Source organism: Podarcis raffonei, chromosome 1 (assembly GCF_027172205.1).
Source record: "Podarcis raffonei isolate rPodRaf1 chromosome 1, rPodRaf1.pri, whole genome shotgun sequence".
Taxonomy (NCBI): Eukaryota; Metazoa; Chordata; class Lepidosauria; order Squamata; family Lacertidae; genus Podarcis; species Podarcis raffonei.
In genome coordinates this window covers 120,275,267-120,378,089 of record NC_070602.1, presented here as the reverse complement: position 1 = coordinate 120,378,089, position 102,823 = coordinate 120,275,267, and the positions used below count along the sequence as shown (strand labels likewise).

General features: G+C 43.0%; 1 protein-coding gene and 2 long non-coding RNA genes across 8 annotated transcripts; 2 read left to right on the top strand and 1 right to left on the bottom strand.

Moving 5' to 3' along the window:
* Positions 1-22,630: 22,630 nt before the first annotated feature.
* On the top strand, positions 22,631-76,796 carry HIBCH (3-hydroxyisobutyryl-CoA hydrolase). Of its 4 annotated transcripts, none has more exons than XM_053360336.1 (14): positions 22,631-22,680; positions 25,662-25,704; positions 26,647-26,787; positions 29,381-29,465; positions 30,950-31,030; positions 33,523-33,575; positions 54,178-54,256; positions 55,161-55,306; positions 55,973-56,059; positions 58,395-58,453; positions 59,580-59,661; positions 71,531-71,650; positions 73,348-73,381; positions 76,382-76,796. In XM_053360336.1, the coding sequence occupies exons 1-14, from the start codon at positions 22,646-22,648 to the stop codon at positions 76,495-76,497; spliced, it is 1,161 nt and encodes a 386-aa protein (XP_053216311.1). In that variant the 5' UTR covers positions 22,631-22,645; the 3' UTR covers positions 76,498-76,796. The 4 variants fall into 4 exon arrangements, with proteins under 4 accessions (XP_053216311.1, XP_053216319.1, XP_053216326.1 ...); XM_053360327.1 differs by lacking the exon at positions 22,631-22,680 and adding an exon at positions 23,695-23,866; XM_053360344.1 differs by lacking the exons at positions 22,631-22,680; positions 71,531-71,650 and adding an exon at positions 23,693-23,866.
* A 205-nt stretch (positions 76,797-77,001) lies between these two features.
* LOC128399122 (uncharacterized) lies at positions 77,002-80,778 on the top strand. The gene is made up of 2 exons (XR_008327191.1): positions 77,002-78,017; positions 80,576-80,778. It is a non-coding gene; the product is annotated as an uncharacterized LOC128399122 (long non-coding RNA).
* Positions 80,779-81,512: 734 nt separating this feature from the next.
* Positions 81,513-94,985, bottom strand: LOC128399107 (uncharacterized). Of its 3 annotated transcripts, none has more exons than XR_008327188.1 (3): positions 94,774-94,985; positions 87,460-87,538; positions 81,513-81,634 (listed from the first exon to the last, which is right to left on the bottom strand). It is a non-coding gene; the product is annotated as an uncharacterized LOC128399107 (long non-coding RNA). The 3 variants fall into 3 exon arrangements; XR_008327189.1 differs by lacking the exon at positions 94,774-94,985 and adding an exon at positions 94,569-94,765; XR_008327190.1 differs by lacking the exon at positions 94,774-94,985 and adding an exon at positions 94,229-94,297.
* Positions 94,986-102,823: the final 7,838 nt, after the last annotated feature.

Sequence of the window (102,823 nt, the reverse complement as noted above, 5' to 3'; positions counted from 1 at the left end):
CGGGCGCAACATCTGGGGTTAGGGCAAATCCATGGGTTAGGGGGCACAAATTACTTGCCTTGCCCCTGGTGCTGACAACCCACGCTACGCCACTGTTGTTAAGTGACTTCCTCGCTTCCCCTTGGTTGCATGTTCTTTTAACGGTTTTCCGAATCCCAATTTTTATGAAATTTCACTTAAACATGCACAAGGCCTTCTTTGAAGGTATCACATCTCCACCACACTGGTTTATAAAGCTTTGCTTGTTGTCATGATTGACAACATAGTCCGACTCGGCAAGTGACCCATGGGAGAGAAAGCGGAAGCCAATGGGTATTTGCAGCCCTTCAGATACGTAAAAAAAGTATGCTTTCTTTCTGAAGGTATTGGGGAATACTGAACTTTAAAAAACAACAACCCAGTATTTTTTTTTTAAACATCTTTATTGAAAGTTCAAAAAGTACATAATGCACTAAGCATGGTGAGATGTAAATGAAAGGAAAAGAGAAACAGAAACAGTTTTTTAACTGTTTTGCAGCAGTTTTTTACTAAAAGATATAAACTTAGAGGTTTGTGGAATTACAAAAGCTGCAAGGCCTCAAAAAGACAATAAAGTGAGTTTTTCTGTGGAATTCATTCCATAAGTGGGGGGCCACCACTAAGGAGGAACTCCACTGGCAACATTTCTCAGATACATTAGCCCCTCCCCACAGAAGGTCTTAATGTGTGGAAACAGATGGGTCTTTGAGCATCCTAACCTGAGCTAAACCATGAGTAAAGGTAAAGGGACCCCTGACCATTAGGTCCAGTCGTGGCCGACTCTGGGCCTGCGGTGCTCATCTCGCTTTATTGGTCAAGGGAGCCGGCGTACAGCTTCCAGGTCATGTGGCCAGCATGACTAAGCCGCTTCTGGTGAACCAGAGCAGCGCACGGAAACGCCGTTTACCTTCCCGCCGGAACGGTACCTTTTTATCTACTTGCACTTTGACATGCTTTCGAACTGCTAGGTTGGCAGGAGCAGGGACCGAGCAACGGGACCTCACCCCGTCACGGAGATTCGAACCGCCAACCTTCTGATCGGCAAGTCCGAGGCTCTGTGCCACCCGTGTCCCTTAAACCATAAGTAGAATAATAGAATTGTAGAGTTGGAAGGGTTCCCAGGGGTCATCTAGTCCAACCCCCTGCAATGCAAGAATCTCAACACATGGTAATTTAAATGTTGCTCTTTTTTTTTAGTACTTTGCATTGGACTGAGAAAAGTACTGGGAGCTGTCGGCATGGTACAGAGGTAACATGTTTAAAACACAGAGCCCCTTAGTTAATCTAACAGTTGTGTTCCGTAGTAAATGAAGTTTCTGAACTGTTTTCAAAGGCAGCCTCACAATAGTGTACTAAAAGGTAAAGGTAAAGGTACCCCTGCCCGTACGGGCCAGTCTTGCCAGACTCTGGGGTTGTGCGCCCATCTCACTCTATAGGCCGGGGGCCAGCGCTGTCCGGAGACACTTCCGGGTCACGTGGCCAGCGTGACAAAGCTGCATCTGGCGAGCCAGCGCAGCACACGGAAACGCCGTTTACCTTCCCGCTAGTAAGCGGTCCCTATTTATCTACTTGCACCCGGGGGTGCTTTCGAACTGCTAGGTTGGCAGGCGCTGGGACCGAACAACGGGAGCGCACCCCGCCGCGGGGATTCGAACCGCCGACCTTTCGATCGGCAAGCCCTAGGCGCTGAGGCTTTTACCCACAGCGCCACCCGCAGTAGTCTAATTTGGAGGTTACCAAGCCCAGATAGCTAACCCCAGGCTACGTTTGTCCAAGTGGAGATGCAGCTAAGGCCCAAAGTAAAGACTTATTTGATAGGCAGCATACAGCTACGTATCTACATTTTTTCTGACTTAATTACAGGGGGGAAATCCTTATCAGGAAGGCAGTGCGAGGGAAGAAGGGGTGGGGGGCAATCGTTTCCCTTCCCACCTTGCATGGCTAGAAGTTGGCGGGATGAGATAGCCAAGACAGACTTTCCCCCGAAGCTTCCAAGCTGCACACGGTGTGTGTGATCACGTTGGAGAGGTAATGACAGTTGGCTGGTAATTAGAAGCACAAGGTGCCTGAGTGGTATCATTAAGTGAGAAAAAAATCCAGGCACATAGCTTCCAGGTTCTGTTTACTGAATGTTTGCATTCAAGGCTTCTGGTAACAAAAAAATGAATCAACTCACACCTGCTCCCAAGCTGCAGATCTATTCTATGTAGTCCTATGTAGTCCTATGTAGCGTAGAATGAACACCACATGCTTAGACAGACGAACCACCCACCCAGAATATCTCAGTCTTGATTGGATACAGCTTCAGATTACTGGCTACAGCCTGCCCATTTCCCTGTGGCTGGAATGATGAAAGCAGGTGGCATGGAGGAATGTTTGGATCCCCAATTTTATTCCCATCATCATTATTATTATTATTTCCTCCACTTTTGAAGCGTTTTAGGGAACTGATGCTCACAACCATAGGGTTTTTGTATTTTTTTAAAATAATAATTTGTATTAAATTTTCTGTTTCACAATTTAGAAAATTCATTTAAACAACCTTAAAATATCAATGACTTCCCTTCTTCCCTTTCCATGGTTCATTTTGCATGGCATAAATCCCTACATATTTTACATAAACTAAACCTTTCAGTGTTCCATTATTACTTCCATTTAAACTTATTTACACTGTTGAATCTATCTTAATGCTGCCAACGTTTTCAAGTGTACACAATGCCCCCCCCCATATATTCAATAAACATTTCCCAGTCTTCTTTTAATGTATGTTCTTCTTCTTCTCTTATTCTATAAATTAGATCCACAAGCTGCTGTGGTCTAAACCACTGAGCCTCATGGGCTTGCCGATCAGAAGATCGGCGGTTCGAATCCCCTCAACGGGGTGAGCTCCTGTTGCTCTGTCCCAGCTCCCGCCAACCTAGCAATCTGAAAGCACACCAGTGCAAGTAGAAAAATAGGTACCGCTCTGGTGGGAAAGTGAATGGTGTTTCCGTGTGCTCTGGTTTCCATCAAGGTGTTCCATTGCGCCAGAAGCGGTTTAGTCCTGCTGGCCACATGACCCGGAAAGCTGTCTGCGGACAAACACCGGCTCTCTCAGCCTGAAAGCGAGATGAGCACTGCACCCCATAGTCGCCTTTGACTGGACTTAACTGTCCAGGGGTCCTTTACCTTTTACCTATTCCATCAGTTTAAGTTCTCATTCTTCTTTGGTCGGGACCTCGCTCGTTTTCTATTTTTGGGCTGACAAAACACGGGCCGCTATAGTGGCATACATAAATAACCTTTTTTGACACCTTGGAATTTCCATCTGAATTATCCCCAACAAAAAGGACTCTTTTTTTGTTGTTGTTTTTTGAAAGGTGCTTTTAAACATTTTTTTTCAATTTGTTATAAATAACCATAGAGTTGCTCCTCTCCCTGCATTTTCCCCTGCTCCTCGTTCAATACTAATAAAAAGTGTTTTTTCAATCTCATTTGTTCTCACTTCAATGAACACACTCCCATTTACTACCATATTCCCATATTTGGGTAGAGTCATGTGCACAATGTTGACCGTAATCCATATCTATCTTGTTGTTTCTTAGGAGGAAATACTACATTTTTCTGCATTTCCCCTGAAACCAGCTTTGATCCGAATTGAGAAAATGATAGACCCACCTGCATTTTAAGACAGTAACGTGTAAAACATTCTTATTCGATTAATCACATTGCTTCTCACAAGTCCTTCTGTGGATAACATTTTTTTCAAAACGATGCTACAAAAATAATGTTGTTTTTTAGTTTCCTTTTTACAGTGCTTCAAGGCTATTGCTGTTTTTGGATGGGATTCAGCCGCACACTGGCAAATTCAAGTTGCGCAATTAAAACCGATTTGGAGCTCTTGCACAACAACAACGACCCTCACCCAATTCACCCCAGACTTTTGCAATAAGGAAAGTGACAGGAAAATGCACTGGAACATGTGAGATAACAATTGCTTAATGCAATGTTTATCTGTTTATCTACTTGCACTGGTGCGCTTTCGAACTGCTAGGTTGGCAGGAGCTGGGGGAGGGCCATGGGAGCTCACTCTGTCGCACGGATTCAAACAACCTTACGATTGGCAAGCCCAAGAGACTCAGGGGTTTAGACCACAGCGCCACCCATCTCTCCGGAGTAGGCATGCTTACTGTACACATGCACACCGGAAGATAAAACACCTCATAACTTGCTTTTTCTCCCATTGTAAATCTCAGCCCATGGGCACTCGGACACCATCTTCTCAGTCCATCAGTGGAAGTAGTTGCAAAACGTCATGGCACAATATACAGAGGGGTACCAGTTGGTCCTTAAAGATATGACTAGACTCGCTCTCTTTGCTGCTACAGCCTAGCTCTTCTGGAATTTGTCTCTGAGGAAGGGCAGAGTTTGCTCTATTTGTGTAGCAAGCCAGAGACATCCACCCTTACTAAATAAACGTTGGGAGCGGCTTGGTTGCCAAGGAAGGGTGGTTGCTGGTTCCTTGCCTAGGATGTTGGGTGGCTCTGTGAGAAGCAGAAAATAAGCTTTGTTTTCCTGGATAGGAAGTGGCTTTGTAATACTGCGTGGCACGTCAAATGAAAGCTGTGCTACACAACTGTAGGTTGTGCTCACACAGCATCAGCTACCAAGGGTGGTGCTCACATAGAAGCCCATATGTCCCGTGAGGCGGACAATACAATTGTTAATTCCTCCACCAGAACCTGAAATATATCTATCCTTTGTAAATGTGAGGAGATGGCTCTGCAACAAGGATGGCTGGGGGGGAAATTGTAGTAGTCAAGGTGATGGCATTCTCTAAATCTTCAGATGCTTCAAATGTTAGTGAAATATGAAGGCCGGTTGTTATTTTGTTTAATAAAGAACTGGGTTGTACCAAACTCAGACGATTAAACGCCACATAAAGGATATCGTTTTGCCCATTGTAAATGTCATGTATTCAGTGGTTTGTGTTTGCCTGACCTTGAGTCTGGACTAAGGCTTCTGAGCTCCTGTGTTCCGATTCGATACATGATGTCCAATCACAGAACATTTTAGGATTTGGGCCTCTGCCATTGGTCCTGAGTTGTGATTTGCAACTTGGAAGTTTAGACAGCCAGTCATGTTGGGAGTGGGAGTGGCCCATGCTTTCAGGAATGTATATAAGCAGTTGCTTTGCCCCTGTTTCCCAGTTATGTAGTTCAATAAAGGTTCTTGCTGTTATCACCGTGTCTTGCCTCATGGGAACCCACCTACACTTCAGTAAACATATTTTTATCATACAGAAAGGTGACTTAACTGCGTAGACGTCATACATTTAAAGCACATTGCTTTCTCCAAAAAATCATGGGAGCTGCAATTTACAGAGCTATACAGAGCTAAAGAATTTGACACCACTCTTAAAATACAGTTCCCATTATTTGGGGGCGGGAGGGTGTGGTTTGAATGTGCTTTAAATGTATCGTGTGTGTAAACAGGAAGAATTCTACTCCTGGCTTTTCTCACTGCAGTCCCTCTTTGCCATTTCTCTTTAGTTGCTCTTACCAGCTCATAGAGCTTACTCCGTATTTCCATGCAAGAGAGGCTCAGGAGGAAGGCTGTGGGAAGGTGGCCAGGGGTCAGAGCTAGTGTATGTTGGCAGAACTGCGTAGGAGACTGCTCTCTACTTCATTTAGCTCAAATCATTCCTGTTCATTATTCCTGCCATTGGCATTAAATTAGCAGGTAGCACTGTGGTCTAAACCTCTGAGCCTCTTGGGCTTGCTGATCAGAAGGTCAGCAGTTCGAATCCCCTCAACAGGGTTAGCACCCATTGCTCTGTCCCAGCTCCTGCCAACCTAGCAGTTCAAAAGCACACCAATGCAAGTAGATAAATAGGTACTGCTCCGGCGGGAAGGTAAAAGGTGTTTTCGTGTGCTCTGTTTCCGTCACGGTGTCCCGTTGCACCAGAAGTGGTTTAATCATGCTGGCCACATGACTCGGAAAGCTGTCTGTGAACAAACGCCGGCTCCCTTAGCATGAAAGCAAGATGAGCGCTGCAACCCCATAGTCGCCTTTGCCTGGACTTAACCGTTATATGAACAACAACCTTCTTTGGTTATATTTTCTTTCTTCTGAAAATGGCCACTTGATGTGGAAATTTGTGGTGTAGAAAGAGGGCGTTTAACCCTTTCCACATCAAAATCCCCCCTTAAGCTGCTATGATTAGCCCAGCCGTTGCTTCCACCAAATGATCCATGGAGTTGTAGTTTGGTGCCGGTGTTTAGTTCTCTCTGGCTCAGCTTCCAGTAACTACTGTTCTCCCCAAAAAGCTATTGTGGGGGTGGGACTAAATTAAGCAGCAGCTTCAGGGGAGCTATTTCAGCAGGGAAAGGGTTAAAGAGCTGCACCACACACACCCAGTCCTCCAACTTGTCCTCTGCTATAGCAGGTTGCTTTTTTTACAAAGCCACGAAATCTGTCACAGATCGCTAAGGCTGCACATCGTTTGGTCCTTAGAGAAGTCTGAAATTCAGATTCGATCCTTGTATGAGACAGCTGCATATTCTTGCATTGCAGTGTTTTGGACTACATGGTCCTCAAGGTCCCTTCCACCTCTACAATTCTATATGATATAAACTTGCAGATACGGCTTCAGAATGCAAGCTTTCTGGTGTCAAAAGCAGAAAATGCCTTTTGAAATATTAATTCGGTCTTATTGATTAAATCTTTAATGGATGTCCCTGTTTATAATTATAGAAGCAAACTGAGAGTTGCCACGGACCTCTGATTATGACATCAATGAATGACTCACAGTGCAATCCAGTGCTTGCATCCTCAATAAGGCATTCCCATTGAGTTTAACGATGAGGCTTACTTCCTGGTAAGCGGAGGAGGTGGGACTGCGGCCTATGTTACTTTTGGTTTGGTAGCTAGTGGGCAGAAACACTGGGGGGGGAATGGACATGTTCGTGGGAGGAATAAGCATTTGCCAGTTCATTTGCCTGATCCACATCATATAAACCAGCAATTATTTAAACTGAAGTTCTTCATTTTTTTTAAATAAATGTTTATTGAGGTTTTATAAAACAAAAAGATCATCATTTCAAATAAATCAATCGATTAGATAAAGCCCGAACAAAAAACAAAAAACAGAAAAACAAGAAAGCATACACACTTAACAAAAAAAAGAAGAAAAAAGAAAAGTCCACTTTTTAAATTTCAAAATTCCATGTCCCTCTGTCCTGACCTCCTCACATCTCTCTTTTTTGTGTTCCTCTTTGTTCCATCAAATTCAGCAAGTTCTGACCCTTTTTCAAACCTTACTTATAGTTATATATTTCTAGTTATTATGTCTCAAATTTCCCTTATCTTAGCCCATTACTCCACCTTATATACTATGACATAATATTATTCTGTTCATAACCCCCTTCTCCTTTTTTTAAAATTCTTCTTTTCATTCACTTTTAACCAAATCCCACATGCCCTGTTACCTTCACTTCCCACATCATGTTAACACTCAAACATTTTACAATGTTTTTGTAAATAGTCCTTAAACTTTTTCCAGTCCTGTTCCATCAATTCTTCTCCCTGGTCACGGATTCTGCCAGTCATTTCTGCCATCTCCATGTAGTCGATCACTTGTATCTGCCACTCTTCCACGGTGGGTAGGTCTTGTGTCTTCTAAACTGAAGTTCTTCAAAATGCCTTCACAATGATGACAAAAGTCCATCTTGCACCACAAAGAGGCACTGAAGCCATTAAGGATTTTTCTTAAGAAACTTGAGGACACCTTCCTCTTCCACTTGAAAAAATGGGCAGCAGGACCAACATCAAAGGTCAGCATGGCTGGGCAACTCTCAGGGATCGCACCACCCTGAACCTGCTCCTCCTCTTGTTAACCTGCTCCTAAGCTCTCTATCCCAGTGGCAATGCGAAGGAAGTTCAGTAGGTGCCACTTCCTGCCTGGCAAGTAAGCCAGTGGGAGCGATGATGAGCCAGTAGCAAGTGACAAGGGCAGTGAGGAGGAGGCAGACTCACCCAAGGGCAAAGGGCTATGGAGAGCGTCTTGCCCAGGGGCTGCCCAAAACCTGGAGCAAACATTGATGAGCAGGCTGTCCTGATCTGGGACGCAGATGGCACTGTGCTCTAAACCACTGAGCCTCTTGGGCTTGACAATCAGAAGGTCGGCGGTTCAAATCCCCGCAATGCAGTCAGCTTCCGTTGCTCTGTCCCAGCTCCTGCCAACCCAGCAGTTCGAAAGCACACCAGTGCAAGTAGATAAATAGGTACCACTGTGGTGGGAAGGTAAATGGCATTTCCATGCGCTCTTTTTTCCGTCACGGTGTCCCGTTGCACCAGAAGCGGTTTAGTCATGCTGGCCACATGACCCACAAAGATATCTGTGGACAGCTCCCTCGGTCTGAAAGTGAGATGAGCGCCGCAACCCTATAGTTGCCTTTGACTGGACCTAACCGTCCAGGGGTCCTTTTTACCTTTACCTAATCCAGGCAGGAATGTGCTTTAAACGTGTGTTGAGCACACAACAAAATTTCACTAGTTAAAATCTAACACTTAAATATTTTAACTGTTAAATTTGGCTGCCACCTTTTCCCCACTGGCAGGGCTCCTGTGCTATATATATGATATATATATATCATGTCGTTTATTTATTTTTGTAACCAGGAATGATTTTCCCATTGAATTTATCCAGTATCTAGGAATATAGATCAGTGGCTGGCGTAAGCGAAAGTTAGGAACGGGTGGAATTTTGAAAAGGGGAAGAATTTGTCAACTGTAAGGGCATACAATTTAATAATAATAATAATAATAATAATAATAATAATAATAATAATAATTTATATCCCGCCCTCCCTGGCCAGAACCAGGCTCAGGGCAGATAACAACACAATGACTGGAGGCAAAGGAATACATCTCTTTAAAATATTTTAAAGGAAAACGTATTGTAAAGGAGACATTGTGACAAACGGAATTCTGCAAGTGAACACGACTCAAACAACAAATTATTTTGAAACCCAGATTAAGGAGGAGTATTTTGAGGGCACATGGGTTATTACTAACATTAAATCAGAAATAACATAAATTTATGGGGCAGTGGAATAAGGACGATTTGGGCACAATATTTGGAAAACTGGATTCCCGCCTCCATTTGTTTCACATTCCAAAAAAAGCTGAATATAAAGGAATGTAAAGATTGCATTTCATCCCATAGAGGATAAAAACAGATGAATTGCTGGAAAGCTGTTAAAAGGCCCAGCAGCTCAGCAGAGAAAAGGTTGGCAACCCTGTTTTTAAGTTGGGGCTTCGTTTTAGGGCACCTGTCTCCCTAACTATTTCAGCAATTGTGCTAATCCTAGATACCATCAGAAAAGATCCTATTTCCAGAATACAATGCAACTTTAGAACCTGCCTAGCTAGTTACTGAAATGAAAACACTCCAGACAGACAAAATGTAAACAAGGCAGAAACAGGCTATTTTTGGTTAAGCGGGTTTTTCCCCTGACCTAACTTTTTAAATTAGGTTGCTGAATTATAGCTAGAAGGTGGGCTGCTCTTCCTTTGTTCCTACAAAAACACATTTGACTCTCAGTGGGAAAGAAACAGGACTACGCCCTTTGACATAATTTCAGTGCCTATATAGTCGCACCTTGGTTGACAAACGCCTTGCTACTCAAATGTTTTGGCTCACGAATGCCGCAAACCTGGAAGTGAGTCTTCTGGTTTGCAAACCTTCTTTGGAACCTGAACGTCTGACACTGCTTCCGCAGCTTCCGATTGGTTGCAGGAGCTTCCTGCAGCCAATCGGAAGCCACGCCTTGGTTTCCAAATGTTTTGGAAGTCGAACGGACTTCTGGAAGGGATTCCATTCGACATCCGAGGTACTGCTGCATATTGTAAACCACCCCAATCTCTCAGCGCTGTGAGATTCCCGGGATCCTGGACACTTACCCAGGGTTTATGTTTCCTTTTGGAAATGAGGCACAGCAGAGACCGTGGTGTCTTTATGATGTATGGTTTATTTACACATATACACAACCCAAGCCTACTGTGGAGGGGATCACAGCATTAACATCCCAAAAGGGTCTTGTTTCTCCCATAGCTGCAGCCTTGGATTCAGACAGAAATCAAACATTGTGCTCTTTCTCTCCAGCTTTCAGCCTGCAGCTTTTCCTCTAAGTCCCATTACAACCAACTCTCAATTTTGGCTTTGTCCTATCTAAGAGAGGGAGGAAGAGCCCCACCCATTCGCTATCTGGTATAGAGTCCCCTTCCTCATAATGTTGTTGTTGTTTGAGGATTTGCAGCGAAATTTCCCACACCACTGGCAGATTTTAATTTCTTTGGCCTCATTCTGTTGTTTCTCTCTTCATACCAGTCGGCAGATAAGGATGGGGTGCAGCCATAGTTCAGTGAATCTGCCCCACACAACTAGTTCTGTTTGCTGAGCGTTCCATTTACTTTCCCCCACTTCTTCTGCTTTTCTTTCATTAAATAAAAAAATAAAAATAGTTACCCAGCTAGACCGCCGTAGCCAATCTTCCCCTCCTGCTTTCCAACTGAACTCCCTTCCTAATCACATTTGGCCTTGCAAATTGTACAAGGAAGACTTCCTCTAACTTTGCCCCCGTAACATAGGGTTGCCATATTTCAAAAAGTGAAAATCCAGACACAAAAGTTGTTGAGCTCTTTTTGCAAATACTCCAAAAAATTGGAAGTTTTTGACCTATTTTTAAGGAAATTCATCAATCGGCTGGTCTGGGGGTGTGGCCTGGCCCTATTTAGGGCCGGCACAGCCGAGGACTGCCCTCTTTTCATTGCCGCGCTACAGCTGATCGGGTTTTTCCCTCCCCGCCCACCCTTAGGTTAGGTTTCTCCAACCTTGCTATGGACTCCGGTTGGTCGCCGTCAAGGGGCCTGGTAGGAATTTTTCCATTTGGCAAATTGGCACCGGCCATCTGGTTTTTTTGCCTACCTCGTAGTAATCGTCACAACTTTCGGGGCATTGGCCGTTAGGCATTGGTTAGGGGTATTGTTATGCAGATTACATGGGGGGGAGGAAGCGCCATCACCTCCCCCCCAAATCGAACGGTAGTCCGGTAAAGGATTCCGGGGGCGTGGCCTCGTCCTAAGCCTATGGAGGTGTGGGCCAATGGCATGCCCCCAAGCGGTGACCCAGGGGAACTCCTAGTTGACGTGCCTCAGCAGGACTCCCCCTACTGGTGGTTAACCCTTGCCGGTCTTCATCCAAGCGGCCTGAAGCCAGTTAGCTGATAGGACCAATGCCTAAGCCAATACCCCTCAATTCCTGTAATCAATAAAGTTGTGGCCTAATTCGACCCATTAACCTTAAACTCTTGCGTCTTGTGTCTTTGTTTCCCCGGGGGGGGGGGGGACTCGCCGTGCAAGGTAACAACCCTGCTCTGTGCACGACATATTATTGCTAACTTCTGCCCTTAGAGAGGGCATCCATATTCTACTTTAACTAAAAGGGCATAGGGTGGAATTGCATCCTTTGTATTTGTACGGAGGATTTGCTCCACAGGCCTGCATAAGTCACCTGCCTCTGGGCTTTTGTTTTTGTCTGTGAAATGGGGATGGGAAAAGACTCATCACAATGTGGTCGACTGTACTGGAAGCCTAATCCATTATTGGCTTTAGCTACCGCTTGCATTGGAAAGACAAAAGGGAACCTCTCCTTAAATGGGGATGCAGATCAATTTACACATAGCCCGTTAATGCTAGAAATTATCATTAGGGACAGATGTTTATTTTGAACGCAGGAACATATTGTAGGAGATCACAGTCAGTGTTACCTGTTAATTAATTACTTATCCTAGGCCAGGGGTGCCCAAACTTTTTTCAAAGAGGGCCAGATTTGATGAAGTGAACATGTATGAGGGCCAACCAAAGTTATTGAGCTTTTTTTAGGATTGAAATTGTTGAGCTTTTGGGGGGGGGGATTTTACTACCCCAGGAAAAAATAAACTGCCATACAATTTTACTGCAAAGTTGTTGGGGATTGAAGTTTCACGCCAGGAAATAAACTGCCACAGGGGCCGGATTAAACTGATCGGCGGGACGGATTAAGCCCCAGAAACAGCCCCAGTCCTAGGCCATGCTTCTTTACTTTTTAACTGCAGCCTCGCATGGAGAAATGTAGCGGGTGAAGATTTTCCGGGCATGAAAATAAAATTTGGGGCATGGAATTAGAAGGCACCCTACGGAAATTGGTGACCATGTTGAGTAAGCAACTTGCCTACAACGTCAGAGCATTTATTTAACAGATGATATATTTACAGGTAAGGGACGGTTTTATACCTGGAGATGGTCAGCTGCAAAGGAAAGCAGGCCTCCTGTACATGTAATCGTTATGTAACTAGAAGAAGGGATTTGTCACGTTTATTTGCAGCTTTTCATACTCCTACAATGGCTAAAATGTCGCTGACAATCTGTAAATCAGTGCCCAGTGCAGGCAGAGTGACCAGGGACAACAAAGAACACAATGTCTGTACTCTTCATAGCTATGAAAAGGGGGGAATCTCATCAGATTATCAGCATTTTATGACAGGGTTGCTGTTCCTCGCTCCATTGGTTCCTGCAGGTGTGCCTCATGCAGACATTAGCAAGGAGTGGGGAACCTGCCATCATCCAGATTTTGTTGGACTATGACTCTCATCATCGCTGTCCATTGGCCACATAGTCCCAACAACGTCCAGTAGGAGGTCCTCCATCCAAGCAGCAGAGGAAGAGTATTTATTTGTTGTATTATCTACCACATTTATGTTAACCTTACCAGATTTTTTTCAAAGAATCCAGGGACACTTTAAAAAAAGAGAGAGAGAATTTTTTTTTTAAAGTTATTTAAAAAAATCAAGAAGTAATATCTTCTCTTCTGTGGTCTCCTCTGTCACATGGCCTTCCTCTGGGCCCCAGCCTGCTTTCTTGGGGTGCTAGCCGCTGTGGAGTAGGCTGGGGTCGGGCCTGGGCTCAGCCACGTGTCCTTGCCTTCCTACCTCTCCTCCTGAGTAGCAGCAGCGGCGCTGCAGGGTTGGGGCTCTCCTCTTTTTTCTCCTTCCTCTTTCTCTCTCTTCCTTCTCCTTCTGCTCTCCTCCTTCTCCCTGCGTCGGCTACGGGGTTGTCCTGGCCCCTGAGAGCCGCTGGGCAGTTGGCTGGGAGCTCTTGCGCCTGGCTCGATTTGGGTCGCAGGGGGGTGTCAATGGTTCCCCCAGTTGACACGCCGGGCATCCCCGGTTCCCCCTTGGCAGTGGCGGCCGCAGCAGCAGTCTCAGCAGCCAGGAGCCACCTGGTAGCGCAGTTTGCTCTGGCTGGCTTCAGGAGCTGCTCGCTGCTGTGGCACCCACAATTTTGCCTCACCAGAAGTCCCCATATGATGTGTCTTGTGCCGTTGAACCAATCACGCAACATTCATTCCCTACTAATAAATCTACAACACTTAAAATATAAATCCGGGGACATTAAATGAAATCTGGGGACATTCCGGGGACAGATTTTGTCCGGGGACAGATTTGTAAACCCCGGGACTGTCCCCGGGAAACGGGGACATCTGGTAACCATAATTTATATGGCACTCCTTGTGGGATAGACCGTGCTTTTGCCTGCTATGCCTCAGCAATCTGGAAGAGTCGATCAAGAGCTGTCAGGACAATCTTGTTCAAAACACACACACACACAGATGGCAGGAGAACGTCCTGTGTGATTTATTTTATTTAGTAAATTTATATACCGCCCCTCCTCCGTAAATCTCAGGGCAGTTCACAACATAAAAACACAAAATATACAATAAAAACAGGAACAAAAGAAACCACAAACCAATAACACCCACTGCCTTCACACTTGCCTTCTGTAGCATGTATATGAGGCAATTATAAATGATTAGTACTAATTTTCCTATGAAATGTGCTTCTCAACAGTAAGGTGAATAAGGTTATTTTTTCCAAGGTGAAGTCTGTCTCCTAAGAGGCCATGGATTTGTTAATTCACTGTTTACCTAATGCAGACTAATACAGAAAAGACAGGACATACTATTTGGCAGGCATATTATTGGACAATAAAGCCATATTTACTGGCAACATGCAGGTTACCTGCAGATTAAAGGGCTCATTAATTAAAACTACAAATGGGATAAAAGGTTGTTGCTAAATAAATAAGGTAAAAGGTAAAGGACCCCTGGACAGTTAAGTCCAGTCAAAGGCGACTATGGGGTACAGCGCTTATGTTGCTTTTCAGGCTGAGGGAGCTGGCTTTTGTCCACAGACAGCTTTTCCGGACCATGTCGCCAGCATGACTAAACCGCTTCTGGCAGAAGGGGACACCGTGATGAGTGCCAAGCGCATGGAAACGGTGTTTACCTTCCCGCCACAATGGTACCTGTTTATCTACTTGCACTGGCGTGCTTTCGAACTGCTAGGTTGGCAGCAGCTGGGACCGAGCAACAGGAGCTCACCCCATCACACAGATTCAAACTGCCCACCTTCGGATCGGCAAGCCCAAGAGGCTCAGTGGTTTAGACCACAGCGCCATCCATGTCCCTGCTAAGCAAATAAGTAGCTGGCTTGTTATGTGGCTTTTCAGTTAAAACCAATTTAGCCAAACAGGACTGAGAACATTTCTGATGGTAAAAGTAGAAAATTGCAATATAAACCAGTAAGCTTTGAAAAGTTCCCTGTTGGGACTCAAGGCAGTTTACAAAGAAAACCAAAAACCGCTAAAACATGGAAACATCAACCATTAAAATACAATACAGTGGTACCTTGGGCTACAGACGCTTCAGGTTACAGATTCCGCTAACCCAGAAATAGTACCCCAGGTTAAGAACTTTGCTTCAGGATGAGAACAGAAATCGCATGGTGGCGGTGCGGGAGGCCCCATTAGCTAAAGTGGTACCTCAGGTTAAGAACAGCATCAGGTTAAGAATGGACCTCTGGAACGAATTAAGTTCTTAACCCGAGGTACCACTGTAAAACATAGATAAAATTAGAACTATATACATATATAAAATCTTTTTAAAAATATTCCAATAATTGCAAGAAACATAAGCCATGCTTAGAATAAGTTAATGCTGAAGGCAAGAGAACTTACTCTAAGCATGACCAAGTCTGGCTCTTCCAACTCGCAACTTCTAAGTCTACACATAGCACAAAGTAATTTTGTTAGACCTGGGCACTGCAGCAAATCTGTTCTGTTTTAAATCCTTACTTTTTAATACATACAAATTATGCAGGCATTATCCTAATTATTGAATCTTTCTGTCCTCTGGCCAGTCCTGCTTTTCCTGCTCCCAAACACATGTCAGTCTCAATCAATCGATGTGGAAAATTACGCAGAACACATGCAGAGCTGAAATGTGAAAGGATACATCTCTCTCCATCCACGGCTCTCTAAAGCAATATAAAATAGCATTGGGTTTAATTTCTGCTTTCTGTGTCTTAAATTTCTCTCACCTGCACACACTTTTTGAAATATGAAAGGACAGTTGCTAAAACATGTTTTTCCCCAGTCTCAAAAAGAGAGGACTTTAAAGGCTGCGGGCCCTGTACCCACTTGCTTAAGAGCAAGCCCAATTAGGACTTATTCCTGAGGGGACATGCATTATAAGTATCCCATCTCTATGCAAATCTGAAACATTATGAGCAACTGGGCTAATAATAATAATAAAAATTTTTATTTATACCCCACCCTCCCCAGCCAGAGCTGGGCTCAGGGCAGCTAACACCAGTAAAATTACAATAAAAACATAATGGGGCGGATCTAAAACCCCAATTTAAAATACAGGTTAAAATGCAATTTAAAATGCAGCCTCATTTTAAAAGTAGCCCATAGATCAAAACAGTAAGGGGAGGGAAACATAAGGGTCAGACTGAGTCCAAACCAAAGGCAAGGCAGAACAGCTCTGTGTTGCAGGCCCTGCGGAAAGATGTCAAATCCTGCAGGGCCCTAGTCTCTTGTGACAGAGCAAACCCCACCAAGTTGGGGCCAGTACTGAAAAGGCCCTGGCCCTAGTTGAGACCAATCTAACCACCTTGTGACTTGGGACCTCCAAAATGTTGTCATTTGTGGACCTTAAGGTCCTCCGCGGGGCATACCAGGAAAGGCGGTCCTGTAGATCTGTGGGTCCTAGGCCGCATAGAGCTTTAAAGGTCAAAACCAGCACCTTAAACCTGACCCTGTACTCCACTGGGAGCCAGTGCAGCTGGTAAAGCACTGGATGAATGTGATCCCATGGCAAGGACCCCGTAAGGAGCATTCTGCACCCGCTGGAGTTTCTGGGTCAGCTTCAAGGGCAGCTCCGCGTAAAGCTGCAATCCCGTCCCTGGTTGCCAGAGATAAAGTCCCATTCAAGTTACTGGATTTCATAGTATGCATAGGGCTTGCCTGAGACATTGCAGCAAATTGATTTATGGCCCTCCGTAATAATAAACCTCCATTGTTCCTGAAGCTCCAATCCTAGGCAAACATATCTGGGAGTAAGCCCCAGTTGAATGCAGTGGGACTCCTTTCTGAGTAAACATGCATAAGGTTGCGGTGTCAGGTGTTGTTATGTGTATTCACTTGGGAGTTGGCACCAGCAAGTTCAGCGGGACTTCTGTTGCGTCAATGTGCAGAGAATCTTACTGTAAGGAGAGTTCGTTTTCCAACTCGCCTTATGCCGTTCTTTATAGCTCTTCCCACACACCCTTCAACAATCTGTGGCTTTGTTTACAGAGAAAAGGGAGTGTGAGCCACTTCCGATGGTGGCTTGCTTGCTTGGGGTTTGGTTTTGGGATTATTATTATTTGCTTGGCCCTGTTTTTGATTCGGAACACAGGGTCTCAGAATCTTTAGTCCAGACTCAAGCTCAGGCAAACACAGACGACGGAATACATAACAGGTGTGGTTCAGGGACACATTCCAGCCATGCAAAATCACTTCAGGGGATGCCTAAGTTCAGGGCTGGTGGGGAGGGCAGCCCAGGGAAGAGTCCTAAAATCCAACTAGGGGCCAGGAGGGCTGTGAAATCCAAAACCTGCTCGTGCTAAGCAAACCTGGTTTCGGACTCTTCTAACTCCGCAGGGTTGTGGTGACCCTGGGTACATTTCCAAGAGAGCACCAGACAAAAAGCATCCTAATTGTTCATCAGTGTGCATTTATGCCTATCGATGACCAGCTAATGTCAAGCAAGCCGAAGGAGAGAGAGAGAAGAGAGAGAGAGAGAGAGAGAGAGAGAGAGAGAGAGAGAGAGAGAGACGCTTTGCAGCCTAGAACCGTATGAGTCAGAATACAGCGGCTGCTGTTCCAAAATGCTACCAGGCTAAAGTTGGGCAAGGATCCAGGGACAGGATGCTGCAAGGCAGGGTGTGACAGAAATTCTGCCACTCAAAATTAGCAAAAAATAAATAAATGTCTGTGTACATTCCTTCCCTTATTCAAAAGAATCATTGTTGGGTTTGTTCGTGATTACATTTAGATCCCTCTTTTCCTCCAAGGAGCTCAAAGCTGCAGAGTTCTCCCCATCGCCATTTTATCTTCAGAACAATCCTGTGATGTAGATTAGGCAAAGAGAATGTGACTTGCCCAAGGTCACCCAGGCTGGGTGGGGATTTAAACTCTGGTCTCCCAGGTCCGAGCCCAGCGCTCTAACCACTGCACCACACTGGTCTTCCTCACTTGTTCCTTCCTCTCTTCCCAATTCCTGTTTCTGTTGTGTAAAAAGAAAAGAAAAATAAATATATATTTTTTAAAAAATAGTATTAAAAAGGAAGGAAGGTTGTTTACTGCACTGTTCACAAATGTGTAACTATTGGGAATTGGGGCCGACCTTAGAAAAAGACTTTTAAGAATAAGTATTGACGTATAAAGATTGAGGTTTATAAGTTAAAATTGGTTAATTAAATTGAGGGGGTGAACCTAGAAAAAGATTTTGAAGAATAAGTATTGATATATAAAGATTGAGGTTTATAAGTTAAAATTGGTTAACTAAAATGAATTAGAGAAAATAAGGTAAAGTTTGGGGACAAGAACTTGCTGAGCTAAAAATTGGAACTGGAATACAAGAAGGGGAGGTGTGGGGAAGTCAAGGAAATTGGTCATTGACAGTAAGAAATGTAAGTTGTATGTGTGTTTAATTGCTTTTTTTTCTTTATGTTTTGTTTTTATTTTTTTGAAAATTTCAATAAATATCTTAAAAAAAAAAAAAAGCACAAATGTGTAACTATTGCATAACTATGTGTAGCTATGAGCTATGTGTAGCTATGAGTGGTTAGAGTGTCGGACTCCAACCAGGGCCATGCAGCTCACGGGGTAACCTCGGGTCAGTCACTCATTCTTAGCGTAACCTACTGTCAGGGAACTGCCACCGGAGCCTAGAGTGGAGGTAAGGCTCCCTAACGATGCAGGAGAAGGGACCAGCAGGGAGAGAGAGCAAACTTCCTTTGAGGAAGGAAATAGGAGGGACACCAGGAAGCAAGGGGAGACTGCGGAGGGAGGGCTCCAAGACTCTTCCACAGAGAGCAGCGGGGAGAGCCCAGGACCTCCGTTGGGCACGCCCACTCTGTGCAGGAGACTTCCGCGCAGAGAGGCTAGGCGGAGACTTGGGGTCAAAGAGTTTTTATGTTGGAAGAAGTTCAGAAAACGCCCACTGACGGATTCTGCCAGCGACTGACACAGCCATGGAGAAAGGGCTGTCCAGCCAGGGAAAGGTTTAGCCAGGCAACGTTGCCTAGAGCTGCAGCACCCTTTACGCACAAGCAACCCCCAATTCCCTTTACACCTACCTTCACAGGGTTGTTGTGGAGATTAAATGTGAAGGGGGAGAACCATGTAATCCACTTTGAGCTCCAAGGAGAAGAGAGGAGGGGTATAAATGCAATAAATTAATTAATATGGCTTTAAAGATGACCATCCCTTACATATAAATGTGGATTATTTATAACAGGTAGGGAATCTGTGGTCCTCCAATTCTAACATGGGGGGGGGGGAAGGTACCGGTACTGTGTACCCTTGAGAACCAGGGGATGCAGGTGGTGCTGTGGTCTAAACCCCTGAGCCTCTTGGGCTTGCCGATCAGAAGGTCGTCGGTTCAAATCCCCACAAGGGGGTGAGCTCCTGTTGCTCTGTCCCAGCTCCTGCCAACCTAGCAGTTCGAAAACACGCCAGTGCAAGTAGACAAATAGGTGCCGCTGCGGCGGGAAGGTAAACAGCATTTCCGTGCGCTCTGGTTTCCGTCATGGTGTCCCGTTGTGCCAGAAGCGGTTTAGTCCTGCTGGCCACATGACCCGGAAAGCTGTCTGCGGACAAACGCCGGCTCCCTCAGCCTGAAAGCGAGATGAGCACCGCAACCCCATAGTCGTCTTTGACTGAGGTTGCGGTACAGGGGTCCTTTAACTTTTTTTACCTATGAGTACCCCCAGAAAAAAAATTCACTGCGGACAATAGAGGCCAGATCAAGGCTGGGGAGGGAAGTTGTCTCCCCTTTATCAATATAGTGGTACCTCGGGTTATGAACTTAATTTGTTCCGGAGGTCCGTTCTTAACCCGAAACCGTTCTTAACCTGAGGCGCGCTTTTGCTAATGCGGCCTCCTGTTGCCGGCGTGCCACTGGCGTGCGATTTCTGTTCTCACCCTGGGGCAAAGTTCTCAACCCGAGGTACTACTTCCAGGTTAGCGGAGTTTGTAACCCTAAGTGTTTGTAACCTGAGGTACCACTGTACATTGTCTAGCCTCAGGGTCTTTATACCAGCTACCATGGGAGACTCATTAATAGTAGAATCCTTTTCTGACACAAGTTTTGCTTCAGCTGTACAACTGATAATCTGAGAATGATAAAAGAAAGCTAGCAGTGGCTGTGTTGAATTCTACCAAAGGGATTCCAAATGAGCCAGATGGAGGAGCTCTGTTTTTAAGGGAAGAACAAGGTTGCCATCTGGGGTCTGCCGTGAGCATTTCCGAGACATAACAGCTGCTCGAGGTTTTGATCGAACAGAAGTTTAGGATGTAGGTTCTGATTTTGATCCTTCTTCCTGGCATGTAGATACTATTTGGAAGGTGCAATTTTGTGCCCCGGATGGGTAAAATAAATATCAGAACCACATAGCTACCAAAATTTTATGGGAATAGGACCAGCTGTGTAGAAGTGAGGCTGTAATACGGGAAGTTGCCTTGCAGTGTTTTGGTCCTTCGATTTCACAGCCTGTTCCAGAGGGAGTCATTAGGCCTTTGCAGGTCCAGCCCCAGGAACTATTTAGTAGGGTGTTGCAGGGTTCAATCTCTCTTATGCTAACTAACATTTAGATGAACTTGCTGGGCTAGATTCTCCAGACGATTGAAGTGTGTCATCATGAACGTTCCAGTATAGCATGCCCAACCCTATTAAAAATAAAATAAAATTTCTCTTTCCTATTTTTCTTTTTACAATGTTTCTACAACAAAAATTAAATCTAAACAAAAACCAGCCTTCTCTTCGACTTCCCTCCCCTCTGCGGTTTCTTATTTACTGCAAAACCAATTCCAACCTATTTGTGAATTTAATCTTTTTACTCTATGTAAGTTTTTGATTTTTTACTGCTAGCGTTTATGTCAATCCTGCCAACGTTTTTGATTGTTTACAATTTGTCTACATATATTAAACAATTTCCCTGCCGTCTGTTAAAAAAGGTCTCTCATCTTGATCTCTTATTCTTCCGGTAAGTTTCAACATCACTGCATATTCCATCAGTTTTAATTGCCAATCTTCTTTTGTTGGGATGGTTTCTTATTTCCATCTTTGGCATAGAATTCAAATGAGACATTTGATGGTACTTCTTGATAAGGCAAAATGGGAGTCATCTATTCTGAATGGATTATTACGCAGCACTTGAAAGCTTTTCAGTTTAGCTTTTTTCACATATAGGTTTTCAGGGGATGTGTAATTTAGGAGAGCTGCCGGATTCTGATGATGTGCTGTGGACAGGAGTGCTTTTTTCCAGCTCAGGCTGGTATGCTAACTACACTCCTTGCTTTGATAAGAGATTGGCACATCCAATTTTGCCACCTGAGTTGCCACTGCCACCCCACAACTTACTGGGGTTGTGCAAGAGAAGTCTGCAAGATCTCACTCATCAGAGAGCTGTTTCCTCTGGTGCTCTGCCTCATCCCCACCATATATAGGTTAATAGCTGAAAATCCCCTTAAAACCCTATTCATGCGTATCATACAACCTATGTCAGCCATTAGCAACAGTTATTAATAGTACACAGATGTACTGTATGGTTTTTAATCTCTGTGTAGATGCCAGCAACATTGTACGCACTTCATTCAAAGATATATTAATACAATAAAAGCATTTATGTTCTCCGGTGTATTGGTGTCTATCTAATCCACGGAAATTCCAGCACTGCGCACGCTCGTGCACACATACACACAAAACTTGTAGGATACCATTTGCATTTAACAGCTGCGTTGCAAGCAGAAATACAGCAACTGCAACTTTCTCCATCCTTGCAAGATGGGAAAGACCTGCTGTTGAACTTCTGGTGCTATGCTACAGTTAAAAAATATAGCTTCCAGGGGACTTTCAGTCTGTCTACGGCACAACTCTGTGATGCAAGTGTTGCACACACCATCCGTGGGCACTGCCAACGGGGCAACAGCCGAGTGGTGCAGCAATAAAACCGCTAGCACGTTCGCTTGTTGTATTTCGTTGGTGGTGAGTGTTGTGTATTGAGTCAAAGGATTTTATATCTGTATTATTATTGTCTGTATTTGCATTAGGGCAAAGTAACTGCCTTTTGGTTCCAGAGGGTACAGCTACTATTGGTTCATTTAAGCTGCTGTATTTGGATCCTCTGTCTTATTGGTTTCCTCCAAAAGGCAGGACTGTGATTGCCTGATATTGTCCCCTCCAAAATGTATCCTTTCTAGCTAGTTCCCTGTCCCTATAAATGTAGCTCTCCCCTCCTCAGTTCTCAGTCTTGTTTGCTTTAATAAAGAAGTGTTACTACAGAACTGTCTCCAGCATATTATGTCAAGAGAGCTGAAATCACAAACCCCACGTCACAACAGTGAGAGAGGTTGGTGGTGGCTTAGGGTGTGGTTGGTTGTCTTTGGTTGGCTGTAGTGAGAATTGTTTTTGTGTCTGAGTGTGTGTGTGTGTATTTTTGAATCACCCATACAAGTAACACTGACAGGAAACCCCACACATTCACTAAGTAGAATAATAGAAGCATAACCACCCGACCCCACCCAACTTACCATCCCCCCAGTCTTCCCCCTCTTTTCTATTTTTGTGATATACAAATGACACAAGAAAACTTGGTATACTGATTTGTATAACATTATTCTAGTTTATAAACCCCCACTCCCACCCCCAAAGAAAACCGCTAGCACATTTGCAAAGCTAATCAGGGTCTGGTCTGGTTTCAATCTGGATGGGGGACTGCATTATTGAGAAGGTTGGACTTAGATGACCCTTGGCATCCCTTCCAAGTCTATAATTCTGGAGGCTGGTGGGGGGCAGGAGGGCAGAGAGTCCTGGGAGGCGGAGATGGGAATCAGGGGGGGAGAAGGGAGACAGTCGTTTATCAGAGAGGCCTCCAGGTGGCGTTAATGCCAAGAAACAAGGAGGCCTCCTACGTCATAGAGAAAGGGAAAGCAGGTGATGGAGAAAAATGTTTCTACTCGCTTTCCCAACAAGTAAGGCATTGTTCCACTTTCCGGTTTCAGGGATAACACTTATGCGTGCAGCTGAACTACTGCGGATTAGGGCGGGGAAGAATCATGGAGTCGGAAGGGATCCCCAAGGGCAGGGGTCAGCAACCTTTTTTCAGCCGTGGGCCGGTGCACCGTCCCTCAGACCATGTGGTGGGCTGGATTATATTTTGGGGGGGGGGGGAATGAACGAATTCCTATGCCCCACAAATAAGCCAGAGATGCATTTTAAATAAAAGCACACATTCTACTCATGTAAAAACACGCTGATTCCCGGACCGTCCGCGGGCCGGATTGAGAAGGCGATTGGGCCTGATCCGGCCCCTGGGCCTTAGTTTGCCTACCCCTGCCCAAGGGCCATCTAGTCCAACCCCCTGCAGTGCAGGAATGGCAACTGAAGAGTGGACAATGTAGATCAACCTTTGCTGCAATCTAATGAGAGTGGGGTGGGCTTGGCTGGAAACGCAAACAAACCTCTGTATCCCACCTGCAGTGTGAGCAGTGGGCTCCATTGCAGGGCGGCCGTGAGCCTCTGCTTGTCCCCAGCAACGTGGAGGCAACAGCACTGGGCTACACTGAAGGGTTCTTGTTGTGTGGAGCTTCCCGTGCAATCTTATTACGCGCATCTGGGTTCAATGGGACTTGGTTGTAGTGTATGGACTACACGGCAGGGTTGTCGTAAACCGTTCCTGCGGTCACGGCCATAACTCCCTTGCAAAAATATTTAACGCCTTAAAAAAAATAAAAAATCGCGCAAAATAAGACCCATTGCCGCTGTCCAGTCGCAGCTACGTCATAAGGTTCCCCCCATTGATACTTATGGGCAGCTCTCACGGTCAGGATTGTGTTGCCAAAGGGAACTCGGAAACGCCGCATCCCGGCTATGCGATGCGGCTCTTTCCTTTTACTTGTTCTCTTGCTTCCTTTCCACTCCCCGGCCTCTCTAGGCCGCGCGAACTCTGTGCTCTGAAAAGTTTTCCAAACCGTTGACGCGCTAAGAGTCAGCTGCGCGAGCGTGCATAGCGGCGCAGCCACGTGATGTCATCACCTCGCGCCCTGCTGGCCTCCTCTCCTCATACCCGTCGAAGCCGTGCGTTAGTGGGCGAGAGAGCGCCGGCGGCAGGATGGGGCTGCCGGCTGTGGCTCCGGTGTTGAGGCGGAGGCTTCCCAGGTTAGACGAGGCCGGCGGCCCTGCGAGTGGGGCGAGGGCCGAGAGCGGCGTCGAGAAGCGCAGCCCCGCCTACCTTTCCTCAGAAGTAGCCTTGAACGCAGTGGGCGCTTACTCCCGAGTAGCGGGGCCTCCGCTGCGTAGCTTTCGCTGAACACTCTTACTATTATCGTGCTGGATGAGGTTATAAACTTTAACCAGGCCATTGGATTATTAACAGTCCTGTTAAATGTGTTTGAGGGAAGTGTGTGTGTGTGTGTATTATTTCTTTTGTTCTTATACTTTGTTTTTACTACGCATTTTTGTGGTTTTATTCCATGAACCGCCCTGAGATCTTAGGATGAAGGGAAGTATACAGATTGAATAAATAATAACAATAATAATAATATAAAAGGTAAAGGACCCCTGGACGGTTAAGTCCAGTCCAAGGTGACTATGGGGTGTGGCACTGATCTCCGCTTTCAAGTCGAGGGAACCGGTGTTTGTCCACAGACAGCTTTCCGAGTCATGTGGCCAGCATGACTAAACCGCTTCTGGCGCAACGGGACACCGTGATGGAAACCAGAGCGCACGGAAATGCCGTTTACCTTCCCGCTGCAGCAGTACCTATTTATCTACTTGTACTGGTGTGCTTTCAAACTGCTAGCTTGGCAGGAGCTGGGACAGAGCAACAGGAGCTCACTCCATTGTGTGGATTCGAACCGCCGACCTTCTGATCGGCAAGCCCAAGAGGTTCAGTGGGTTTACAATTGCCCTTTCAGCCATAAGGAGTGCCTCCCAACAGTGCTTCTGACCATGAATGCCCCAGAGGGGAATGGACAGTGTTAAGAGCAGAAACTCTTTTCTAGGTCACGAAAGCGGAGAAGGAAACTTATGGAAGACGGGAACAGGTGCTTTGGGCTGCCAAGATTCAGGAACAAAATCTCTTTTTAAATGAAAAAATGTGGTTCATGCCCTTTGTTTTTCGACAGGTGTGTGTGCGGCAACAGGTACTTGCTCTCCCTGTGGGTTCCAGCAAGTGTCCCATTGCTGCATGTTAAGGTCATATTAAGGTGATCCAAGGTCAAGGGCAATGTCAGCTCAGCTCATTGGCTGAATTTAAAGTTTGGGCTTTAAAGAGGGACCAAGTAGCTAAATGAGCCCTGTGAGAAGAAAAAAGTTTGGAGTTCAGGAAGGCTTATCCTGCTATGTGGAATGCTTCCTTCTTGGCTGAAAATCATTTCAAATTTAATTTTTGGACATGTTTGTGTTTATGTTAAGGTGTACCAAAAGCACAACATAGGAAAGGTAATGTAGGGAAGATGTATTTTTTTCCAGAAAGCTGGTCCATTTGTCCTAAAGTTTGCAAGTGAATGATGCTTATTCGTTTGTTCATTCAGTATCCCACCCTTCATCCGAAGATCACAGGACAGTTCTCAACATCAAAATACAACATACATAATAAAACAAAAACAAACCAATAGCCCCTATCCCACAAACACATTTTAAAAGCCATATAATGTTAATCAGCCAACACCTGGTTGAAGAGAAAAGCTTCTGTCTGGCACTTAGAACACAATATAAAATAGATGGCGGGGGGGACCCATGTTAATAAATATGGAGAACTCCCTGCACAAGCCTACAATTCCCAGAGTTCCCTGGGTCGATTCATAAACTACTCAAGAAAGTTTTTCCCCTGCTGTTTCTGCTTTAAATGTATAGTGTAGGTGTGGCTGACAAAAGCATGTGCTTGATTTGCTTGACATTTTTACATAGGCTGTGGCAGAAGATATGGCTGAACTTGATTTTATTGTTTCAGATTGAAGCCATTCAACAGGCTACAGGTCATTGTAGAACATTTGGTAAGTGTGGAGGTCTCCTTCTGGTTGGGGAGGCTAATGTGGGTTTCGTAATGTTCAATATGTAAACTGTTTTCAGCAAGCCCATGGGGGCTTTTGAATTGTGCTCCTCCAACAACCTCTCCAGAAGACAAAAACACAAGTTTCAAAGGCAATTTATGATACAACAAGCCCACAACTTATGTTCCGGGGATCTCAGCTAAAGCCAAAATCACATTGGGTATAATGGCTGGTGGAATTGCCCACCCCCTTTTTAATGTTTAAAAAATTATTTTGCCAAGCGCATAAAGCTGAATGCACACAAGTCAAATATGCATAAGTTGTGGGCTTCGTGTATACTGTTCACATGGGGGAGAGGCAGGAGACAAGCACTTGTGGGCGTGCATAAGCTCATACATGAGCCTAAAGTAGTTTGCTAGATAGGAACATAGAAGCTACCTTATACCAAGCCAAACTATTGGTCCATCGAGCTCCGCATTATCTTGCAGTGGCTCTCTGCGTTTCAGTCAGGGAGTCCGTCCCAGCTGGTGGTACCCGGGATTGAACCTTGGACCTTCTGCATGAAAACTAGACGCTTTTGGATTCCAGCTCCCATCAGCTCCAGCCAAAATGGCCATATAGAACGGGAGTAGTAGTAACATCTGGAGAGCCAGTTTTTCCTCCCCTGCTCTAAAGAATTTGCATGCTGGAACCAACTTGCAAATTAGCAGCTTGTTAACAACCTTGGGTGGATCTACACACAGGAACCCTCCCCCCGCTATAAATAAGTCAGAAATTAAATTGTAACAAAATAAAAAAACCCGCTATGTAAAAATCACATCGATTGTTTTTTGTTCTTTGGCGCCATCTGGTGTTGCATGTTTCTAACACATTCAAAATGTTTTTTGACTAATGTGGCTGAGTCCCTTGATTTTTGTTTTGTTTGTTCTTGTTTCAAATATGCAGAGTATGTCCAAGACGGCAGCTTCTTCCTCTGAGGTTCTCTTGGAAAAAAAGGGGTGTGCTGGTGTTATAACCATGAACAGACCCAAGGCTCTGAATGCATTAAATATATCCATGATTCGACAGATGTATCCACAACTGAAGGTTGGTGATTTTCTTTTATATCAGTGCTGTGGGCACAGTGTGTGGATTGACAGAGGAGACCATTCAAGGGCAGCACCTTGAGCAGCGGCTATAGCCCATCACTTTTTTTCTACACTTCAGCAGCTGAATGTGTGAACTGCCTCTGTTGAAAACCATTGGGTTTGAGGTGGTGCAAAAGTTCTGTATGCAACGTATGATCTGTGATGGCTCATTCACTAACAAAATCCATGTCTTGACCATGCATTCATTTGGCAATGAGCATTCATGTGCAAACCAAGCCAAGGGCTCTGGATGAACCAGTAATCAGATTAATTTTATGGCCATCCTTCTGATTTAATTGGGGATGTACTGGGGAGTGGGGAAGGACCTGAAAATGAAAACAGCAGAAATGCTGTTACTGGTAGTGGATTTTATCTGCGCTCACTGAATAAGTAACAGGCAGTACTGAGACACACACACCATGTTCATCTTCGCTATATTTACAGAAGTATACTGGTGGTCTTAGTGGCAGCAACCGTACCCTGTGGTGTCCCACAGCCAAACAGAAATCCCTATTTAAATGGCAGAGTAGTAGGAAGGGGAGGGGGAAGCCTGGAAGCAGGGCCAAGAAAGGCAGTACTGAAAACAAGTGAATATTGCTTCAAGGGAGGGAGAAGAATGAGTGTGACCGCTCCCTCTGGAAAAAGGAAATGTCTCAAGGGGGATTCCTGTGCAAGGTGGGAAGTGGTGGGAATGGATATTTCCCCTTGCCATCTGCAGAGTCAACATTATAGGAAAAGGCTCAGGCTGGCTGGGGGTTTGCTTGGCTTTGCAGCTTTCCTTAAGTTAGGCAAGGGGAGATGAGATGTGGCTTCCCCGGACTTCCTCTGGAGGAAGGGCAGGCTATAAATCAAATAAACAAACTTCACTGGGATCCTAAGAAGCCAGGGCCTTTTATCGCTCTCCTGGACTTCTAGTCTATCACCTGGTTCAGCCATGGCTCAGTAGGAGAGAGTGCAGTGCATGTGGATTCAGGGTTTCGTCAGGTTGCTGAGATTCATCCCGAAGGTGTGGCATTGCTGCCATCTGTATCGAAAGGAGGAAGAGGCAAGAAGGTATTTAAATTTACCTTTCCTAAGAAACCAGAGGCCTTCATTTTGGGCATAGTCGGCCAATTGGTGTCAAAGAAAGACAGAACATTTTTTATGTACGCAACAACAGCAGCAAGAATACTTCTCGCCAAGTATTGGAAGACACAAGATTTACCCACCATGGAAGAGTGGCAGATGCAAGTGATTGACTACATGGAGATGGCAGAAATGACTGGCAGAATCCGTGACCAGGGAGAAGAATTGATGGAAGAGGATTGGAAAAAGTTTAAGAACTATCTACAAAAATATTGTAAAATGTTTGAGTGTTAAAATGATGTGGGATGTGAAGGCAACATGGCATTTGGGATATGGTTAAAAGAGTTATGAAAAGAGGAATTTTAATAAGGAGGGGGTATGACTAGAATAGGGACGCGGGTGGCGCTGTGGGTAAAAGCCTCAGTGCCTAGGGCTTGCCAATCGAAAGGTCGGCGGTTCGAATCCCCGCGGCGGGGTGCGCTCCCGTTGCTCGGTCCCAGCGCCTGCCAACCTAGCAGTTCGAAAGCACCCCCAGGTGCAAGTAGATAAATAGGGACCGCTTACTGGCGGGAAGGTAAACGGCGTTTCCGTGTGCTGCGCTGGCTCGCCAGATGCAGCTTTGTCACGCTGGCCACGTGACCCGGAAGTGTCTCCGGACAGCGCTGGCCCCTGGCCTCTTAAGTGAGATGGGCGCACAACCCCAGAGTCTGTCAAGACTGGCCCGTACGGGCAGGGGTACCTTTACCTTTATGACTAGAATAATATTATGTCAAAATATATAAGGTGGTGTAAGGGTTCATGATAAGGGAAATTAGAGACATAATAACTGGAAATATATAATTATAAACGAGTTTGGAAAAAGGGTTAGAATTTGCTGAATTTGACGGAATAAAGAGGAATACAAAAAAGGGGGATGTGGGGAGGTCAGGAAAGAGGGATATGGATTTTTGAAATTTAAAAAGTGGAATTTTTCTTTTTTTCCCTTCTTTTCTTTTTCTTGTTAAGTGTGTATTTTTTGTTTGTTGTTGATGTTCTTGTTTTGTTATATGTGGTATATGTTTTGTAAAATCTTAATAAACATTTTTGAAAAACGAAAAAAAAACGAAAGGAGGAAGAGGCAAAGCATATGCTAGAGAGCTGTTGGGGTTCTCCCCACACCCCTTTTAGTGCTGACTTTGCTCTGAACAAGGGAATGGGTCAAAGGTGGCTGTTCTATGTTCAAGAAGAGAGAGGTGGGATGGAGCCTCGTAAAGCACGTGGCTTTGGCCCAAGGAAATTAGGGTGAAACTATATGATGCCTTGTGTCCCGTCCCCCGTCCCCCATATGTATTGCTACCATACAGATATAAAGAGGGTAGAAGCAGCTTCCAGTGTAGAAGCAGCCAGTGAGATAGAAACGCTGAACTGTTCCCAACCTTGCTATATTTCCTTAGCCTGGTTCATTTCTGTTAGCAGAGCCCACATCCAACATGTTTTATCTTTTGTAGAAATGGGAGAAGGACCCTGACACCTTTTTAATAATAATAAAGGGAGCTGGAGACAAAGCTTTCTGTGCAGGAGGCGATATCAGAGGTAAGGTTTTGAGTATTCAAAAAGTTGAGATTTCAGAAGTTTCAGTTGTCATTTAGTACTTAAACTTTCAAAAGCTTTTTGATGATGTCCCTCAGCAAAGACACCTGGGTAAGCTTAGCTGTCATGAGATAAGGGGGAGGTTCTGTTATGGACCAGGAACTGGTTCAGAAATGGGAAGAAGAGAAGAGAAATAAATGGATTGGAGGGATGGAGTCTCTCGAGGATCAGTGCTGGACCTGTGCTTTTTAACAGGTTCATAAATTATCTAGAGTTGGGATGAGCATTAAGTTAGCCAAGTTTGCTACTGATACCAAAATGTTCAAGGTACTTAAATTGGGAGAAGCTCCAAAAGGATCTTTCTAAACTAGGTTAATGGGCAGTAAAATGCATTTAATTGTCAGCAAGTGTAAAGTAAGGCACATTGTGGCAATGAATTCTAATTTCATGCACTGTATTTTTCGCTCTATAAGATGCACCCGACCATAAGACGCACCTAGTTTTATTAGAGGAGAAGAAGAAAAAAAATTCTCTCCCTCTCTGCGCAGTGCCCCTTCAGCGAAGCGGCAGGAGAAGTGGAGCTCCTTCCATTTCGTCTCCCACTTCACTGAAGGAACGCTGCGCAGAGAGGGAAAGCTGCGCAGCTCCTCTCCAGCGAAGCCAGGAGAGCAAGAGGGATTAGTGCGCTCTCCTGGCTTCAGGGATAGCCGCCCGAAGCCATGGAGCCTGCATTTGCTCCATAAGACGCACAGACATTTCCCCTTGCTTTTTAGGAGGGGAAAAGTGCGTCTTATAGAGTGAAAAATACGGTATGTGCTTTCGGAGTCTGAACTGGCAGTGACTAACCAGGAACAACTGGCCATGTAGTTGATAGGTCAGTGAAGCTGTCTCAGTTTACAGTGGCTGGGAAAAGATAAATTCCATATTGGTGATCATTAGAAAAGGTACTGAAAATGAAACTGCCCATGTAGTAATGCTGTTATACAGACTTGTGGGGCGACTGCGCTTGGAATACTCTGTACAGTTCTGGTTGCCTCGCCTCAAAAGGGATATTGTAGCGCTGGAATAGTTTCAGGAAAGGGAAACCAAGATGATCAAGGGGTGGAGACTCCCTTGTAGGGAAAGGTTTTTTTGTAGGGAAAAGGCATTTGTGGGTTTTTAGTTAACAAAAGAGAGCAGAGGGAGACATGACAGAGGTGTATAAGATTATCTGTGGTGTGGAGAAAGTGAACAGAGGGTTGTTGTTTTATTCCCCTGTCCTAATTCTAGAATCTGGTGCCATCCGATGAAGCTGAATGTTGGGAAATTCAGGACAGACAAAAGAAAGTGCTTCTTTACATCGCACCTAGTTAAATTACAGAATTTGGATGTCCACCAACTTGGATTGCATATATTGTGATCATGAACGTTTGCTGCAGTCACATTTCTTGGTATTCCAGACAGTTAAGTGTTTTGTAGCTAAATTTGACACTTGTTTTCTTTGCTAGCTATCGTTGAAGCAGGAAGAGCGGGAGAAGGGATGCCACAGTATTTCTTCAGAGAAGAGTACGCCTTGAACAATGCTATCGGTGTGTATACCAGTAATTTAAAAGTATTTTAGTAATTTAAAAGTACGGGCTTAATTTGAGTAGGCGTAGAATCATAGAGTTGGAAGGGAGACTGAGGATTCTCTTGTCCAACCCCCTGCTATGCAGGAATATGCAGCTCCCCATATGGAGATCGAACCTGCAACCTTGGCATTATCAACACCACACACTAACCAACTGAGGTAGACGTAACCCTTCTTAAACCCCTTCCCTACCCCACATTTTCACACTAGTACCTATGTGGTTGGTAACACGTCACCATTCGTTTCAAAAATTGTTGTAAGAATAGTATTGCCAGTTTCCACAGTTTACACCAATTCTCTACAGTGTTTCTTTCATACACTGGAAGGAACCTTTTTCAGTCTGAGGGCTGCATTCCTTTATTTACAACCTTCCAAGGGCCATGTGCCAGGATAGGTGAGGCTAGGAGCAAAAGTAGGTGGAGCAACACACTTAGATTTTCCTCTTGTGCAGTAAGGTAGTTTCTGCACATGCTCACACGCTCCCCACTAGCCTTTATCCTGAGAAACAAGAGGTGTTGTTGTTTGAGAACAATAGCACTCTGGGAGTGAAGCACAGCGGGTGAGGAAGTGTGGCCTGGTGAGAGATGCAAGAAGCCTGGGCTCTCCTTGGACCCTTGGCCCTGAGCTTCCCCACACCTGATCTATTATGCTGCTATATTCTGTGGAATGCTTTGTATAGGTAGACCTGCCTGGCATCTAGTTTCAGATACTCTTTGTGCCGGGCAAATAACTTTTTATTACCCAGGCTCACCACTAAGCTCTTCTTAATCAGTTGATTTCCCCCGTCCCGTCCACCCACATCCCATCCCTGATATTGCTAGGTTTGGGGTGGGGTTGCTTCAGTTTTACTGTTCTCTTGTTCATTCCTTATTTTATCACTGTTGTGAGCTGCCCTGTGGGGGTGTTTTTTAACGGAATGGTGGCATAAGAACATTTTAAATATCCAAATCTTATACAGTGGTACCTTGGGTTAAGTACTTAATTCATTCTGGAGGTCCGTACTTAACCTGAATCACCACTTTAGCTAATGGGGCCTCCTGCTGCCGCCGCGCTGCTGGAGCATGATTTCTGTTCTTATCCTGAAGCAAAGTTCTTAACCTGAAGCACTATTTCTGGGTTAGCGGAGTCTGTAACCTGAAGCGTATGTAACCTGAAGCATATGTAACCCGAGGTACCACTGTATTCAGAAAGAGAGGAGGCACCACAGCACTTTCAAGCATGGATGGGGACTCTCAGGCTAAATGCGGCCCTCCACATCTCTCTGTGTGGCCCTCTGAAGTCTCCCCAGGCCCACCCCCTTCACTGGTTCTGCTTCCCACCCTGAATGTTTTTGCCCGAGTGCTGTGTGTCTCCCAGCTTTGATAATGTCTCTTGCTACTTAGATGGATGATAGAGAGGGGCCTGTGTAGAAATAATCATAGTGTGCTAGGGTAAAATTAGCATTTGTTGCTCCATCCACTTGCCTAGCCATACCCACCAATGACTTGTTGCACCTGGAAAGGGTGCTTTGAAGGGAATGCAGTGCTCAGACTGAAAAAGGGTCCCTGTGCCTACTTTAAAGGTTAACAGGTTTATTACAGCATATGCTTTTGTCTGCTGATGTTTAAGATGCTGTAAAACTCTTGGCTCTTTGCTGCAATGGGCTAACATGGCTAATCTTGGAATTCAGAGTGGAATAATTATAATTTGGTCAACAATTTGAATATTCAACTTATATTATCAGGCTTCACAAGGTCTTTCCTTGCAGAAGTGTGCTTTGTGCTGTTTTAAACACATATATGTCTTTTCATTTCACTCTTAATTTGTATTACCAATTTGTATTACTACCAATATAGGTTTACAAGCTGAAAAAACAACAAAATAGACAGCAAAGATCACACACCTAATAACAATCTGATCCAATACCAAAAAAGCCATAATAAAAACATAATTTTAAAATAAGAAACTTACATCAAATGAAGCAATATTCAATAATCCATTAGAATATAATAGTAGGCAGTAAAATTAAATATCAGAAAATGATAATGAAACAGTTTATACTTAACTGTTACAATAAATAATTACTAAACTATAATCAGTAAAAATAACAGCGTCACAATGCATAAAATATCAGAAAACATACAAAAACACATGAAAAGATCAAATTGAGAACAAGGACACACAACATAATTTTTTAAAAAATAAATAAATCCCTGAACTCTCTTCACAGCTGTTTCTGCTATTCTTAAAGCCATGGTCTGGGAACAGCTCCTAGGAGGGTGGGCCAAGGCAGGTGGAAAGACTATTGCCTGATGGCCAACACAGAGTCTCTCTGCCCTCACAGTTCTTCACCTGGAAACAGCTCTCTTATGAAGACTCCAGCTGGGGCAAGGCAGGTGGAAAAAGCCATTGCCTGGTGGCCAGCACAAAGTTTCTCTCTGCTCACGAAATGTGTTGTTTCCGTCCTGACAGGCACCTGCCAGAAGCCATACGTGGCGCTTATTGATGGGATTACAATGGGAGGTGTAAGTAGAAATATTTTCTGAGGCAATTGGCTTGTGCTTTCATTCTGCTTTAAAGTCGCCAGTGAAATGACTACAGGGATTTCGAAGACAGATGTGTGAGAATAACATTGACCAGGGATAGCTCAGTAGGTAGAGCACAAGACTCTTAATCTCGGGGTTGTGGGTTTGAGCCCCACGTTGGGCAAAAGATTCCTGCATTGCAGGGGTTTGGACTGGAGACAATTGGCATCCCTTCCAACTCTACAATTCTACGATTCCACATTTTTAGCATTTGTGAAATGTTCTGGAGCACCTTATTTTCTGAGGGCAGTTTTCAGTCTTACAACGTTTACAACATCCCGCTCCCTGTGAGCTGAAAGAAAAGCACTCTTTTGCTGAGAACAGTGGCAGGACCAGAAAAAGGGGGGACAGAAGGGGTGAAGTATAATTCTTAGTGCTTGAGTTGTGTCACACACAGTAAAAACTCAAAGCAAAATAGCAGCAAATGTTAATGGCAGGAGTCCAGCAATTGGGGGGGGGGAGCAAGCTCCTTGTTGGGGGGGGGGCGCTGTGCATGACTGAGAAGGCTCTCCATGCAGACTTGGGGATGGGCGTGTGGGCTTGAGGGTAAGGGAAGATGAAGATACTGTATATACTCAAGTATAAACCGACCCGAATATAAGCCGAGTCACCTAATTTTAGCACAAAAAAACTGGGAAAACTTATTGACTCGAGTATAAGTCAGGTCACCACACCACAAACCTGGTGGTGGTGGCATCGGTGGAGGAAGAACAAGTAGCCCGAAAGGGCTGCTTTTGGGGCGCTCGTCCATCCGCCGCCGCCCACCTCACTCGAGTATAAGCCGAGAGGGGCTTTTTCAGCATAAAAAATGTGCTGAAAAAGTCAGCTTATACTTGAGTATATACGGTATTTGGCTAGGACTGATGGGAGTTGAAGTGGAATTGGTTCACATGTAGCTTCTAGCCATCAAGTGTTAAGTAATGTGTGAACTCACCCTTGGTTTCAAGGATGTTTGTGTGCCCAAGAAATAGTAAGTTTTGTATACTGTTGAGCAATGCAGAATAATTCAGCACACTTGTGGAAGTTATGCCTTATATTTTCTTCAGAATCCACCTCATAGTTTGTGTGACGTTGATGTTTTTCCTTCTGTGTTGGTGTTCCTTGACTCATAATTGGATGGGACCTTGAAATGTAGTTGTTGACAGTAACTGCTGAATTAAAGCCAAAGCTGCTTATCAAACACAGACAGAGTGTGTTTGTTTATGCTTTAAAAATAATTCAGAATATTTGATGTGATTCTCATTGTGAAGATATGTATAGTTAGGATCCTGAAATATCACATATAGCGTATCCATTACAAAATTCTGTATGTTAAATATTTTGGTTATCTGCGAATGCCAGACAACACCCAAAAGTTATAAAGTACTCATTGCAAATGCGCAATCTACTGGGTTTGATCCAATTGTGAATTTTTTTAATCCATTCTTGCTTTTGATTCTGTGGATATTTCTGCTATTGGAGGAAGTGGGGATATGGTTTTTGATGATTTGGTCTTTCTCCCTGTAGTTCCCATCTGCCCTCCTCATCTTCAGGGGGTTGTGGGGACAGAACAGTAGTGCAGACGGAAGGATGGAAATTGGCAAAATGTCGTCCTCTCCCCTTCAGTTAGTGAAGACGTCTGCCGGATCAAAGACGCTGTTATGCAAATAAAAGGAGTCCTTCCATTTGCCAAAGTGCACCACTGAATACAGCCCAGTATATCTGAATTTAAAAACAAACATGTCACATTTATAACTCCCAATGCTTAAGGGTCTCGCATATCTAAAGTGCATCATGGAATATTAGATGATTTAATCGTTCTTTTCCTCAGTTATTGAATCAGTCCTGCAGATGTTTCCTTGTTTAAACCATCTGTCTTTGGATGACATATGCCAGAATGGAAGTGAGGCAGAAAAAGGCAAACATCTGTCAAGATAAAATATTGTGAGGTACGAAAGGATGGAAAACAGACTGCTTCCACTTGTCAGGCATCAGGGTGCTTAGAGGCCTTGGTTTCATCAGAATTCACGTACATGGAATTAATGGCGATTTGAATATCTGGTGGCCTAATGTGACCTCCTGCAAATATTTATGAAGTTGGTTTTTAGGGTGTTTTTTTTAAAGCTGGTGTGCCATAAAGTCATTAGTGACTTGGTTTATGCTAGCATTTTGTAAGCAAAGTGCAGGGAAGTGAGTGTAGCTTGGGCGTCTTTATCCTTTTGTATACTTTGTACAGTTTGGGGATTTCTGAGAATATTTTTTTCTTCAAATATTCCAGTGTCTGCTTTTCAACAGTGAGAATGTTCTGCTATCACTGCTGAATATAATAAGTGGTTAACTGCATCCTTCTGAGATCCAGAGCAAACGCGTGAAGTGTTTGATACTTTAAAAATCCTTTCTAGAAGGCGTGTATTCTTAATTTTGCAGAGGGTTATATTATATCCCCCCCCTTCTAAATCGATCTAAAAAGCAACATAAATCTGTTAAGAACAAGCTTAGTACTTTTCATGCTATGCAGTAAAAACTATATTAAAGAGGGTCATTTAAGGAACATTTCAGAGCATTGATTTTTGAGCAAAAGTAGAACAGGTGTGTGGTTACTACATGTGGTTTCTTCTATTGGTGGAAAGAGTGGATTGTCCTACGAACCAGTAATTGGACTTGGCTCTTCTTGAGAATAATAAAAGGAGCATATCATTCATTTGTAAAAAGTACGAAGTCGTTTCAGAGGCTGCTTGACATTGTTGTAAATAAAAATATGCCCTTTTCCCTTATGGGGTTTCCAAGAGCCCATATAGAGTCCTTACATAGGTTCCCTATTGGTAGGAGAAAATAACGGAGGCCAACCAGAGAATATTAAGAAGCAAAGCAGCTAGTAAGCTTGATCTTTATTGATCTGTTGCAACAGGGTGCTCCCCTCAATCGCAGGAAAGGAGGAGGACCCACAAAAATGCCGTGCAAGGGCTTATAAAGACTTTTGAAATTCCCTTCCTGTAGATCAAGACCACCCCCAGAAACATTATACGTACATCACAGAAGGGGTGTAACCTAAGACCACCCCTCAGATACATCACAGAAAAGGTGGTCTTAAAACAGAAATTTCAATATTGTTTTTCTCTTATCCTTGTTTGTTTCCTGTCTGGCTGGTTACTTGATTGGATTGCCTGAGGAGCCTGGCCATTCTTTTGTAGTGATCAATAGTGATAGATACTTAGTTCCTGGGCCATGTCACAGGCTCACAGCCTATTCAAACACATCAACATACCCTTAAGACAGGATTTGTGAAGGAAAAGACAATGGGGAGGCTTTTCCACTTTGACCATGCAGAGAAACATTTGCTCGGTTTAGGAATCAAAAATGGCTTCAGGTCAGTCTTCCTGTGCTTGATCTATGCACGTGCAGTTATGAACATTACCATATATCTAGACCTCAAAATTCCTATCACATTATGTGCACCCATTTTGCTGCATTTCAAAAGGCCTTCATAAAAGATGTTTCTGGAGTTTGTGGAAGATACTTTTTACAACCACATCTAAAAAATGGTTCATCAGGGGGTGGCATGGTGTGAAAGGGGGATGACCAGTTAAGCCTGCTAACATAGGTGGTATTCAGCTAAACAGGTGCACTAGTGCAAGGATGTTCTATGCATAGGGTTAGGGGAACCCCTGGACTATATTTAGGGTAACACAGTGAGAGGAGAGGCTCGGAAAGTTCCACTACACAGCTAAACATCCTAGCAGTAGTGGAACTGTTTAACTAGATACCATCCTTTGGTCATATCTACACCATATATTTGAAGCTCGTTACTTCCTCCAGAGAATTCTGGGAAAGTAAGGGTGCTGGGAAGTCTAGCCCTGTAACGCGTAAACTACAGTTCCCAGGATTCTTGGGGGGTTGGGGTTGGGGGGGTAAGGTCACATGCTTTAAATGCATGATATTAATGTGACCATAGACCCAAATTGCCCTTCTCCTCTAGGCCTCATTACTTCCACCATGTGAATGTCTCTATTTTTCCTGGCTCCACAAAAATAGCAACCTCAACTTCTGAATTAAAATTGGAGGGTTTCTGGGAGGGATCCACCTAATGAATCCCAAGCTGTGAACAAAGGCTCCCACTTGTACAGCAGGGCTTTCTCCTTGCACCCCCAAAATGGGTTTGGTTGGGGAGATGAGGTTGGATCATTCCATTTGGCATTTGGGATGCTTGTGCTCGCCAGATTGTGCAACAACCCTCTATTCTTACAGAATTGTAGAGTTGGAAGGGATCATGAGGGTCATCTAGTCCAACCCTCTAGGAATCCTTTGCCCAACACGGGGCTCAAACTTGCGACCCTGACATTCAGAGTCTCATGCTCTACAGACTTAGCTATACCTTCGTCTGTGCACTGGTCTGCCTCCAGAGTCTTTACTCTAGCATGTGAGTCAGAATCACCCACTTTTGTGTGCTTCTGTGCGTGCCTCTGGCTGCAGAGAGGCCAATATCAGAACAAACTCATTGGGAGATGTAATGTGATTCTTCTGTCTGTTTCTGTTGGATTTGAATACTCCAGTTTATCCCAGTGCGGAGACTCAATTAAACTGCCTTTGTCTGAGGAGGCTGATTGAAAAGGACGAAGGGCAGAGAACCACGTGAAGATGCAGCAGAGAGCTGTCTCCATGGGTGGGTTCTCTGAGCTCACGGGAGCCTTTAATTCAGGCATAGGCAAACTCACCCCTCCATATATTTTGGGACTACAACTCCATTATCCCTGACCACTGGTTCTGTTAGCTAAGGATGATGGGAGTTGTAGGCCAAAAACATCTGGAAGGCCGAGTTTGCCCATGCCTGCTTTAATTATTGACATGTGAACAGTTCTCCCTTACTGCAATTAGCATACCCTGGTTCACAGTTCGGGGGAGACAGCTTTACAGGTTATGTATCTAAATCGGCTGGGGAACCTTTTGGGCTTTCACATGTTCTTAGACTCCAACTCCCATCAACCCTAGTCAACAATGACTAGTGTTCTGGGATGATGGTAGTTGTAATCAGACAACATCTGCAGGGCAGCAGGTTTCCCACCCCTAACTTAAGTAGGGGAGAGTGAGAGCAGCTGGATACCATTGAATCATAAGCAAAGTGAACCAAAAAGCTAGATTTTGTAGGTTTATTTTTGCAGCTTTGTAGGTCGTTGACAGCCAATATGATTGAACTTGGATTGGGTATTGATGATCAGGCTTCAGCCATGTATCCCTTTTCTCTGCCTCTGTCCAACAGTGGTCTTGGGCAGAATGCTGTTCCCTCAGTCCTGTTTCCTCCACCTTCAAATTGTGGTGGGGAAAGAAGGATGTTGAAAGTAGGAATGAAAGGATGTTTGTGGTTGTTCTTCAGAGAGGGTTTTGCACACTTAAATGTAACAGTGAATATAGGTATTAATGCATTCAGAGCTGAGTAATGTACAATTAGCCAAGTTCTCCTTTGTTGTGCTAAGTGAATTCATTTCACACTTTTCTAGTTCTATGAATGTAATTGTGCAGTTGTTGTGATCATGACATACAGGTAAATGCAGTTTAGCATCTTTTGATGAGCACTTAGCTGAATGTTCCTGCTGGCATTATCTGTCAGCAGGTAGGAACTGCAATGCTAATGATTCAGTTGTTGCCTGCACATTTCAGTAAACAGCTACTAACACAAATTATACCATTTCAACTGGGTCTTTCTAGACTTGGTAAAACACTCAGCCTGTGTGCAGTTGATCTTTTACTGATGCATTTGGCAATGGTAAGAAATTAGGGTCAGTATGGAGCAGACATTTTAACTTCTTGGAATTTTCTGCACATCCTCAGTTATATGCACGTTGTGGAACTCTGGATATCCTCAGTAGCATTTGACACTCTGGTTCCACAGCATGAGCCAGAACCCAGTATGCTACTAGGAAGATGTGCATAGGAGGATCTTGCTTAGTTTGCTTTTTACAGGGAGCTGACTTGATCTGATGCTCCCAAGAATTTGTGCAGAACAGAACGCAACTCCTTGATGGATCACACATTTCTCAGGATTCTGCGACGTTCTTTTGATGTGCAAAAAACAAATACAAGAAAGTGCATTGAAAAGCATTGAGAAGTGCATATTTTATGTAAAAAGTGCAAATAAAATATGTACAGTTTAAGGGGGGGACTTTATTATGCTTAAAAAGAAAAAGCACCAAACTGGCTGGAGCAGACATACAGCTGAGGGCGAATGAAGCCAAAACTGAATTAGGCAGCTCAGTTTCAGCCCTACTCCAAAGTAAGATCATAGGATCATAGAATGCTTCCTATGCCAAGTCCAGTCATGGGTCAGTATTGTCTGCTCAGCCTTCTCAACCTGATGCCCTTCAGACATTTATGGGAGGAGAGCTCAGTTGGTTTGAGTGTGGTGCGGATGACGCCAAGGTTGCAGGTGCAATTCCTGTATGGGACAGCTGCATATTCCTGCATTGCAAGGGGGAGGACTAGATGATCCCCAGGGTTCCTTCCAACTCTGTGATTTTGCACCATAGCTGCCATCATTCTGTGCTGGCTAGGGATGACTGGACTTGTAGTTCAAAACAGTTGGAGGAAGCCAGGTTAAAGAAGGCTTCCATTGAATGGCTGTGGGAACTGCAGTTCACTTTTGCACATCAAGCTTGAATATTGTAGAGATATCATACCATCATTGGTGGTACTTAAAATGCATAGAAAAGGGTGAATGCATAATTCATTGTTTATCAGTCCTCCAGCAGGTATTATGTATGGTTTGCTCTTCAATAAGTTCTAAGCTAAGCATCCAATAGATGGGGGTGTAGAGCTTCTCTTTTACGCCCTTCGAAAACACAGTTCTTTCAGTAGCATGCAGTTTCTCATTTGAATACCATTTTGTTTGTGTAATGGCTTCAGAACAAGTTGTTCAGTTCATAAGGAGAAGGGGGAAATGAGTTCACACAATACACTTGAACTTTAAAAGGACTGGCACAGATTATGGCGACCTGTCTCAGTACCACTAGGCGTAATGGTGTTTTGGCGCTGCTAACGAGGCAATTTGAGGGTTGAAAGTCCCTAATGCAGACATGTCTGGAGCACAAGTTCATTTTCTACAGGCTGAACTGATTTGTTTAAGCTTTTCTCTTTGGAAAACCATTCTGTCTCTAATCCAGTCCTGCAGTGGCTTGTTTAATAGAAAACCGGGGGGGTGGGGCATTGCAGCCTGGGTTTCCCCAGTGCTCCCTTTAGCCATGAGAAAAAAGTGTCTGGAAAAAAGTGTCACATAATTCTAGAGATGCAGACTTCTTTCTTGATTTTGATGGTTTGAAAGACAGACTCCAAATTAAAGCTGTATTTTAAAGCAGGTTTGGAGAATACTTCCTTTGGCAGGCTGCTGCAGTTTAAGTAACGAAGATTAGTTTATAAGAATATTTACATTTGCATTTCACTAGAAAAGTGGCACAGACCCTTTGAAAACGCTGAACGTTTACTGATTGCAGAGGTCCAGTTTCATGCTTCTTTGAAGTCCTACATTAAGTTCACGCAAGTTGCAATTGCCCCAATCGCTCAGAAGTTGGCAAGAAAGCAAATTTGAAGCTGAGGTTGTCTACGCCCCTTTTGGAAGGGGAAAGTCTTTCACTGTGTTTAACAGGTCAAAGTTCTGTTTGTCATCCCAGCTAGGTGTGATGTAAAGTGGAAAAGTTTTTAAGCTGAACTGAAGGGATCAGGAACTACTCTATCTGTGGAACAATGTGAGTTATCTCCACAGGTTTATGGCTTAGTATAAACATAGCATACATTCTATCGTCAGGCCAACAGCGAATGAGTCAAAAACAGAAAGACCTCTCCACATGACTGTGCAAAGCACTCTAATGTGGGAGTCAATAGTTTTGCTAGGGAACATGGAGGCAGTTCTTTGAAATTAAAAATAAATTACTGCTCTCTGACTGCAGAAGGCAAATCTGTTGGCCTACAAACCTTCGCGTAACACCTGCTGCGTATTATTAGTTGTAGATAATAGAACACGGGAAGATTTCAGAGAAGCAACAACAAAACAAAACCCGACTGTGGTTCTTTGACTTCTGGCAAATGTACTGCTGGGAGACTTTGAATGTTGCAAAATCTTTTTAAAAAATATTTCACTGTCTTTGTCAAGTATATAATGAAACGTCACTCCTAAAAGATTTATTACTGGAAAGTATTTAGTTACCAAGTGGTGGAGTATTTTTAAAAGGGCGCGGGGGACATTCTAACATGGGAGGCTGTTTGCAAAACAAGGAGCTAGTTCCAAAAAGGTAGAATCTCCAAACTGTCATAAATTGGTTATTGGGAAAATGCAGATATAGGGACTGTCTGAACATGTTATACGCGTAAGATGCACCAGTTTGATGCCCAGCATCATCTGCCAGTAAGGGAACATGGATGACTTACGATGAGATAGAATGGTTGGCATTTCTCCCCCTGCCCCAATAAGAAAGGCACAATTACATAAATGGCCAATGTATTTAAGGTAAAGGGACCCCTGACCATTAGGTCCAGTCGCAGATGACTCTGGGGTTGCGGCGCTCATCTCGCTTTATTGGCCGAGGGAGCCGGCCTACAGCTTCCGGGTCATGTGGCCAGCATGAGTAAGCCACTTCTGGCGAACCAGAGCAGCGCACGGAAACACCGTTTACCTTCCCACCGGAGCGGTACCTATTTATCTACTTGCACTTTGACGTGCTTTTGAACTGCTAGGTTGGCAGGAGCAGGGACCGAGCAATGGGAGCTCACCCCGTCGCGGGGATTCGAACTGCCTGCATTAAAAAACACTCTGCCTCAGACTGTTGATGTGCCTTGGAGGATTTTACTATCTTCTTCAAGACTCCAGTACTGATGTTTAGGATTTATTTGATGAACTGTCCCTTTCTGGTATACTCTCCCCTTGCATATTGCTCTATAGATGACTTCCTACTTGGAAAAATGCTACTGAGCTGCTGCTGGGTTTCTACAATATCTGTTCTTGAGTTTCTGGTATTGATTGTGGTTTCCTACTTCACAGAGGCAATGAGCAGAATTTTAATCACCTGCAGTTTTGTTTTGTTTTTTGGCAGGAGTATTTTCATTCGCTTACTAGATTGTAGTTTGCTTAGGATCAGTTTTCAGTGAGCCTTCCTCAGCAAAGCTGAAGGTATGAGGAGGCCCATGGAGGAGTACTTTAAGGGGTGTGGGTTATAGGTATAAGAAGTAATCTTCCATCACCCCCTTCTTCTAGATCCTTCCTGTTGCTATTTTCCAATATTGAGCTTTGCCATGCATTTCAGAACAAATTCTCTGCGCCTGATTTAGGGCAGCGGCAAATGATTTTTTTCCACCTTCTGTTCCAAATAAGATGATGTATGAATGCCCAGTTTATCAAGACAGCTACTAGCCAGGATGCAAGTTCTCAAGTCTCGTTTTGCGCAGGAATGACCTCATTCTGGGATCATATGAAGTCCTTTATGAATGATAAAATATTTAGCATGGGTTGGCGAAGTTTGCAGAGTAATAACCTGTCATGCTGCCGATTTCTGCTCCTGTAAACAATAAGTGTTTCACAAGTTATTGATAATATATTGCTAGGAAGACACATTCCTGGACACTGAGGTCTCATTTGCTCCCATTCTATCATTTCTAAGGGTTTATAATGTGATTTTGAAACAATTCTGAATAAAACAGTGTTCAGAGGTATGGTCCATAAATTTCTGTTTCTGAGAAACGGTTGGCAGACAGGTTATCAAAATGTGAAACTTACTGAACCTTTATGTTTACCAATAATTCTTAAGCTTTTGGGAGGCTTCAGAAAAATGTCAGAATTTCTTGGTAAGTCTAGTCATGTACCTTGAATAAAGAAGCACAGTCCTCCATAATTTCCCTCATTTACTGGTCATCAGCGCTCAGTCTTTTGCTAGCTCAGTTTTTCCTTTGCTTGGTGTTTTTTAAATTGGTGAATGTCAAAATTGAAGCTTGTTTTTGACATTTACCCACCAAGTCATTATAAATGACAGAATTAAGGTTAAGCTTTGAGGTTTTATAAAAAAGTGCCAGGATTTCCTGCTGGTCTCAAAATCTTAATTATATGTCAACATTTATTATTCATTGACACTGACATGATACACGCATACTAAAAATCAATAATTGCATGGCTTTAGGGGTGGGTAATGGTTGGAAATGTAAATAGTATGGATTTGATCTAGAATTATTCATGCCGAAAGTGGACTCACTACAATCAGTGGGACTTGTTCCATTGATTTCAGTGGATCTACTCTCAGCATGATTCAGTCTGGATCTAACTGTATGTAAACAGCTTTTAAGATGCTTCCCCTGAGCTACTGCTGTTTACTTTGTCACCTTTAAAGATGGAGAAGATCCACAATGCAGTAGGTAGCTTTCTGTTCATGCACAGGGACTTTACATTGCCTTGCTTCGAGTGGCATCTCCTCCCTTTCAAGGTTGGATAAGTAGCACCCTGTAAGACACATGGGGCAGTTTCTGGAAGAAATATTGGTCCTTTACCCATGTATTCTTGTATGCACAGAAGCACTTCCATGATGAGGATACCAACCAGAGAGGTGTGGGGGGGTATGAATCATTGTAGTTTTGCCAGGCTTTTGTCTTTTCCAGTACAAAAGAGGAACAAAAGATTGCCATCGTGAGATTTTACGTAACACTTTAAATGGAGGTGTAATTTAACAATTTGTATGCATAATCCCAAATAATTTTGCCTACAGAATAGAGGTGAGGGAGCGTTGACATATCAAATTAGTTCAGAAACAAAGTGCTAATCTTGATGGTCTTATTAACTTGCTATTTTTTTAATGTGCTTGTCCAAATATCCAAATAAATCACTGGAATAATTTCCTCCGTATCCATTAAAAAATATTGTGCCGCTGAGTTCTAAAGTGCTGAGATCTAAAGTGCTGTGTGCCCAAGGCGGAGGGACTCTGTACCTTTGGTACTTAAGCCGTATTCTCTATGAATACCAGAAGCCAAGTCGCTTCTGAAATTGAACAGATGCTTGCAAAAAGTTTATGATACAGTGTGTGTCTCAAATAGTACTGAGAAAATATTGAATAGCTAGGGTGTGTGTGTGTGTGTGTGTGTGTGTCCTGTTCAAAGAACAAAAAAGTTTTAAGGAACCACTCATCTTGTCCAAACTCTTAGGTGCTCCTACAGTAGCTCTGCGCATCCCAGCTAGTGTTGCGTCTCTGGAAACTTTTAAATATACAAGTGCCCCAGATTTAGCTGATCAGAAGTTGGATCCCAACAACTGTGTTTGCCAAAATACATGTTTGTAAATCACGTCCGGTTTTCTTACCAGTCTTTTTTGCAGTGAAAAGGTTCATAAAGAGCATCTACAGTATGTTTGGGATACACTTTAGGAAACGTGTGCTGCACAATTTAATTAATTACCTAGAGTTTTTTGAGTTTTTTTGGAGGGGGGGGTGTCAAACGTAGAATCGGCCATTGAAGCCTACTTCAACTAAGTATTATTTCTGCTTTTTATTATGCAAGCAAAGGTGTGTTTATAACTCTCCAAATTATACTTCAGTGGTCTGGAGGATCCAACTGGTTGGTACATGTGTGTCCTTTTGGTCAGCTCAGTTTTTTACTTTTGTGAAGAGTGCCTTATTGCCAACTGCCTTTGAAAGATTTGACTTTTTGTGTGTGAGAGAGAAAGCTGTTGCTGAAGAAACGCAAGCCTGATGTTGTCGTGTGGAACTCTGCATATGGTTCTATAGGCCCTGATCATTTCTTCACCATATAGGGGAATGTGTCTCCCTGCATCAGCTTTTGAGCTGTGTATTCTTTTTTATTGATTTTCCGGCTGTGAACAGAACCAAATGGATCAATAGTGGTGATATCCCCCTCCTACCCGAAATGCAGAGTCAGCATTAGATGTAGATATATCTTCTGCAGAGCCTGAAGTGTTTGCCACAAATTAAATTTAAACAAATGTATCGTTCCACAATGCTCCATGAGAAGCTGGTGGATGGAAGCCATGTTCAACAGATTGCACATATTCAGTAAAGTCAACCCATGAAATGGAAAAGAAAGCCTCCCCATTGTCTTTTCATTCACAAATCCTGTCTTAAGGGTATGTCTGTGTATGAATAGGGTGAGCCTGTGACCTGGCTCAGGAACTAAGTACCGTATTTTTTGCTCTATAAGACGCATTTTTCTCTCCTAAAAAGTAAGGGGAAATGTGTTTGCATCTTATGGAGCGAATGCAGGCTGCGCAGCTACCCCAGAAGCCAGAACAGCAAGAGGGATGGATCGCTGCACAGCGAAAGCAGCGATCCCTCTTGCTGTTCTGGCTTCTGGGATTCAAAATATTTTTTTCTCTTGTTTTCCTCCTCCAGAAACTAGGTGCGTCTTATGGTCTGGTGCGTCTTATGGAGCGAAAAATATGGTATTTGTCATTACAAAAGAGTGGCCAGGCTTCCCAGGTAATCCAATCAAGTGGCCATTAATAGGTAACCTGCCAGACAGGAGATAAAGAACACACTCAGATTTCTGTTGTAGACAGCCTTTTCTATGATGTAGGTATGATGTATCGGGGGGGTGGTCTTGGGCTACACTCCTTCTATGATATATGTATGATGTTTCTGGGGGTGGTCTTGGACTCCAGGGCGGGCAATTTAAAATGTCTATATAAGGGCAGGCACACCTTTGTTCTGTGTCTTCCTCCTTCCTGCGTATGAGGGGAGCACCCTGTTACAACAGCTTTAATAAAAATCAGGCTTACTAGCTGCTTTGTTTCTCAATATTCTCTAGTTGGCCTCAGTTATTTTCTCCTACCAATAGGGAACCCATGTAAGAACTCTGTACGGGCTCTTGGATACCCCACAAGGGGAAAAGGGCAGATATTGTTTACAACACCCATAACGCTAAGATTAAGAGCCTCATGCTTTACCTACTGGCCTTTTGAGGCATTCTTGCTGCAGTGCAGTTAATTCATCCATAAGAATCGGGGGCCATGCCTGTGAGAATTGCATATTCTTACGGAGCTTTTGCTAATTACTGGTGTATCATTTTGAACACCTAGTTCCATGCTAAATATAACCTTTAACTGCATCAGACTGTTTAGTGCCAGAATAATGGAATGTGACTGTGTAATTTTAGAAGCACATAGCATGTGGGAGCTATCATCAGTTAATGGAATAAGAATGCAGGTTTAAAAGATAAGTAGGCTGACATGTAGGTGCTTGAATACTGAATTGCTTTGGACAAATGGATGATGGGACAGGCGAACAAGAGGGGCAAGTTTTATCTAACGGAAATAACAAATTTAATTGTTAGCAGAATCGCATCCTGCATTTCATAAAATCCTTGTGGGCAAATGTCACACTGTGTTGATTTTAAGCCCTTTTCCATTTATCGCATAGGTTGCTAAAGCAGACTTTATCAAAAAGGAGCTGAATGACTTGTCACGAGGGCAATATTTAGAGCAGCTCAAACTCACAGATGCGACAAACGCTCAGTTCTTCCTACACCTGCCTAGAAGTTGCTGCCATCCAAAAACTAGATTCAAGTAGCTGCTTGTTGATCTCTCTTCTTCCTTCCCTGTTCTGACAGATGTTCTGTGCATACAGATATATAAACTTCCTGCTCTGTGTTCCTGAGTCTTTGTTTAGAGAACCCTAAAATACCCCGGATGTGCTGGAGATTCTAATCTCCATGATAGAATTTGTACAGGATTGACCTGCATACGATTTTGCGCTCACGACTGAAAATGTTGAAAGCAGCCTTGAATCAAGACTGAAAAGGATTGTATCTTTGCTGATGCTGCAGTATATTTCCCATCTGGCATATTGGCTCGACCGTTAAGTCCCTGAATATTATCCTGCAGACAAATGGTGCAGTTAGTTTCCTAGCTAATCTCTGGCTATTCGTAGTAATTCCTGGTAATGGATAAAAATGGTGTTAGCCAGTTGATTCACGGAATGCTTGTATTTGTGTGGTCAATCAAACCTACATTGTTCCTCAAGCAAAGAATTCTGTAGATGTGGAAGTAGACTTCTATGGAAGGTTTAAGGCACTGGCAAAAATTGGAATCGCTTGAACAGGGTTTTACATTACTGTAATGTGTTGAATACTTTAATTCTGTTCTTCTTGGGAGTTGGAATAGTTTTTTAAAAAATGATATGGAATGAAATAAAATACATATTGAAAACAAAGTTTTATAAGGTAAATTGCCACTCATAATTTGATAGAACCCACTCATAATTCAATAGAAGATGCCTACTTTAATCTTATATGTAGGCAATGTCAGATCAACATAAGAACTTTAGAGCATAAAGAAGGCCTGGTATTCTTTGAGATCCTAAGCATGCAAATTTTTGTGCACTTGCGTTTCGGCAAGGTACTGTGGAGACGTGTGTGCATCTCTTGTTCTTGAAGAATTTTGAGAGCTCACCTGCTGCAGCACTTAGACCATGAGTAGACAAACTAGGGGCCGGATCGGGCCCAATCACCTTCTAAATCCAGCCTGAGTGTGTTTTTACATGAGTAGAATGTGTCCTTTATTTAAAATGCATCTCTGGATTATTTGTGGGGCCTGCCTGGTGTTTTTACATGAGTAGAATGTGTCCTTTATTTAAAATGCATCTCTGGATTATTTGTGGGGCCTGCCTGGTGTTTTTACATGAGTAGAATGTGTGCTTTTATTTAAAATGCATCTCTGGGTTATTTGTGGGGCATAGGAATTCGTTCATTTTTTATTTTTTCTCCCAAATAGAGTCTGGCCCCCCACAATGTCTGAGGGACAGTGGACCGGCCCCCTGCTGAAAAAGTTTGCTGACCCCTGGCTTAGACTGACTGGCTAGGCAGGACAGGGGAGATCAGGGTTCACATTCCCCACTCCAGCCATGAAGCTGGGCAAGAATTACTTTGGGCTACTCAATCCAGCCCAACCTACCTCACAGGGTTGCTGTTCTGGCTGCCCGAGCACGTGGGACAGCCAAGCTAAAAATAAATCATGTTCTGTGGCCCACGTAGATCATCATCATCAACCTTTTATTCGACTGTCAGTCAGAAAAAAGTACATTTGTCAATACACAGTTAAAACATCCAGGAAGATTTTAGAACTTAGCCAACACTAAAATGGGCTAAACAGATAGCCCCATATCAATACAGTCAATTATAGTCTTGCGACGCTTAAAAGCTAAAAAAAGAAATTTGGCCACCAAGGAAGGTATAGCTCTAGTGACATTATTCAGCAAGTGTAAAACCTGGTTTTCTCCGGGTAGGAAGCTAAATTGACATAGGAGTGGGTCTATAAAATTTTGTCTAAGCTCTGCATAAGAAGGGCAAGTCAAGAGAATGTGTTCGGTGGACTCAACCACACCCATGGCACAATGACAGGTTCTCTGGGCGTATGGTACTCCCCTGTACCTTCCCCACAATATCGCAGAGTCAAGGACATTTAATCTAGCCGCTGTAAGAAGTCTGCGGTATTCCACATAGTGGATTTCTGCAAGGTAGGGGGCTGGTATGGTCCGATAAATCTGGTCCCCTAGGAACATCCCTGGTAGATCCATTTGCCAATCCTTGAAGTCTGGGCAGCTCAGCTGCTTAGAGCGTGATGCTGATAACGCCAAGGTCGCAGGTTTGATCCCCGTTTGGAACAACTGCATATTCCTTCATTGCAGGGGGTTGGACTAGATGATCCTCAGGGTCCCTTCCAACTCTACAATTCTATGAATCTATGTCATTGCGGTTTCTGCCACTCGCTGTTACCGCTCCTCCCCTTTTGAACCTATGATGCTGCATTATGCCGTGTTAGATAATCTAGCCCAATACAGTTTACGGGTACCCGAGATAATTTTTCAAACATTTCTTAATCACAACTATTTCTGATAAGAGGCTCCCTCGCATCCAGGGGGCTAATGAGAAGTCCTCATATATTTAGTTTCATCAATACTGCGCAGCGTCAGGTGATCCCAGGCCATTCACTAGGGGAATTGAACTTTTGACACTCAGCTTATAAGGCATGTGTTGCTCTGTTATGCATCAGATTGGAAAAGCAGTTGTGTAGCAAGTCATTGACTTTTTGGGGGATTAGAGCATGGAGCAATACCCACAGCTCCCTCCCTGTTCCGTTACACTGCATTAGTCTAAACCCATAAACCCGTCGCTTCTTGGCACATTCCCATTTTCGCCTGATTCATTGTGTCCTGCATGCTACCCCTGACATTTACAAAAGTCCTAGCAAATGACAGTTCCCAGCGCAGCCTAAATGGAACGATTTGAGATTTTTCTCAGTTTGTGTTGCAGTCTGCTTCCCACCAGATGTCAATAAGAGAGATATTTGTTGGCATCTTTCACAAGTAGGAATCCAGCACAAAGTACAAACGTCTTTTTGCCCGAATGCTGAGTCTGGCAGGTGCTTGAACTGACTTGCAGACAAAACAATACATCAGTCATTGAACCTATCTTGTAATTCTAGGGGGTGTGCCCCTGCTCTCATTGCTCCACCACCACTAACCCAGGAGTGGGGAACTGTTAGCTCCTACCCCACAGGCCACCACAGACTGGTGGGCAAGGCAAGTCACTCATCCATCACATGTAATCTTTATGATATCACATAATTGATAGGTGTGTTTTTCCACCAACCTGTCAAAATCCCTTGTGGGGTTCTGAAGCTTCTGCTGAGGGATGCCAGAAAGAAGGCTGCATTTTGAAATGTGGGTTTCTCTCTTGCTTTTTGTGATGACAATGGCAGCAGCAGCCTTGTTCCCTGTGCAACACTGGAGGTTGAAATGGGGTGTGCAGCCCTCCTGCTGCATATAAAGGGCTTTTGCAATCATCCATGGTTTTCAGATGCAAAGAGCATTAAATGGAATTCTCCCTCCTTGAGTAGGCGTGTTCCTAAGACCTGCCCCTTTCCACCTCATGCTGCTGCTGCAGCCAAATGGGATGAAGAACTGGCCCAGCGGTGGGAAGAGAGGAGCAGGGGGAGGAGGCCAGGTGGCCTCAGAAGGTTGCCTCTTCATTGTGTTCGGTGGCTTCAGTTGCAGATTACTAGGCAGCCCAGCGACTGCTTCCAGTCCCCTTCCTGCACTCCCAATATGCAGCAGTAGCAGAAGCAGCAGATCCCAAGCTCATTGGAGAGGAGGAAGGTGGCCAGTAACGATGCTGGCCCGCCTTGGGCTCTGGATCCTGGAGGCAGGGGCCCTGTTTTTGGCAGATCTTAGCATATATCATATTGAAACTCTTGATTCTGTGGATAACATTATCAGGTCCTCCTGAAATGGTATTGCCAGAATACTATGGCGACAGAGTTTGCATCTGGGTCTGATGCAGGAGCTGGTTCCTCTTTCAATATGTGATACGGTGATGCTGGCAAGTAGAAAAATCACAATCGAACCTTGTTCAGACCTTTGTTGTCAAGACAGAGGTACTTCTTCATGTGTTTTTACATTAAGTCGGACTCCACTTATGAATGCTTAATTGCTCTTAATCTCACAGCAGAGCACACTCTTTTTTCTTTAAATTAGCCATATATTTAGCTTTCATCAAATAGTTGGTTTGATCATGCATTTGTGGTTCATTTCTTGTTCCTGGCTATATATAGATAGAAATATGTATGTACAGTGGTACCTCGGGTTAAGCACTTAATTCGTTCCGGAGGTCTGTACTTAATCTGAAACTGTTCTTAACCTGAAGCACCACTTTAGCTAATGGGGCCTCCTGCTGCTTCTGCGCCGCCGGAGCACGATTTCTGTTCTAACCTGAAGCAAAGTTCTTAACCTGAAGCACTATTTCTGGGTTAGCGGAGTATGTAACCTGAAGCGTGTATAACCTGAAGCGTATGTAACCTGAGGTAGCACTGTATTTAAGACTGCTTATCCTTACCAGAATTGCCTTCTATTTAGCCACAGTAAACCTCACCATCCTTCTGCTGTTCACATGATGCGCATCTGGAGACTTGATTGCCTGCTAAAGGGGTTCATTTATGTAGCAGCCTTGAAGTAAGGGAACCCTTATCTTCAAATAATCTGGTTTTCCCACAGAGATGCACTGCAAGAGAACAGCGTAAGTGAATTAATTAGCCTTTTATTGTATTTTGAAGGTCATAATCACCATGGGCTCTGGCAGCCCAGTGGAGGTGGTGTGTGCTGGTACCAGGGGAAGCGAATGTCTCTGCAGATGCTTCGCTCTTGAGGCTGTTCCTCGAGAGCCACTTAAACTTGCTGACAGATGTCAGGAAATAGATAGAAAAGGCTGGTGCAGCCTATGTGTTGGCTTCCCTAGATAAAAGCTTCAAGCAGCGTTGATTGGTTTAATTATTACTGTTTTATGTAGATTGATTTGAAACCCAGTATTTCCAAAGCACAACTCTCCTTTTTAAATGATGCTCTCATGGGCAGTAGTAACAGGCTCTGTCCCAGCTTCTGCCAACCTAGCAGTTCAAAAGCATAGCAGCGCAAGTAGATAAATAGGTACCACTGTGGCAGGAAGGTAAACGGCATTTCCATGCGCTCTGGTTTCTGTCACGGTGTTCCGTTGTGCCAGAAGTGGTTTAGTCCTGCTGGCCACATGACCCGGAAAGCTGTCTGTGGACAAACGCCGGCTCCCTCTGCCTGAAAAGCGAGATGAACGCTGCACCCCATAGTTGCCTTTGACTGGACTTAACCATCCAGAGAACCTTTACCTTACCTTTTAGTAACAGGCACCATGTTAGCAGAAGCATTTCTCTTGCATGCGTGAAAGAAGTGAGATCTTAAGATGTTGCATACCGTTGGCTGTTCTTTTATAAGCACTTGTAGTTAAAAAGCATATATATGTTTTCTGCTAGCTGATGAAGATGCTGCTGCTGATTATATTTTATTATTTGTGCCCCGCCCATGTGACTGAGATGCCCCAGCCACACTGGGTGGCTTCCAGCATGTACAGAAACATAATAAAACATCACACATTAAAAACTTCACTATGCAGGGCTGTCTTCAGATGGCTTCTAAAGATTGTACAGTCGTACCTTGGTTTTCAAACAGCTTAGTTCTCGAATGTTTTGGCTCCCGAACGCCGCAAACCCGGAAGTGACTGTTCTGGTTTGCAAACTATTTTTGGAAGCCAAATGTCCGACGGGGCTTCCACGGCTTCGGATTGGCTGCAGGAGCTTCCTGCAGCCAATCAGAAGCCGCACTTTGGCTTCCGAACGTTTTAGAAGTCAAACGGACTTCCAGAACGGATTCTGTTTGACTTCCAAGGTACGACTGTATCTCCTTGATATCTGATCTAAGGAGGAGCACCTTCTTAGTTGATTTTTAAAAGCATACAATGAAACAATTTAAAGCTTGCAACCCTCATAAAACGGAGCTATCATGCACTCTCTCAGAGGTGAAGAAAGAGAGTTGATGTTGACTCAGCTGCTGGCAGCCATATTTGTTTTGGGCGGGGGCAGGCATTTGGCTCAAATGCAAAGGGGAGGGCATAGGGTTAGGCGGGCCTGTGCGTTGTTCAGAAGGCTCACCGAGGAGAGGGAATAGCGCATGTGGGCTCCCATCGCTGCCAGTTAACAGTCTCGTAGCTCACTGTGTTGCTCTGTTGAGTGTGTGGGGGTGAGGTCAGGGTTTTCCGTGGAGTCCTGGCTCAGCCAGGAGTTACACAGGAACTGAGTGGTGGCGGAGTTGAGGCCGCTGCTGGGAACATCTCCCAGCTTCTCAGGAAGCCCTGCCCGTTCTTGGAGAAGAATAGCTTTTAAATGTGTATTTGAAGGTAGCTCCATATTAGAGGTAGCCTCTTTCTATGCCAGGAAGAAAAACGGTTTGAACTTCCACTAGCAGAGAGAAAGGCGTATTAAGTGGACAAGCTTAATATGGTCCCAGGTTGCTTGACAGGAGTGTGGTGCCATCAAGTGAAGTTACGTTACCAAGGAAAAGGAGAAGAGCAAACAAAAAAAACGTAAAATGCTTGGAATTGTTCCGTTGGCGGTAGTTCTTGTAATTGAAATTAAATTATTTGGGGGGGGGGTATTCTTTGATCACAACTTGGTTGTTGCATCTTAATTCCACATGGGTTCCGATCTCTCCACTTGGCGACATAGCTAACTTTCAGCCTGGCCTAACCAACTCACAGGATTGCTGAAGATAACAGCTCAGTGAATGCTGTTGGCTGGAAGCAAAGGGGAATTGTTTCCATCATGCGCTGAGCCAAATTCTAGCCGCTCCTTTGCCTCAGGGAATTTTGGAGGAAGTTGTTAACTAGAAATAACAAGGATGGGGGCAGAAGATGCTACCTGGCTAATTCTGATTCTGTGTCAATACTGTGTGATATTTTCCTTGTACTAGTTTGGGGTATAATGTTAAGTTTAGATTATTATTTTAAGCTTCAGTGAACACCTCTTGGGGCTGTAAAATGGGGTATATAAGGATTTTAAACAATAGCTAAAAATACAGGGGTTGGGGAGAGCCAAGTATGCCATTTTGAAGAAAAGGAGGGATATGTATTAATAAATTTTGATAAGCAGTTGATTTGTGTTTGTAAATGCGTGTGCATACCGGTATGTTGCAGATTTTTAGTATAACGTCTGCCTTTCCGTTTTTCTTTTTCTTTTTGGTAGGGTGTCGGTGTGTCTGTTCATGGGCACTTCAGAGTCGCTACAGAGAAGACGGTTTTTGCAATGCCAGAGACAGCCATTGGTAAAGACTGCATGTTAACGTTTTCCATTGTGCTACCTTAAGACTTTTGATAAAGAAGCAGTGGGGTGTAGCAAGTTAAGATTGTTGACTTTAGCGGGGAATGGGTTCAAATCCCTGCCTTTGCATGAAGTTTGCTGGAGACCTTGGTTACACTCTTTCAGACTGACCTGCCTCCATGTATGCTGTTCTAAGGTCAACGGAGGAAGAAAAGTGGAATATAATGTGTTTATTGTAATATCACTACCCCCCCACCCCGCTGCAGGATTTCCAAAGACCTTACATACAAGAAACAGAGACACCAAATAAACAAATTATGTATAACACCTCATGCTTTCTGTATTTCTGAGGCAGCTGTCAATAGATGTCCTTGCATATCATCATCATCATCATTATCTGAAATTAATAATAATAATGGTCTGATCTCTATATTTCCATTAATGGAACACTGTTGTTGTTTTTTTTAATGAATGAAAAGGACTTTGATTCAGTGGAGGCTCCTGGTGGAAAGGAGAGGCAATTTTTGATCATTCATGGAGGGGTAATTCAGGGTCTGAACCAAGACATTTGCAAGAAGAAAGGGCAGTGTGAGGAATATATACAAGAAGAAAACATAAAGTCCAGGGTCAGCATCATTCGTAAAAAGTAGTTTTGCCAATTAAAACACAGGTCTATGAAGCATAGTGGCCATGGAAATCAGGCAGTAGCAGAATGACTGAGCATTAATGTGTTTTTTTGGTAGTGGGTGAAAAAAAGGAGGCAGAGATCTTAATTTCAGATGAAAGGGACCAGCTACAAGGCCTGGGAAAGGTTTGGAAAAGACAAAAGAGCAGCAGTATGTTTTAATGAGAGGAATAGTTTCCCACCTTCATAATTTTAATTTTAATTTAGCTTTCTTCAATTGCAGGTCTTTTTCCTGACGTAGGTGGAGGCTACTTCTTGCCAAGGCTTTCAGGGAAGCTGGGATATTTTCTTGCCATGACTGGATTCAGGTTGAAAGGAAAAGATGTTCACAAAGCGGGAATTGCTACTCACTTCATAGAAGCAGAGAAGGTAAATCTACCTGAGCAGGTACCTGGCCATGCTGTAATCCCAGGTGAACACGGGCCTAGCTTGGGTCTGCTGGATTGGGGGGGGGTTCTTCTCAGGCATCTTTTTGCTTCCTGAGAAGGAGAACAAGTCCTCCTTTCCCCTGCTAATGCTTCTAGAGGTATCCTGGCTCTCAAAACAAATTTCCAGGACACATTACAACACTGAATTAGGCACACTAAAGCCTATTTATTTCAGTAGACTTTAGCACAGCCTACTCTTAAGCTACACTGAGACTTCAGAGTTATGTGGCCTTGTATAGAGTTCTTCCATTTTAAAAATATCCTGGCTCGTTCTGAAGCTGTTAATTGCAGTTTCCTGGTTCAAACAGGAGGTGATAGTTAATGGAAACTGGATTGCTGTTGTGCACTCAATCATGTTGGCCTGTTGATTAGAGACATGGTAACCTGAACATGGCTACTATATTTAAGTCTTTTGATCTCCTTGTTGTGTATTTGTGAAGCAGGGCCACCTTCACTTTTGCTGAGAGAAGTGGGAAAAAGAATATGCTTGCTAGCGGGGATTGCCCTACCCCATTTGATTGCCACGAGTTCTTTGCAAGGGAATATATTGAAATTATATCAGCAACTCGTGAAATAATGCGTTTGGCAATTGTATTTTCGTTTGCAGATGGCTGCCCTAGAAAAGGATTTGACGGAATTAAAGTCCCCATCGAAGGAAAATGTTGCTGATATATTGGATTCGTATCACAAGAAGGTAAATGGATAGCTAACAATAATAGAAGACTGCGAAAAGGAGAACCTTCATACAGGACGCTGAGTCTCTGTAAGTGTTGCTAATTGATTCCCCCCCCCCCCCCCCGCACCTCAGTGGCATGTTATAAAATCAAGTTTGACAATCGATCATAAACTGCACCCACTTATGGCCTGTTCTCTTTGCAGTTCTCCCCCTCCCTGATTGTTGCTGTTCACAAGGTCACTTTTTGTTTGAAATGTTGTCAGCTAAAGCAGCTGTTAGTGTCAGAGCACTGAACATAATTTTTGTTTTGTTTTGATAGTGTTCCAAAAATACTAGTGCCAAAATTACTTGCTGTAATTGCTAGAATAACATCTTTGGTGTTATTCCTATATGGGACACTTTATGGATTTAGTTTTTCTTGCTTTTCCTATTATCTTTTAAAAACGTATGTGGCTGCAATCCTATACATACTTACCTGGAAGGAAGTCCCATTGAAGTAATAGCTCAGTTGGTAGAGGCCGTGGGTTTGAGCACCACATTGGGCAAAAGATTCCTGCATTACAGGGAGTTGGACTAGAAGACCCTTGTGATCCCTTCCAATTTTACGATTCTATGATAATTGGGTCTTCTGAGTAGACATGGCTAGGATTGTGTTGTAAGACGCTAATCTTCTGTTTAACAGATGTAATGTATGCAACCTAATGAGTTTGACAGAGTACTTCCTTAGATGGAAAGGAATGAAGTCTAACTCTTGCCTCTGTATGCTTGAAATTTTGCTGTCTTCGAAAAAGTTGGACACGTGAAAGGTTGATTCTCTTTCTCCAATATGGCTGCTTCTTTCTGTACCAAGCTTCTCTGATCAACAGACAATGGGAATATTAATGGAATGAGTAAATTTTCAGCAAATTGGGAGAGAGAAGAGTGATGTGCAAGCTGAGCGCTAATGGAGTGGAAGCTGTGCACAGGGAGCCACCAGAATACAAATGACAGGCATTAGTTTTTGATCCACAGCTGATGCCGTTGTAACTGAAACACATGTTTGTAGCTTAACCTTGGCCCCTGCAGCGCCAGCAGGTTCAAGGCATTTGTCACGAGCCACAATTTGAACGCTTCATGTCGTGCAGGGCCCCTCTGTTTGGCCGGGAATAGTCAATACCAGTCACCTAATTGACGTTCCTTTCAATCGAAATGTGTATAAATAGAGTTCTAGTAGCACTGTGTGTTGCTGGAGATAGAGAAGGGAAGGTTAATTTGCAGGGTGGCAAGGAGCGCCTTTCATACATTGAAATAATGTCACAAGGAGCAGCTTTTACCACAAACAGAGGGGAGCCATTCTTTAGTTTGTAGGTTTGCTGACCCTGGCGACGTGCCATGCTGCATTTGACAAAATTCCCCCTCCTACAGAACATAGAATCATAAGGATCCATAAGGATCATCTATTCCAACCTCCTGCAATGCAGGAATCTTTCTGCCCGACGTGGAACATGAACCCAGAACCCTGAGATTATGTCTCATGTTATACCAACTGAGCTATCTGGGCATACAGTCGACCTTGGAAGTCGAACGAAATCCATTCTGGAAGTCCGTTCGGCTTCCAAAACGTTCGAAAAACAAAGGGCGGCTTCTAATTGGCTGCAGGAAGCTCACAGAATAGTCACTTTCAGATTTGCGGCATTTGGGAGCCAAAACATTCAAGAAATAAGCTGTTTGAAAACCAAGGTACGACTGTATATTGTAATGTCATGGGCTCCTAGCAGTCTCCCATCCAAAGGGCTGATCACGTCCATGCCTACTTAAGTGTCAGTACCATTGCAGCATCAGAGTGTCTGAGGCTGTTGTTCTTTATATCAGGCCATCCTGTTCTTTTGTGCACTGTTCTTATACTCCACACTGTGTAAAAGTAGATAAGCTTTTAAAACGGTAGATAAACTTTTATCTTCAAAGCGTAGCTAGAACGTGTGAGGCACTTTGTTTTCAGAAGCACAAAAGAGACAGCTTTGTCTTCCATTAGCCATTTAAAAAGGATTCTGGAATCCTGGACATTGTTTTAGTTACAATCTGAGCCCACCTGAGGGTGCGGCACTGAATGATAAAGTAGTTCAGGGCTTGGTTGTAAATTTGAATGGGAGATCACTGCAAGCATCATGCAAAATCAAAATAGAAGTGTAATAAGCAAACCGAGAAACAAAAACAGGTTAGCTATAATTTTAGAAAAGTCGTTTGAACTCAAAATGATATTTCATTTATTGCATTACTTTTTTAAAAGAGAAAATAGCAAATAGCTGCTTTGCTGCATTTTAGCGTTTGGGATACGGATATGAAAGGTGTTGGTGTGTTCTGCTTTTTGTAACAGTGCAAAATTGATCAAGAAAAAGAATTCGTGCTTGGCGAGCACATGGACAAGATTAACAGGTACTTACCATTCATTCATGTTTAGTGGGAGCTCTGGATTGGGTTCAGTAAACCTTTTGGTTACTTTTTGTTGAGATTCTTGCAAAAATATTTATCCAATAGACCTCTTTTGCAAAAATATTTATGTGATAGAGCTCCTTTGATTCAGTAGCTCTTAAATAATTGTGGTTCCTCACTGAGGGCCAAACTGCACATAGCAAAAAGAAACTAGATTTCTTTCTATACAGGCCCGTTGCTATCATGTATAGAGCTGTCCCAAAAGCAGGAGGAGCACAGGGGTGGGATGTGTGTGTGCCGAGTTCTCACTCTCCCTCCTCCTCCTTTTCCTTTGCAGTTTGTTGGTCTTCCTCCAATACTGGAAGTGAGCTTGGCTAGAGAGGAAGAGCCCTCCCTTGGGTGGGAAGCTCAGGGAAAGAGAGAGGATTCAACATCCCTGTGCAAACATGAGTTAAATTGTGTGACACCCCTTCCTTCCCCAGTGGAAGGGTGACACGGGTTTGTTAGGCCAGATTCAGGTACTTGAATTTCCAGAAAAACGTTGGAATAAATCAGGTGCTACCAAAATCTTTTTAACTGATTAGTGGACAGAAAGGAATGATAACCATGGCTTGTGTAAGTAATAATTTCCATGTATAAAACCAGAAATGCCTATGAAGATTTTTCTAAAAAAGGTGTTATCTGAATACCACTTTGACCATGTTAATCATTGCTGCCCAGGTAGTTATTGCTAAAACATGGTGTGCCAACAATTCTTTAGTATTGAGGTACATTGTTTTCTATGTTATTGTGCCTTCTTTGGCACAAACATTAAGGATTTGTGATTTAATCTCTCTTAAAATCTCTTTTCAAATGGGAAAAATCTTGCCAAGGACATTTTCTTGAAAGGGTCAAAAGCTTCACATGCTGCCTGGTGTGGCTATTTTAGTATATCTCTAGCTGATGGTACATGTATTCTACAACTTTCAGGTATACATACACCAGTCATACCACCAAGTATTATAAATATGTAAATAAGGTATATAGCTTGGGAATATTATAATTGCTTCCAAAAAATCCCTGTAATTTTTCTGACTCTTGACAAAATATTTCTCCTCTTGACTGAAGTGTGATATATTTTCTGTTTCAGCTTATTTTCAGCAAACAGCATGGAAGAAATTGTTCAGAACCTGAAGAAGGATGGCTCCCCTTTTGCACTTAAGCAGCTAGAGGTGAGGTATTAGATTTTTATTTTATTTTAGGGTTGCGTATGTAAGCTACCATTTTTAAGTCTGCCATGCTGCCGTGAGTGTAGCACAGGGCAAACCACAATGGGATGTATCTAGCTCTGGCAACAGACTTCCACTTATGCAGTTAAACTTCTTCTTCTTATTATTATTGTTATTTATTAAATGTACATACTGCCTTTCATACGAGAATCACAGGGTGGATTGCAATATAAAAGCACAAAAATACATACCATAGCAACAAACAACCCACACACAGTTTAAAAGGCCATAGATTGTTTAATTAGCCAAAGGCCTGAGAGAAGAGGAATGTTTTTGCCTGGCACCTAAAGATATGTAATGAAGGAGCCAGCCGAGCCTCTCTGGGGAGAGAGTTTCACAGCTTCCATCTCCTCTCCTTGACAACCCCCCCCCGCACCCTCAGAATCTGTTCCAGAGAGTTGGGGGACACTCTGGAGCAGACTGTGGGAAGAGGAGAGGAAAGGAAAGTTTCCACTCACTGTGTGAGTAGAAAGCTGCTTGCACAACATAGATACAACCTTAACTCTTAGGTTAGAAAAATGGCAGCTTACCTGACAGATCCATTAAATAACGTCGTCGTCATCAACAACAATAACCATTTGCTGACTAATGTAAATAGGGAGAACCAAAATTCCTTGTCACAACAGCTCCACTGGTGAGTGGTGCACACAATTCAAAGTTATTGTCTATAGAACCTTATATGGCTTGGGTTTAGGCTTACACTCGCTAACATTTTAATGTTTAGATTTTGTATTATATTAATTTTGACCCACGGAAACTATAAGTATAACCAAATTGAAGTACGCATTTTAACTTAAAATAAGTGTTTTGAGTGTTTAGGTTTATTTAGTCAGGTGCATTTGCAGAGAGGAATCTGTTTCAATCTGGATCAAGGACTTTTGAATGTAGTTGTTGAAAATGAGTATGGACCTGTTCAGAGGTATCAAGGGCGTCCTTCATTGAAAAGAGCAGCATGAAATGTTAAATCTCTTCCATAATCAAATGGCGTTTATTCAAACGATTGAGAAATTTTGGGCTGTTTTTAAAAGTAGCTGCGGCACCAGATTTTTGCTTGGCTTAGGTGGCAGAATCTATTAACATGTGTAAACATCTGCTGATGGCACAGGTGTGAAATTGCTGTTTGTCTTGAATCACACAGCCGAAGGCAGCAGGTGTAAAAACACTGCTGGATATAGACTTGGTATGTTAGAGGGGAAAACATTCATTGCTGTGTTTTAAAACTATCAGCACAGTTGATTTGGTTTTCAGCGTTTGCTCAGTGTTGCCCTGCTGGATGGTGTTTCTGAAGCTGAAATAATGGAGATCAAGCAGGTGAATACTTGTCCCGCAACCTGCTCCAAGAATCCACATTCTGTGTGTCCAAAAGTTACATCACAGTATATAGATTAGGTAATGATTAACTTAGAGCTACTGCCTGTTTATTCTTGTTCTCAAGCCCTTCTGTTCTGCAATTGCTGATAAGAAAATTCCTAGACTTCACTAATGTTTTGATGGCCTTGATTTTCTGTTGACCTTTTTTGAAGATTTATACCCTGCCTTTTGATCCTCAGTGCAACTCACAACATAACAAGGCAGCACACAGTGGAACAAACAAAGTGTGTTTGCACACAGCAGCCATTATTCTGCTGGCTGTAGGAAGGTCTTGAGCAGGCATAGGCAAACTCGGCCCTCCAGATGTTTTGGGACTACAACTCCCATCATCCCTAGCTAACAGGGCCCAGTGGTCAGGGATGATGGGAGTTGTAGTCCCAAAACATCTGGAGGGCTGAGTTTGACTATGCCTGGGCTTGAGGGCCCTTTCCTGTACTTCCGCAGTCCCTGGGCAAGGGAGAAACAAACAAGCTTCCTGCAACTGCTTGGATAGATGTTAAATGGGACTAGGCTAGTCTCCTCCTTGCCACATTGCTTTTCTTGGGAGGCAGATGCCCCAACTTCTCAGTGACCCTGTAGTCCTTTGGCTAACAAATGGGGGGGTGCATTTCCTGGGATGTATGTGTGTGTTGTATTCGGCCAATACAGCTTACTTGAATTTTATTTACTTATTTATTTATTTAGTCCATGCCCATCTGGCTGGGTCTCCCCAGACACCATGGGCATCTCCCAACAGAATATTAAAAACACAATAAAACATCAAACATCAAAAACTTCCCTAAACAGGGCTTCTTTCAGATGTCTTCTAAAAGTCAGATAATTGTTGATTTCCTTGACATCTGATGGGAGGGTGTTCCACTACCGAGAAGGCCCTCTGCCTGGTTCCCTGTAACCTCACTTCTCGCAGTGAGAGAACTGCCAGAAGGCCCTCGGCGCTGGACCTCAGTGTCTGGGCAGAACGATGGGGGTGGAGGCGCTCCTTCAGGTATACTGGACCGAGGCCGTTTAGGGCTTTAAAGGTCAGCACCTTTAAAGCACCTTTAAACTCTACAATTGAAAAAAAAAAAAGAATGAATGAATGTTAGCCTCCCTGTAGCTTATAGAGGTTCACTCCAACTTAGTTTTCGATTAATTTACACATGTCAATAATGAATTAATCTTTGGTTCTAAAATAACCCTTTCTTTACCGTAGAGAAGGTCTGAGATTGGATCAGGTGGGTAGAGTCAGTTCAAGTTCAAAATAAAAGTTGGCTTTTAGCAGATGCTAATTAACTTAGATGGTGATACCTTTAAATCCACGTCTAGACAAGGCCATGCAATTTGTAAGCCTAAGTCCTATCTACTGTCCATTTAATTGAACAGTAACATGCTGGCTCTCACACCCTGTTTTTAGGAAAATGAGGTGATGAATAGCTCAGTTAGTAGAGCATAAGACCCTTAATCTCAGGCTTGGGGGTTTGAGCCCCACATTGGGTGAAAGATTCCTGGATTCCAGGGGGTTGAACTAGATGGCCCTTGTGACCCCCTCCAACTCTACGATTCTATGATTCTATGTAGCTTTGCTAAAACAAAGGTGCTGAAACTGGAGGTCATTCCTGCTGCCCCCAGTGAAAAGTCTAAAAGCCTGCAAAGTTTGTTCTCTTTCTCTTTGTGTATACACACCAAGTTGTTAATCAAAACAGCTGTAGTTTTATGCAAACAAAGCAGAAGTTAATAATTGGAGCTTGATATAATAATGCCATTCCTCCCCAGTATAGTTGCCACTGATAAATATAACAGGTAGTGGAATATATGCATTGCTTTCTGCCTTTGCAATAAAATCAAGTTGAAAAAGTGTGGGCAAAAAGGTACATATTTTGTATGAATGCACGGTATTGTTTGTAAGTAGTAGCCACTGGCCTTGATTTATTTAAGGACATTGACACATGGATCAGTGGCTGGATCAGGAACCATGTGTGCAAATCTGATTTGTGCAGAAATAGGCCATCTGTGTAGCATCCCCATTTCAGAACTTGTCACATCTAAATACCTTCAAAAATGGTGACTAGACTTGGGTTGGAGTGGCTAGTTTAAAAGCAGTGTTGAACTTCCTGGAATTATTATAAAATAAGTTTGTTCAGTGTATATTGAAATATGGTTTATTCTGGTGACACATATGAAGAAGTGTTGAAAGCCATCACATAAATTTTTGACACCTGAGCTAATTTTAAACATGCACCTTAGTAGAGAAACAGTGGCTCTGATGTTTTTGCCCTTGGCTGTCCAGAACATAACAAAACTATCTATCTGAGTCTATACTTCACTTGAATCAAATTTTGTTTGGAAGCAGTATAAAGACAATTAATTTATGTCTTTTACAATATGTGCTACTGGTATTGAAAGCTCACCCAGTACTGCTGATACAATTAGCAATAGGCTAAAACAAACCAATCCAAATAAAAGCAATTTAAAGTAAAATAAACAGACCAACAAACTAGGGGTAACAAGGAGCAGTAGCCGTCAAGAGGTCTCTCTCAGAATTTCCAAAATTCTCTCTGGAAATAAAAATGGCTGTAGAAAGCAGGGAGGAGGCTGTCAGGGTCCTCATAAGAAGAGAATTGTAGAAAATCGAGTCTGTTAAAGAGAAGGCTGTGATTCTGTTAGTGGAGACTTGTCTAGCCTCAACATAGGATGGAATTTGGAGCAGTTAGTAAAAATCCATGGTGCCTTTATAGATTCATAGAAGTTATTACAATGATTTTATAGATATGTAAAACACGGTGGGTCGGATTGAACTAATGAATCCCATCAGTGGAAGCCCCAGGCAAGGACTTTTACATGCTGAAGGGGGCTCCCCCACTCTATATTATTTGGGGCTTTTATTTCAGTAGGTCAAGTGGTATAATTCTTTATATTGTGTACAGCTGAAATATAATTGAAGGCACTGGTTGTAGAAGGGCTCATGCAAAGGTTAATGCCATTAGTGGAGTAGCAATATTGGGATTTGTTTTGTATGTATGGTGTTTTTGAGAAGTTACAACCACTGAGCCAGTGTGGTGTAGTGGTTAAGCGTGGTAGTCTCGTAATCTGGGGAACCGGGTTCGCGTCTCCGCTCCTCCACATGCAGCTGCTGGGTGACCTTGGGCTAGTCACACTTCTTTGAAGTCTCTCAGCCCCACTCACCTCACAGAGTGTTTGTTGTGGGGGAGGAAGGGAAAGGAGAATGTTAGCCGCTTTGAGACTCCTGAAGGGGAGTGAAAGGCGGGATATCAAATCCAAACTCTTCTTCTTCTTCACTGTGAAAGATGTTAGTTTGTACAATGCTTGGATATGTGTGTGCTCACTACAGGAGCTAGCAGTTATAGCTTTGGCACCGATAATAAAAAACGATTTTATATACGTGAGCTAAGCAGAGTTGGGATCGTTCTCTCGTTCCTGTTATACCCACTTTGAGACTTAGTTTTGAGTAGGCATGTTGTGGCTTCTGTATAATGTCACCTTAAAGTTGGATGCTGATGCTTCTTCCAATTTTTAAACTCACTGTGGTGCAGAGCCAGCATCCGTTTATTCCCAACTTCCAGCCAGATGAGGATTTTACTATATACCCCACAAGAGATTTGATAAAATTCGTCCCACTGCTTATTGTAGACGAAATTGTTGTTCTGTGAGTTTATAAGTGGCCATCATGAGGCAAGTGAATAAAATTCGTATTACCATTGCCCAGGCTTTTTTTAAAATTTAAGCTTCCTTGGTCGCCCATAACACATTATGTATTGTCACTCCAGACTTGAATTCAGTTGCTTGCTAAAAAGAAATGAACGTCACTGTAAATATTTTGGACTGGAAAATGTAAAGCTGAGTTTTTGGCTTGACAAAAGTTGGTGGATGACAGCCAGCATGAGGTCATTACTGAGTAAGCTTGCAGGGATTTGCCAATTTGGAGGCTTTCCAGTCATATTCCCCCACGGAGGCATTTTTCTGAACCATGGGTATGTGATAGTATTGTTTGCTTCAAGCTAGTCGCCTCACGTATTGTAGCTTTGTCCTAGGAGTTTCCTAGCTTTCATCTTTCAGTTAATAAACACTGTAAACAGAAGAAACCATTGATTAGTAAAGCTGCTGTTTTCCAGGAGGATCCCTTAATCTGGGGCAACGTCAGTTCCACCCCTCCCTTGAAACCACAGCTGTTCATCTGTCATTAATCCGGATACTTCTTTCCTCAATGAGAGGGGAAGCGGGAATTGGGATATGCAGTTTGACCAAGTATTATGATTGGATTGTTCCTGTGTGCCTGGATAACGCTTCGCATGCTGAATTTTCAGAGTCCCCCACTTGGTGTGTGCTGGGGTTTTTAAACTTGGTATGCTGTTTCTCACCAGAATTCAAACTCGCCCAGCAGAAAGCATTTATCAGCACAGTGCTGTAGGAGGCAGACTAATCTCACTTGAGAGATGCATTCTCTCTGGGTAGCTTCCAGTCTTCCTTATGTTCCACTGACTGACCAGTTTTTTTCTCCATACTGCATTCATCTGCTAGGCCCGATCATTTCCTCTTGGCACAATATCTCTGTTACGTTGCTGCCGTGATCATGTCCAGCTTGCAGGCTTTCCACAGGTATCTGGTCTGCTGCCACTATGAGAACAGGATGCTGGACCAGGTGGCTCACTCTCCTGATCCAGCCATCTTGTCATATGTTCTTAAGGCTCAGTGACTCACTTTTCTACAGCATACCTACCACTGGTGCTCTTTTCGCTTTCAGCATTTTTCTCCTTCCTGTCTACTACCGTTAGATCCCTCCACCTCGAACCTCTTCGGGATTCTGCATACTGGAAGTTTTCAAACTTGTTAACTCGTCAGGGATCCCTTGCCCTGGAAAGCAGTGTGGATGTTACATCATTAAGATCACAGATGGGCCAACGTCCCCTGACTTAATGTCACGTGGGCTCGGAAATGAGGCAAACTATTTCCCCTCCAAATATGGAGAAAAGGCTAGGCTAATTTCTGAACCAATCCAAGTTTGCTGACCGTTTTCCTGGTTGCAGCTGTTCAGAGTAACCCCTTTGCAAAATTGCGGAGTGCAGGAGTGGCTAAACTTTGGTCTACCCTATGTTGTTGGACTACAGCTCCCATCATCCCTGTCTGTTGGCCATGCTGGCTAGGGTTGATGGGAGTCTTGAGTCTAGAAACATTGGGGGCCACAGTTTTCCCACCCCTCACATGGGGTGCTTTGGAAGACTGCACCTAGGAAAACTGTGGCTGGGTGCAGGGAGGTAGAAAGTCCTGCCTGGGTGCTGTTATTCTAAGGATAATCAGTGAAACGACGTTTCCAATTATTTCAATAGGGAAAGTTAAAGAGGCTATTTTCCTGCAAACAGCTTGGGTGGGGGGGAATAGTAGCTGACTTCAGAAGATTCTCTCCTCCATCAACCTTCAGTGGTGGGTTAGTGTTTGCCCTCCACTGGGCGTTTTTGACTTCCAGGGTGCTGGTAAACTCAGAAGTCTTCTTTGACCTGGAGAATTTGAGAGTTCTTCTGATGCAAACACCACAGAGCCCTTAAAGCTCATTCCCCATGCCTGAGTTTGGTGGACTTTGTGAGTGCATCTCTTAAGACTCACAACTTTTTTGTACGTACTGCAATTTTTTTGGAGGTGGGGCAGCATTCTCAGGTTGCGGCCAAAATCCTCCATCCCACATTATATAATCATCACAATAATAATTTTTATTTATACCCTGCCTTCTCCAGCCAAGGCCGGGCTCAGGGCGGCTAACAAGCAATAATAAAAACAAGTTGAATGAATACAACTTAAAAACAAGATTAAAATACAACATTAAAATATTGAAACATTAAAATATTAAAATACAGCCTCATCACAGGAGGAGAAAGAAAAAAGAATAATAAAAACAAGTTGAATGAATACAACTTAAAAACAAGATTAAAATACAACATTAAAATATTGAAACATTAAAATATTAAAATGCAGCCTCATCACAGGAGGAGAAAGAAAAAAGAAAGAGGGGGAGGGAATCAAATTGGCTCCAAGCCAAAGGCCAGGCGGAACAACTCTGTCTTACAGGCCCTGCGGAAAGAAATCAGATCCTGCAGGCCTCTAGGGGTTTAACTCTGGACAATGCGCAGGACAGGCTTGCAGCTACCTCAAGTTACGACTTGGCACAGCTCTGTAATACTTTCCCGATTTGAGACATGAAGAAATAGCACATACATGCTCCTCATCAATGACTTTTGAAAATTCCTGTTTAGGAAGCAACTGGAACGTTAAAGAGAGGTTGGAAGCAGATGCTGTTAACTGGGGTTTGTTTCCCCCCCAGTGCTTGTTCTTTCCTTGTCTCTGCTATCAAGCCAGCTGGTGGTGATTCATGTATACAAAACCAGAGGCACAGAACTGTGCTGCTAGTGCTTGCGGGAGTTAGCAGATGTAAGGACGCAGGCAAAATGGGTCACTGCTTTTATCCGCTGGCGTCTGGAGGGAGGGAGAGCCCTGTGCGATCAGGAGCCAGAAACACACTTGATGCTGAGGCTGGTTGGAAATCTGCCATTTGCCCCTGTGGGTTATGTATTTAATATCCCCATTGAAAACAGCAGCAATAGGTGAAACTCACCACCTGCCGGTTCCCGTTTTGTGTATCTTTCAATGTTGAATGCTGTTCACTTGGATCTTTCCAGTTTCTCTGTTTCTTACATTCTTCTCATAAGCAGAGGGGCAAGTCACCTTCCTTAGGATCAGTAGGCAGTGAAGTTTTTAATTTGTCTTACCCAAGAGAGGAGATTCATTCCCTGATCTCTGTTCCTAGCTCAGCTAGGAAACAGGCTTAAGGCAGTACTTCATTCCTCTGCTCCGACTATCCTCTTAATTAGTCTCTTTTCTCCCTAGCTAGGAGAGTTGGGGAGGAAGTGCTAGTTGAGATGAAGGCTGAAAAGAAGAAGCCCAGTTTGGTCTCCAAGGCTCATCTCTGACTCCTCTCCTCCAGGAGAGGAATGTTAGAATGTTAAATGGAGCGCATTCCTTGTTGTATGCTGAAAGTCCATTTTGTTTCTCATAGGCCAGGGTCCCTGGAGGGCTAAGGTTTCGAACAGTGCTAGCCAGCTGAATTAAGAGGTATGAAGATGCTGCTAGCAGAAGTCTTGCCCTTTCGTATGGAAGTTCTAGTCCTGCAGTAGCATCATGGTGTCATTTTCCTATGGAAGAAGATGTGTTGCCTGAGAGAAGTTTCATTCATCTGCTGAGTATTAGGATTCAACCTTTGTCAGTAGCCAATCTTGCAGCCTCTGGTTGTAGAGTTTCTCCAGAGGATTTTGGGAGCATCAACTCTGAATCAGTTTATCCCTCTTGGGGGCTCTTTTGTATATGGCATACCCCAGAATTTCCCTCTGCCCATACTTTGAGAGAAGATGTTGCTTTAAGTGGTGACTCTTTTTTCTGAATATTAGCGGAGAAACATTCTTTTCCCACTCGTTTTAAAAATTCTTAGGTGTGTGGTTTCCCACATAGGTATCTTGTTCTGTTTATACTACCGTATTTTTCGCTCCATAAGACGCACCCGACCATAAGATGCACCTAGTTTTTAGAGGAGGAAAACAAGAATAAAAAATATTCTGAACGAAACGGTGGATGTATGATTTTTGTGGTTCATGCTGTGGCCACAGACATGATATGTGATTTGACAGTGAGTTTGGGGTAGCCCAATGCAAAAATCCTGAGGATCCAATGTGGATCCGTGCTTTGCACCATTGCGGCCCCACACAACAGTGGGTGGGTGATTTTTTTTGATGCAGGTTGTAGCCATGGACATGCTATGTGATCTTATGGTGAATTTGGGGTGACCCAATACAAAAATCCTGAGGATCCATGGGCTTTTACCTCTCCCCCCCCCAGGCAGCCTCATTTATCTCTAGTGTCCCTTATCTCCCTTCCCTATCGCTTGCTGATCAGCTGCTTCCTTTCAACACTCCCTTTCTTCTTGTTTGCCTTAGTGTCTTTTCCTTAACTGGAGCAGTTTTTTGCTCCTCCTTTTCTTCTAATTTCTCTCCTCATTCCTTTAATCTTCCTGTCTCCTCTCCTTACAAGTTCACTTTCTTTACCTCCCTCCTCCCAGGCAGCCTCCTTTATCGCTAGTGTCCCTTATCTCCCTCCGATCTCTTGCCAATCAGCTGCTTAGCGGCATTGTTTCAACACCCACTCCCCACTTTCTAAAAAAAAAAGAGCATGATCTGCTTTTCATCCCTGGGCAATTCTGCTCCAGGGACCACGCATTCGCTTCATAAGACGCACAGACATTTCTCCTTACTTTTAGGAGGAAAAAAGTGTGTCTTATGGAGCAAAAAAAGGTACTTCACTAAAAGTTCCATGTTCTAATATTTTGCTGTTCCTGAGTGAGGGTAGGGAGTCCCCCAGTTGAGGCCTTTTTCAGCTTTCTTCATCCTGGTCCTGTGGATGGGAACTTTCCACTTCCAGAATGTCCCTCTGCTCATCCCCATAAAGGAGATTCACCAGATAAAGACAATATCTCATTTTCTGAAAAAATTCAGCCACACCCACACACCCACGGCTTTTCTCTTCTCATAAATAAAATGTATGATTTTCCTTTAGCAGCTTTGATTAATGATGTACATGTTTTCACAGCAAATGGGGAAACAAACTTGATTTATTAGGCTATGTCACTAGTAGTCAGATGTGCTGGCTGTGTCACATGACTGAATAAAGTAGTAGCAAATTATAATTAATGATACATAGGCAGAAATCCAAAGAACTACTTAAGATGTGCTCAGGGGACACACACACCCCGCCTTGAGTGGCAGAACTAATTGTGCAGAATTCTGGATCTAGGCTTTAATACTTCTAGAAAGCTTTTCTTCCTAAGTGCTCACAGTGGTATACATCTTAGTAGTTCTTCCAACAACCTTTTGGCTCTTGGTAACAAAAAAAAGTGTACAGCCCTTTGTAAGGCTATATCCTCAAGCTTTCTATTGGCTAGAGCTACAGGAAGGTAGCTGTGTTGGTCTGCCGTAGTCAAAAGAAAATAACAAAAATTCTTCCATTAGCACCTTTGTTGTTGTTTAGTCGTTTAGTCGTGTCCAACTCTTCGTGACCCCATGGACCAGAGCACGCCAGGCACTCCTGTCTTCCACTGCCTCCTGCAGTTTGGTCAAACTCATGCTGGCAGCTTCGAGAACACTGTCCAACCATCTCATCCTCTGTTGTCCCCTTCTCCTTGTGCCCCCCATCTTTCCCAACATCAGGCTCTTTTCCAGGGAGTCTTCTCTTCACATGAGGTGGCCAAAGTATTGGAGCCTCAGCTTCACGATCTGTCCTTCCAGTGAGCACTCAGGGCTGATTTCCTTAAGAATGGATAGGTTTGTTCTTCTTGCAGTCCATGGGACTCTCAAGAGTCTCCTCCAGCACCAGAATTCAAAAGCATCAATTCTTTGGCGATCAGCCTTCTTTATGGTCCAGCTCTCACTTCCATACATCACTACTGGGAAAACCATAGCTTTTACTATACGGACCTTTGTTGGCAAGGTGATATCTCTACTTTTTAAGATGCTGTCTAGATTTGTCATTGGTATGAGCTTTTGTGTGCATGCACATTTATTCAGAGTGTCAGACCTGGAGCAGGCTTGGAGTGGAGACCAGGAATTCAAATCCCCACTAAGCCATGAGGCTGATTGGATGACCTTGAGCCAATCACTGTCACACAGCCTAACCCACCTCACAGGGTTGCTGTGAACATAAAGTGGAGCGGGTAGGAGGGATAGTCAAGTATGCCACTTTGAGCTGCTTTGAGGAAAGGTGTGATATAAATGTAATAAATATATAATAATACATAGCCTGATATTAATACACTGTAGTCGTTTAGTTCAAAGAGCAAGCAGAGCCTCTAAAATGGGAACAGTGCAAATTCAGTTAATTGGAAATGCCCAGTCCTAGGTATGTAAACCAACACGATCGCAGAAGTCTGTTAACTAGTAGTTCTAGCCTGCTGTATATCTTGTGAAATGGCCCTCTTGCCAGTTTTATACAGGACTGGATCCAAGACCTGTCTAAAGTTGTGGGTATAGTTTCAGCATTTGCAAAGCCCACCAGGAGGAGAAAAATAATAATGGAACAAAGAGCTTTAGAAGGGAGGGTAGGAGAGCTTTGAGAAGTATTCAGTGTCACTCTTCAGAAGTGCCGTCTCTTAATTTGGGGGCGGGGTGTATGTGGAATGTCAAAGAGCAATGATTACCTTTCATGAATGAAGCATTGGTTGGATTTATTCCGGTCAAGTATTTTGAAAGGGAACAGCGCACCTAGTGAACTTATACTATCACATGCTATGTGACCTTTACAATTACTTGTGTAGCGTTAACGCGGAAAGGCAGTCTTCTTTGTTTCCGGGTTCCTGCGACACGTAGCTCCTCCTAAACTGAAAATTTACCTTGGAAATGTTTTTTAATTTCCACAGACCATTACAAAAATGTCTCCAACATCTTTAAAGATGACCTTGAGGCAGCTTAGAGAAGGAGCTTCCCTGAGCCTGCAGGATGTGTTCACCATGGAGTACAGGCTGAGCCAAGCTTGCATGGTAAGGCAGCTTACAGAGCAGTGTCATGCATTCATAACTCAGGTAAATAGGGTCAAGCACCTAGCTTCCTGGTTCAGAAGGGCGATTCCAGCTTATCATGGTGCTCATGGTTTGAGTAATAGCCAACCTTAGTCATACTTAGAGTAAACTCATTGAAATCAATGGCCTTAAGTCCGTGGATTTCAGTGAGCCTCCTCTGAGTATGACTAACATGTACAGTGGTACCTCGGGTTACATACGCTTCAGGTTACATAAGCTTCAGGTTACAGACTCCGCTAACCCAGAAATAGTACCTCGGGTTAAGAACTTTGCTTCAGGATGAGAACAGAAATCACGCAGTGTCAGCGGGAGGCCCCATTAGCTAAAGTGGTGCTTCAGGTTACAAACAGTTTCTGGTTAAGAATGGATCTCCGGAACGAATTAAGTACGTAACCAGAGGTACCACTGTATAATCTTCTGACAAACTGCATAATGCCAAATGGTGTCTGTGCCACTTCAGTCCATTGCTTTGTTTCCAGGGAAGGATGTGTATTCCAGATTTATTCCGCTTTCATGGCACAGAATGGTTAGAGGATTTTTTTAAAAAATTGCTGAAAATCAGACGACTTATCTATAGAACATTCTACGAGAAAATGGGGGAAAGAGACTTGGGAATGTAGACGGTGGTACATTTCTCTCTCTGCCCCTTCTCCAAAGGAGATGTCAGCATTTGAGCAGGAGAAGATCCAGAAAGAATTTGGTAGTGGTGATATTATTACCCAGACACTCTGGGCGGCTTCCAACAAAATATTAAAATGCAGTGGTCTGTTAAACATTAAAAGCTTCCCTAAACAGGGCTGCCTTCAGATGTCTTCTAAGAAAAGTCTGGTAGTTGTTCTTCTCTTTGGCAACTGGTGGGAGGACGTTCCACAGGATGGGTGCCACTACCGAGAAGGCCTTCTGCCTGGTTCCCTGTAACTTGGCTTCTCACAGTGAGGGAACCGCCAGAAGGCCCTTGGCACTGGACCTCAGTGTCCAGGCAGAACGATGGGGGTGGAGATGCTCCTTCACTAGCTAGTTACCAAGGGCATGTTTGGGGTATAGGAAACATTTATGAAAATAGATTTGATGCTGCAAATATTTATATTTAATGCTAAAGAAGTGGTGAGACTTACATTCTGTTTGGATTACTGTAATGCACTGTTTGTGGAAAGTGTTGGAAACTGCAGTGAGCCCCAAATGCTGCAGCCAGATTGCTGACCAGTAGTTACACTGTTAGTTACAATAGCTTCACTGGCTATTGTCCATTTCCCAGCAAAATTCAAAGTGCTGGTTATGACCTATGAAGCTCTCTTAGTCCCATCACCTTCACAGACAGGTTTGGTGAAGACATGAGAGAGGGCCTTCTCAGTGACTGCTCCCAGATTGTGGAACTTCCTTCCACATAAGCCCAGGCTCTCCTCTCTGCTTTTCTTTTTGCTGGCAAGCCAAGACTTTTTTGTTCATTCAGACCTTGGGTGCTGTGAGCTGCTTTGGACCCTGCACTGGGAGAAAGGTGGGATATAATTTAAATAAATGAACACCATGCTGAAATTTGGCTTACATGTGCTATCTAGACTAAATTAATTTGAATTTGAATTGCAATAGGAGCAAAATATAGGATATCTCAAAGTGTGCTAGGGAATTACTGTATTATGATGAGTTATTTTTTCTTCCAGCGAGGCCATGACTTCTATGAAGGCGTCCGAGCAGGTAAAGTAGAGGCTGGAGAGGCCATTTCAACTTCCTAGCTTTCATCCCCCCACTTTTTGTTTTGCTTTTGTATTGTTGGTAGACAAGTAGTAGCCCATTTGACATTGACTTCTTGTGCTGCAAACCTTTGTAGGAAGGTTTGCAAAATGTTTGCAAAACTTAGAAAACCTGCTTCCTGACCCCTGCAATCCCCAGGCCTGGTTTGTTTTTTTAGATGCCAAGTCTATTGGGTATCTCTCTGAATCCTTGCTTTGTGGGTAGCAATTTGCCTTATTATAGTCTCTATTTTGTGGTGAACTGCAGCCATCATACTCTCTCACTTAAAGTTCTCCTTTCATCATTAGCGACAGCTGTCGCCCACAATGTTTTGTGAGTTAAGCATCCTGAAAGATTAACCCAAGGCATGCAGGCTTGGCGCAGATAATCTAGAACCCAGCATCACGTACGGCTGATGGCAGTTAGTTGGGTTAGGTGTCCGGCTCCTAGTAAACTTGTCAGAATGCCAGCACAACTCTCAAGACTGCAGCACGGACCAGTGACAAGGGACTACTTGGAGGTCTTCATTCCCGATTGAACATACACTGGGGAAAAACTAAAGGTGTAACAGTTATCAGACTCGATATTTGTAGCACTAAAATTGCATTTTGCTGTTCCTTAACTATTATATTTCAAGACACCTATGAGGGAGAAAGGGCACAGTGAAGCACTCTTGTTGCATAGCCTCTTTGCTCATGCAAGGCAGACGAGAATGGGAAGCAGAAGCAGGCAGGCAACTGAGATTTGAATGCTAATACCAGCCAGAGTGTTGACTTGGATTGCTGTGTTTAGGAACATCAGTCAAATGCTTTTGGACCTTATTTTAAAAATGAGATTGAACTGCTAGTGCAGTTCTTTCAGAAATTGCACCAATATCAAGTCCCACAGCAAATGCAGTAAGCCGTCTTGAGTCGGAAATTTCTCTAGAATAGTTGTGAAATGTGAATATTCAGTGACCTTACCTACCTGACGTACGGTTTAACTTGATGCCAATACTAATGATGTTAAAACAGTTACTGAGTGCTCCAGGCAGAATTGCTTACGCCATTGTTTTACATGGCCAGTCATTCTAAGAAATAAGCAGATGACCCAATTAATTTGTTTTAATTAATTCTTAACTATTTCTGAAATAAGCCTCCCTTAACTCTTCTCAGCCTCAGATTTCCCCCCAAGATGAATTGTGGATGTAGGGCTGGAGAGCCTGCCAGGCTTGAAAGAAGCATTGCTTGTGGTGTGTGGGGTGTTTATAAGTTTCTCTGCTTTGCAAACATACATTGATGATGAGATTGCCTAACACAAATGAGGAAATGGGACATAGTTACAGGTTACACTGTACTTTGAATTTTATTTTAATTTCCGTTTTGCTAAGTTTATCAATCTGCTTACCAACTGTGGATAAAGCAAAAAATTATGTGCAAGTATTGTGTTAAAGGATTAATAATGAAAGTGTTTCTAAAGCAGTTGCTCTACTTCTCAGGCTACTAGCATGTAACTTACTGCATTAGCCACTAAGACGGAGGGCGGGGGGAAGGCAAGCAGTGACAAGATGGAAGCTGGAGTCCTCATTCAAAGCAGACATAAATACCAATAACTGTGATTCTTATTGCTAATGTGCCAGGTTATTAAAACCATCTAGGAGTCAGACAGAGGGCAGAACCAGATTACTCGTCGTGCTGATCTGCATAGCCCCGTGAAGTGCTGACTGAGAAATAAACGTTCAGAGCAGCTGTAGATAACCCATTTTCTATTTGAATAGCTTGGCTCTTTTTGACTTGAAGGTTGACTGCTACCAAACTAGGGTTATAAGTGTCTGCTTTCACTCTCAAATCGTCACTAGGTCAGTACAATTTCTAACCTTATTACACTGTGCTCATGCGAGGAAGATTGGCTAGTAAAACCCCTCCCCTCACAATAAAGTTATTGGCACTTGATTTTAACATACATTGATACAGCAGTGATGAACCTTCAACCTGTGAACCTAATTCGGCCAGCCAGGCTTCCCCATTTGGCCCGCACTGCACCTGATGTTATATATGGCAGATATGAGCAGGTATAGATGCGGCTCACTCAGCCAAAGCATGGTTTGCAGGCACTGCTGATCACTGGCACATGAAAAGCTTCGTGCCTTTGCCGTTTGATTTCAAATTCCTCGCCAAAGGAAAACGGGTCACTTGACATCATTGTGATATCAGGCAATTGGCAGGCAGGCAGGCAGTCTTATAATCTAATAATATAGCAGAGCTGGGAAGCCTTTGCGATGGGATTTGGAGAGCAGCAGCACCCGGAAGGTCACATTTCCCCCATTCTTTGGCAAGAGCAGTGCAGCCCTCTGTAATGAGTGCTGTGCACTTTAAAGAGGGTTTGGTCTCCTACTTGGTGTTGGGTAGACGAGTCTTCCTTGCTAGCTAAGCATAATAAGCTTTGTGACATTTTACATTTTGGGGGAAGCTTCTCCCCGCTTTTCCCGTGGCAGGTGTCATAACTAAGAGGCCTCTGTAAGTCTTGTTTGACTTTCTTTTGAAACATAAATCAGCAAGGATCCTTGAGCCCTTTGCACAGATACGGACTTGAAAGAAGGTTAATGCCCACGAAGCATAGCAAGTTTTTGAAAAGCAAACATAAAATGATCAAAACATGTGGATATTAGGAGTGAAAAGGGGAACCCATTATGATCACTTGGTCTGACACTTTGTATGGCAGAAGTTCATCGTTACAATGCATGCATCACAGGCTGCTGGGTTTTTTTGCTGACTGTTTCGTTCTCAGCCATTCTATTCCTGGAGATAGGAGTTAAAGCAATAGTTACTTCTCCATTCTCTGTAGAGAATGCCCAGACCACCTGTTACATCCTGATGTACTATAACAGTTTGTTCTCGATATTCATTGGCACAAGGATAACACCTGTTTCAAATATTAAGGAAGGTATCTTAATGAGAACATTATTATTTTTCTTTTCTCTGGTAGTGATAATTGACAAAGATCAGTCTCCAAAGTGGAAGCCAGCCGTTTTGGAAGAAGTAACAGATGAATATTTGGACTCATGCTTTAAGTCTCTTGGAAGCGGTGATCTCAAATTATAAAAGATTTGGACTAATGCTGTGCCTCTTTTAGCTCTAGCTTTTACTTAAAGCAACTAATGAATAATTTTGAATTTGACATATTTGGGATAACTGGCATTGAGTGAAATGCTCATCGCTGTTGTATCAAGTACTGGGGTCAAATATTGGTCTAGAGGGAATTGTTGGGGCAGTGCTATCCAGGGGTTAGCCAGATATCCATCCTAGAGCTTTATCACCTGTGTGTTTGCATTTTTACTTTTCCATGTAAAATGAACAAGATTATTTCATATAAAGACTCAGATATCCTTGAATCAACTAAATGTTGTCTGCATATTGGGTTGTTTTTAAAATATATGCCTTTCTTTAAAATATGTTTTATAGGTGGCTTATGAGATGAAACAAGAATTTAAAATAATCACAATTACCTTTATCATAATGTATGGAAACTTAATCAATCCAGGTGGATGAGCTGTTGAGCTGTGATCCAAAGACTTGAAGTGGACAAAAAGAGTGTTCTAACCAAGCTAACTAGTTTGTCCTGATGAGTCAGGAGCTGATTTGTCGTTGAATGGGCAGTACATGTGAGATACGTGAAAACCTATGATTGTATTTTTGGAGGGCTATTAGATATATGACTTAATTGATTAAACCTGCTTGAATATTTAAGGTACATAAAAATAAGATCTGATAGGAAACATGTACTTCCTGTGTTTTTGTTGCTAGGTGTATGGAGGCAAGTCTCCAACAGGTCTATCAACACCAACCAATCACCTCATTGAATGGCCTCTAATGTTCACTTAAAGGTCTCCATCTTGAATTCTTTTTAGGCTATCCTCTTGTTCAGCCACTTTAGGTCGAGGATTGCTCGAATCTCCCTCTTTGTTTTTAGCCAGGAAGAATAATAAGTACACCTTGTGGTTCCTGTCTCATTGCGGCACTGGCTCCATTGCCTGAATAGCTAAGAGATGGTTAGTGGCTGTGCTTGTCTAGCTCCCTGGACTAATGAGTATTGATAAATTTATCTCTTGGCTGTCTGAAAAATCCAGCGAGTAGTCAGAGGAAATGGCATCAATCACTCACCTGTCAGATGTGGAGAAGTCTGCCTTCTGGAGGCCCGGAGACCTGGCATCATGCAAACTGCTTTTCGGTTCCCTTCTGAAATTTCATGGGTGAGGAATACCCCAAGTTGGACTGTGGCCAAGCAGAAGAGGGGGCTGTGGCTCGCTGTGTGTGGTTCCAGCATGATTTGTAGATGCTTGAGGAATGTTGCTCATCGTATTGTGATCACCCTTCTTAAAGCGCAGGAGTGCCTTCTGTTTGTCATGTGTCTCCACTAGCAGCTCCAGTAGCTCCTCAAAGAGCATCCACCTGCTGTGAGTTAGCAGGCTGGCTCTGTGGCATTGATGTCCCAGTTGCAAAGCCAGATGTTACATCTCGCGAAGATGGTTGCTGCCATAGCCCTGGCATTGGACTTCACTGCATCCCACGCAGCGTCTGCTTGGAAAGTTGCAGCAATGGAGAATTTCTTCACTTTTTAAAAGGTAAGAAAAGCCCAGCTGTCCCAAACAAAAGGCGTCGGTGAGAAGGTTCCACCCCCATGTAGGATCAGCCATTTGGTCCCTGCCTGTGCAGCTGGTGGGAGGAGACATCCCAGCCTCGTGACTGCCTACCAGGATCCCTTGGGAAAATCATAATTGAGTACATGGGAATGGTATGTCATTTTCAGGTTTTGGACTATACACAGCTAGTTCAGTTCTCAGGAACTTCCACTGAGTTCTGTAGAGGAAAATAAGAGGCTAGAGATAGAGTGAGCCCTGAGTTCCTGAGGGCTGGGGAAGCTGCAATGTGCATATTTAAGTTTTGTGTGGACACAGACTTTTTCCTGTACTCTGTCTGCACATTCCCTGCTCTGCCGTGATATAAATTTCGCTGACATTTAAATAGTTCTTCTGTTTCTTGGGCTTCTGCACATGTAGCAACGCCCTGCAACTAGATTCTATTGATTTTAGTTACTGTGGTGGTTAGTTAACGAACATTTACATGGCGCAGCTGGCTGTCGATCTTCCTTCTATAGGCTTTTTATAGTAAGGCAGGTCAAGCCACTCTTCTACTTGTTTCCATGGTAATAGATGATAATGTCACAATTTCAGAATTTCTATTTCTCTGAAGAATCAAGATAGCTAAAAAATTGTTAGAAAATGAGAAAGCTCCTTTGAAAAGAAACATTTTTAGTAATAGTTAATGAGAAACTGGATGGAATAACGAAAAGGAAATACAAAGCCGCATTATTCATCAGTAGCCCCTTAAGAAATTTAGGAACTGTGATTTCCCGATTTCCATAAATTGGAAGCAAATACACATACAGACCAGTCTACTGTTCTATAACCAAGATTTGAGGGGGGCAGGATTTCTCAACTTGTGTCCTTCCATCTCTACATGGCATGTAAGTGGAAGGGCCACCGCCGCCTTGTTCTCTTCTTGAACCATCTCCCATCTTGGTTCTTGTTTGAGGCCTTTGGTACAGTACTGGACCAGGGACATCAATTGGCCTTATATCTTAAACATCTAGTATTTGGATTCTGCTAAACCACCATTCTGTGCTAGAAAGCAAAATTCCATTGCCACACAATGGCAGCTACCCAGGTTTTAAGTTCAAATTTAAAGTTTTTCAACCAGATTTCAGGCTCGATATTTGTAATTAAGTTTTTGGAAAATGAGAGAAAACAACACAGGCAATGTAATCACGGTGTATTTCCACATTTATGTGTCATGCCTGTTCTTCTTCCCTCATGCACCCATTCAAGCCGTTGTATGTATTTTTATCGCTCTTACTCAGTTTCCAAATAAATACACAAAAGTATGATTTTTTTTTATTCAAACACAGTTGAAAGTGATTAATCATTTGGGTAGAAAGAAAACATAACATATACTGTAAAAAATATATTGTAATAAGCTATAGTTTAGGTTACCACTTCCTTGTGCTACAGAAGTACCAGATTTACAAAGTTGTGCTGTAGATAGTGCTTTAAAGCATGGCTTTTGCCATATTTAGTTGGTCATTTTCCTGATTTTAAAATAAAAAATATGCTCAAATAAAGTGTATTGCTAATGTCCATATTACACAGTATCAAATAGAAGCTAAATCTTTTGTGATACATTGATAGAACACTGGCAGTAATATATCTTTTATAAAGTATAATAGGGGTCGCATTCAGTTTTATTTTGGTTAGCGTCCACTTTAGTGATATTGATTTACGTAGAAATGAAATATTTTTAGAAATATTAAGAACTTCATCTGGTGTTGAAGATCTGGAGGAGTCAAGCTCTTCCCCTGCTATTACTCCAGGGCTCTTAAGATTGTATCTTTGCAATATGCCTGCTACCAAAGAAAGGACTGCAGCAGGAGAAACAATGCAGCATCTGGGACATGCGGCTTCTCACACATTGCTGCTATTTCTACTACAATAAGATACACCAGAAGGAACAACAGCACTGCTTGGAGATCACCCTCCCCTCCACCCCCACCATTGCAGTACGGAAATTTTACTAAATTGAAATTTAGTGTTCAGAAATGATATTGCATGCCACGGTTGGTCCAAGAACAAGTAAAAGTTCATTACATTCATAATTAAATTTCTTTTCACCAGCAAAACTAAAGAGTGGGACTCCTATGTTGCCTTGGATATAACCTGCATTTCATTTGTCTTGTGCTAACTAGAACTTGCATAGCTGAAAATAATACTGAGGACATACCCCAAACATTTTCAGCAAAACTGTTGATCATTTGACTAAATCCTCAAATAACTTACCTAGTTCTCTCCTCTTCCAGTTCTGCCTTTCATTCTGTCTGCTGCGTTTCCCCTTTTCTCTCTCAAATAGTGTTTTAAATTGGAATATTGTGGTCTCGACAAAGGGTATTCAAATTAAAATGTGATGTTTTTAAAGGTATGCTGCCCTGCTGTTTACTTTGTTACCAACAAAAAAATAGTCTGGAATGCTTTTTCAACAGTACCCAGGAATTTTCATTATTTGTTGAGTATTTTCAGTGTAATTTGTTTCTTAACCATCAACATTCAATGTTAATTCATCTCCCTTACAGCAGCAAGTCTTTGGTCTGACATACGATTTGTGTACTCAACCGAACAAAGTTGCAAACAACTAGCCCCAGTACATCAAAAGGATCAGATATGTCTAGAAAAAGAAGCTCTGATGGTGGTATAAGCACTTGTATCCCTTGTATTTCACTGGTAGAGTTAAACACTTTGCTAACTCTCTCCTATAAATGGGACTTAAAACTCTTAACTTTGGCAACACTGTATTCAATGCTTATTACATTTACAATTTTCTCTTAGGTGAAGTTAGCAATTCACATGCCTACTTCACCATCACAACTAATAGTTATAACCTTATTTCTTAAACCCTGGCTCAATCTTAATTCAACTATGCCCACTGTTCCAGAGATTTCAAAAACGAGAGCACTTATGCATTTGTTCTTGTGCACCTTTAGTGCTGCTGCCAATACTGAACACAACTGATTGAAGCACTGAGTTACTACACACAAGTTGATGAACCATCTGATGCTACTGTGTGTGGTTCTGTTAAAAACTGAATAGTAAAGGCAAGGTGTTACATTACCAGAATCAAGGCTAGCTGCATCTGTACAACCGGTGTCTTTCAAAATCACAACTGCTGTTGTATGAATGTCGCTTTATTTGCACTAGCACCAAAAACAAGAGACGCCTGACAAAGTGAGAGGAGCCAAGCCTTGCAATTCATGAATCGTCACTTTCTATGTAGGGGATGTCACTATATTTGTTTTCAATCATTGACCATTGCTTCACAGCTTGATCCAGAATCTCTAGGGAGAGACGGTGTGCAAAGTCCATCACTGCAGGGCTTGCTGAAGGCGACATCCCAGACTTTGTCTGAAATTGGGAAGATTTATCTACGTTACCTCCACTATATTCGCTGACTTCCCGGCTTCCATCATCTAGAATAGTGTGTGGGAAGGGGCTTTTGGATTTAATACAGCCCATGGTACAATAACAGTAAATGGAATTTCAATTTAGCTGCACGGTCAACCTTGAAGTACTGTCCTTCAGAGGGCTCGAGAATTCCACTTTCTTGAAAGCAGAGATGAAAATATGTCTCCCAATATCTGTGGAGAAAACATTTTACATGGTAGGGTTTAGATAGGTTCTTGTTTTTGGGTTCTACTATAAAAGCAGATTTTTAAAAGACAGATTTGCTAGACAGAGTTTAAGAAAAATATAATTTGTTTTCTATTTAGGCCTTGAAAGGTTTGAGGCAAATGGCAACCACTTACAACAAAGGACTCTCTCCAAACACCCCCTCCCCAATTTAGAACATAAATACTAAAAAGTTTAGTTTCATAACTGTTACCCACACTAGCTAAATGTTATTTTCAAGTTTAGCCTGAGTTGCTCAGCAGACCTCAAAGGCTGGTCCTGGGTATGAATACAGAATTGTATTCAGTGCTAGCCCTACTCAGAGTAGACCTACTGAAATTAATGCCCATTAATTTAAATGGCTCTATTCTTAGGATGTGTTGGATACCACCCACGGGCATAATTTTAGCCTAACTGGGTTTAGACTGCTTTAGGATACAATTAATGCTAATGACAGTTTAGTGGTACCTGGATAAACCTCCATAGTTAAGAGTAGCATCAGGCTCACAAACTCCTCCCCTGTCCTGTATGGCCAGAAGGACTTTTTAAAAATGGGGCAGGGAACTTTGGCAGCCAGCCTGCATGTTCAGAACCTCCAAAATACAACACAGCAGGATAACAACTTCCACAAGAACTTTGACAAATGAAGCCGTGCAGTTGGATGGAAAGAGCAGACAGGCAAGTATTGGAGAAACTAATCACAAAAGACAGACTCAACATCTCAAGTACTTTCAGAAACTTTATGAAGCCACGTGAAATTACTTTCGAGCACAACTTTTCTCGTTGGAGTGTGTTCTACATTAAAGTGTGTGTTTGAAACGGCCATATGTGCTGCCACCTTACTGGTCCTTAAGCCCCTCTAACTTTTTATCCTTGTAAAGCAAAAAAGAATTTCATTTAGCACTGCCCAGCAGCTAATTCCTCCCTCAGAAGACTTAAGAGGCAGGACAACCATCTAGGAGATGAGAGCACTAGCACTTACAAGTGCCATTAGCAGCCACTAGTATCCTAAAATACAGAAGGCTCAGCAATGTCCAACACTACTACGCAGTCGGGATTTTGCAAGCCTCTGGCAATGCTAGACCATTAATGACCTCTTATTAAAGGAGGGATGAGGAACCTCTGGCTTGAATTTGGCCTGGTGGGGGGTCCTTATTGTTATTATGATTGATTGGTATGGAAAACAGGGCTTGCTTTTGATGCTGAATTCAAAGCATGCACTGCTGGGATCAGATCCTCTTGGGAGTGGATCCCTGCCAAATGGAACTTGCACTTAGCCATAGATTTAAATTCCGAGCTGACTGCAAAACCTGCTTTTGGCAGGGATCTTTGGAGCTCTGACTTGAAATCAAATTAAAGCCAGGGCTGCAAAGTAAGAGTATTGAGCACAATCAGATCCCCACCCCTGGTTTAAAGGATTGTATTGAACCAAGTTCTCCCAGGCCTTTGGCTAATTAAATAATCTATGGCCTTTTAAACTGTGTGGGGGAGGGGGTTTTGTTTGTTACTATGTTAGTTATTTTTGCATTTTTAAATTGTGAACTGCCATGTGATCCTTGGATGAAAGATGGTATAGAAATTTAATAAGTTTGTGTTGCTAATCAACTTGCATATGAATTTTAAGAACTGGCTGCAGTTTCTGGCAAGAAAGGAAAGGTGTGAAAGCACCAATTGTGGGTGAAACAGGCTTCTTCATTCATAGGTATGTACTTTATTAGGATCAATGCATTTTGAATTAGGAACTTTTTCAGGGGCACTATGCAGTTAAAATAACAAAAAATCCCCAACCATTTATATTGCATAGAGTTCCTGAAGAAGATTCCTGTCTTAAATGCATTTGGCCTAATAAAGTTAACATCTGTGTACCTACAGGTTTCCACTCATCTCTTGCTTCCACTGTCTGGCACACACACCTGTTCCACAACTATAGCCAGAATTTTAAACGCTAACAACTAGTATTTTAAACACACAGTACAGTACTCAGACCAGAAAGCTCAACAGCAGGCTCCAACAGTTAATTAGATACAAGCAGCTATTGTCATATATGTCCAGAGAATGAGAGCAGCAAAGTAGAGATGAAGAAAAGATGGACATCCAGTAAAAGACAATGATCACCTTAACTTTGTCAGTAAATTGTTAATGAAACATCCAAGTTCAGAAGTATTTCATGGTAGGCATTAAAGGAATTTCTTGGACAGAAGCTGCACCTGAAGATAAACTGTCCTTTACGTATTCAACACTACAGAACATTGAAAGCTGTCTTATGACAAGTCAGACCATTTGTCCAACTGAGTGGCAATGGCTCTCCAGGGTTTCAGACATGAGACATTCCCAGCCATGATCCTCGGCATGCAAAGCAGATGCTCTAAAGCAGGCAAGGCAAACTTATGGCCCTCCAGAAATTACAGAAACTAAAATTCCCAAATATCCTTGACACTGGTTATGCTGGCTGGGCCTGATGCGAATTGTAGTCCAACCGATGTATTAAGGCAGGATTTCCCAAACTTGGGTCTCCAGCTGGTTTTGGACCCCACCCCTGCTGACCTCTGGATGATGGAAGTTGTAGTCCCAAAAACAGCTGTAGACCCAAGTTTGGGAAAGCCTGTACTAAAATTTGGCTAAGAAAAAACTGACTCCACATGCAAGCTGTAGGAAAGTCTATCACTATCCTGATCGTATAGGGTAATGTTTAAAAGCCCTTTACCATGTGCAAAACTCCTAATGCATGTACTGCTTGTGCACCAGTCATGCTCTCAGGACCTATAGTGTTGATGGATGCATAGGCTTTTAAACATGAATGAATCTTACATATAGTTTATAATAGATACTTTTCTGTGGCATAGAAAAAATACAGTCTTAGCCAATTTAAGTCCAGGTGCATTTAACAGATAACAAGGGAATTTGCAGCACTAAGTTGTCAATCAAACTGTCAGTCCATGTTCAATATTTTCTGACATGTCTTCAGCCTCCTAAAGCAGAGTGGCTAATCAGTGCATCTTCTACTTATCATACAGCAACTCCAGGATTACTAACATAAGCCAATTTTATGATTTGGGGGAAAATGGCTTTTGTAACCAGTCTGAAAAAGCATTTTAATGACAGAAGTTCAGCATTGTTTGAAAATGAATGCAGACATTGGGTTATTGGTATTATGCTATAACTACACCCAATGTCAAACTAGTTAACAGATCAAAGAAAATGGTCTGCCTAGCAGTTCCTTAATATGTCATAAACATTTCTTTCAACCCTACCTGGAATACACAAATGAAGAAATAATTCCCTTATTCCTGTTAGCGAGGGGACTCTTTTCATTCCACTATTCATTTTATTCATCTAGAAAATCACTGAAGAATCCTACTCCCAAGTAAGGTAAAGGGACCCCTGCCCATTCGGTCCAGTCGTGGCCGACTCTGGAGTTGCGGCGCTCATCTCGCTTTATTGGCCGAGGGAGCCGGCGTACAGCTTCCAGGTCATGTGGTCAGCATGACTAAGCCGCTTCTGGCGAACCAGAGCAGGGCATGGAAATGCTGTTTACCTTCCCGCCGGAGCGGTACCTATTTATCTACTTGCACTGTGACATGCTTTCGAATTGCTAGGTTGGCAGGAGCAGGGACCGAGCAACGGGAGCTCACCCCGTCGTGGGGACTTGAACTGCCGACCTCTGATCGGCAAGTCCTAGGCTCTGTGGTTTAACCCACAGCGCCACCCATGTCCCTCTACTCCCAAGTACTAACCTCCAAAAAGACTACTACTCAACTGCATCTGTACTATATACTAAAAAAAGCCAGTTAGATTTTGGGATTTTGTACTAAGGCAACCAAGAACTCAAAAGTATATCAGATAAAATCCTATGATTGGTATTCTGCAAATGCACCACTTCTCCACAACTTGACTCAAATTATAATGCTTCACACAATGGCCTGATACAGATGTAATCCACAAACACTGGTTTGCTGTTACAAGCTTCAAGATTGCACATGAAAGGAGGGTATTTAAAACTTTAACTCCTGGTGTTCATTGTGTACTTAAGACTTCTAAAAAGCTGTTGAGAATATCCCATGCCAAAGACTCCTGTGTAGACTTAGCAAACAAGGGGTAAGGGAAGAGATCCTCTAATGGATCATTAACAAGGAACAGAAAACAAAGTCCTCTGTGGAAGGATATAGAAAGTGGATTGTTATTGGGACCTATGCTTTTTAACTCATTCATATATGTATGAGCTAGAGTTAGAGGTGAGCAATGCGTTGGCCAAGTTTGCTGATGCCAAATTGTTCAGGATGGTTAAAACAAAGACAGTAAAGAGCTCCAAAAGTATCTGTCCAAACTGAGTAAATGGACAGTAAAATGGCACATATAATTCAGTGAAAGCAAATGTTAAGAGATGCATGTTTTTTGGAAGGGGGGGCGGAATCCTAATTTCACATATGAACTGTCAGTGACTGACCAGGAATGAGACATTGGCATCATAGTGGATAGCTCAATGAAGATGTCAATTCAGTATGTGACAGCTGATTGAGCAATAAAACTCCCAGTGTTATAATGCCACTACACAAACTAGGGTGCAAGAGCACTTGGAATACTGGGTATATTACTAATCACCTCACCTCAAAAAGAAATTTGTAGAGCTGGAAGAAGTTCAGGGAAGGGCAAAAGGAATGATCAAGGGGAAAAAGTAACTCCCCTATGAGAAAAGGTTACAACATTAGGGACATTTTAGTTTAGAAATAGTGCAAGTAAAGGGGAACCTGATAAAGGTGTACAAGGTTGTACAGAGTGTGGAGAAAGTGGACAGAGGGAGGTTTTTCTCCCTCACATAATACAAAAACAATGAAGCTGAGTACTGGATGATTCAGGACAGACAAAACAAAGTACTTTTTCCCACCCTGCATAGTTGAACAATGAAATTTGGTCCTACGAGATGTAGTGTTGATGGCCACCAACTTGAATGCCTTTAGGAGGATTGGAGAAATTCATGGAGGAGAAGAGTATTAATGGCTGCTAGACACAAAGGCTGTGTACTGCTCCCACTGATGGAGGCAATACAAATAACAGTTGCTGGGAAATGCAGATGAGGTTCTGCCTGCAGGGTTCCCCTGGGCATTTGTTTGGCCACTGTGAGAACAGGATGCTGGACTAGGTCCTTCTTTTTGAGGACTTTGAAGGAGGAGGGGAACCCAAACTGATGAGATATACAGAAACTACTGAAGAGAGGGCAATAGGCATTCAAGAGCAGGCTACAATTGTGGAAGTATGGCCAATAATTCCTTAGCTCTGGGTTAGTAGAACTATGTCATCACAAATTTCAGTTACATCTACTCAATAAATCCTATGGATTCGAAAGGACTTGCTCCCAGGTAAGTGTTTGTATAGGATCGCAGATAAAATCTTTCACTAATTCCATGGGGTTTAGGCTTGAATTTGGCTCATGTTTTGAGCAACGGTTGTCTCACATTTCCACATTCTTTCTATACAACTATGTGACTGGAAGCAACATGCAGTCTAAAATGACAAAAGCCAAGAATCTGAACATTCTGCTCAGGCTGTTATGTTCTACATTCTGTGCCATACAGTTTTTCTACCCCTGCTTATTTCACTTCATTAAATTAAGCACACTGGAGCCTAATTGACCAGCTGGGCATGAAACATTTCTCTCATTATGATTTACAGCTCCTAAACAAGGCCTTGTCTTTGCCAGAATACTCTGCCCTAAGACTACAGTTAGATGTGCCAAATACCTCTTTTGAAAAGGAAAAATCTAGCTACAACCTTTTCCTTAAGCGTTTATGGAGGCCACTTACCAATTAGTATCTTGCTTTGAGTGTATTTCTCCAAATGATCCACAGAATAAGAGGCACAACTCGCAGTCTAGGTTCCTGTGTAACAAATAGAGAATTTGTTCTTGTTAAAACTAAGCAGCCTCAAATGAACAAAGCTGCCCTACCACAACTCCTTACCTCTTTGCCCTAACAGTTCTGACAGGTCAACTCTATTCATGTTTATTCAAATGCAAGTCCCACCAAGTTAAATGGGATTTACTACTTGAAATGTATGTTTGTGATTGCAGCTTTAATTTGACAAGCATTTTAACCAGAAATGTGTTTTGGTTTTAAAGTACACTACAGTCCAGAAGAGCCAAAGCACATCAGTGTATTAATTACTAAGCCTTTGATTCTATCTCACCATGCTTGCACCATATAGTATAATTGTACTCTTGCATTTTAGAAAATAACACCACTGTTATCTTTTAAGATTATGCCTACAATAGACATATTTTTCCCATGTAGAATATAGTGTACACCAAGAATTTATGAGGTTTGTCTTTACCTTTAATGCTACAGAAATGCTTTTATCAGTATGCTAGCGTTTTTTTAATCTTTCAGCATTAAAACGGTAGCTTGCGTATTTACCGTATTTTTCGCTCCATAGGACGCACTTTTCCCCTCTTAAAAACTAAGGGGGAAAGTCTCTGCGTCCTATGGAGTGGATGCAGGGGGGAGGCAGGCAGGAAAAGCCCCCAAGAGCTGCACACAAGCTTTGCACGGCTCTTGCGGGCTTTTCCCCAGGAGGGAGAAGGGACTGACGTGGCCAGTCAGTCCCTTCTCCCTCCTCATAGAAAAGCCCGCAGGAGCCGCACGCTCCTGAAAGGGTGCTCGGCTCCTGTGGGCTTTTGCGGGAGGTGGGGGAATTGCCATAGCCGCGCGCAGCCTCTCCAGCTGGGGGAGGCTGCGCAAGGCTAAAGAGGGAGCCAAGGCAGCGTGCGGGATGGATCGTGCTCGTTGCCTTGGCTTCTTTAGCCACGCTTCTTTAGCCGCGCTGGAGAGGTTTAGCTCCTGGCTGGAGAGGTTGCACGGCTGTGGCAGAAGCCAAGACAGCCAGCAGGATGGTTCCCGCTCGGTCTTGGCTTCTTTGCTCTTTGGGGCTGGGGGGGGGACGACCCAGGTTTCCCCCACAGCCCCAAGAAGCTCTGGGAGAAGCGGACAGGCTGCACGCAGCCTGTCCGCTGCTCTTTGGGGCTGTGGGGGAAATAATATTTTTTCCCTTGATTTACCCCTCTAAAAACTAGGTGCGTCTTGTGGTCCGGTGCGTCCTATAGAGCAAAAAATACGGTACATACAGCATCATATGTCCAATGACAAATCTATGGTAACATTCTACCTTACTGTCCCAGAGCTAGTCTCTAAATCTTCTGTGTGTTTCTCTGGTAAAATACAGTTTTGGGAAGGATGTTCGGGTTGCCTTTTAAATAGAATTGCATCTTCTCAGAATATCTAGAAGTTACATGTGACAGTGTTTTAAGTGGTGGGAAGATGCATTTTGATTTTAGCACACACCTACCATCACCACCTATCCAGATAGAAAACCTGTAATGTGTTGAGATTATAGCTATTTTAGAGTAGTAAGGAGAACTAGATCTATTGCCATATTAAACAATAGTAAGAAATGGTCACAATCACTTAATGCAGATGTTTTAAACCTTTTTGAGTCCACAGCTCCCTTAATCAACTACCTTCTTTCTGCAGCACCTCTGTGGGGCTCAGGAGCCCAGTTATGTTACCCCTTGCCTGCAGAGCTACCAGCCTCTCACCCTTTCCCAAACACCCACCCTTGTGTAGTGTTCCCTCAACCTCCTCTCCTCCCCTCTCCTTGGGAGTCCTCTGGGCAGTCTCTGAGTCCCCACTGCCCCAAAGAGAGGTGCCTCCTAGAGGCACCATTCGCTTGCGGAGCTTATAGCCAGGGCTGTTGCAATAAACAGCTGTGCAAGCCTTTGGTAGGCAGAGACGTGAAAGGGTATCAGAGGAAGGAGGGAAAGAAAGAGGGACAGAGGCCATTGTTGCCCGCAGCACCCCTGACCATCATTCAAGGCACTCCAGGGTGCCACGGCACACTGATTGAAAAGCAGTGACTTAATGAACACAACCCATTTGAGAAACTATGGATGATGAGCTATTGACAAGAAAATGAGTAAAGCTTATAATAGGCAGAAGACAGCATTTGGAAATGTGTGATAGTGGGAAAGGGTATTCACATCTTTGGTGTGAAAAGTATTATTTCATTCTTGACCCCGATATTTCCACTTGGTATTAACTTTTCCAAATTGTGTGGTTATCAACAGCATTTTTAGAGTAGTCATTGTATGTAAATATTTCTGTATACTTTTATAAAGCAGTATACTGTATTTTATTTTGCCAAACTATTCTATTCTTTAGTACTCTGTAAAGTGCATCAACAGTGAAGTTTATTGTACTTTGAACAGGAAAGTCTGTACTAAATTCCATGGCCTTGGCTTCTAAACCAACTTTACTTTGTGTTGGCTTGCACAATCTCTCTCTAATCTGCAATCCACATGGATTTAGCAACTTTTTTCATATCAGAGATACTCTAAACATACTGCACAATCCTGGGAAGATAGAAGCAGTCGTGCCACATCAGGCCAAAGATTCACCAAGTCAAGCATTCTGTTTCCCACAATCAATAACTGAAAGTAACTGTCCACTCTACACCCCTGCCCCTGCAACTGGCATTCAGTTCCATACCGCTTCTAAACTTGGAAGATCCATGCAGAGTTCATGACTGATAGTCACTGATAGATTTATCCTTGATGAATTTGTCTAATCCCCTTTTAAATTCATCTAAGCTTTCTGTCATCACCATATCTTGTGATGGCAAATTCCATAAAATTAATTATGGGCTGTGTGAAGAAGTACTTCCTTCTTATGTCCTGAATTTCCTGGCTATCAATAACATTTGATTAACCTGTGTTTTGATATCATGGGAGAGGGGGGAAACATTGCTCTGCCTACTTTCTCTACACCATGCATAACGCTGCTAGTCTCTATCATGTCCCCCTTTAGTTACTTTTCTAAACTAAAAAGTTCTAAAGCTTGTAGACTTTTGCCACAGGGCAAGTGTTTATTTTGACTTCAGTATTCTATGCCTTTCACTAATCTACAATATTCTTTATGAAGTGGGGAAACCAGAGCTGCACACATTATTCCAAGTGTGGCTGCACCATGGATTTGTATTAGGGCACTATGAACTTGATCACTCATAATTCCTCACATGGATTTTACATTTTTCACAGCTACCACACACTGGGTTGATGCTTTAAGTTACCTACCACAATCCTAGTATGTTTCCCCTAGTTAGTCACTAGCAGTTCAGAAGCCATCAGTGTATATATGACATTAAGAAGTTTAGGTTAATCAGACACACTGAGCTGCATTTGCCATTTTGTTACCCATTCACTTAGTTTCAAGAAATCCTTTAGAAGGTCTTCGCAGTCTGCTTTGGTTTTCAACACCCTGAGTGATTTGGTTACCTAAAGGCTCACTTCTACATCCAGATCATTTATTATTAAGTAAAAAAGCATCAAATAGGAAGGACCCCACTTCCTATTTCTCTAGATTATGAAACTCATTCCCACTCTCTTGCTGTTGAAGCTGCTACCAACCCATAATAATTCTCATTTCCAAAAACTGGTAAGGAGCCTTTGGGGAGAGAAGTCTTTCATTAAAAAGAAAACTGGAACTATACCGTTTCTATTGGGCCACACCTATATACCGTATTTTTTGCACCATAACACTCACTTTTTTCCTCCTAAAAAGTAAGGGGAAATGTCTGTGCGTGTTATGGAGGGAATGCCTACGGGTGGCATGCCTACGGATTTTCCTCCTCTAAAAACTACGTGCGTGTTATGGTCGGGTGCGTGTTATAAAGCGAAAAATACGGTACATGTTGATGCCACCAAAGACATATAAAAGGATGGAAACGCAGAACTTCCTTTTGCAGGAGCAAGGAATTTTCTCCTCAGCAAGACTTTTTACTTTATATGCTTAATAATCCTGTACTTAATAATGCTTTCCACCAATTTCCCTGGAACAAAGATTAAACTAACTGGCCTGTCATCCCATACACCTAATCTCTTTAACAATTATTACTAGTTTTACATAATGTATTTTCCAGTTCTTCAATCCAAATACTATCCTTAGGGACAGGCTGCTTATTTTTGTTACAATATACATTTTAAATCTGAATTCTTTAAGAATTCTTGCCTAGATTCCATTAGATAGATAACTTGATAATTTATCAGTGAACTCTAAAACTTTTTCTCATCTCTTGGACTCATCTTTCAGGCATCCATATTAAAACAAAACAAAACAAACAAACAAACCCCAGATCCAAGCACATCTATGTCCTACATTTTCTACAGTAAAGAGTTGCCAAGATTTTGATTCAGCTTCTCTGCAGTCTCCACATCCCCCTTTGCCACTCATTTTATCGTCTCATGTTTAATTGCCTCTCTAGCTGGTTTCCTCTTTCTGATACAATTAAAGAGATCTGTATCACTGATTTGATATTTTTAGCCATATACTCTTCAAATTCTTTTTTCACTTGCAGCGTCTTGCTATCTTGCATATGTTGTGCCAGATCTTGGGCTCTTTCTTCTCATTTGGACAAGAATTCTATTTCTTAAGACAACCTTGCTGTTTATAGCTTCTTTTAATTTACTTCTTAACCATGCTGGCATCCCCTTGGATTTATAGGTACTTTTCCTGCTCTTTGATATACATTCTAGCTAAGCTTCTATTTAAATAACCTTCAATAACCTTTCACTCATGGAGGAAGTTGACTCTCCCCTTTCCACTTCCTTGTAACTAAATCCATCATTTTCTTTTTAAAATAAAATGGCCCCTTTGAAATCAATAGTAGCCATGCTGGACTTTCTTGGTACTTTTCCACTCAACTGATGGCAACCCAGTTTCCAGTCAGTTCAACATTTACATCTCACACCTGAGAAGTGAAATGAACATTTCTGTACAAGAAGACTCTGCTTTATCCTGTCTCAGGGATTGATTCAGGAATTATCCACCTACAAAGGCAAGGATGCCCATGATAAACCCTCAGGTTTAGTACTTTTTATTCTCTCAATTCTGCATAACAATGCCCCAAACTTATTCTGTACAGAACACTGTCTCACATCATATGTAACTGATACATAGAAAAGACTTTACGACCTGAAAAAAGAGACAATGCATGTACTTTTGTAAACCAAGAAAATATAACAAACAAACTGCCCAAGAGTTGCCACTAATGCCAGTATCTTCCTAGTGTATTGACAATACTGCGCTATTCGGCTGAAACAGCCTATGTTAGGTAACTGGACTGGTCTACTGACTTAACAGACTGAACAAGCTTCCCAGACTCTTCAACCCATTGATTTCCAAGGCAAGAGCATTGGCATTTGTATTTTTTGAAACTGATCAATAAGCTCTCAGCTTCTCCTTACACATTTTCTTGGCCCTTAGAGCAGTGTACTAAAAGCACTAACATTTAGACAGGTGCTCCACAGCTAACTAAATACTAGCCAGGCTTAACACAAACAGCAACGTAATCCCGCCACTTTACTGTTACTCTTTCATATAAATCAACTGCCCCACTCAGAGGCAGAGATGGTAATATGGCATCGTGGTCAAGGACAAAATTTGTCCCCCTTCCCATAGCTATTATTTTCACAATTATTATTTTGCTTCTCCTCAGCTTGGTGCCCTGTGCAAGGAACCACCCACAATGCCCTAAATCTGGCGATGTCCTCAAATTTTAACCAAACTATCCTGTTCCATTTCAATGTGCCCATAAGCAACTGTGTCCAAGGAAAATGTTTACATGAACTTAAGAAGCTAAAAACCTATCAAGTCCAGTATCCTGGTCTCACAGTGGCATATCACATGGTCTCTGATGATAATTTCAAACACAGCTCTGTGTAAGACACACTTGTCCTTGGTTTCCAAGTGACTTCAAATCAAGCAGCTGAAAGACTCTGCCCTTATCTGTGTATTTTCTGCATATTCACATATGCCTCAGCAACACCTGTGCAACCTCCAGAACTTCTAGTTGCACAAGTGTAAAGCTGCCTATTATTTAATCAGAAATTAATATGAAGCTGGAATGGGTCACCAATCAACCTAGTCCTATGCACAATTTATTAAATTTAGTGAGACTTCTCACACAAGTTGTTACAGGTGTACTTCATTTTCCCACCTTAGAAGCAAGCAAGAAATGATACAACTTGCCACTACAATTTGAACCACTTTTAATGGAAGAATTTAAGCAAGCTTCTAAGAAAAGCGCAAAACTTTCTAGCTGGACTATCTGCCTATCCTTGGTTACACGGCTTGGGGAGTGGTTGCACTTGCAAGCTACTGATTTGGGATTTTGTAGTGCCCCCAGTCCGCCTTTAAACTGGAGACAAGAAACAAGCGTCAAGCTCAGCCAGCCCAGTACCAGATGTCTGCTTTTCACCGCAGCACAGAAAAAGCGGGCGAGGAACTGCACGGCTGGAGCCTCCAGTCCTAAGCCTGATGGACAGCTTAACAGGCATCAAAGCCCTTTGACGTAGGGTGTTTTGCATCTATCTAGCAGAGACTGAAGGATGGCTAGCCCCACCGGCTCCTCCCGAAAACACAGGGCTGCACAAGTCACTAAGCCATTACTTCCAGCCTGCTGACGACTCCAAAGCCCACCTTTTGCAACGGAGGGTTGCCATTCTTACTGAAACCACTTACCCCGCCTTAGTTTTGTTGGCTTCAGAGAAGCTAAGGGAAGTAGGTGGTTTGTTCCCTTTCAACTACTTGGTGGGGGGCGGGGGAGGAATGGAGTGGATTAGAAATTAAGCACCATGGGTGGGGCTGGGGCAACCCTGTGAACGCAAACAGCTTCCCGGATACTTTTATCGTGATGGGCAATATCTATGCAGAAAACACGTCAGCTGTACCCGATCAAACCGCGCAGATCACTCTTCACCCCCTGGTGGCCCAGGAACGTCTTACAGCCTTATTTTGGGGGCAGCGCCCTCTCCTCTCCTCTCCTCCCCGCCCAACTCCCTTCCTCCTCGGTGTCACTCACGTTGCTCGGCAGAGAGATTGCGTCCCGGGGAGATGCACGCATGCTGCGGAGCTGGGTTGAAAGAATGCAATCCTCCAACTCTGCTTTGCCAATCACCCACATTCCCGAAAGGGCAGCGGCAGCAGCAGCCCCTCCCGTGGTGGATAGCTTATGGAAAAGAGCAGGGATTTGGAGGACAGGGCGTCCTTCTGCTTAGGCTACTCACTCTCGTCTTCGAGGCTGTTGCTGCAGCTCCAAACGCCGCTTGCCTGGAGACAAGGGAATGCATCTTTTACAAGTATACTGCGGGCCCAAGTTCGGGCTCACTCCAATGCAACAGATTTTAATAGATCCTATAGACTAGTCAGATCAGCAATTGAAACTGCCGGTTGTTCAGAAAACCCCAACCACCTCCGTGCAATTCATCCGCCCCTTATTGCGCTTGACCTGCACGATTTAACCGCCCAGGGGCCAAATCCCGCCAATCACACAGCACTGCGGCGACACCTGGAGGTCGAGCTAAGAAGCTTCGTCTAAGGAAACTGAAAATTCAAGGAGGAGCCCAGTTGTTGCTGTTGTTTAAATAAATCAATTTGTTAGCCAGAGGTTTGTCAGAGAAAGGCAAATAAAATTAGAGAAGAATGGTCACACTTTCCAGAGATATACTTTGAAAGCTAACATCCCATTTCTCTGTGTGGGGTAGACAGTGTGCAACCTTTCACCTGTAATTAGTTGCAATCTAGTTCAATTATACTGTATATTTATATCTGTTGGCTTTACTACTACTACTACTACTACTACTACTACTACTACTACTACTACTAAAATAATAATAATAATAATAATAATAATAATAATAATAATAATAATAATACTAATTCCTTTTACCCCAGCCTTCCTCAGCTGTAGTCTAGGCTGGCTCACAGAAATAAAATCTTTAAAAATAAGTATTAAAATTACAATCCAAAGTAACATAAAATACAATGCAGCAATAACAGTCATCAATGAAATTAAAACAATTCCAGAAGGATCCAGAAATAGTGCAGGAGACAGCCTGATCTCAACAAGGAGTGAGCTCCATGCTGGTTCTGATGAGAATGTGGTGTGCAGAGCCTATATGTATGTAGTATGGAATCAAGGTTTGCACCTGCCTGCACACCCCACCCAGGCAAGCTTGTCCTAGCAGACAGTCTCACACTGGATTTGATGAAGACCTACATGTAAAGTCCAATGTTTGTAGGCCTGAGGATCCTGATTGTGTCCCTGATTTTTAAAGTTATTTTCAGTTTAGGCTTTTTTCATGATTCCAAACCCTTCTCCAGTTCAAAATTGGGGGCTGGCTGGCTGGCGAGACTCAGATTTTGTTTGTTCCTTATATATCAATATTGCATTTGTATTCATTCCACCTTTCCTCTAGGGAGCTCAAGGTGCCATTTTCTCCATCTTAATCCTGTGATGGACGTTAGGCAGAGAGACAGCAATTGGGCCCAAAGCCACACAAAGAGGTTGTGGCTGATTTTAACTTTAGTCTTTCAGGTCCACTTAATATCCCTTCACCTTATTCCTCATTCTGGAAAATAGATGTAGGAGTGAATAAACTGAGGGAGGGGTATAATCTATTCCCATGTCTGGAAACTCATGGATTCTCTTGCTAACAGTCCTGTTTAGCACCTTTAATATTAACCAGTTCAGGCTGCAATTGTGTCTTAGGGAGCAATCCCCATGGAATCCAGTGGGGCTTACTTTCATTTAATGTACAGCTTCTTTACCATCAACCCACATTAGAAATGGGATCCCTTCTTAACCAAAGCAAGACACCTTTCAGTTTAGCTATTTGTCAAATCATAATGCTTGCATGTCCACAGTTGCTTTACAAGGGAGGATGGGGATAAAACCAGAACAACTTGGCCAGATCCCCCCTTACTGCTCATTGGCTACCAGTTCTAGTGGGCACCAGCACCACTGCACAAATCCCTGTTATTATCCACCTTGGGGTCCCTGTGCTACCTAATTGTTAAAAATAACAGCAGCAAACATATATGGCCAAACTTGCCTAGCTGGGCCTTAAAGACATTTACTCTTTTAAAAAATCCAATATTCTCTTTGAACACCATTTCATGTTAGCATTGTGGCGATACAAAACAAGTTTGGTTCACTGTTGGCATATTGTGGTTAAGTTATTCAGTAGTGCCCTAAATTAGAACCATTTTAATGAGATACAGACAGTAATTGTCTCTTACATAGTAGCGACAAACCTAGGGGCACATAATTGATCTCTAGACCCAGTTATTTTGGAGCAGCCAATTCTTCTCACTTAAAAATTGGTTAGATGCAATGTATGCCTACAAATGGATGATGCAGAAAGCATTCAAGTTGTTTAAAAGAAACAAGCCTAAAGCAGCAGTAGCCCTCCAAGGGTAATTTAACTCACAAGGTCCAAGTGATGATTGATTTTGCTATATAAAAATGTTAGTTAAGGTGAAGAATAAAACTGAGATTTACAGTGGTGTCCGTCCCCCGTCCCCCAATAACTACTACAGATATCACATGGTGTATTGATTTGCTTGGTGCTTGCATTTCAGGAACTTTGGGAAGCAGAGTTTAGGAATTGAAGTATAAATTGCAATAGCTATGCTGCGACATTACAAATTTATAAGATCAATTATCACTAATGTTTATGGCATATCATTTACTGGAAGGTGCCAAATACTTGATGCTGATCAGCATTAAACATTAAATTTAATAACTCTTTTATGGTTGCTTTTCAACTGGAGCTTGCTGTTGTCTGTTCCTTACAGCAAAGTCTTTTCTGCTTTTTCTTAAGAAATAATAGTATGAGACCTGAACAGATATTACTATAAGGCACAGCATATATGCACCAGCTGTTTTACCTAGGTTATGTCTCAGGACATACCAGAAAGTAACAGGAATAGCAATCTGGTTGTCATTGGTATTAATTATTAGACTCCCACTTCCAGTTACAAGTAAGTAATTACTGCATAGGGGTTTTTACTTTTTACTTTGTTGTACCACCGTGAACGGTGGTTTTTATTGATGTATTTTTATTTTGTTCCGTTTTATTTTGGTTTGGGGTTGGATATTGAGTGGGGTGGGGATTTGTTTTGTTGGTACAATTGTTTTTGGTTTGATTTGTTTTTCTATTTTGTAAATGGAGGTTGCTTTGAGGCTTGGGATTGCTACCGTAGTGGGGCGAGGGAGGTATGGCGGTGGGGGCAGATGTCATAGGCGAAGGGGATCGAGATACGGATATGCTCGTACCCCTTCCAATCTGCGCCCCATCCCGAGGGACGAAGGTAGGGTGAGCAAGGATTACTCACCTCCGTCACTGGTGTTGTGCAATGCCAGGTCTATAGGCAACAAAACCGCCACCCTGCGAGACTTCTTCACCTCACACGGGGTTGACCTGGCTTGTGTGACGGAGACCTGGGTGCGCGAAGGGGAAACTGTTACCTTACGAGAGATGGCGCCCCCGGGTTTCTCCGTCCTCCACCAGTCGCGGACTGTGGGCTTGGGGGGAGGGGTGGCATTATTAATCCGAGAAGACTGTTCTTTCAGGGCTCTACCATCGCCATCGATCCCCGGCATTGAATGTGTTGGCCTAGTGTGGGGCTCCAGGGTGAGCTTGGCTGTCTGGCTGGTGTACCGGCCACCTAGCGCACCAGCAGCCACCCTGTCAGGCCTGCTGGAGGTGGTGGCCGGCTGGGCCTTGGAGTTCCCTAACCTATTGGTATTGGGGGACTTCAACATCCATGCTGATGCCATTCCTTCCTCACAGGCTCTGGACCTGGTGTCTTCCATGGCGACACTAGGGCTCTCCCAGTTTGTTTCGGGCCCCACACATCAAGCAGGCCACACGCTGGATTTGATCTTTGGCGCTGGTATAGATGTGATCATGTCTCCTTCGATGAAGGTGCCATGGTCTGATCACTACGCACTGAAAGCCAGGATTGATTTTCCACCCCCACCCTGCTTAGGTGGCGAGCCAATTTGGGCTCGCCCGCAGAGGCTGATGGACCCTGATAGATTCCGTCAGGCATTGCGGGACCTTGCTCCCCCTGGCGACTCATTGACTGAGCTTGTTGAGGGCTGGAATATCCAGCTCCTAGCAGCCATCGATGAGATCGCACCTAGGCACCCTCTGCGACCCCGCAGAAACCGGGCTCCCTGGTTTACCGAGGAGCTTCGGAAAATGAAGCGGGACCTCAGACGGCTAGAGCGAGCATGGCGGGGTGCCCGTGATGGAGCCTCAAGAACACCTTATAGGGTTTTTATGAAAACCTACGAGATGGCAGTGAAGGCCGCTAAGAAGTCCTACTTCTTGGCCTCCATTGCCTCCGCTAGCTCTCACCCGGCGCAATTATTTAGTATAATTAGGTCTTTAACGTCCCTTGAAGGACAGCCAAATTTAAATAACAATTCGACACACAGCTGTGAGGCATTTGCGAGCTTTTTTGCGGAGAAGGTCCTGTTGCTCCGCCATGACCTCCCTGCCAATTTGGATACAATAAAGGAACTGGAGGCCCCTCGACTGTCCTCGGGTCCAGTATTGGACCACTTTGACCGGATATCCCCAGCCGATGTGGACAGACTCCTCCAAGCTGGAAAGCCCACCACCTATCCTCTTGACCCGTGCCCGTCTTGGCTGATTAGAGCGTGTCCAGACGAGGTGCGGGCCCCCCTGGGTGATATCATCAATTTGTCCCTTGGCACCGGGATATTCCCAGGGGAACTGAAGGAGGCAGTGGTGCGTCCACTCTTAAAGAAAACATCATTAGATCCTTTAGATCTATCCAATTACCGCCCGGTTTCGAATCTTCCATTCCTGGGTAAGGTGATTGAGAGAGCGGTTGCTGAACAGCTTGGTAGGTTTCTGGATGAAACATCGGCTCTCGATCCATTCCAGTCCGGCTTCCATGCTGGTCATGGGACCGAGACGGCTCTGGTCGCCCTAACAGATGATCTCCGCATGGTCGATCACGAACTCCTGGACCACGCCTTGCCGACGTGGGGATCCAGGGCACAGTCCTTCAATGGCTGCGCTCGTTTCTCTCTGGTCGGGGACAGAGGGTGGCGCTTGGGGGGGAATTGTCATCGCGCCACTCCTTGGTGTGTGGAGTGCCTCAGGGTGCGATTCTTTCCCCGATGCTTTTTTTTTTTTTTTCAAAATCCTTTATTAGGCATATCACACCTCACATTAACAAACAAACATCATATACAGACTGTATAAAATACGGGCTCAGCGAACACAATTTATCCCAGTCCTATTCTTGACTCCAAAAAATAAATCAATGTACATAAATAATATAATACAACACAGCAACATCACCTACCATTAAAACCACTAAGTCTCTTTATCATGGCCCATTCTTTCTTCATGGACAGCACTTAAAAATTCAGCCGCTATTAAAGTAATTTGATCATCGCTGTCCGCCAGCAGGTCCTGAACAGTTGGTTGTGTAAAAAACTGTCCATTAAATTTTAGGGCCTCAAATAATTGTCTTCTGGCATAGCTGCCAAAATCACAGGAAAAGAATATATGCTCTAGAGTATCGGGTTCCTGTTTTCTGCATTTACAGAGACGCTCTGATTCTGGGATAGCTAAGTATCTTCCTCTCACTACCGCCGAGGGAAACATGTTAAATCTGGCCAACATAAACAGCCTACACGATTCATGTTTCTTCAGATTTGTCATGTATCCCTTTTGGAAATCTCTACACAAAGGGAGATTTAGGTGGATAGGAGAGCAGGTGCTGCGCTTTGCAACCTCAAGCATGGCGAGAACACTTTTTTCTGTGAGGGTCTTCCTGATAATTTCCCATATATCTTTGGGATCAGAGATTTCAAAATCAGTTAAAGTGAGCCCTATCGAATCCAGTTTTCTCCTACAAATCACTGATAGATTGTAGATTGCCCTATCACTTAAAAGATCGTAAAGTATAGTATTAGGGGATAGGGCTCTATAAAGGAGGAAGATCCAATATTTCAAGGTCCTCAGCCATGCCCTTACTGATAAAGGCAGTATTCCCAGCTCACAACATATTGTTTCATATTTTACAGAGTTTGCAAGTCCTAATAATGACCTCAAAAGGGATGCGTGAAATTTATCCAACCTCTTGAGGTCACCTGAAATCCACACTGGTGTGCCGTATAGAAGTTGGGCACAGAGTTTCATGTCAATCACTTGCAATACAGCTGGAATAAATCTGTTTCCTACTGGAGAAAAAGAATAGGATTTAATATGGTGGGCTGTCACTTTGGCCTTAGCTATTGCAGCACATATATGTGTATTCCAATTCATATTATTTTTGAATGTGATTCCCAGATAATTGAAGTGCTTGACTTCCTGTATTAGATGTCCATTAATTATACAGCCTTTTGGGTTCCCTCTCTTTCTGAATTGCATAATCTTTGTCTTATCATAATTAATTTTGAGATTATTGAGAGAGCAGTAGTTTAAGAAACTCTTAAATAATTTTTTTAAACCCAAAACAGAGAGTGAAATAATTACAGCATCATCTGCATAAAGTAATAAAAAGAGTGGGCTATTGTTTAAATAAGGAGTATGAGTGGTTGCGTTTTGAAGAAATAATGGTAGGTCAGATAGAAATAAATTAAATAGGGTAGGGGCCAAGATACAGCCTTGCCTAACTCCTCGATTATTCAGAATAGGACCTGCAAGTCTACCATCTTTTGATACTTTAACATATATTTGATTATTAGAATGTAAACTTTGAATCAGTGTAAGTAGATATGGGTCGATACCAAGGTGTTCTAGTTTAGTCCATAGTTTATTGCGGTCGACCGAATCAAAGGCACTTTTTAAATCCACAAATGCCACAAAGAGTTTTCGTTTATTTCTCATGACATATTTATCCACAAGATGACTTAACACTAGACACTGGTCAAGAGTTGACGAGCCTGCCTTAAAACCAGCCTGCTCTTTACCAGGTAGACCTTTTGTCAGCATCCATTCTTCCAATTTAATAAGCAGAGATTTGGCATAGATTTTACTTATGCATGGTAACAAACTTATAGGCCTGTAGTTCTCTTGGCAATTCCTATCACCTTTTTTAAAGATTGGTACCACTATTGAGTTGTTCCACGACTTAGGTACAAGAGCTGAGTGATAGATAGAATTAAAAAGCGGTACAAGTTTATTGGCCCACCATTCTACATCTAATCTCAACAGGTCTATTGGAATGCCATCCATACCAGGTGATTTCCCTTGCTTAAACGAAAAGATTATCCTTTTCATCTCCTCAACAGTAATTTGAAATTGTGTGGTTTTTGCCGGAGAAAATTTAAAATTTTCCTTTTTACAAACTTGGTGATCATAAAAAACGGCAGTAAAATGTGAAATCCAAGCCTCATCGCTTATATTAGGGAAATCAATGATATCTTTTATTGAGAGAAGTGACCAAAAAGTTTTGGTATCTTTAATTTCTAATGCAGTAACAATTTTAGACCATTTGGCTAGTGCGAACTCAGATTTTTTTTCCAGGAGCATGTTCTTAAAAGCTTTTTTCATTTCAAAATAAGTCTTCCAGAGACCTTGAGAGTTGGTAATATAGGCTTCTTTTAGACAAGTTCTAAGTTCTTTCTTATAGTTAATGCAATCTTTATCAAACCAGTTATACTTATTTGAAGGTTTGTTGCTGAACTGAAGGTCTAAAAAAGAAGAAAATAAATCCTGGATAGTCTTATAATAACAATCATTATCCTCTAGGGGCATCAAATTTTGGTTAGCCACAGGTTCAAGAATAACTGGGTTATTTTCAAATACTGCTAATAGATCCTCCCTATTTTTATCACTTATATAAACTCTTTTGGCATAGATAGTCTTATCAATACTAATAAGAGGACTAATATCATTATTTCTAGGATTCATGTACATCTCTAAAACTATTGGGAAGTGGTCACTTTCTGAGCGAGGTACAACTGTAAAAGAGGCAACTTCATTTAACATTTCAACGGAAACTAGAGAATAGTCGATTACGCTCCTACCCCTTTTGGAGCTGAAGGTAAAATTTCCTGGAATATCCGGCCACATTGAGCCATTCAAAAATGAGAGGTTAAATTCTAAAACCAATTGTAAGAGTTTTCCTCCCGCTTTATTAATAATGATGTCCTTTGAATTCCTCCTTATTCTCAATGGAAGAGGGGCGTCTTCAGCTAGATTTGAGACATAGTGTTTATAGAGAGCTGTATTATCTGATCCAATTCGAGCATTGGTGTCTCCCATTACAATCAGGGGG

Bases quoted from the DNA above. Each gene is read 5' to 3' on its own strand.
- HIBCH (XM_053360327.1), top strand. From the start codon at position 23,820: ATGGGGCTGCCGGCTGTGGCTCCGGTGTTGAGGCGGAGGCTTCCCAG. The intron at 25,705-26,646 runs GTAAGTGTGGAG...TCAAATATGCAG, and splicing joins AGGTCATTGTAGAACATTTG to AGTATGTCCAAGACGGCAGC. The intron at 73,382-76,381 runs GTAAAGTAGAGG...TTTCTCTGGTAG, and splicing joins CTATGAAGGCGTCCGAGCAG to TGATAATTGACAAAGATCAG.